Source organism: Protopterus annectens, chromosome 3.part0 (genome assembly GCF_019279795.1).
Source record: "Protopterus annectens isolate FY-2018-M chromosome 3.part0, PAN1.0, whole genome shotgun sequence".
NCBI classification, from domain to species: Eukaryota; Metazoa; Chordata; order Ceratodontiformes; family Protopteridae; genus Protopterus; species Protopterus annectens.
In genome coordinates, this window is record NC_056731.1 from 1,334,239,825 (window position 1) to 1,334,384,003 (window position 144,179).

At 38.4% G+C, this 144,179-nt stretch overlaps 1 long non-coding RNA gene across 1 annotated transcript; it reads right to left on the reverse strand.

The window, feature by feature from the left end:
- Positions 1–15,762: 15,762 nt before the first annotated feature.
- On the reverse strand, positions 15,763–80,034 carry LOC122796736. Its single transcript, XR_006364005.1, has 3 exons — positions 79,983–80,034; positions 79,826–79,869; positions 15,763–15,826 (listed from the first exon to the last, which is right to left on the reverse strand). It is a non-coding gene; the product is annotated as an uncharacterized LOC122796736 (long non-coding RNA).
- Positions 80,035–144,179: the final 64,145 nt, after the last annotated feature.

The following is a 144,179-nucleotide window of genomic DNA, read 5'->3' on the forward strand; positions in this document are numbered from 1 at the left end:
TGACATGAGTAGATGATGTTATTTTCACCAGTCTCTACTTGCAAATTAATTAATCCCTTTGCAACTAACTCTATTTGACTAACTGTATTTTTATTTTATAAACCTATTTTAACACATATTGTTACTTTTATGCAGACAAGCATAGCTTGATTTTAGTAGAATGCATAATGTCACAGCATTGTTAGGATACAAATTGCAAGTGATATATGCAAATAGAGAAAATTCTTCTTCTTCTTTTGGCTGCTCCCGTTAGGGGTCACCACAGCGGATCAACTGTTTCCATTTCTTCCTGTCCTCTGCATCTTGCTCTGTCACACCAACCACCTGCATGTCCTCTCTCACCACATCCATAAACCTTATCTTAGGCCTTCCTCTTTTCCTGTTACCTGGCAGCTTCATCCTAAGCATCTTTTTCCCAATATACTCTGCATCCCTCCTCAGCACATGTCCAAACCAACGTAATCTTGCTTCTCTGGCTTTGTCTCCAAACCTTCCAACCTGGGCTGACCCTCTAATATACTTATTCCTAATCCTGTCCATCCTCGTCATACCCAGTGCAAACCTTAACATCTTCATCTCTGCCATGTCCAGCTCTAACTCCTGCCTTTTTGTCAATGCCACTGTCTCCAACCCATATAACATAGCTGGTCCCACTACCCTCTTGCAGACCTTCCCTTTCACTGTTACTGGTACTCGTCTGTCACAAATCACTCCTGACACTCTTCTCCACCCACTCCATCCTGCCTGTACTCTCTTCTTCACCTCTCTTCCACACTCACCATTACTCTGAACTATTGATCCCAAGTATTTAAACTCATCTACCTTTGCCACCTCTACTCCCTGCATCCTCACCATTCCTCTATCCTCCCTCTCATTCACACACATATATTCTGTCTTAGACCTTCATTCCTCTTCTCTCTAGAGCATATCTCCACCTCTCCAGGGTCTCCTCCACCTGTTCCCTATTCTCACTACAGATCACAATGTCATCTGCAAACATCATAGTCCACGGGGACTCCTGTCTGATCTCGTCTGTCAGCCTGTCCATAACCATTGCAAATAAGAAAGGGCTCAGAGCTGATCCTTGATGTAATCCCACCTCCACCTTAAAAGCATCCGTCACTCCCACCGCAGACCTCACCGCTGTCACACTACCCTTGTACGTATCCTGTACCACTCTTACATACTTCTCTGATACTCCCGACTTTCTCATACAATACCACAACTCCTCTCTAGGCACCCTGTCATATGCTTTCTCAAAATCCACAAAGACACACTGCAACTCCTTCTGACCTTCTCTGTGCTTCTCCATCAACACTCTCATAGCAAACATTGCATCTGTAGTGCTCTTTCCTGGCATGAAACCATACTGCTGATCACTAATCATCACATCCCTTCTTAACCAAGCTTCCACTACTCTTTCCCATAACTTCATGCTGTGACTGATCAATTTAATCCCTCTGTAGTTACTACAGGTCTGCACATCACCCTTATGTAAATAAAGAAAATTAATGACAAATAAAAAATTCCTTGTTCTAGGAATGGACAAGTGGTCCTCAGTTACTGTTTATCACTGAAGTATTTACATTTGTATTAAACCTGCAAGTATGTAGGAAGCTTTTGTCTGAACATATATGGATAATGGTAATGTCTTCTACAAGGTGAGAGAAATTTTTGAGATGATCTTTTTCCAGTGGTTACATAGTAGGGTTAGTCAGTTGGTGGTGCAAACATTGTCTTTAGATGATGGACAGCCCTATCCCATGTGGAAAAATGCAGAAAAAAGATGATTTGGGATGAATGGATGGATGTTAAGATTGATTTGATTAGTGTGTTGATTCTTTGAGTAACTGTTTTTGCACAAATATTATGGTATACTGTTCAATGGCTAGAGGAATTGATGCCTTTTCATGTGCTTTCAACTAAAGTACTTAAACCTGCCATCTGGGATTCTGTCTCTCCTCCATCACTAATGACAAAGGAAGGTCATTTAGGCAATATGGACTTTTTTCTAAGGAAACTATTCTTGGAAACTAGTTCTAGTCAAATATTTATTTTGCTTAATGTTTGATATTTTATCAAGCAAGATAATACAGTACTGTCATATGATCTATGACATTAATCTTATTAAATATATCATTTTTTTTGGACATTTCAGAGGGTTTACTGAAATGTCCGAAGATGTGTTATCAGTAAAATAATGTAATTAATCTACATAAATGCAAGTGACCCATCAGATGCCACTGTGTACTGAGGTCATCAATGATTATTTGAATTAATGGGTATTCCTGGGTAAAGAACAATTCATCATATGGAATTCTACTGTGCACGTTTTAAATGTTAAATATCCCCAAAACATCAGTTTTAAAAGAATACAAAAGTTAGAGATGAACAAACAAGCATTGTTTTTGTATTTATCTTTTACTGTGGAAACCAGACCCACAAAACTAAATGCTCAGTGAGAAGCAGAGCCAGATCCAGCACTAGATGATCTAGGCAGTTGTCCAGGGACAGTATTGACTTTGGAGACAATACAGCACACACAGCAAACTCCAGAGTTAGACACGCTTGTGTAATGCTAGCCCCATTAGAAAACCAAGTGAGATTTTAAGTATTACAGCTGCATGGCAAGGAAGCAAGCCACATAAAGGTACATACTGTATATGGATAGAGGCCAGCCAAGGCCCTGATCAATGTTGTTCCTTGTTCTAGTGAGAATATGTGCCAAACCCCTGGTGTGTGTGTGTGTGTGTGTGTGTGTGTGTGTGTGTGTGTGTGTGTGTGTGTGTGTGTGAGAGAGAGAGAGAGAGAACTGCCCCAATTAGGGGCACAACATAGTTAAGTGACTTTGTTCAGAGTCAAACCCTGAGCTTAATTATTGAGAAGCAAGTGTCCTAAACATCCACACAAACTGGCTTAAACCTCTATACCTGCTGTTATATGTCCATTAATTTAATTTTTTTTGTAAATCACTGAGGATTACAATGTCAGTCATATAGTTTTATGGTTGCATTATTCAGTGTCAGTGGTGCAACTTGTAGCCTACTTGCTTTTTGGTGCAGAAGGCTGTGGGTTCTCTTCCCATGCTAAATAGATTGATTATTGACATACACAATTTTCTTTTAGTGTAACATAGGCAATTTCTTCCTCAAGGGCAGCAGACACTGAATTTGTTCATGAAATACTGAAACGCAAATTGTTTGCCAGCAGCAACTTCTTCATTAGCTACAATTCTCTTAAATGTGGAATTATTCAGATGACTTACTTCAACAGAGATTATGCATATTGACAGGTGCTGGTGGGTTATAGTGACAGCAGTTTGAGTGGCCTATTATGTTTGAAATCTTCTGAAATAGATAGTTTTGTCACTATTGCTCCATACTTTTTGTTTCACTGCTGATTGGAAAAATGTTAAAAACTATAAACTTAAAATACACTTTAACAATTGATGCTCTCTTAAACAAGGAATATAATTTAATACAATCAGGGAGGTGAATTAAAAAACACATGCTTGTATGCATGGTCCTAAAAATGGGTGCAGGGGAGTCTATGGTTTGAAATGAGTCCAAATGTAAAGTTAAATGTGTTACTGGCCATTTACTATGAATGTGGGTTTGAATGCACTTTCAATGAATGTGAATTTCAAGGGCAGAGACATTTACTCTTGCTCATGCTAAACACCTTTATTAAATGTAGTTTGGGACAAACTAAGTTGTCCTGGACCCATGAATAAAGGATGGGGGGGGGGGCAAGACTGGGGAGTAGGTGATTGGGAGATTAGAATTAGTGTCAGGGTAATGAAGTAGTGGAAGAGTATTGGAGTAGTTAAGGAAGTGAGGTAAGGAAGGGTGGGACGTAGGTTGATCTAAGTGTTGAGAGCTAAAGGAAGTAGTTACATTTGGCATGAGTTGGTGGATGATAGTACAGCTAGCTCACGTCCAGACGACCTGTAGGTATTTGGAGGATTGAGGTAGGTTTTGGATGTGATGGATGAGCGTTGAGGGATTGGTAGGTTTTAGATATATAGATGTATTTTTTTACTCTCCCTCTCTCTGTCCCTGGCCTGGGGGTGGTGCGGGTGTGTGTCTGGGTGGTGGGTATCCCATAGGGCTGGTAGTGGTGCTCTAGTGGTCTAGGGATCAGAAAGTTAGGAAGGTGATGGGCAGGGGGGGGGCCTGTCCAGAAAGCTGCAACTGCTAGCTAAGTCACTAGGCTTACCTGTAGTTCAGTGATGGTGGTAGTGAGGATTGTTGAATTCTCCCTGGGGGTTTCATTCTCCCTGGTGGGTGGTAGATGGCAGTCTGGTCCATGTGGTCCTTCCTAGACCTGGGGTTGGCAGCTTGTTGGTAGTAGGCTTTGCGGTTGGTGGGTACGGTTCCTTGCCTGAAGGGGGTTTTTGCAGTTTTTTGTTGGTGGTAGTGGTGAGGATAGTGAATTTCTTCCTGGTGGGTTCGTTTGGCGGATGGCGGTCCTGCCCATGAGGTCCTTCCTAGGCCAGGGGTTATCGGCCTGCTGGTAGAATGCCTCGTGGTTGAAGGGTAAGGCGTCCGCAATGGTTTCTCTGCCCGGAAGGCATTTCCTGCAGTTATCGGTGGTGGTAGAGGGGAGAGATAGTGATTTTCTCCCTGGTGGATTCATACAGTGGTTTCCGTTGCATCCTGGGCTCTTCTGAGGCTGTAGGATGCCTTATTGTTGAAGGGTAAGGCATCCGCGAGGGTTTCCCTGCTCGGAAGGCATTTCCTGCAGTTATCAGTAGTGGTAGCAGTGAGAGATAGTGATTTTCTCCCTGGTGGGTTCGTGCAGTGTTTTCCGTTGCTTCCTGAGCTCTTCTGAGGCCTGGATTGTGGCTGGACTGGTTGCACGCATGCACAGTAGTGGCGGCAGACCAGCTCTTACATTTAGTGGAAAAAAAAAAAAAGAGAAAGGAAAAGGTTGACACTGTTGGCTGTGAGAGCATAGACCTGCTTGGGAGTAGGTTGCATAGTTTAGTAGGGGCTTGACCCCCAAAAAAAAAAAATCTCTCTCTCTCTCTCTCTCTCTATATATATATATCTATATATATATATATATATATATATATATATATATATATATATATATATATATATATATATATGTATATATATATATACATATATATATATATATATATATATAAATAGATAAATAAAAAAAAATCTCTCGCATCGTTACAGGGATGGAAGGGGAGAGGGAGGTTAATACTATGGCACTGTGGATACACAGAGTGTGGCGGGGCGACCCACTTTAATTGTGGATGACCCTCTCTTTTACCTGGGGATGGGGTGGGGGGATATCTCTATTAAAAAAAAAAAATATATATATATATATATATATACATATATATATAAAAGTATTAATGTTGTGTGTTTCTTTCTGCAGATAGCGACAGTAACAGGATTTCGGCAGTGATGGCAAAATATTGTAGCCCAGGTGGAGAAATTATTCCAGGATGTGGTGAGGTCCAAGGGAGTGGTGAAGCCGGTGCCAGTTCCAGGTCAGAAGAGACAGCGCCCTGTGACGAAGACTCCAGGCCAGGGGAAAAGGCAGCAGGCGGAGAAGCAGACGGTGGCAGTGGATGCCCCGGTTCCCAGTACGTCGCAAGGCGAAGGTGCAGGTAATGATATTAATTTACCAATGGTTGGGGAACTAAGTGGTGAGGACGACAAGGGGGATGAGTTTGGAATATTGTTGGATGGGGACCTGGAAAGGGGAGAGAAAGTGGCAGGGAGAGTGCAAAAGGGGTTGGGACAGGCAGTTGGGTATGTGAGTGGACAGATGGCTGGAGTGGATCTGGGTTATAGGAACAGTTCGGCTGGCTCAGAGGTCAGATCTGACTTTGGGCTGTGGCAGGGGGACTGGTTAGCCACTCAGGCTCTGGGACAGGACAATAGAGCAGTTATTTTAACACCACACATCCCAGGATGGTGAAGGAGAAGATCTGGAAAGATGAGTATGTTGATGTGTTTGAGTTGATAGATGCGGAAGGGATCCAGAGGTTAGTGGAAGCAGAGTCAGATACTGGCAAGACTTGCTGGCCACATTAGCGGCATTGAGGAGGAAGATGACAGGTAAGCTTAGAGCTAGGACGTGGGACAATTGGGTAGTCATTTTTATTTATTACATGGCGGCGCAGCTGGAGAAGGATGAAGCGTTGGCTTTGCCCCTTTAGGGGTACTTCCTCACCATTTGGGAGGCACAACATTTAAGGCCGGGGAATGCATGGTTGTGGTATGATCAGTGGTTTCGTAAATGGAAAGCCGTTGACCAGTCCTTGAGTTGGTAGGTATGTCATCCTGATATATGGTTAGCTACAATGATGGACAGCTTTGGTGGGTTTAATAGGAGAATGAACATGGGTGATGCAAGTGGAGTGTGTTGGCAGTTTAACAATGGTACTTGCTCATGGGTCGGGTGCAAATTTGCACACACCCGCTTAAGATGTGGGGGAAATCATGCTGCGACTTAGTGCAGAAAGCAGGGTTTTGGGTCATGGAACAACAATGGTACGGGGCGGGAGGGTGATTTTCTTGCCTCTCAGGGGTTACAGCCAGCTCAGGGTAGGGGTAATTTTCATGGATCCAGGGGATTTGGATCCTTTAGAGGCAATAGGGGGAGGAGTGCCCTTCCCTATTAAGGTGGAGGTGTTGGAGGAGATGCTTTGGCGGTTTCCTTGTCTTGCCCTAAAGAATGAGGTCATACAGGGGTTTCAGCAGGGATTTCCTATAAAGTCCACTGTGGGATGGGGGGGGGGTTGTAAGAACCTCCATTCAGTGCAAGGGAAAGAAGACATCTTGGAAGACCTGATGGGAAAGGAGTGTAGGGCAGGGCGTTTGTGGGGTCCATTTGATAATCCGCCTTTTGTTAGCTACAAGGTGTCACCTTTGGGGTTAGTTCTGAAGAAACGCATGGGGAGTTTAGACTGATACATCATCTTTCATTTCCGGAAGGGGGATCAGGGAATGATTTTATTGCAGATGAGGAAGTTAAAGTGTGTTACGCCTCTTTGGATGATGCAGTGAAGGTGATCAGGGAATTTCGGGAGCTGTGGCTGGTCAAAGTTGACAATGAGTCAGCTTTTCATTTGTTGCCCATCAGGAGGGAGGATTGGCCATTATTGGGCATGAAGGTTGGCGATAGGTACTATTTTGATATGGCTATGCCAATGGGTTGTTCCATGGCATGTGCATCAGTCAAGAAATTTAGTACCCTTTTACATTGGATCTGGAATCAGAGGGTGGGTACGCAGAAGGCAGTGCATTATTTTGACTATTTTTTGCTAGTGGGAGAAAGGAGGGTGGGGGCTCAATATGGGTTGCAGGAATTTACAAGCATGTGTGAAGAATTGGGTGTACTGTTGGCACAGCATAAGATGGACGGTCTGGCTTGAGCTTTGGAGTTTCTGGGGTTAATGGTAGATGTGGAACAGGGATTGTTTTGCTTACCTAAGGATAAGATAGAGAGGCTGTGTTCAGCCATACCGGGGGATGGTGGCCAAGAATAAGATTCGGATCAGTTCAATCGTGGAATTGTTGGGGCTGCTGAACTTTGCCTGTCGAGTGGTGCATCCAGGGCAGACATTTTGCAGGGCTTTAGCTTATATGTTGAAAGGGGGTACGAGCAAGCATCATTGGGTGAGGGTGACCAAGCTGGTGCGGGAGGATCTGAAGTTGTGAGATGGTTTTCTGCAACAATTAATAGGATTTCTTTTTGGCATTCATATTTGGTGGGTCAGGAGGAACTTCAGTTCTTTACAGATGCGGCGGGGGGTATCTGCATGGGGGCTTATTTTGGGGGTAGGTGGTTTGCAGCAGAATGGCCTCAGGATTGGAATGAAGAATGGAGGTGTGAAGTGGCTTTTCCAGAGTTAATGCCGATTTGAGCAGCTTTGGTGGTGTGGAAGGAGCAGTTGAGGAACAAGCGGGTAGTTTTCCATTCTGTTAATATGGCTGTGATGAAGGTGTTGCAAAAGAAGACAGCTAGGGCAGAATTGTTGTTGATGGTATTGCAAAAATTGGTATTGCAGAGCCTGTTAATACATTTTTCTTTTACAGCGGTGCATGTGCTGGGGGTTAAGAATGATATTGCTGATAGTTTGTCCCACGTTCAGTTTTGCAGATTTCGAGGGTTGGGTCCGTGGGCGGTCGAGGTGCCTTAAACACTGCGGGAGGAGGTTTGGATTCTTGGGACAGAATAATCAGGCATTTGGTGTGACATTCTTGGGCTTCTTCTACAAAGAAGGCATACTGTAGGGCTCTTTTTGATTTTAATCAATTTGTTTTGCAATTGCCGGACAAAGAAAGGGTGTGGTCGGAAGGATTATTGTTAAAGTATGTGGCTAGTGCGTGGGAGAAAGGTAAGGCCTTGCAGACAGTCAAAGTGGATTTGTCGGCTATTAGCAATTTTGCTGTATTGGGGGGATTGCATGATTTTACAAAGTCCTGGACATTGGGGCATATGTTGAGAGGGTGGGGGAGAGTGATGGTGGAGCGTAGATACTTGATGGACAATTACAAGGGGAATATTGAAGATTTTATTACAGGGATTACGGTTATTACAGGGTGGGTCATTGGATTATTTCATGTGGGTCACACTATGTACATGGTTATATTTTGGGGCTTTCAGGGTATCAGAAATGTTAGGTTAATTATTTTGGAAGGATGTTACTGTAGCTGAGAGGGAAGTTAACACTGTATTATAGATGAGCAAGACGGATCAGTTGGGTATGAGATGTACGGTGGTGATCAAAGTGGTAGGAATCTTAGCCTTTGTCCAGTAGCCTGGGCTAGAGAATTCAGGAGTAGGAGGTTGGGGTGCTCAGATAGTTTTTTTTTTGTACAAGGGATGGCCAGGTAGTTTCTAGTAGTAGACTTATTAACTTGATGAGGAGGATTTTGGGTTGTATGGGATTTCCTGCTGAGAAGTTTGCAGCCCACTCTTTTAGAATTGGGAGGGCTTCGGATTTGGCTAGACAGGGTAGTTCAACTGAGGTTATTAAAAGAATGGGGAGGTGGTCCTCAAATGTGTTTTTATCTTATATTAGATAATAGTGATTGTGTTTATTAACATCAATTTCTCCTTTTTTTTTTTTGTTTTTTTTAGGGAAACGTATACTCATTTTGGGCCACTGGGCAGAAGCGTGATTTAATCAGGGAGGATGGAAGAAATTTGGGTTTATCTCATTTAGGATGCTCTGTCTCTTGGCATGGGGTTAGGGGTATGCGTTGGGATAAGTTAATGTCTGAATTTGAGAAGGCTAAATTGAAGTTAGGGTGTCCTGACATAATAATAATTAATTTGGGAGTAATGGTTTGGTTATTTTGTCCAAGAAGCATTTAGTGGAGCTTATTTTGCAGGATTTGTTGAGACTAAAGGCTGGGTATCCATGTATGGAAATTGTGTGGTCGGAGTTGATTCCTCACTTATGTTGGAGGTATGCGTATAGTTATAAGGCAATTGAAAAGGCTAGGAGGTTTGTTAATCATACATTGGCGAAGCAGTTAAGAACCCCTGGGACGCATATTATTCAGCATGGAGACTTTGGGCAAGGAAAGGAAGGTTGGTACCGTAGGGATGGAGTTCATCTTAATGAAATGGGTGTGGATCTTTTTAATTTGCATCTGAAGCTGTTTTTACAGGATATGCTGCAGATAAGGTTTAGGAGGGGGAACAGCCTGGGATCAGGCTGGTGGCGGAGAAGAGGGGCAGGCTTGTCCTCTTCTGTTTCCCCTCTAAGGAATGTGGTTTGATTTGGCCAATGGTTGTGTGGTTTAAAGGTGAGCAGGTATGCTGCCTATTATTTGGGAGGGGGGGGGGTGAGCAGGTACAATGCCCCGGTGGAAGAGGTTTCAGGGGGAGCAGGTACGCTGCCCTAAGGTGTGATCGAGCAGGGTGAGTTGTTACGCTGCCCTGAGGATTATGAAGGCAATTGATGTTGTTTTATGTGTCTAAAGTTCATGTTATGATAATCAATAAAGGTCATCAAATGGCTTTATGTGTTTAGAGTGGTTTGTTCAAAGGGGGGCTGGGACAAAAGTAGTTTGGGACAAACTAAGTTGTGCTGGAGCCGCAAGTAAAGGACGGTGGGGGAGCAAGACTGGGGAATAGGTGATTTGGTGATTAGAATTAGTATCAGGGTAATGAAGGAGTGGAAGGGCATTGGAGTAGGTAAGGAAGTGAGGTAAGGAAGGGTGGGACTTAGGATGATCTAAGTGTTGGGAGCTAAAGGAAGTAGTTGCATTTAGCGTGGGTTGGTGGCCCTCCCACCCTCCCGTTTTTATGTGAAGGAAGATTTGGTTGTTTGGAGCAGAGAAGAGGGACAGGATTGTGCTCTCCTGTCCCCCCTCTAAGGAATGTGGTTTGATTTGGCCAATGGTTGTGTGGTTTAAAGGTGAGCAGGTACGCTGCCTATTATTTGGGGAGGGGTGAACAGGTACACTACCCCGATGGAAGAGGTTTCAGGGTGAGCAGGTACGCTACCCTGAGGTGTGATCTAGCAGGGTGAGTTGTTACGCTGCCCTGAGGACTATGAAGGCAATTGATGTGGTTTTATGTGTTTAAAATTCATGTTATGATAATATTCAATAAAGGTCGTCAAATGGCTTTATGTGTTTATAGTGGTTTGTTCAAATGGGGGCCGGGACAATTGTGCTTATCATTGAGATGAATGGACTTATGAAAGAAATATTTCCATCCTGTGATAATCTTGAAGTGAAACTGCCACTTTTCAGGAAAAAAAAACAACCTTTTCAGTCATTTGATCTATCAGGAATGATGAGAAATTGCTTGACGAAGTGAATTTTAAGACAACAGAACTTCTTACAGTTGGTGACTTCTGTATTTACCATTTTCATCATGTGTTAATGTCTTGTGTTTTTCTACAGCATGCCCTGCATTTTATACCATCAGTGTCTGTGGAGTAGAAGAACATTCCTACTGTACATTTATGACTGCCATCATTATGCTGATGTTTTATTTATTTACATTAAGTACCACAGTAATGTAAACAGCAGATATTTCATTAGTTGTACTGAAAGAACAACTGGCAAAAGACTTTGATATTAAAGATCTAAATTGCAGTCATGGTTCTGCAGAGTCAAATTTGAAATGTTCATGCTAGTTACAATATAACTAAAACTTTGCTGCAGCAAAAACAGAAGACACACAGATTTTTAACAATGCTTAAAGTATTGACAAAGTGATTTTAACTTTTTTTTCTGTAGTTTATTAATGTAACTTGTCTGTCAGTCTTTTCCAGTCTTGTATTTTATTTAAGTTTTGCAATTCCTTATTTTTCCCTTGTAGGTGAATTAGAGATGTCCCCTCATATTTTCAAAGATAAATCATATTTAAACTAATCCTATAAATAACAACATTTCTGGCTGCTTACTTGTCATGTAATGTGTACATATGTTCTTCCGATTAATATAAGAAAAAAACTTCTTCTGTTCTCTTTCCTTTACTTCATTACCCATTAAAGAAACAGACATGGGTTAGTTCCTGAACCATTACATTTTTAAGAATTGTATTAAATAAAATAGAATATATTATTACAGGTACTCTTGTGATCGTACTGATCCATTGTACTAAATGTCAGTCAAAGATCTGTTTTATGCAGCCTTTTCTGTTGTTACATTTGTATTTTTGTATTCTTATTCCAGCTGTTGCTTGGCCAGTGTCAGCTAAAGTCCATTTTTATCTAAATATTTGCCTAACCTGGGAGGGGGCATGTGCGCTCTTTTAGCTTTCTAAACAGTAACAGAGGGCTGCAGTTTTCATACACCAAAGAAAACTATTTGCAAGGAAAACTTCTTAATTTTCTAGAATTTTGCAGAATGCCCATATTTTTGTCTCATATATATGGTCTCATGCTGTCATTTTCTTGCAAATAATTGAGGACTGCACCTAACCTGGACCAAAACACTAAAGGCAGAGGTGTGTCCATATTCATTAAGGATATCCACACCTCCAGGCTAGTTGCTCAGCATAATGCATCTGAGATTACGCAACTAACTCTGGGCAAGACCGCAATCCAAATTGTAACTTGCTACAGATCTCCCACCATGCCCCAGGATTCCCACTCATTTCTTGATACACTGGAAAATATTAGGGTACAACCCAACACGCTAATAATGGGTGATTTCAACTACCCCACAATTAACTGGGAAAACTACTCATGTACCAACTCATTTGATCAACTTTTTCTGGAATTCATAAATTCCAACGCCTTGGATCAACTTATTCACACCGCCACCAGGGGCAGCAATAGCCTAGACCTGGTCATTACCAACATGAGCGACCAGTGTTCCACACCAGATGTCAATTCCTTGTTGGTCAGATCTGACCAAAAGCTAATCACCCTAGACATTCACATCCTGCCCCCCCCCCCCCAATTAGGGAAACCACCGTGAAAAAATTCTCCAAAGCCAACTTCATGCTTCTTAAGACAGAAGTGGCAAACTTCACGACACCCATGCAGATGGACAATAGAGGTACGACTGCTGAATCTTACACAAATGTACTTTATAAGCACTTACACAAGTGCATGGATCGTGCTATCCCTAACAGAACCAAGAGGCTATCCTCCAAAAAAGGAAGCCAATCTGGTGGTCCCCCGCCATAAACAAACTCTACAACAGAAGAAAGAAACTGTTGCAAAAGAAGATTAAAATCCCATGATTGGAGGAACTCCCTGGTCAGCCTCAGTAAGAAGCTGAGATCCCTCATAAAATCCTCCAAAGCTAGTTACAAAAACAAAATCACCACTGATTCTAAAAACAACCACAAAGCATTCTATAGCTATGTCAAGAATTTCAATGGCACCAATCAGATCTGCTCTGAGTTACAGCACAATGGCACTAAATATACAGAACCAATTGATATTGCCAACATCCTGGCAGATAGGTTCAGTGCTAACTTTACCCCCCACTCACCCCCTAAAGGGATCATCTCTATACCGGAAGAATGCAAAGTTCCTGTAATCATGGCTGCACAGGTAAAAACCACACTCTCCAAAGCCAAGAACACAGTATACATGGGACCAGACAACATCCCAGGCTACATTCTACATGAACTGCAGAATGAACTGGCACCCCACCTAAGCATCATGTTCAATCATAGCCTCACCTCAGGCTCTGTGCCCACTGAATCGCACACAGTGACGGTTATCCCACTCCACAAAGGGGGAGCCACCACAGGCCCCGGGAACTACCGCCCTATTAGCCTAATGAGCCTGGTCTACAAGGCCATGGAACGTATCATCATGGATCTTATACACAAAGACATTGGTAATCTCCAAACTCTGGACCCCACCCAGTTCGGGTTTGTAAAAGGCAGATCATGTCACCTAAACCTGATAGACTTCTTTGAAGCAGTCACCAAAGCCAAAGACGAGGGTAAGGTGGTTCACACAGCCTATCTAGATCTCGGCAAGGCTTCTGACACCATCCCCCACTCTGGAATTATAGATAAACTCACTAAACTAGGTATAAATCCCTAAGTCACAAGATGGGTTGCCAACTAGCCCACTGACAGAACCCACGCTGTGAAAGTAGCAGACTCCAAATCCGACTTCAGACCAGTGGCGTACCATAGGGTTCAGTCCTGGGTCCGTTCCTGTTTGGCATCTACTTTTCTGAAGTACAGGCTAACACAGAAGGTCTTTGGCTAATGAAGTCTGCAGATGACTGCAAACTAGGAGCCATAATCAAAACTCCTAATGATATGCACATCCTACAAAAGGGCCTCATGGAGACAGAAGCCTGGTGTCAAAGCCATGGCCTCAAGCTCAATGCCATAAAGTGCATTGTCATCCCCTTTGGTAAAAACTCTGTACCCATGAGCTACCACATAGGTGGTAGTCTACTTAATACTGAAAGTGTGATAAAAGACCTTGGGACACAGGTAGACAGTAGTTTCTCCTTTGATAATAACATCGCCATAGTAGTCAGGAAATCCTTCTACATGGCACACCTCATCACAAAAGGTTTCTCATCCAGGAAAAAAAGAGGTCATTGTTCCCCTCTACTCGTCACTCATTTGACCCATTATAGAGTACAATACCCCTTTTGGTATGTACCTCACAACACATTTACAACAACTGGAAAGGCCGCAGAAATACCTCACAAAAAGGATTACTGGCCTCAAACAGATGCCCTATGCAGACCGTCTCAAAAAACTCCAGCTTTACTCCGTCGCATATCACCTACTCAGAGATGATCTCTGCCTAACATACAAAGCTATGTCAAACCCAGAGCTGTTGGACATGCTCCAGTTAAAAAAATCCCAATCCCTCTGAGCTACATGATCTAGGGACCTAAACCTTGTCACTACAATAAACAGAACATGCTGGAGGGATAGATTCCTGTCCCAGAGACTTTCCATACTCTGGAACAAACTACCTATCGATATCAAACAAAGCTCCTCATTAGCACTCTTCAAAAAAAATCTTGATGATTGGATGGGAAACAGGAAATCCTCCCTGGTGATCACCTCTGTGGCTCTGCTTGACAGGGGCACAGGAAAATAATTTTCTTGGGTGGCGAAACCCAGGGTACCTTTTGGCTAGGCTTATATAGGCCCTAGGGCCAATAGCCTAGTACCTACCTATGAACCTATGAACCTACGAATAATGATAAACATTTCAGTTTTTGACTTCATATCCTTCAAAAAATGCATAGTAATGCAAAACCTATTATTTTAGTAATGCTCTAAGTTTATAACAGCAATATTTAAAATCTGTCTCTGTGCCCCCCTCATTATTTTCACTTTGTTCGAATTGTTGAGCAAAAAAGTTGAAAGGTATGCTTACAAATTTCTTTAAACAATTTCAGTGAGCCAAGACGCACAGGTAAATACAGGTAAATCAGTGTTAACTTACCCAAAAAAATGTATTCATTGAAATCAAAGCATTCGCTAAATTAAATCAAAGGCTGGTTCAGTCAGTCACATTTTATCAGATTTTATAAATATAATACAAGTTTTGTTTAACTGAGTAAAAGAACTACTAAAACGCATTTTGCAAGAGGGCAACCTCCCTGTACGCTGCACCGGCCATGTGAGAGACTTCATTCTCCCCACTGTCTTACTTTAATATACTAACTCCTTATTTACACAGCTGTATAGAAAAGTGACAAGTCTCTCCACAACAACTCAGCACTCTTGTGTACATCCCATGAGAATGCTGAGAACAGAGACATTGTGTGAGTTTTCAATGAACTTCAAATGAACATATGTGGTCAAAATACAATTACAGAAATATGGAGTGTAGTACAAATCTAAGAGGCATTATTGTAAGACAAATGAAATATCCTAAAGATTAATATGCTATAGTCTGCAGATCTTATTCTTTACTTTCTAGTTTGTTTTGCCTCACCTTGTTCTAACATACTGTTTAATACTTGATGTGGTCTTATAATTCTTAATTTTTGCATAATTTCACAAGTGATAACAAATACAAATACATTTACCTGCTTAATGAACTTTTACTGAAAATAAAGTCAGTATAAGCAAATCATCCAACATAGTGAAACTTAGCTAAGCACAGTGAAGTGGTAAACAAAGTTAAAAAATTAATAAATACACAAAAATAATTAACAAACCAGGCTTTCAGTGATACATCGTTTTTCTCTAACACGCTAGTAGTAGTTTTTAAAAGAAAAGCTGTCTACACAAATGAAGCATGAGCTCTTTTAAACAAACCAAATAATTTATAATACATTTTAGACTTACTCAGACTGTCTTCGAGATAATATGGAACTACTAGCGGCCATCTGTACTTGTCACCAACAATGGAATTTCTGTCTTGACTCTAAGATAAAAAAGGAACATTTAAAATGGTATCTACTCATCTGTATTATACATGTTAGAACTGGCAGAAATTGAATGAAGCATGCATTATATTCAATATGCTAATTTTGATTATAGGCTAATTATTCATTGCAGATTTTAATTAATACAGAAAGGTTAAATCCAAAACAAACATGGCAAAATGTTTGTAAAGGCATACCAGTAAGAAAACTTGATTCAAGTATGTGTAGTTAAATCATAATTTGTACGGGCTTTTTAGTTCTATTTTCTTCTATCCCACTGCAGTCTAATGACACTGAATATCAACTACATGATAATAATAAGCCATAATGACAGCTTCATTTAGTTAAGGCAAGGAGAAGTAGCAGTGTCATGCCATGGACATGTGTCATCTGTGCAGTGTCACGCCATGGACATGTGTCATCATCTGTGCAGTGTCATGCCATGGACATGTGTCATCATCTGTGCACTGTCATGCCATGGACATGTGTCATCATCTGTGCAGTATCATGCCATGGACATGTGTCATCTGTGCAGTGTCATGTCATGGACATGTGTCATCATCTGTGCAGTGTCATGCCATGGACATGTGTTATCATCTGTGCAGTATCATGCCATGGACATGTGTCATCATCTGTGCAGTGTCATGCCATGGACATGTGTCATCATCTGTGCAGTATCATGCCATGGACATGTGTCATCATCTGTCTTATTTCCCAGCCTCTGTCCTTCCCCCATGCCCAAATTAGGTACGTGGAATACATGGCTGTCCATTCAAAAAGCACATCCCTGGTTTCACAGTTGCACCATTCTCTGAATTTCATACAAGGCTGTTAATTTAGTAAGCCATGTCTGCTTTCACACACATGCCCATCTAAAAACATTCTTTATATCTCCAACTGTATCTTCAATATTTCAGCATCCCTTGCCTCTACCACCATATTTTCAGCAGTGTTGAAACCAGGCATAGCTGCCTATGCCATCAGCCCTCTGTTTTCCGTGACTAGCTTTCTAGCACCAGGGCCATTATTTAGACCTGGGACATCTGTGTTGAAAAAGGAGACCTTTCACTGGGCCATTGAGCCTTTCCATTTGAAAAGACATAAGTGAAAGTCCTACATGAAAAGTTTAATATAACTGTTTATGTGCTATGTTGATAACACCTTGAACTGTTATCATGCTTCCTAGGATATGTTTTACATTACCCAATCAAGACAGTTCTCTTACTTGGAAGAAGAAGGAAAGTGTATTGGTGTCATAAATTGTGCATGCATTGTCAAGTGAATGAGTTTGTGTGTCTCAGTGTGTGTGTGTGCGTGCATGTGTGTGTGTGTGTGTGTGTGTGTGTGTGTGTGTGTGTGTGTGTGTGTGTGTGTGTGTGTGTGTGAGCATGACTGCATGTGTATCTGTGTGTGCATGTTGCATGCTGATATACATGAGAACATGAGTATATATGGATGATTTTATATCTATCTATATATACATATATATATATATATATATATATATATATATATATATATATATATCAATATTGTATGTTGTATACACTGTGTAACACCAAATTAGACATAATGGTTAAGGTCTTTGCCACCAATGCACAAGGTATAAGTTTCAATCCTGACCTCTGGACAATGCCTATGTGGAGTTTGCACATTTTTCTTGTGTCTCTGTGAGGTTCCTCTCACAAACAAACTGGGTGTTTCCACCTTAAATTCACCCAAGAATGAAGTTGTGTGCAACAGCATAGACTTTAGATGATGCCTGTTAGTGAAACAGTTGTATTGGGCATTAATTGCATCAACTATATTCAGAAATTCAGGCAGAAAAACACAGCGTGTGTGCCATTCCAGGGCTAGCCTCTTGGTGGAGTACAAATTGGCTGTAGTTGGTCACGTTAACTAATGTTGCCAAAAATGGTCATGGATATTTGCTCATGGTAAGTGGGTTGAGGATCTGACTTATGCCAGTGACCCATGCTATGTCCCTTTATTGTCCAGTATGTACCCAACATAATGTCCAGAAGCCCTGGGTCAATAATCTGTTAGATAGCTATGATCCAGTTGCACAGATTGGGTTACCTGTGTTGAGTGAAACCTGGATGCAAAATCAATCATCCTGTGGAACATGAGAAAAGTATTGCTACACTAATCCACTCACAAGAACCAAGAAACAAACTGGAAAAATGTTAACCCAGAAAAAAGTCCTCAAACAATCAAGTGCACACAAAATTCCTGGGAACATATACCAAGCAGAAACTTGCTATGCCAAATAATTCTTTGAAAAATGTTCTCCTTGAGCAAGTCTTGTAGAATAAAAAATGTTCTCTTTGAGCAAGTCTTGTAGAATAAAAACACAGCTTTATTACGAAATGCAGTAGGTAAGCGCTTTCATGGGACTACCTCCCACTTCATCAGACCATTACAATAGCAGTACTATCCACTTATTTATAAGGCAAGTTAAATTGGTGATACCAATTAAATAGCAATTACCCATTCATTTTAAAGAGATATTCATCTCTACTTGAATCACTTGCATTGTTTCTATTCAAATATTACTAATATAAAAACACATATACAAGTATATAAAAAATATAAAATACATACATAAAAATAATAAAATGAATCCTTTAACTGTTTCCCATGTCATACTTCAATTTCATCCTAAATATGCACCATTCTGTTATAAACTTCATAACTTTGATTTAACATACATGGTTAATATTACTGCTAACATAATTCCTATTCATACTGGGTCTCATTAACGTAGAGACCTGTTCTTTAGTATAGGCTTTAATGGTATCCTGTCATTTAGTCCCTTACCTCTGTTGCCTCTTAACCTGACTATCCACCTTACTTCTGACATTTCTGTTTTGTTGATTATATCTCCCCCTCTATCATTTTCACTAACTACTTCAATGGCCATAAATCTAAAATTATGTGACATGGGCATTTGACATGGTCCCACACAAACAACTTATCTCTGTCCTCAATAACCTATCCTTCTCACAATCAGTCACCAACTGATTTCAGAGTTACTTGTCTGACCACCAACAATCCGTTGTATGGCAGGATGACATATCTCCCCAACTACCTGTCTCCATAGGGGTTCCCCAAGGATCCATCCTTGGACCCCTACTCTTCTCTGTTTACACCAATAATCTAGCCTCTGCCACCAAACATGGCACACTCATACAATACGCAGATGACTCAACCATCATCTGCTCAGCCCAGTCCCTACCCAAACTGCAAAAAGTCACACAGGAAGCCTTTTCCTCTGTTGAAACATGGTTATCCAATGCCCAATTAATACTAAACCCAAACAAAACTAAACTACTCATCTTCCAATCCACCAAACATACTCAAAACAACTCTCACTTTAACATCACAACAAAAGACAACACCACTATATACCCAACTGAACACACCAAATTGCTAGGACTAGAAATAGACAATAAACTAAAATTTGACATTCACATATCCATGACCATAAAAATAGTCCACAAAAAACTAGGAGCGTTATACAGAAATAAGCAATTTCTCACCAAAGCAGCAAAGATTTCAATAGCAAATTCCTACCTTATCTCCACCCTACTTTATGCCTCTCCAATATATACCAACCTAAGGCAATGTGATCTAAACAAGCTAGAGACCTGCTACAACAAAATCGCCAAATTCGCCACAGGGGCATCCTACCATAGTCACCACTATCTCTCACTTGCTGAACTGGGCTGGCTTGAACTCCCTCACCTCCTTCAGTGGTATCAACTCTCACTCGCCCACAAACTAGTAAACCATCCACTAAATGTCCCATCCCTCCAGAATCTACTCCAACCCTATCGCACCACTAGACCACTAAGATCCAGCAACAAAAATCACTTGCAGATCACTAAAGCCAATAACTCTGCTGGTGAAGCACTATTCTCTTGTGCCATAGCCAAATTATGGAACTCACTCCCACCCACAATTACCTCTGTACCATCATGCACCCACTTCAAAACTTTACTAAAAGCGCACCTAAAAACATGCTGGCTATGACCTTGCAACTCCCACTCTAATATCATCCACCCCATCCAACCACTACCTTTCTCTCCACTCCACTAACTACCTTGATTATAGCAAGCTCAGATGCTCATAAGCCTAGTACTTATTATACAGCAGGAACTTCTCATTGTAACATTTGTTAATGTGTGTTATGTACTTCACAGATAAATATTCTAGTTGTCTACTGATGTACTATGTTCTTCATCTGTAAATATGTTGTAAGTAATTGCTATGTTAAATTGTTAATCACTATGAAATCCAATGTAACTACTGTCTGTTTATTTTACTGTGGAGCTTTTATCCCCGGGCCTCCGCCGAAAATGGACCTACGTCCAGTCGGACACTCCCGGTCAACACATTTAAATAAATAAATAAATAAATAAATAAATGTGTGGAACCCATTTTCAAAACATGTTTGGCCAAAGCATTAGTTTTATCTAAATTCCTGATGCTTAGTAAATGCTCTCTTATCCTTGTTTTAAATTCCCTGTTCGTCTTACCTATACAGTAAGATGAACACACGTTACAGATAGCTAAATATACTATATTTTGAGTACTGCAAGTGGCCGTAACTTTAAATGTAAACTCTATTCCTGTATCAGGTTGTTCAAATTTATTACTATGATCTTTCCATTTACGTTGGTTACACTTACCACATGGTATTGTTCTTACATGTTCTTATTTTTCTTTTGCTTTCTTCTCTGTACTAACATAACAAAGGTGTCTTTTTAATGACTTCTTATTTCTCTAGCAAAATACTGGTTCTTCTCCAACCAACTCTGTTATATGCGGGTCACTTGTAAGTACAGGCCAGTGTTTCCTCACAATATCTTTCATAATCCTAACATCAGACGTATAATCCGTGGCTATTTTAACTATATCTGAGTGGGATATATCTATTTTTCTCATCATCTGATTCTCTCATTGTGAGAAATAAGGTTTGCCCTTTGTGGGCCTCAAAGTCTTAACTTCTGTCATTACTTCTTGTATTTCATTGTAATTATAACCCCTTTTTAAGAATTTCCCACTCAAATCTTCTATCTTATTTTCAAATATTGTCTCTTCTGCTGTTAATCTTGAAATTCTTAATGCTTGCCCCTTCATAACTTTTTTTAAAAATATGTTGGGGGTACATACTCCCTCTATGTATATATGTATTCTTGTAGCACTCCTTTCTATATGTTTGGGTTGATAAACTCCCTTGTGGGTCCCTATTCACCATTACATCAAGGAAGGTGATGTTACTTTCTGAATAATTCATCTCAAATTTTAAAAAGGCAGTGCTCTCATTTAAGCTCTTGTGGATATTCATCTCTACTTGAATCACTTGCATTGTTTCTATTCAAACATTACTAATATAAAAACACATATACAAGTATATAAAAAATATAAAATACATACATAAAAATAATAAAATGAATCCTTTAACTTCAATTTCATCCTAAATATGCACCATTCTGTTATAAACTTCATAACTTTGATTTAGCATACATAGTTAATACTACTGCTAACATAATTCCTATTCATACTGGGTCTCATTAACGTAGAATACTTAACATTAGATGGAACATACACAGCTAGTAGAGTAGAACTTATATGCTTATTAATGGAACAAGTACTAGAGAACAACATCATGATATTCAGTAATAAGACCTATAGACAAAAAGAAGGTGTAGCCATGGGCACTTCAAGTGCGAATAGATATGCAAACATAGTAATGGCTAACTGGGAAAGGAAGTGGATAGTATTTGAGAAGTGGCAACAAGTTAAATTCTATAGACGCTTTATAGATGACCTCTTTTTGTTATGGCAGGGTACAGAGCCAGAGCTAAAGTGTTTCCACAAGAGCTTGAATGAGAGCACTACCTTTTTAAAATTTGAGATGAGTTATTCAGAAAGTAACATCACCTTCCTTGATGTAATGGTGAATAGGGACCCACAAGGGAGTTTCTCAACCCAAGTATATAGAAAGGAGTGCTACAAGAATACATATATACATAGAGGGTGTATGCACCCCCAACATATTTTTAAAAATGTTATGAAGGGGCAAGCATTAAGAATTTCAAGAGTAACAGCAGAAGAGACAATATTTGAAAATGAGATAGAATATTTGAGTGGGAGATTCTTAAAAGCAATACAGCTAAGTGTCGAATAAATTTTACAAGGAGCTGAGAGCTGCAGGGGAACAAAAGTTTAGTGTTGCTTATAAAGGTGCTTGAATTGTTAATAGCACAACAGGTAGTGTGCTTGCTTTGGATGCAGAAGGCTGTGGGTTGTACTCCCACAGTAAGCAGATGCATTGTTAATATTATACTGTGTTGTAAAGGGTGTAGATGCTGCAGTCATTTTTGGTGAAGATACCTAGTAACTATGAACCTGTTATCAGTTTGCCATCCAATGCATCCATTCCTTATTACAATATTACTAGCTTATCATTTTTTTAATGCAACATAGGCAATTTATTCCTCAAGGGCAACAGGCACTTTATTTGTAGATGAAACAATGACATATAAAGTTGTTTGCTAGCAGCAACCTCTTCATTAGTTACATATTTCTTTAATGTGGAATTATTTAGATGACTTTTGCTTCTTCAGAGATTGTGCATATTTACTAATACTGGTGGACTGTAGAAGTTTGAGTAGACTTTTTTATGATGGAAATGTTCTGAATTGGGCAGTTTTGTCATTAATGGTGCATGCATTATGTTTTATTGTTTACTGGAAAAATGTTCAAAACAATAAATTTAAAATGCCCTCTAACAACTGTACTGTATTGTGCAAGGAATATAATTTAATACAATCAGGAAGATGTATCAAAGAGCATGTGTATGTTTCGTGTTCAAGGGGCCTATGATTTGAAAACAGCCCAAAGTTAATCTTTATCTGCCACTGGCAAAATGTACTTTCTTTGAATGTGGGTTTCAATGCTGTTTCAATGAATGTGAGTTTCAAGGGCAGAGAAGTTTTAATGCTAAGTCTATTTTCATTGTGAGACTGCATTGCTTTGTTTAACAGATATCTATTAGTTTGTGCTGTAAAATGCAAAATAAAACTTTCAAATGAAATCCAAATCATTGCAGAAGTAAAGCAGTATGCACACTGCAATGTTTATGGTAAATGGGGTGAAATAACCAAGGAATGGGACATTGGAATGGCTGCAGGGGGGAGTCTCCATTCGACCATGATTTTGTGAGGGGGGAAGGGCAGCAAACTCAAAGATGGCCCCAGTTGAACTATACCTCTCAACTGTCCAGATATTTGCAGAATGAATAGATTTTTGTTTCTTATTTTTGTTTTGTTCCTCATAAAATTTGTGGTTTTCTGTCAAATCATTTAGGAATGAAGTCACTAAATAATGACAGACATTGAGTTTCAGAAGACATAACCTTCAGAAAAATGCATGCTAAAGCAAGACCTGTTATTCTATTAACTGTCTTAAGTTTATACAAAAGCAATTTTTAGTACTGTCTGTATGTTACCCCAATATAGTTGGCCTTGTCCAGATTTATTGCATTAACAGGTGCAAATAAATCACTTTATAGAATTAGGAATATCCAAACCTCTCAACTGTCCCCAATTTTGGCTCAAAATGTTGCTCTCCTCCTAATAATCCATCTGCAAAATGGCAATTTTGGAAGAAAACATGGAGGGTTTACAATTAATAAATAACTGTAATAATCAGCTATAGATTACTTTTATTTCAGAAATGCATGTAGATGCTCTTATTTTTCAGCTGCTCAAGTTAGCAGTACTAATATTAAAAAATGTCCCTTCTCTGACAGGTTCCCAGCTGTATTGTGTGGCTATTTTATATTTTTACATCACGTTTTTGGTCTGTTTTTCATAACATTGCGTTTTTTTGGCAAATTAGTGGCAAATCATTAAAGATTGAAGTTAGAAAATAATGGCAGACATTTGAGTTACAGATTTCATACCCTTCAGAAAATTCATACTAATGCAAGACCTTCTACTTTCTAAGTTTATAAGAGCAATATTTAAAAATTGTCCTTATTTTTGGCCTGTCTCCCACTTCTATGTATGGCTTTGTCCAGATTTCTTGCTCTGAGGTTGTGAGGTATGAGTGTCAGAGCTATCACTGTCAGCCAGAGACATTTCAAATTGTGACAAACTTGTTGCACCCCATTCCCCATTGTAGTGGCTCTGGATGTGTTCAAGCAAGGCAAGGAGCAGTTATGCAGTCTGAGTGTGCAGAGTATTCCCCCATCCAAGGTGGACCACAGGTACGACCGTGGCTTTTCACCTGTCCTTGATTTTGAAGAATGTTCTGGTTTTCTGTCCTATTTTTATACTGTTGATTTATGCTTCTTATTATTCAGAAAATGCATGCTGTCACAGTGCCCTGTTGCTCTGTGTTTTAAGTAGCAATGCTTTAATGACCATCAGGTAAGCTTGTCGGAGATTGTAAGATGCAAGTAAGCTTTAATAAGCATACTGTTAAAGAATTACCAACATTGAAAGCCTTTTCGTTGTTGCCATGCAGGGAATATTTACATAACTAGATAACGTATAAGCCTTAGGTATTGAAATGCATATGACAGTATTTGTAATAAAGGACAGGATTACAATATTTTCAGAAGCTCATTGCATTTGTTAGAAACTTGCAGTCATCTTTGCAGGCTTTACCCGTAAACTAAACAGAATGCCAATCTATCATGTGTGGTCCATAACTTGTGCAGGAATCCTTTAAGCAGTTTATCTTGAGCTTGTTTCTTGTTTGCTGTTCATTTTTTACATTGATCATGTCTTCCCCATGAAACAAGTAGATAGTTGTTGTCAGGCAGCAGGTCTTTTTTGGATAAGAAACATTTTTACAAGTGGGGGTATCACACAGAGATTGCTACTTTCAGCATGTTATTTGGTAATTTTATAAAACTGAATATAAATTATAATTAGAACTGCAGTGCAAGGAGAAGTGGTTTGAGTTGAGTGCTGCTTGTTTTTTTATACTTGATTTTGACTGGCATTCCAGTAATGTATTTAAAAAGTAATTTATTTTTTCATTCATCACAACCTTTGTGTTTCCATCTGGATATTAAGTAAGTTGACATGTAGCCAATGCATTGAAATATTTTTTTTCTTCTACACTTCATTTTGTCTTGATTGGACTTTCATAATGATGGTTTGGCACCCAGGGCAGCGTATTTAATTAAAATTCCAGTTGTTGTGGTTTTGAGCATGGCCCCACCCCTGTCTAGTTGGCCAAACCTATTCCCATTGGCCCCACCCATTCAGCTGTCTCCTGCAGCCCCTTTTAATTTGAAGTGGCCAGCCGCCACTGCTTGTGTCACATAGACTTTTTCAGAATTACAAATACAATTCAATTTCCTTTTATACAACTTTAAAACCCATTAACCTATCAACACACAAATGAGTTCCCATACCCATAAAACTTGAAACTTTCATTGCAAAAAAAATACATATGTATTAATTATATACATTTATATAAAAACTCCTTAAAGCTACATCAAAACCTTTATTTGGAATATTGTTTTATAGTTAAACTTTTGCAAAGAGTTGTGTTTGAGTGGGAATGTAGAGAATAGTTCAAGTTTTTAAAAGTACAAAGAGATGAAGAGAATGTCTGTGTTTGTGGATAGTGGTGTGGATGACATGCATAAAGAGGATGGAAAGATGCAATTTTAATTATTTCTCCTCAAAAATCGCCTAGAATGTTATTTTGTAATGTCACTGCAAGTGATTCACTTTAAGTTAAGGAAAGGTGTATGTAGCCATCATCTACAGCTATAGGAGTCAGACAAAACATTTTGAAACATTATCAGACCTTTAGAAAACTGCAAAAAAACCTTTTTAGCTGAGTATTATCTAAGCACACCATGTAGGAAGTATTACTTCTTATAGCTCACATTTGACAGCAGATTTCAGCAAATGTGAACTCATGTATTCATCTTCATTACCCTGTTGACCACTGTAATCTGTACATCCAAATCTTCAGCTTGCTAAAAAGTACATTTAACTTAATATACAGAGCTAAGCACAGTCGCACAAAGTGCTACAGACTAATGCTGCCGAAGGCAATAAAGTCACAAGATATTGTCATAAGCTGTGTAGCTCCATTTAGCTTTATTTGCATTTGTTGCCCAGTGCCAGACATTTAGCAAATGCAAAGGTGGAAGAATAACGATACAGAAGGGAGACGATACATTGATGGGATGAGACTGAGGCAGGGAAAAAGTAATTTGTAACAGAAGAAGGATAATGCTGACTCATAGCAATATTTAGCCAACTGGTAGACATCAAACAGTGTACAAAAATAGTTTGTAACACTTAGATAATGGCTGGATTACAACCCTTGAAAGTAGTCAAAATTCAAAAAATTTGTCTATACATGTGAGCATTATCTCACCACACTACAACGGGATTCTGCTTCACAGCATTTAAACAGCACAGTTGAAGCACAGTGACAACTTACTGCAGCAGAAGGGGTGAACAGAGATAGAGAGACAGAGACAGATGCAGAGAAGAACCGTAACAATATGCATTGGGGGACATGTAGAAACATCTGTATGGTGTGTTACTGCTACTTATTAAGTCATAAACTTGTAAAGCAACACAGTCATGACCCAAAACAGTAAGCAGATGCAGGGAACTCCAGGAACACACCACCGACACACCACCACAATGAAAAAGTACTTTAATTAAGCACTTTCTTCTTGGTTACAGACTTCATCAGAATAAAATCCCTACAATTGAAACTTCTTAAATACATAACCCCAGCCTCTCATTGGTCTCCCAAAAATTACATCGTTTCCTTTACACAAAATACAATAAAAAATAGAAATAAAACTATATAATACTACGCTCCATATAAAATATTAAAATCCAATATTGTAATTCAAATCTGTATCTAACACTTCCAAATACATACATTTAGCACAAGCGACCTTCATAAAAGGAACATGGACTTCAATTTAAACCCAGAACTCAAGGAAATTCTATCATTCAGTTCAGGTAACTGACAAGCATTTGTTTTAATTTGCCACTTGAGTTCTATAAACTCTAAAAACTACATGGTCAATTGCTCCAAAATAAAAGAATGTGTGGGAAACATACTTATATGTTTGAACAAGGCATTATTCTCATTTCTATGGTTGATATCATATAAGTGCTGATACACCCTTTGCCTTAATGGCCTCTTAGTTTTTCCAACATAAAACTCATCACAAGAGTCACATAGAGCAACGTAGACCACACCCTTAGAATAGCAATAGTATTTCTTACAAGGTGTAACTACACCAAAACTCTTAATCACCAATTTGTCCTTATCCACCATAAATGGACACTGTGAACATCTACCACACTTGTAACTACCTCCTTGTATTGATGTTCCTGATTTCCTTTCCAACATTCCCTTTAGGGAAATTTCCTTTTTATGCACAACTATTGGATTGTTTCCCACTATTGTGTTCACTTCCTTATCCATGGTGAACATTTCCCAAAGTTTCTGTATTATATTCCTGATGTCATAAAAGTTGGCTCTAAAGGGAAGGATAAGAGCTCTAACAAACCTATCCTGTCTGTTTGGTTCCTTTCCACCCTCTACCCCACTATCCATAGATAGTAGAGAATAAAATATCTCACCCTCTCTCTTTCCTCTTACTTCATCAGCAATGTTATGCACAAAATTGACAGGGTAGCCTCTCTTTTCTAACATCACTTTCAACACTATACAATCTCTTAAAAAATCCTCCATCTCTGAAATCATTCTAGCTAACCTGGGCAGTATGTCAGGGGTAGAGGGTGGAAAGGAACCAAACAGACAGGATACGTTTGGTAGAGGAATATCATCATCTTCTTAGGGGTTAGGGGTCACCAGAGCAGATCATCTGTTTCCATTTGTTCCTGTCCTCTGCGTCTTGCTCTGTCACACCAACCACTTGCATGTACTCTCTCATCACATCCATAAACCTTATCTTAGGTCTTCCTCTTTTTCTGTTACCTGGTAGCTTCATCCTTAGCATCTTTTTCCCAATATACTCAGCATCCCTCCTCAGCACATGTCCAAACCAACATAATCTTGCCTCTCTGGCTTTGTCTCCAAACCTTCCAACCTGGGCTGACCTTCTAATATACTTATTCCTAATCCTGTCTACCCTCTGTCACACCCAGTGCAAATCTTAACATCTTTAACTCTGCCATGTCCAGCTCTAACTCCTGCCTTTTTGTCAATGCCACTGTCTCCAACCCATATAACATAGCTGGTCTCACTACCCTCTTGTAGACCTTCCCTTTCACTCTTACTAGTAATCGCCTGTCACAAATCACTCCTGACACTCTTCTCCACCCACTCCGTCCTGCCTGTACTCTCTTCTTCACCTCTCTTCCACAAACACCATTACTCTGAACTATTGATCCCAAGTATTTAAACTCATCCACCTTCACCACCTCCACTCCTTGATTCCTCTACCCTCCCTCTCATTCACATACATATATTTTGTCTTAGTCCTGCTGACATTCATTCCTCTTCTCTCTAGAGCATATCTCCATCTCTCCAGGGTCTCCTACACCTGTTCCCTACTCCCACTACAGATCACAGTGTCATCTGCAAACATCATAGTCCACAGGGACTCCTGTCTGATCTCGTCTGTCAACCTGTCCATCACCATTGCAAATAAGAAAGGGCTCAGAGCTGATCCTTGATGTAATCCCACCTCCACCTTAAATGCATCTGTCACTCCCACTGCAGACCTCACCGCTGTCACACTACCCTCGTACATATCCTGTACCACTCTTACATACTTCTCTGACACTCCCAATTTCCTCATACAATACCACAACTCCTCTCTAGGCACCCTGTCATATGCCTTCTCTAAGTCTACAAAAACACAATGCAACTCCTTCTGACTTACTCTGTACTTCTCCATCAACACTCTCAGACAAACATTGCATCTGTAGTTGTCTTTCCTGGCATGAAACCATACTGCTGATCACTAATCCTCACGTCCCTTCTTAACCTAGCTTCCACTACTCTTTCCCATAACTTCATGCTGATATGGTAGAGGAATATAATGCAGAAATTTTGGGGAATGTTCGCCACGGATAAGGAAGTGAACACAACAGTGGGAGACAATCCAACAGTTGTGCATAAAAAGGAAATTTCCAATGATGTGGTCTAAGTTGGTCTAAGTTGCTCTGTGTGACTCCTGTGATGGGTTTTATGTGGGAAAAACTAAGAGAGCATTAAGGCAAAGGGTGTATCAGCACTTATATGACATCAGCCATAGAAATGAGAATAATGCCCTGTTCACACGTATAAGTATGTTTCCCACACATTCTTTTTTTTTCGAGCAATTGACCATGCAGATTTGGGACCTCATGGAGGGCCAGCCGATGAGTTTTTAGAGTTTATGGAACTTAAGTGGCAAGTTAAAACATGCTTGTCAGTTACCCGGACTGAATGATAGAATTTCCTTGAGTTCTGTGCTTAAATTGAAGTCCATGTTCTTTTTATGAAGGTCTTTTGTGTTAATTGTATGCATTTGGAAGTGTTAGGTGCAGATTTGAATTACAATATTGGATTTTAATATTTTATATGGAGCATAGTATTATATAGTTTTTATTTCTATTTTTTATTGTATTTTGTGTAAAGGAAATGATGTCATTTTGGGAGACCAATGACAGGCTGGGGTTATGTATTTAAGAAGTTTCAATTGTGTGGATTTTATTCTGATGAAGTCTGTAACCAAGACGAAAGCGCTTAATTAAAGTACTTTTTTATTGTGTTGGTGTGTCGGTGGTGTGTTCCTGGAGTTCCCTGCATCTGTTTACTTATTAAGTCATCATTAATCTGTCCTGCTCTTTACAATAAAGTACATGCAATAGGTACAAATAAGGGGTAGGAGAGTGCAATAAACATGACGACATAAGCAGGATAAGGTAGGCTTAATAACTAACCCTGTTATTGCTGCAGTTGTTTGGCAAATGATGCCTTGCTGTACTGTTCAAATGGTATGTTAATGAAATGTATATGGACAGAAATACAGACGTTTGCAGTTAAATATATGAAAGTAATATGAAATGTCATGAATTAATACACTGACATACAGCTGTAATTTAATGTATGACACTGTACAGAAAACATCAGACTACAAACAAGGTAATTATCCCAGCAAGCCACATAGGAACTCCCACTTCATTACATCCAGCAGCCTCAGAACTCTTACATTAACTGTTTTCACAGTATTGCCTTTAGTCTGCCTTTACTCTGCATTCTCAAAGGGTAGTGGATTTAAGCACATTTTCAGAAAAGTAACCATACCAGCACAGATTAAATTAAAATCTTCAGCTTTTACAATAACAAGTTTAACAGTGATCACTGTCACTCAGAATTGCTGCACTGTGGCAACCTCTGCGCAAGTGCTGAGGACATAAATTGAAAGCTTTTCAATAGTCTGTTTCTGGTCAGATGGGCTGTGTGTGACTATTTTTTTCACCAGATTAAACATGTGAACAAGTGCTAGATAGAACAGTGGGAAAAATGAGGTTGGCAAGCACAGGGTAGGATGGAGCAGAAAGAGTACAGGAATTTCAGAAGTGTCAGGGGAGAGCACCATAGCTATCCACTTCTTCACAACATAAATGTAGTTGTGCACAAAATTTCATGACATGATTGGGGACAACAACAGAATAATATTGTATGGCCAATTGGACCAAATCAAGTGTGTCAAGATGACACATAGGCAAAGTGGAGAGCTATGTTTGGGGTGTATTTATTTTTGAGACAGCTGCCCATTTTTTGAGAGAGACAGGAATGTTGGAAAAGGTGCTTAGGAATGAGACGATCAGGCAGGTAGGGTAGGTTAAGAAGCATTTATAGAAAACAAAGAACATACAAGGCAGGCAATGATGGAGACCAAAGGTTGGGATGCATCATGACTGAGTATAGATAGGGGACATCACTGTCATGCCCACATCTAGCTTGAGAACAGTGAGAATCTAGTCCTCACTCTCAGAACTGTCATCACTACCAAAGCAGTGCCAGACATAGCACCATCTATGAAATCGGACACAGGACCTTTTTAATCTTGCTGATACATGCAGTGAGGTACCTCTCCATGATATCTTGCACTAGCCCTGTCAGCACATGCCAGGCTGACAAAATTGCCACTTCCACTGCTACTGGAGAGTACAACTGCACCAGCATCCATTGCAGAACTACCTCACAGAGTTGGAGCAAGTAGGTCAGGGGTTGTGGAGGCAACACTGACAGGTTGTGAACCTAAAGTATTGGTTGTCTCTGTTGGCATCTGGGGAGGTATGGTGGGCTGAGTTGCAGTATTCAGTTCACCACTCTGTGCTTTTGGTCATTTATTTTTTTAGCAGCAAGTTATGCAAACAGAAGAATGTCAATAAACTATAACCCCCCCAAAAAGAGAGAGAGAGAGAGAGAGAGAGTGGGGGAGACAAAGAGATAATTAGATGCATGACGTGACCTTAGTGTATTGTTCAATAAACTTTGTTTGGCAATACATAAATTATTATGATAATTTACTGTTGTATAATTTTGCCATATCCATATATGGTGGAAAGGTATTAGTTTGTCATGCAATAAACACATCTCACAGCTATGATATAAAAAGATCAGCTTTTATTTCCCACTGATGGATAGGATTTATACTTTCAAATGTAATAATTGCAATTATCATAATTGAATTGTTCCTGACATATTATTGTGTTAATGTTTTATAAATACCTATCCAGCAATAAAAAGCAATTGCAGCTTCTGGGTATCAAACCCACATACATTTAATCTCATATTCTTGTTGCTTAATGTAAAAAGCAAGAGTTATAGGGGACGGCATAAATGCTTGAGATGTAGGTTGTGATATGTCTGCACAAGATGCTTGTGATTGAGGGAATGAAAAGAAATTTCTGGCTTGAATTTGGACCTGAATCATGCTTACTCTGTGCCTCTCTAATGCAAGTTAATCCTTCCTGGTGCACCTCATGGTTTGCAGCTTTTTCCTCTGCAGCTGTACAGTACAACAAGAAAAGAAATATATATGAAAGAATAATGAATACCTGCACTGGCTGACTAGATCATTAATGCCATATCACAGACAGCTTGTGGGTCAGTATGATTACATAAGTGATTACACAAGTGAGGGGTGTTCATAGTCTTAAATTCAGCCTTTCATCAGCTTAGGAGATCCTGCTTGCACTTCATAAGGTCATTATAGTTGACAATGTTCCCCAGTGTGTGGAATGCCAATTTCACTGGAGAAAACATTGGCTAAGCTATAACAAACCTCAGCCTTATACCAAGACCTGGCATAATGCCCCTGCAGCAGCCTATGGCTGTAACGCAAGGAGTGCCACAAATATCCTGGACTCCTCAACACTCCACCTTTGTGTTCTAAATTTGGCATCAATCTCTCCCTTGCCAGCCATGTCTGTGAAAGTCAGGTTAACAAAATCTGTCTGAACTAGTGCCCAATTCAGATCTTGTGGGTAACTAGTTGTACACAATTACATACAGCCTTGCCAACTGCATCTGTGCAATTTAAAGCAGATAGATTCCTTGGCAGACACATTGGCAGTACTTGCATCACATAGCAGTAAAAGTGTGGCACATGGCATTGAGCTTTGCCAGGTTTGATGCTCAACCTATTGACATGGGTCCTGATGTTCAACAATGGAATGCCTGATGGCATGGCTTTTAATCCTTGCATGCTGGAAGGAGAAAGAAGATGAATTCTGGCACATTGTGATGTTGGTGTTTATACAATGTTACAACATTGTTGTACTAACTGCGAATCCAACCCATGGGATAAAGCATGAAAAAAATGAAATTCAGCTTATTAATTGACTTTGACACAGAAAAGCTTCTTTTCAAACATGAAAATTAGATATATATTTTGAATAGAGTCTGTGTACTTAATAAAGGAGTTTCAACTGGAAACAGACTGCCTACCATGCATGGATTACTTTCAAATACGTGATAATTTTGTACAATATTTCAAAGTATATATTTTTTATTTTTTACTTAGGATGAGTTTAAGTTTGCTACTTCTACTACCATTACCTGATCTGATTAATATACAGTGATTAACTAGATATATCTTCCACACAGAGAAGTTTCTTAGACTGTTTAGAAATTAGACATATACTAATTTCGGAATGAATGGAGCTATACTACAAAAGAGGCCTGTTATGTGTGTGATTCTATTTAGTCCTGGTAATGCATTCCTATGTAAAAGTCAGTATTTCTGTCTGTGAATAAATTTCAGATGTGTGCAGTTGAATGAGCTGAGTAATACAGGTTGGGGTATGTTAAATAAATACTTCAGAAGACATAACTGTCCTAAACACATACTTGGAATATGTGATGAGTCATGATGCGTATAACAAAAGTATTGTACCTATTACACATATTGCATGTGAATTTTATATTACATATCATTAATGTCATGTACATGAAATTGGGCACATATTTGCCTTAGGTTATATATGAAACATTAATGATATAGACTAAATAGAAAAATGTATTTATGCAAACATTACTGATACATTGCTTGCAAGAAACATGTTTAACATTATCATTTTTCTTTAGTGTTACAGTCTTAAGCAGAATGTTGTGAGAAATGGGATTTTTTTTAACCCTTTGAAAAAGTATATTTAGCTGGATTCAAACCCTTAATCAGCTGTATACTTTATCTAAACTTACTGCACTTCCACCCTGTGCCACAGAAATAGGTAAGTAAAAGGTGACATTTCTTTACTGAATACTGCCAGAGTGCTGAGGAAAGTACACCATTGTCAGGCATGATTGCATTATATAAGGCATCCTAAACTACATTTTTAACTTTTTTCCATAGGTAGTAAACCATGTTTGTGCACTGCCAAGCAGAACAAATGCAAATTAAAATAAAAAAATCAAATATTGTGAATAATCGTGATGTGATCTCTAAACAGGATTTGAGCAATGCACCATCTGCTTTGTTTCTTAGTTCACTTCAGAAACACCTTGTGCCACAGAGAAACTTACATGAGAGGTGTACTTTCTTCACTGACTGCAATCCAGAGTATTGCTGGCTGTGCCAGGAGTGTTTGCACTACATGAGACATCCTAAAGTAAATTTGTAATTTTTTCTTTGGGCAGTGAATTTTGTTTGTGCAAATGCAAATTAAAAATAATTAAAAAATGCATTACCTATATTGAGAATAAGTGCAAAGTGATCTTGACACAGGATTCAAACAATGTCTCCTGTGACTTATTTCATTCCATTAACTTCATTTATACCGTGTGTCACAGAATTCACCAAAGCCGTAGATGAGGGTAAGGTGGTTCACACAGCCTATCTTGACCTCATCAAGGCTTTCAACACTATCCCCCATTCTGGAATTATAGCTAAACTCACTAAACTAGGTATAAATCCCTATGTCACAAGATGGGTTGCAAATTGGCTCACTGACAGGACCCACACTGTAAAAAGTTGCAGACTCCAAATCTGACCTCAAAGCAGTGACAAGTGGAGTACCACAGGGTTCCGTCCTGGGAACTCTCCTGTTTGGTATCTACTTCTCTGAAGTACAGGCTAACACAGAAGGCCTCTGGCTAATGAAGTTCGCAGATGACTGCAAACTAAGAGCCATAGTCAAGTCCCCAAATGATGTGGACATCCTACAGAAGGGCCTCGTTGAGACAGGTGCCTGGTGTCAGAGCCATGGCCTCAAGCTCAATGCCAAAAAGTGCAGTGTCATCCCCTTTGGTATAAACTCTGTACCCATGAACTACCACATAGGCAGCAATCTACTTAACACTGAATGTGTGATAAGAGACCTTGGGACCCAGGTGGACAGTAGTCTCTCCTTTGATAGTCACATCTCCACAGTAGTCAGGAAGTCTTTCTATGTGGCACACCTCATCATAAAAGGGTTCTCCTCCAGGAAAAAAGAGGTCATTGTTCCCCTCTACTCTACACTCATTAGGCCCATTATATTGTACACTGACCCTTTTGGAATGTACCTCACAAGATATCCGCAGCAGCTGGAAAGGCCACAGAAGTACCTCACAAAGAGGATTACTGACCTCAAACAAATGCCCTACACTAACTGCCTCAAAAAACTCCAGCTTTACTTAGTAGCATATCGCCTACTCCGAGGTGATCTCTGCCTAACATATAAAGCTATGTCAAACCCAGAGCTGTTGGACATGCTACACCTAAAGAAATCCCAATCGCTCTGAGCTACACACTGTAGGGACCTAAACCTTGTCACCACAATAAACAGGACATGCTGGAAGGATAGATTCCTGTCCCAGAGACTTCCCATATTCTGGAACAGGCAACCCATCTATGTCAAGCAAAGTTCTTCATTAGCAATCTTCAAGAAAAATAGCCTAGTACCTACCTATAAACCTATGAACCTATGAATTGGACATCTGTCAGGTGCAGTCTCTGCAGTAAGTACTCTCCATGATGTGGAGGGCTGTGCACTGACTGTAGGCATATTTGCTCTATAAAAGGCAGCCTAAACTAAAACTTTCATTTTTCCTTAGGTAGTGAACTGTTTTTGTGTGCTGCTGATTGAAGAGTAAATGGAAAAAGCATTAGAAGAAAATATATGATAGAGAAAAAAGCTAAGAGTCACTTAAATGCAATCACTGGGTGTATGTAGCAATGACCAGATCAAACGTGCATTCAAGTAACACATTCATCCTTCTCACATTTCATTGCAACATCAGAAATGTTCTTTGTATAACACATTATCAGACTCGTAGTTAATGACAAATAATGTGAAAGTGGACATACCACAGCTGAAATGTTAGTAATACTGGTAATATTTGATTTTTAAACAACACAATAGTAACACAAAATATAATTAATTACATATTCAGACCACCCTTATCATTTAAGTGGATTCAGACCATGGATCAGCTGTCCTTCTCTAAGCTCACTGCACTTACACCTTGTGCCACAGAGAATGTTACATGGCAGGTATATTTTCTTCACTGAGTACTATCCAGAGTACTGCCAGCCATGCAATACCACCAGACTGGTTTGCACAACATAAGGCAGCGTAAACTAATCTTTTCACTGTTTTCCTTAAGACATGAACGTTCACTTTGTGCTGCCAAGTGGCACTCAAATACAGGAGGCAATAGTCATCAGAAGCGTTCACACAACATTTTGGAATAACAACTTGAATAAACATGAAATGAATCACGATGTATATCTAGCAATGAGTAGAGCTATTATTGCATTACACTAATACATTCAGCTTTCTCACATCTGCTTGCCACACCAGTACTATTATGTATGCCTCACAGTATCAGAACTTTAGATAATGCCATGGGAATGGAGAAGAGCACTGTGTTCAGAAGAAATTATTTTATTGCTCACACAGTGCACACAATTAATTTTGATATAATTATGAATGATGTATCTGTCTGTCTGTCACTTTTATTCACTACTGACCTTACCTGAGTTTCCCACATCAGCACATTCATACACCAAAAGATTTAGTAAGACCTCTCTCACTAAAAATATCTGTGAACAGGTTTCAAAACATGCATTGCCCATAATGTTTCTTTAAGATTAATACATTCACACGTTATGTCACACAGACAGGAGTATGACAGCTTGCATTTCTTCACTCAGTACTGTCCAGGCTGCTGAGGAAAGTGCAACAATGCCATTCTTAATTGCACAATTAGTGAAAGTTAAAATAATGTCATTCTGTTATCTGCTGCCAGTCAAAGGAGCACTATTCTAAATGGCACTCAAACCAGAAATGGAGTTAACTATTTTAAATGTACATTTCAGATGTTTAATCAATTATGTTATCTTGCAACAGGAGCTTGTATGGGTTTGAATCCTCAAACAAGGGTAGTAAGAACAATTATTGAAGAGTATTTTCCATATTTACCATATATATATATATATATATATATATATATATATATATATATATATATATATATATATCACAAAAAAATATATATATATATATATATATATATATATATATATATACTTGCTACTTCCCACCTGGCCAAAACATCCCTCCACTAGAAAACCTCCTCAGCTGGTCTACCCACCATCTCCCCCAAGAAACTATCATTTTAGGTGATTTCAATATTGACTGGCAATCCTATTCTGGCAGCCGTCCAACCCATCATGTAAACCTTCCTGGCTTCATCCAACTAGTCCAGTCACCAACCAGGATAAATAAAAACTCCAGCAAGCGCACTACCCTGGATTGGATATTAGTCAGTAAGAGCCCTCAGTCATATATAACGGGCTGCTTATCAGATAGCCTCAGTGATCACTCCCCAACATTCCTACTCAAAAAATACCTATACCAAGCTAAACCTGACATCTACCGTCAAATATGTAAAAAACTAAACTTTAACCCACTTATATTCATCTCATCCCTCAAAGAATGTAACTGGCATCCTCTAGAGTACCTCAGTCTTGATGGCACAGTTGAATGTTTTAATATTACCTTCCTGAGCATCCTTAATTACCATGCCCCCATAAGACTTTCCAGAACCAAAGCACAACCCTCCCCATGGCTACAGAATACCACTAAGTCAGAAATGAAAATCAGGGATAAAGCCTGGGAGCACTGGTGCAAAACCAAAACCCCCTCAACTAGACAGAAATTCCTAGGACTGCACAATAGAGTCAAAAAGCTAATAAAACAGGACAAATTCCAGTACTACCAGTCTGCCCTAGACTCCTCCCAACACAGCCCCAAACAATTGTGGTCCTCCATAAAATCCATCCTCCACCCAGGTAAAGTCAGTACCCCTCCTCCTAACATCCCACACTCCTCCGAAAATATTGCTACCTCATTCAACACACACTTCACACAAACCATACTATCACTAACTAAACAACACAACCCCCCACCCCTCCAACCCACACCTTCAACTAGTAATCTCCCTACTGCCTTCTCTTATTCTCCTGTACCTACCTCCAACATAAAAAAACTCTTAACTAAACTTAAGCCCACCAAATTAGCAGTAGACAACCTCCCAAGTGAAAACCTACAAATCACAGCTGATGCTCTGGCCTACCCAGTATCCATCTTGATTAACCAATCTCTGTCAGAAAGTTACATTCCACACTGTGGAAAGTATCACATATAATTTCCCTCCAAAAAGGTGGCCCCTCCACAGAACTAACCTATTACCACCCCATAGCTATTCTCTCTCCACTCTCCAAAATACTAGAGAGATGCATACACTCTCAGGTCTCAGACTACCTCCTTACTAACAACCTCCTTTCCAATACTCAGCATGGTTTCCAACCAAACCATAGCACCACCACTGCCTTACTCTCCTTTACTAACACTGTCCTTCAGCATAAAAACAATGGCTATCTCTCCTCTGCTACTTTCCTAAACCTATCTAAAGCATTTGACATGGTCCCACACAAACAACTCATCTCTGTCCTCAATAACCTATCCTTCTCTCAATCAGTCACCAACTGGTTTCAGAGTTACCTGTCTGACTGCCAACAATCCATTGTATGGCAGAATGACATATCTCCCCAACTACCTGTTTCCATAGGGGTTCCCCAAGGATCCATCCTTGGACCCCCACTCTTCTCTGTTTTCACCAATAATCTAGCCTCTGCCACCAAACATGGCATACTCATACAATACGCAGATGACTCAACCATCATCTGCTCAGTCCAGTCCCTACCCAAACTGCAAAAGGTCACACAGGAAGCCGTTTCCTCTGTTGAAATTTGGTTATCCGATGCCCAATTAATATTTAACCCAAATAAAACTAAACTACTCATCTTCCAACCCACCAAACATACTCAAAACAACTCTCACTTTAACATCACAGCAAATGACAACACCACTATATACCCAACTGAACACACCAAATTGCTAGGAGTGGAAATAGACAATAAACTAAAATTTGACATTCACATATCCATGACCATAAAAAAGTCCACAAAAAAACTAGGAGCATTATACAGAAATAAGCAACTTCTCACCAAAGCAGCAAAGATTTCAATAGCAAATTCCCACCTTATCTCCACCCTACTTTATGCCTCTCCAATATATACCAACCTAAGGCAATGCGATCTAAACAAGCTAGAGACCTGCTACAACAAAATTGCCAAATTCACCACAGGGGCATCCTACCGTAGTCACCACTGTCTCTCACTTGCTGAACTGGGCTGGCTTGAACTCCCTCACTTCCTTCAATGGTATCAACTCTCACTCGCCCACAAACTAGTAAACATCCACTAAATGTCCCATCCCACCAGAATCTACTACAACCCTATCGTGCCACCAGACCACTAAGATCCAGCAACAAATATCACTTGCAGATCACTAAAGCCAATAACTCTGCTGGTGAAGCACTATTCCCTTGCACCATAGCCAAATTATGGAACTCCCTCCCACCCACAATTACCTCCATACCATCATGCACCCCACTTCAAAATGTTACTAAAAGCGCACTTAAAAACATGCTGGCTATGCCCTTGCAACTCCCACTCTAATATCACCAACCCCATCCAACCACTAGCTTTCTTTCCACCCCACTAACTACCTTGATTATAGCAAGCTCAGATGCTCATAAGCCTAGCACTTATTATACAGCAGGAACTTCTTATTGTAACATTTGTTAATGTCTGTTATGTACTTTGCAGATAAAGATTCTAGTTGTCTACTGATGTACTATGTTCTTCATCTGTAAATATGTTTGTAATTAATTGCTATGTTAAATTGTTAATCACTATGTAATCCAATGTAACTACTGTCTGTTTATTTTAACTGTGGAGCTTTTCTCCCCGGGTCTCCGCTGAAAATGGACCTACGTCCAGTCAGACACTCCTGGTCAACAAATGTAAATAAATAAATAGGCAAGAAATGGACATAAATACTTAAAAAGAAAAAAAAAGAAGAAAATAATTGACTTTAAAAGAAAAAATCCTTTCATGTTAATTAAGCGTATTACAGTCTCATTTTTTTAAAATGTATACATAAAAATAAATAATAAATTTAACATTTTATACTCTTCATAAAACAGTGAGATCACAAAAAGTAAAAACTGTTGTATATGCTGAAGATGTAAAGAAAATGTAAATGCAGATTGGGAACATATTTTCATTGAATGTACAAAACTTCAAACTTACTGAGAGCAAATTCAAGCATTTCATCAACCATTATGATTTTTTATAATATTCCATTACCAGCAGTTGTAAGTGCTAATAATTGTCCATGTTTTTGTATAATATTAGCTATAACAAGAAAAATAATTACAGCACTATGGTTAGAAGAAACAGGACCCAAAGTTGCAGAATCTCTGTTGCTCCATTAGGAAGCCCTTGATAAAAAAAAAAAAAAAAACTAGAATAATAAACAAGAAAATAAATCAAATATGTTAAATTCTGGTAAAGAAATATTTGCACATTTTAAAATATATCACAATTTTATTTATTTATTTATTTATTTATTTATTTATTTATTGTTTGTTTGCCAGGATAGTCCATTGGGCCATGAGGAGCCCGTTTTCAATGGAGTCCTGGGGAGTAAAGTTCCAGAAAATTAAAAATTACAGCTTTAACATGAGTAAGTTATTAGAGAAATATAATGTGCACAAATGATGCAAAATTAAACAAATAGAGAAACACATACTAGTAGAGTGCACATATTAGTGCACTGCAATAAGAGTAATATTTACAGTCAAAGTTTATAACAGTTTAACATATTAGCACAATGCAATAACAGAAACAGTCTAAATTTTTTGGCAGTTATGCTAATTCATGCAGTTAATTTCTAGGCTACTGAACTGTACCATTCTAGAAGTTATGCTAATTCCTAGAGTTTATTAGGGGTACAAAACAATGGGAGGCTATTATGAATTATAGCTTATAGAGAGCAGCTATAGTGTAGGGAGATTATGTGGGGTGGGAGCAAGAGCATTCCCATAGTGAAGTTAGGTGTGTGTGAAGTAAGGTTTTGAATGAAGATAGGCTGCTGGTGGTACAGATGAGAGGTGGGAGGGAATTCCAATGGTGTGCTAGAGAGAAGGACATTAAATGTTTGCCTGGTGGATGGGCAGGTTTATGCAGTTCACTTAGATTTTGGGAATTAGATCTCAAAATTCTATTTTGTTGGTGCATTTTAAAGGTGGTGGTAAGACAGGGACAGAGAGAGCTGGTGAAAATAAGTTTGTGTGCTTGGACAAGTTGAATATAGATGAGGTAATTGGACAGCTCAAGCCAATTCAGTTGGTGGTGTAGGGCAGTGCAGTGATGGGAAGTGGATCTATGGCCAGTTGCAAATTTTGTTATTTTATTATAGCAAGAGGAGATTTAGTCTTGAGGGAGGATTGCAGGTTAGTAAGGATAGAGCCACCATATAGGAGGGATGGGATAAGGTAAGTGTTGAGGAGGGTGAGGCTAGTGGAGGGAGAGATGTAACGGTTGTGGTGGTAAAGCATGCCTATTTTTTTGTGTGTTTTTCAAACTTTAGCTGGTCATTGAACAGGACTCCTAGTAGTTTAGCATTAGAGACTATTTCTAGAGGAGTATTATTTTGACTGGTGACTGAGAATGAGCTTTTATCTAGTGTGGTGGTTTTGGAAGCAATAAATATCGTGAGTTTAGTTTTAGTAGCATTTAGTGCTAGATGGTTGTCCATCATCCATTGTTCAGTGGAGAAGAAGCCATCTTGGCTTAATTTAACAAGGGTGGGTATAGAAGAGGCAGAGCAGATTATTGTTGAATCGTCAACATATTGGACAAGGTTGGCATTTGGGATGGCTTGGTAGAAATTGTTTATGAATATATTGAATAGAAGGGGGCCTAAAACTGAACCCTGGGGGACACCTGTGGGAGTATTGAGAAAAGAGGAGGTGGCCTTTTCCATCTGACTACTTGTTGCCTGTTTGAGAGGTAACTGATAAACCAGTTAATAGAGGAGTGGGATAGATTTAGTTTGGAGAGTTTAGTGAAAAGAACAGTATGAGAGATAGTGTTGAATGCCTTAGAGAGGTCAAGGAGAAGAGTGGACATGATGTGGCTAGTGTCACGGCATTATTAACTGTTTCTAGGAAGGAGAGAAGAGCTGTGGTAATGCTGTGGCTGGGTCTGAAACCATGTTGAGTAGGGGTTAGAAGTTGGTTGCTTATGAGGTAAGGTGGAAGTTGTATATGGATGCATTTTTCGAGAAGTTTAAAAATGAGGGATAAGATAGCGATAGGTCAAAAGTTTGTGATATTATTGTTATTACCACCTTTATGGAGTGGAATAATAAAGGCCTTTTTCCAGAGCTGGGGAACTTGACATTCAGCAATAGATCAATTTATAAGAATGTAGATGGGAAGATCTATACCTTCTGCTGCAACTTTTAAGAAACATGAGGGTATATCATCAGGGGCATTGGAGCCAGGTTTCAATGACAGTAGAAGTTTTTTTATGGTGGCTGTAGGGATGGGGTTGAAGGAGAAAGGACGTGATTGGAAGCAGGGGCTACTAGGGGAGGGAGGGATAGGTGGAAATAAGGGTGGGGAAGCTGAATGGGAGGTTAAGGATGATGTAAGTTTACTTATGGAATCGATAAAGAAAGTATTAATTTGGGTGGTTAATTCCAAGTCAGAGGCATCTGGATCAGGGCAGGGGTTTTCTTTTTTGCCAAGGTTGAGAAGGACGGAGATTCCATGCCAGAATTTTTTGGAGTTTGTGTAGTGCCTTCTGTGTGGAGTCTGCATGTCCTCCCCATGGTTGGGTAGCATTCGAAAGACATGCGTGCGTAAATGGGCGTGCCTTCGTTGAAGGGTGGGTGTCAAGCTGGCACCTTGGCGTTTCATAAAAATCTACTGCCAATCATTAGCAGACTGGAGTTCCACTGTGGCAACCCCTTATCGGGAAAAAGCCGAAAGACAAACAAACAACAGTGATGCATTGAATAGTGATGCAGAGACACATTGGTTGCAATGAGAAAATACCTCATAGTTTGCTCATTTGCATGTTTCTTGATCAATACTTCCACCTACATATACATAGCAAAGCACACACACACACACACACACACACACACACACACACACACACACACACACACACACACACATATACATAGTAAAACACACACACACACACACACACACACACACACACACACACACACACACACACACACACACACACACACACACACAAACAGCATAAACACCATACCTGTCCCTATGTTATTATAGCATCACTGATGCCTCTGTTAATCCAGTGCTTGTAAATCACAGATGATTGCAACCAGTCAGCAATCTCAGACATTAGAGTTTCCTTTGTTGTAACCTTCAGTATGTATATGGTACTGCAAAATGTGTTATTCTAGTGAATTTCTAAGTCTGTATGAGGAGTAACTAAAATGTGTTCTTGCTTTTGTCCCAACATTACTTTTGGCTTTATCTAGAGTGCTTTTGATTTGAGGTTGAGAGGTGTGCTTAATGTTCCCTGTACCTTTTCTTCATACAGCACAAACTGTTGCAGGCATTGAATAATGTCCAAGATCATCAGTTTACCTTTGAAATGCTGAAAATCAAATTGTCAAATTACAGTTGTGCGGAAGTATGTTTTCAAGTTTTTGGATTGTCGAAAAAAATGCATCGAATGTGCAATGAGCGAATGCACATTGACATTCGCTCATTGCAGATTCGGCATTTTGGGTGCAGAGTGCACTATAGTGGGGATCAGGAACTGGACCCTTTCCCCACTGCAGTGCAACCTCGGAGTGAGAATATTAAAGTAGGGGGGTGAGGGGGGGTGCAGCCCCCCACATGGGGGGGTGCAGGGGGCACAGCCCCCCCTGCATTACATTGTGTGTTCGTCAGCGGAGTTCGAAACTCAGTGAATTTGCTGTTCGATATGCTGTTTCAAACTTCTGTGATGTTCAACAAGCAGAAATCGACATTTTGGTTCACTCAACTGGCTGTTCGCAAACATGATTTTTAATGTTTCAGAGGTAAACCAAGATCATCATTATACATTTAAATAAATCCACACCTCTAACTTCTCAGAATAGTGGGTCAATGCTGATGTGTTCTGAGTTAAGGGTGTTGGATTCAAAGCCTTTTCACTTTTGTATTTTACATATTTTTTTAAGTGATATTCATTTTTACATCATATCTCTGGAGTCTATTGGTGGTGCAAAGAACTAATATCCTTCATGGGAGAATGCATGGTTGGTATACTTTTTAGTGCCTTTAAGACACACAACACTACATATAATATCCCTAGTGCCAAATGGTTCTGTGCTCCATTTTTTTTTTCTTTTCACTAAGTGACTTTAAGGCACACTATACAGAATATTGCCAGTGACTAGTGTTTCCCTTTACCCACATCATCAGAGTTTTCCATTGTGTCTACTGATTATCCCTCATGATCCCTATTATGTGTTAAGTACTGTTAAGTCATGATATGTAAGAGTTCTACCTGGATTCTAGTGGCTTCTCCAACAACATCTTCTGTTTGTGTCATTAAGGCATGACATTGAAGAGTTCTCCCTGGTGGTTAGTGAGCCCCCATCACCACCACCCTGTCCCATGTCTATAGTGTTCTTCCTGGTGTCTAGTGATCCCTCATCTCTCCTGAATCATATCTATACTGTTCAACTTGGTGGCTAGTTGCCCCCCAAACCAATGTTGCAGGCTTTGTTCATTAGTCTAGGGGTATGTGGCAGGCAACCCAACATATACACATGCATACACACACACACACACACACACACACACACACACACACACACACACACACACACACATATATACATAGCGCACACACAAACACACATATACACAGTCATTCTTTGCACACACACCCATGCACGTGCGCACATACACACACACACACACACACACACACACACACACACACACACACACACACACACACACACACACACACACTAAATTCCCCAGGACCGATAAATGAACAAGGCTTTTTAGTCATCTTCATTAACATGAGAGGTCAGGAGCAGTTGGGCTAATTTACTCGTCTGAGTGATTCTCTGAATGATTCACTCAACTGTATAAATGTCTTAATGCAGGAGTTCTGGGAGAGAGCATATGGCTAATCAGTATATGTCTCTACCCAAAATGGCTAATTAGTATTTAGCATGGTCACAGAGACAAGTTACTGCAGCGCTGAATGCCTTCATGTAAAAGCACCATGATAGTGTTGTTTTTGAATGCAGAAAGATTATCAAGAAACGTGCACGTCATATGCATCTCACAGTAAAGTAACCTTTCTAGTTTTGGCCCAACATGTACATATTGTAAATAGTTATTTATTAGTTTAATAGTAAAATGATGTTTAGATAGAATTTGATTGTGACTCAAAGAATGATTCTGTATAAATAAAAAAATAAAAAAACAGGTGTTTCTTTAAAGATTTAAGAAACATGTTAAAGTTATTCAAGATTTTATTGTGACAATAGAGAATGGCTGAAATTCATTCATCATACTCTTCCATATGAGGTTCTGCACTTTACACCAAATGTTTGATATTTCTTACCCATGACTGAAAATCACAAATAGAAGAGCATACTGAGCAAGTTCCTTTTTCAAAGCTTCAGCTTTGAAGCTGATCTACAAGACCATCTGAGGTTTTCTGCATGCCCCCACAGAACTGTTAAACTTTCCATGGTTTAGAAGAAGCTTGTGACTCAGAACCGCAGAAACTGTCATTATTGAAATTTGCATTATTTTCCCCATCCATGCAGGCATCAATACTTTGGTCATCATGCAGGTAATATAATGATTTGTGCTATTTGTTTAATTTTCCAGCTGATGATTACATTTTGGAGCAGGGAAAAATTTTGTGCTTATTTTTCCATAGTTCTACTATAGATGACACTCTTTACTGGTTTCCATCATATTGAAATTATAGACAAAGTGAATGGCCTTTGAAAACCAGAGTAGCTTATTAAACTAATACCATGGCCAATAATTAATTCTAATTTATAGTTATATCTATGATAAGCTGGTTTGCTAACCGACTTGGGAATCCAAGGAATATCCTGGATGGACACATTTCTATGAATTTTATGGTTGTTCTATAAAAATGTCTCCATTTATTTATGTATTTATTTATTTATTTATTTATTTATTTATTCATTCATTCCCTTTGTCAACTTGGCAAGTAAACTGGCTCAAACAGCAATAAGGTTTTCAGCATAAATACTGAGAATATTCCTTTTCCAGACTTCAGATTCATTTATGTGGTCAGCAAGCTACAGTTGACGATCCCTTAACTTACTTATATCTTTCTCATATTATAATCAACTGATCTGACCCATTTTTGTACTAATCATTTATGCTCTCTCATCACCAACTCAAAAATTGTATAGAAGACAATGTCAAATATTTAAATATCAGTATGTGTCATCCAAAAGCCTCAAAATATAGTTATATATTGATATTTTGTCCAAATTCTTCAAAAAGGATGCCTAAAGTGAGCATTCATTGGACTAAGTTGGAAAACCAAGTTTGCAGAATGGAATAGTACAGTAACTCAACAACTAAACCATCTTGTCAGCTCTAGAATCCTGTGGATTTTTGCTGTACAGAATCAGAGAATTTAAAAGGGTACCCCACTGCATAGCAGTTCTCCTGTTTAGGAAATGCATGTTTGCAAGTATTTGTTTTGCTAGGGATGCAATATAATTCATGAACCGTAATCAAAGAATAACCATTTCTTGAACAACAAAAAAATGCTTATACATAAAGCATTGGAATACAAAAAAAATCAAACTATCATGCCAAGAGTAGTTACTCTAAGTGACTAAATAGCTCTTACTGTTGGTAAAGGTGGTGGTAGTGAGGAGCATATAAAATGAGTGAAGCAGCTCTGGCAAATTCATATGTTTTTGAATTCTTTGGTGTGTATTAGTATAAATGAGGGTACTTTTATTTCTCAGAATTAGAACAGGGAGATGACATAATTCCAAAATTATCTAAAATGATTTTGTTTACTTGACAAGAAAGAATTACAAAATTCCTTTGATATCTAATTAATGAAGTCCAAAAAGTGAGAACAGTCACCAAAATATCCACGATGAAAATATGTAAAAATTCATTTATTGGAAACAGAGAATAAGCGCTTTTATAGTTAACTATGCTTCATCAGATACAATGTCATAAAATGATTCCAAAATACTTATACTAAACAACTTTGGCTCATTAATTTAAAATGAAGCTTTACCAATTTAAAGCCATCATTACATTCAAATGCAGTTTAAATTCAATCCAATACATTTTCTAAAGTGCAGCACTCACACTCATCACAAAATGTTTCAAAGCATTACCAAAACCCTCTGACTAAACAAAATGCATTTACAGGCTCATAATTCAAAAGTGCATATTTTGAACAAAAGCATTACAACTTGGCAAATGGCATTCAGAAATGAGAACATGTCCCTCACAGACTGAGAGTTCTTTCATCAAAATACTATCATGGTGTTCCTTGTCTCTTAACTCATATAAACATAGCTAGAATCCCTTACCTTAATTGTAAGAAAATCTATACAATGCAAGTTATTTAAGACAGTTCCACCATCAGCATCAACAAACTGTTTGCCATTGCAAATTAAAACATCATCCTATTCGCTAATAAGGTCACATGTCTGAATTCTCAGTAGGAAGTTCCTCCTGACCGAACTAAGAAAATTTAATATAGGTCCAGCATTTAAATACATTCTTCATACTGATCCTACCCACCATAGATGTATATTTTCCATTACTAAAATTTTATGTCCCACATATAAACTTCAGTAAATAAACATAAAAAATATATAAAATATATATGAGGGAATATATATATATCAGTGTTATATTAATTCTCTAGTAATGAAGTAAAAGCAATATCTGTATATTTAACTATTACATATGTACTAGGATAAACCATGTTGCAAAATACACAATTAATTCAGCATTACTATCCTAGTAATACTTATTTTACATGAAACATGGAACATGTTGTGTGTCTGAAAAATTAACAAGAACCTATAAAATATATCTAATTAACTATGAGCCAGTATTGCATTAATTAAGCCAGACCTTCAAATTATTGCATTTTCATACATACAATCTCCATGACATATTTTGCTCATAAAACAAAATTTCCTTGAAATATTTGCTATTGCTCAATAACAACACCTCTGCCTATTCATAAATCCAATGTTTACTCTATATCACATCCACCGCAATCATGGATAGAATTGGAGGCATGCCCTTTTCACATATTTCCCCCTTTATCAACAGTGGACAGGTAAACATAGAGTTGTATCACTCTATGAAGCAAATGTAATGGTGAACTGAATTTGACAAAGTCTTATTTGCCTTGTGGTGTAATTGACATTCAGGGCTAGTTACTCAAACTTTATCGTTTTGTTAGGTGACCATACACCCCACTCCTATCAATCTCTTCTGTCAGACCTTAAAGTAAGATATCTTTAATTATGCTGGCAGTACCAGCCAACCCTTCATTTACTTGTAACATAACTCTTTAGAACACTTCTAATCCTGATGAAGTGCCAAACCAAACAGATGTTTAAGGAGTCTGTGCATAACAGATTATTAAATATACACAGTTTAGAGATTGCTTTATCTAGCTTTATTTGACAAAATCCCTGACGTACATGTAGTACAGAAAAAGTGCGTAGCATTTGTAATTCTTAATACCCCAATTCAGCTGTAAACAATGGGCAATGCTGTCTTTTAATCATTTTATTTACTTTATGCAAACCAACATTAATGCAAATCTTAAAAAAAACCCCACAAAACCAACCAAATTAAAAACTTTTAAACCAAAAACGAAAACAAAAACGGGAGCAATAGGAGCCGGCTACAGTCAAAACTGCTTATAAAAACTGTTTATTTTAAGCGCTTTCGGCAGGGTAGATACCTGGCCTTCTTCAGACAAAACAGTTTAATAAAATGCAAGAGCTTCTTATATACACTTAATTAGACACAGCAGTTTAATTAATCAGCTCAGAAGTGGAAATTTAAAGTTACATTATCACTCCAAACCTCCAAGCTGAAACTAGATATCAACAAAACACTCGTTATAGCCTATTTGTTAAATAAAAATTAAACACACATTTAAACGCAATTAAAACATTTATATACATTCTAACCATTAAGTAAATTTCATTAAAACTTTGAATCAAACAAATATATATGTATATATTATCACCCACAGCCAATAGGTCCATTCTAATTTTATTATTAATATTAATATTAATATTATTAAGTCTCCTTCCCAAGCTTATTAAAATATACCAGTTTGTCATTACAATTAAATATGACAATATTAGTATTATTAATGGCATATCTACACATCAGTTCTTTGCCTCAAGGTCGTAATCCAACCTAACATAGGAATTCTAATTATAATAATAAATCAGAGAATCAATATATACACTTAATAACAACCATAATATTATAGATTTATCCTATATTATGTAGAAAAATAACCTACTTTATATATTCAATATTTACTTATATAGGATCTTATTATTATAAATAAATATTCCTAATAAATACTTATGTGTATGTAAGTAAATTATGTAGATACTATTCGCACATAAATATTAAATGATACCAGTGCTAAATTACCAAATAACAAAAATACATTAAAATAATATCTTAAATGTTGAACTTTAAATTATTTACTATCGATGTTCATCTTTTAAGTGATAATAATTTCAACATACACTTTATGGACATACTCTCATTCAAACCTGGAAAAATATGCACACTAGTTCTAATTTGCCACCGTAGCTCATCAATTTCTAATTGCACTTGCCACGGTCCACCCCTAATGTCTAATGTCCTATGTTGTAACACTGCAAATTTAAAACTATGACCCGGGTGGTCTAATACATGCTTAGCAAGTGCATTATTCATATCTTTCTTAGCGATGGCATACATGTGCTCATAAATACGTTGTTTTAACTTTCTTTCAGTCTTACCAATGTAAAATGTGTTACATTCACAGCACAATGCAACATATATTACTACTGAGGTTTCACAGTTAAATCTCAAATTTATCTTGAATGTTTTACCATTAATATGCAGTTGGTTCGTCACCATTATATGCTTACATTGCGAAAAACTACCGCATTTAAACATACCTTTTACTTTTCTGTTGTTATAACATACATTATTTTTTATTTCCAAAATAGATTTTAGGTTCTTCCCTCTTCTATAAGTTATTTTTGGATTTAACCCGAACACTTTAAGCAGCATCTCATTACTTCTAGTGATAGTCCAATTTTTATTTAAAGCCTCTCTAATAGGGGCATAATCTAATGAATATGTACAAAGAAAATTTGTATAATGTACTGTACATTAGTCGACTGAACCCAACAGTGTGAAATTAACACCCCTGACTTGACGGCCTACATCCTCCATCACAGAACCAATATGTGCTGTTTCACACCCCAACAATAACGGAGCAAAAAACCAATTGGCTCTTTTCTGAATTACCTCCTTTTTAACACTCGTCAATAAGTGTACAGGATATCCTCTATTGAGGAACATAGTTTCCAATAATTTACATTCAGAATCAAAATCACAGTGGTCCGAAATCATACGGGTAGCCCTCACCATTTGCCCCTTAACCACTGACCTTTTCTGAAGGTATGGGTGACTGCTTGAAAAATGAAGGAAAGTGTTAGAATATGTTGGTTTTCTATAAATATTACTTTTATATCTAGAATTAGCGGAGGTAATTCAGAAAAGAGCCAATGGGTTTTTTGCTCCGTTATTGTTGGGGTGTGAAACAGCACATACTGGTTCTGTGATGGAGGATGTAGGCCGTCAAGTCAGGGGTGTGAATTTCACACTGTTGGGTTCAGTCGACCAATGTACAGTACATTATACAAATTTTCTTTGTACATATTCTTTAGATTATGCCCCTATTAGAGAGGCTTTAAATAAAAATTGGACTATCATTAGAAGTAATGAGATGCTGCTTAAAGTGTTCGGGTTAAATCCAAAAATAACTTATAGAAGAGGGAAGAACCTAAAATCTATTTTGGAAATAAAAAATAATGTATGTTATAACAACAAAAAAGTAAAAGGTATGTTTAAATGCGGTAGTTGTTCGCAATGTAAGCATATAATGGTGACGAACCAACTGCATATTAATGATAAAACATACAAGATAAATTTGAGATTTAACTGTGAAACCTCAGCAGTAATATATGTTGCATTGTGCTGTGAATGTAACGCATTTTACATTGGTAAGACTGAAAGAAAGTTAAAACAACGTATTTATGAGCACATGTATGCCATCGCTAAAAAAGATATGAATAATGCACTTGCTAAGCATGTATTAGACCACCCGGGTCATAGTTTTAAATTTGAAGTGTTACAACATAGGACATTAGACATTAGGGGTGGACCGTGGCAAGTGCAATTAGAAATTGATGAGCTACAGTGGCAAATTAGAACTAGTGTGCATATTTTTCCAGGTTTGAATGAGAGTATGTCCATAAAGTGTATGTTGAAATTATTATCACTTAAAAGATGAACATCAATAGTAATTAATTTAACGTTCAACATTTAAGATATTATTTTAATGTATTTTTGTTATTTGGTAATTTAGCGCTGGTATCATTTAATATTTATGTGTGAATAGTATCTACATAATTTACTTACATACACATAAGTATTTATTAGGAATATTTATTTATAATAATAAGATCCTATATAAGTAAATATTGCTATATAAAGTAGGTTATTTTTCTACATAATATAGGATAAATCTATAATATTATGGCTGTTATTAAGTGTATATATTGATTCTCTGGTTTATTATTATAATTAGAATTCCTATGTTAGGTTGGATTACGACCTTGAGGCAAAGAACTGATGTGTAGATATGCCATTAATAATACTAATATTGTCATATTTAATTGTAATGACAAACTGGTATATTTTAATAAGCTTGGTAAGGAGACTTAATAATATTAATATTAATATTAATAATAAAATTAGAATGGACCTATTGGCTGTGGGTGATATATATATATATATATATATATATATATTTGTTTGATTAAAAGTTTTAATGAAATTTACTTAATGGTTAGAATGTATATAAATGTTTTAATTGTGTTTAAATGTGTGTTTAATTTTTATTGAACAAATAGGCTATAACGAGTGTTTTGTTGATATCTAGTTTCAGCTTGGAGGTTTGGAGTGATAATGTAACTTTAAATTTCCACTTCTGAGCTGATTAATTAAAATGCTGTGTCTAATTAAGTGTATGTAAGAAGCTCTTGCATTTTATTAAACTGTTTTGTCTGAAGAAGGCTAGGTATCTACCTGGCCAAAAGCGCTTACAATAAACAGTTTTTATAAGCAGTTTTGACTGTAGCCGGCTTCTATTACGGCAAATCTTGTCTTTTAGAATCATGACAACACCATTATGCTTCCTCTAATTGCTTCCAATTGCCACTTAAGCTTTCTACACACACACACACACACACACACACACACACACACACACACACACACACACACACACACACACACACACACACACACACAATCTATTCAACCACATCCATGCCCCTGCAAACATGCACACACCTATCAGAATAAAAACACACAAAAGCATACAAAAACAGCCATGGCACCATTGCATTTACTTCAACTGCGATTACTCCCAAAACAATGAATAGGGAATGAATGGGTGAATGCTGTAAAAAGATAGCATTCAATGTTTTGTCCCTGAGAAAAAAATAAGAAATTCAAAGTAATTACCTGAAAAGCACTGCTGAGTTATTCTGGAGCTGAGGCCATTTCTTTTTAAAAGCTGATGACTAATTAGCATTAGATAGAATCTTGGATTGCTATGTTAGTATGCAGCTTTCCCAGTAAGACCAAGTTCCATGCTATGGTCACTGCTAGGGTATAACTGTGGCAGAAATACTTACTGTGATACAGAAACAATGAAAGTTAAGAGCTCTGATATACCTTTCTCAAGCCCTGGCTTTGTTTTTACATTTTCATATTTTAAAAAGTTTTCAAGAGTAAATTCTGCAGAAATTATGCAACAAAACCACTTTTCTTCTCATACGTTTTGTTTGCAACATGAATTAAACTGTACAATCTTTTCACAAATTTAGATTCTCAAGTTGGTCTCTTTTTTGTGAATTTTGGTTTCAATGCAATCTGACTCTGTTTCTCATTTTTGTCTTATTGTTTGATTCACATTTTATTATATTTGCATTCATTTTCTTAATTAATCATTTTAGCTGTGAATTAGTAATTCCATTTGCTTTCCATACATCCCCTGTGTTTGATAATGCCATTTCTGTGTGTCTTAAAAGTCTCCCATTTGCTTCATCTTCTGTTATACCACAAATTATTTTGCATCTTACCTAAAAATATATTACTTATTGTGTTGTCTTTAGCTCTAGTATACAGCTTAATAAGAATAAATCCAGAAAGAAAAAAAAACAGACTCTTGAAATCTCAGGATAAATTTAATATACAGAAAGCTTTCTGGTAACAACCCTTCCTCAATATGTTCATACCATATAAAAACAATCAATTAATTAAATACCAATTTTTAAAAAAAACATCATAAGACACAGTCCAATCACAACAAGATATCAAATGAACATACCATAAGTTAAAGGTACTATATTAAAAAGTCTTATGTCTATAATAAAACAAATTCCTACAATCTCAACACATTTGTCTATATTTCAAAACAGGTTTAATACTGTTTGCATCATAATTCCTGGTTTATGATCTGCTTGCAGATGAACACTCCAACTATATTCACTAACTTAAAGTTTATTATTTAGGTCACCACTCCTTACATTTTTATAAATCACATCTATCACTTTAAATTTAAATGAATGTTTCAAGCCATTGTCCGCTACATGTTTCACTAGAGCATTATTATGATCATTCCTCTGTATGTCTAATTGATGTTCAGGGATTTGTTCTTTCAACTTTCTAGTTGACTTCCCAACTTACAAAGCCAAACATTTTATGCATGTGGGCAAATCTACTATATTTACTGTAATACAAGTAGTAGCACATTAAAATATATTATTTCCTGTGTGTAACTGGATGTATGAATGCATTACTACTTAATATTATTTTACAGAAAATTGTAACATGGAAAAGTTCCAAATTTAGTCCTTATATTATGTTAATAGAGTATTTCAAATCTTTATAGCAAAACTTTTTCTTCAGGCTATTGCAATTTTTAAAAGCAAAGCTTGTTTTTCCCAATATATTTCATGAGCTCAGGCATAGCCTCCAGAATACTCTAGTTATTTGATATAATTCTTTTAACCTCACTTCTTCTCTTATTATATGTTGTAACATACCTTACATTATTATTATGTCTATCCCTCTGCAACAAATTATTTTCTTGATCTATAACATGAGCAAAAAAAGGAGTAGCTCTGCTTTTTCTCTCATTTATCAACTCTTGCATATTTTCATGTAAAAGCTTCATATCATAACCCCTATTTCCAAACTCCTGTATCATATTCCCCATTTGTTCAATGCATTTATTAGCATCAGTATTAAGCCTGCTGGCATGCAAGAATTGACCTTGTACTATACCCTTAAATGTGTGCACTGCAATCATACTATCTTCATGCAAGTATCTATTTGTATGGACCTACTTTTTATAAATACTAGTACAAATGTTGCCTTTATTTTTCTCTATCTTCACATCAAGGAAACAATGCTCTGAAAAATTCAATTCAAATTTTAAAATATCAGTAGTAATGTCTAGGTACTCAACAAATTTAATAAATTCTCATTATTCTCCTTCCCACACTAGGAAGACATCATCCACAAAGCACTTAAAAAAAGAGACATTTTAGATGCAAACATTAGTGAAAAATTATATACATATTGTTTTTCCCATTGGCTTAAGGTAATATTAGCATAAGCATTAGCAATGGATGCTCTCATCGCTACCCCAGATACCTGGTGGTAAATATAATCATTGAAAATGAAAGCATTACTAGTTAAGATGATCTCAAGAAGCTTGCATAAGGTCTCAATCCAGATAACCCACTATTGGCACATAAAAAGCCACACACAGCATTAACACTGTATTCATTGGGAATTAGCGTAAACAGCGAATTTATATATAAAGTCACAAACAAAAATTCACTGGAATGCTTGGAGGTATGCCATTCATGTAGTTTGGTTAGAAAGTCCCCAATATCACATATATAGCTTTTCACATTATTAAGATATTTACTTAAAACTGATTGTAAATATATAGATATTGGCTCCATTGCTCAGCCCATTCCAGATATTATAGGTCTCATTGGCAGCTGGGTCAAGCTGTTATGAATTGTTGGGACCACATAAACTTCTGGAATGGTAGGACAAGGGGCATTAAAATAATTAAGTAGCTCAAGCAGGATGTCACCATTCAACTGTAACTCATAAACTTGCATATTAATGTTAGATATTATACTTTTTATATCAGCATGGCTAATATTCTTAGAAGTGTTCATATCATTTAAGAAATCATTTATAAAATGCAAATAGTCGCATTTATTCATTATCACAACAGCTCTATCCTTATCTACTTGTCTTATAATAATATAATTATTCTCCAAGTTTCACTTAGGCATTAGGTTCTTCTTACTTCAAGTTATAATTCCTGTTTTTATTTGTTTGATCATATAGCTGGTGGAATTGTTCGCATACATTCTGAAATGTGATTATAACTGAATGGCTATTAGAAAGGAATGTACTATTCTTCTTAAAAGCTGATTAGCAAAGTAAGATGAATCTTTAAAAATAAGTTTTAAATTAAGATTCCTCACAAATAACCTCAGGTCAGTTAGAGCTTTGACAATCGTGTCAGTATTCAAGGAGATAAATTGAAGCCCTTTAATAAAAAGTGCATAATCAGCAATAGTTAGTTGTAAACTGGAAAGGTTGATTACCACATGTATATTCAACAGTTCTGATGCATTGATTGACTGCAGGTTTGTGGACCATTGTAGTTTTGCTTTCCTCCGCCTCTTCTTCTTGATCATGCACTTAAATTGTCTCAATTTCATGCCTCTATTGTTCCTCTTTTTATGTTGGGAAGTCAACTAGGGAGTTGAAAGAATGAATCACTACACATCAATTGGACATACGGAGGAATAATAGTAATAATGCTCTAGTGAAACGTGGCATACTATGGTTGGAACATTAATTTAAATTTAGAGTGATAGATGTGATTTATAAAAACGCAAGCAGTGGTGATCTAAATGATAAACTTGAAATTAATGAATATGGTTGGATTGCTCATCTGCAAGCAAATCACGAACCAGGAATTAATGCTGCAAACAGTATAAAACCTTTTTTGAAATATAGACAAATGTGTTTGAGACCATAGGAAATTTTGTTTTTATTATATGCCTACAACCTTTTAGTACTGCACTTTTAACTTATAGTATGTTCATTTAATATCTTGTTGTGATTGGGCTGTGTCTTGTTTATTTTTTAAATCGGTATTTGAGTGATTGCTTTTAAATGGTATGAACACACTAGGAAGGGTTGTTACTCAAAAGCTTCATGTATATTAAATGTATCCTGGTATTTCTAGAGTCGTTTTTTTTTTCTTTTTGAATTTGTGATTGTGTTACAAAGACTCTGTTCACCTTGGTATTGCATCTGATTTTTGCTGGACTTTCATGTTTTTACTTGGATCCACCTCAGGCTCCTTCACGTAATTAAGATGACACAGCCTACTTTTGAAATAAATGGAGAAACTGTTCTACAAAAAATCTGGCCACTCTCTACATGATTTATTAATGATATGAATCAATCCCCTGCTTGTACAAACTGCAAATTTTGCTATGAATAATACTAGCAATGTAGTTCAGCACACAGATATATCTGTTGCTCGTACAGAGTTACTGCGAAAGAAAGTGCAGTCCTATAAGCAGCTGCAATGGCAGTGATTGAGTTTCATGACTTATTTGAAGCTTGGTGTCATTCCACGGGGACTGAGGATTTCAAAACTGCTTGCATTTGGAAATATCTATCATGAAATTTTGAAAAAATGGCAAGAACTCAACCTAAAGTTAAATGCAGACTATATGGGTCTCATGAATATGTACTTTACTGATGATATTAGGAATGAAATAATCCAAATGGAAACTAATATTTCTGCTATATGTTTGTTTATGGACTGCATACATCTGTATAAGACAATGCTAGAAAGGTTATCTGCTTATGAACATCACTTAGATTCCACCAAAAAATACAAACTTTTTAGGGACATTAATGACTTTAAGGTGGGGAACATTTTTCCTGGCCACAAGACACAAGAGGGAATAAAGAAAAGGTAGTTCAAAAGCAATCCATGTATGCATTGGATGATATCACTCTGTCTAATACTACTATACCTGCTAATATGAATAGGCAGAAAATACAGGGTGTTGACTCAAATGCTTCTATAGAAGAAATTGCACCTATTTTGAACATACTGCCATCAACTAGCAACACAACTGTTTCTTATACATCCACAGTGAGTGAAGGTGTTAGCTTGACAGAGGGTTTTTGGCAAGTGCCACCAACCATGTTGTACAATTTAGTGGAGAGAATAGAGGCACAGAATCAAGAGCATTTGAGGGGAAAATCAAAAAGAAGAAGAGGCAGAGTAGAAAAGTGATATTACAACAGTTCGCAAACCCACAGTCAATCGGTGAATCAGAACCATTGAATAGACGTGGTAATCAACCTTTCCAGTTTGCAACTATTGCCGATTATACACATTTTAACAAATGGCTTCAATTTATCCCCTTGAATACTGACTCAGTTGTCAAAGCTCTACCTGACCTGAGGTTATATGTGAGGAATCTTAATTTAAAACTTATTTTTAAAGATTCATCTTCCTCTGCTAATCAAGCTTTTAAGAAAACTGGTACATTCATTCCTAATAGCCACCCAGTTATTACTGCATTTCAGAACGTATGAACAACTCTGCCAGCAATATAATCAAACCAATAAGAATAAGAATTATAACTTAATGCAACAAGAACATAATGCCTTAGTGAAACTTCAGGAGAATAATGATATTATTATAAAACTGGCAGAAAATGGTGGAGCTGTTGTGATAATGAATAGATGTGACAATTTGCTTTTTTATGAATGATTTGTGCTATTTGTTTAATTTTCCAGCTGATGATTACATTTTGGAGCAGGGAAAATTTATGTGCTTATTTTTCCATAGTTCTACTATAGATGACACTCTTTACTTGTTTCCATCATATTGAAATTATAGACAAAGTGAATGGCCTTTGAAAACCAGAGTAGCTTATTAAACTAATACCATGGCCAATAATTAATTCTAATTTATAGTTATATCTATGATAAGCTGGTTTGCTAACCGACTTGGGAATCCAAGGAATATCCTGGATGGACACATTTCTATGAATTTTATGGTTGTTCTATATAAATGTCTCCATTTATTTATTTATTTATTTATTTATTTATTTATTTATTTATTTATTCATTCATTCATTCATTCATTCCCTTTGTCAACTTGGCAAGTAAACTGGCTCCAACAGCAATAAGGTTTTCAGCATAAATACTGAGAATATTCCTTTTCCAGACTTCAGATTCATTTATGTGGTCAGCAAGCTACAGTTGATGATCCCTTAACTTACTTCTATCTTTCTCATATTATAATCAACTGATCTGACCCATTTTTGTACTAATCATTTATGGTCTCTCATCACCAACTCAAAAATTGTATAGAAGACAATGTCAAATATTTAAATATCAGTATGTGTCATCCAAAAGCCTCAAAATATAGTTATATATTGATATTTTGTCCAAATTCTTCAAAAAGGATGCCTAAAGTGAGCATTCATTGGACTAAGTTGGAAAATCAAGTTTGCAGAATGGAATAGTACAGTAACTCAACAACTAAACCATCTTGTCAGCTCTAGAATCCTGTGGATTTTTGCTGTACAGAATCAGAGAATTTAAAAGGGTACCCCACTGCATAGCAGTTCTCCTGTTTAGGAAATGCATGTTTGCAAGTATTTGTTTTGCTAGGGATGCAATATAATTCATGAACCATAATCAAAGCATAACCATTTCTTGAACAACAAAAAAATGCTTATACATAAAGCATTGGAATACAAAAAAAATCAAACTATCATGCCAAGAGTAGTTACTCTAAGTGACTAAATAGCTCTTACTGTTGGCAAAGGTGGTGGTAGTGAGGAGCATATAAAATGAGTGAAGCAGCTCTGGCAAATTCATATGTTTTTGAATTCTTTGGTGTGTATTTGTATAAATGAGGGTACTTTTATTTCTCAGAATTAGAACAGGGAGATGACATAATTCAAAAATTATCTAAAATGATTTTGTTTACTTGACAAGAAAGAATTACAAAATCCATTTGATATCTAATTAACTATGAGCCAGTATTGCATTAATTAAGCCACAACTTCAAATTATTGCATTTTCATACATATAATCTCCATGACATATTCTGCTCATAAAACAAAATTTCCTTGAAATATTTTATTATAAAAGAAAAAAAATTGAAAATAATTATAGCAGTTTTAGGTGTCTCCTTTATTTCTTTTGTTAGTGTTATGCAAATGTGCATAACAGGATTATTTTGTCTGCTACATGGATGACTAGTTTCCTTTCTGTTTAACATTTGAAAGATTTCTGTAAGATTTCTGTTCTTCTTTCAGAAATGGTAAAAAAGCCCTGCAGTGGAAAAATTGTAATTTAATAGATAATTAAGTTTATTCATCCACTTATCCTAATACAAATATTGTGAAAGAGCGAATCACATTTAATTTCTTACTGTGTTGGTATATGGCACATTTTTGTGGCTGAATGAACATTCCAAATGATTTTGTACAAAACTGTAAACAGTATAAACTACGTGTGGCATGACATGTTTCCTTATAACAGGAGAAAATTGCATGAATTCTGAGGAAGGCATATTTTAATAGTATTAGTATTGTCTGGTGAGTTGCTTGTCTTATTTAAACATTGGTGGTCTGGGTGGTACTTATAATATTTCTCAGCATTTAATAACTTAAATTTTATCTCAGATGGAGCTCTTGAAAAAAGCATCTTTGTGTGAATTATTGTATTTTATATTATTTATAATAAGGTCCTCTGAAGCAATAGTTTGTGATATTTTGCTGCTGGATTATTTCTCTGGCTCAGGATTTATCCTCTTGAACTGTCAGTTTGCTGCTTGGTGACACTTGGTCAGATCATTCATTCCCCCATAAGATGGTCAAGGAAGGCTACTTTTCAGGCAGCCATCACAGCTTTTCTCAATGTACCTGTTTCCCAGTCCTTTCAATGGTTCCCTAAAGACATTCATATAACTACACATCTCTGGCTTCAGCTGTATTTTGCATTTCTTGACATGCTTCTCACTCCACATCCCAATAATTGCTTGCTACCACTTTGTGTACTGCTCTACACCTACCCTCCTGGGTTTCAGTACAGGCACTGGGATTCATTACATCCCTTCTCACAGGATGAGCAAGCCAACATCAGTAACACACTCCTGCCCTCCCTTCCAGTCCATCCACTGTTCAAGATGCTAGTTGAACTTGTGAAGTCAGAGTCATAACTATAGCTTTATCACTCGGTGTTATGGAGTAGTGCAGTCGACAACCTTTAACTGCAATGTCTTTCAGTAATTGAATTTCTAAGTCAGCTTCAGTGCATATCTGAAATATATGAGTTACTTTTTCTTCTCTAGTTACTCTGAAATATTTTTTTCTTTAGCAACTTCTCATGTATCTTAGTAAATATTCTCTACTCACTATATCTGCCGTATCTGGTCCCTCACTTCATCTGTATTTCATTTTTGTGTCAAACTTCCATAGATTAAGTACCGTTTTGTGCAATCATGGATGTGCCTTGCACAAATTATTTGGGAATATTTTTTGCAAGGGTTTTGTATCCACTTTTCTCATGGAATTCTCTATAAACACAATCATTAAATTTCCTGCAAATATAAAGTACTAAGAGAAATTGTTTTTCTCTATGAACATGTTTCTTAGGCGTGTCTGAGAAGGGTCTGGATCCAAAAGCAGCTGTTCATACAGCACAACATGCTTATTCACATCATAGTACTGATATACTAGAGCACATGTAACGAGTTTCTCAAGCATTTCAAAATTATTTTTATGTTTACAGACACATGTTGCTTCAGCAGATTTCCTAAAGGCACAATTACTTTAGAATTACTAAATACAAACTTCTTAAAAATGCCTCATCATTCCTAGAAATCCCTGTAATGGATAATGGATATTAGTCTTCTGGCTTTGTAATATGCACAATTGTTTGGATTATTTCTGTATTAAGTGCCAGTTCTACTAACCTTAGAATTTGACTTACAAATTTCAGACTTGTCACTTGCATTTCATATTTGCTCTTATTTAATTTGAAATTATATTGTATTAATCTATGAAGTAGCATTATCTGTCAGATTTGTAGGTTATTCCTGCATGACAAGTAAACAAAAGCAGATTAGCAAAATGGGTAGCAGATGGGGAACTCAGCAAAGTAGCATCCTAGCATAAGAATAATACATTTGATCAGTCAATGCCTTATGCATACCTTAATAGCAGGTGATGGTCCCTAGTAGTCTTAGGATATGTGGAGCAGAGTTTACTCTACAATACTGTAAATAATACATTTATTTATTTACAACTCCTTGCAGAGGATAATGTACTGCATGAAAAATTATGATACATACCTCAATTTTCTGCACAGAATAGAACACCACTACACCATTACATCCATTAGACTTATCAGCACTACCCTTCCCCCTCTAACATACTACTTTAATAGTGGATACTCACTGTTGCTCAATAACACCTCTGCCTATTCACAAATCCAATGTTTACTCTATATCACATCCACCGCAATCATGGATAGAATTGCAGGCATGCCCTTTTCACATATTTCCCCCTTTATCAACAGTGGACAGGTAAACATAGAGTTGTATCACTCTATGAAGCAAATGTAATGGTGAACTGAATTTGACAAAGTCTTATTTGCCTTGTGGTGTAATTGACATTCAGGGCTAGTTACTCAGACTTTATCGTTTTGTTAGGTGACCATACACCCCACTCCTATCAATCTCTTCTGTCAGACCTTAAACTAAGATATCTTTAATTATGCTGGCAGTACCAGCCAACCCTTCATTTACTTGTGCCATAACTCTTTAGAACACTTCTAATCCTGATGAAGTGCCAAACCAAACAGAAGTTTAAGGAGTCTGTGCATAATAGATTATTAAATATACACAGTTTAGAGATTGCTTTATCTAGCTTTATTTGACAAAATCCCTGACGTACATATAGTACAGAAAAAGTGTGTAGCATTTGTAATTCTTAATACCCCAATTCAGCTGCAAACAATGGGTAATGCTGTCTTTTAATCATTTTATTTACTTTATGCAAACCAACATTAATGCAAATCTTAAAAAAAAACCCACAAAACCAACCAAATTAAAAACTTTTAAACCAAAAACGAAAACAAAAACGGGAGCAGTAGAAGCCGGCTACAGTCAAAACTGCTTATAAAAACTGTTTATTTTAAGCGCTTTCGGCCGGGTAGATACCTGGCCTTCTTCAGACAAAACAGTTTAATAAAATGCAAGAGCTTCTTATATACACTTAATTAGACACAGCAGTTTAATTAATCAGCTCAGAAGTGGAAATTTAAAGTTACATTATCACTCCAAACCTCCAAGCTGAAACTAGATATCAACAAAACACTCGTTATAGCCTATTTGTTCAATAAAAATTAAACACACATTTAAACGCAATTAAAACATTCATATACATTCTAACCATTAAGTAAATTTCATTAAAACTTTGAATCAAACAAATATATATGTATATATTATCACCCACAGCCAATAGGTCCATTCTAATTTTATTATTAATATTAATATTAATATTATTAAGTCTCCTTACCAAGCTTATTAAAATATACCAGTTTGTCATTACAATTAAATATGACAATATTAGTATTATTAATGGCATATCTACACATCAGTTCTTTGCCTCAAGGTCGTAATCCAACCTAACATAGGAATTCTAATTATAATAATAAACCAGAGAATCAATATATACACTTAATAACAACCATAATATTATAGATTTATCCTATATTATGTAGAAAAATAACCTACTTTATATATTCAATATTTACTTATATAGGATCTTATTATTATAAATAAATATTCCTAATAAATACTTATGTGTATGTAAGTAAATTATGTAGATACTATTCACACATAAATATTAAATGATACCAGTGCTAAATTACCAAATAACAAAAATACATTAAAATAATATCTTAAATGTTGAACTTTAAATTAATTACTATCGATGTTCATCTTTTAAGTGATAATAATTTCAACATACACTTTATGGACATACTCTCATTCAAACCTGGAAAAATATGCACACTAGTTCTAATTTGCCACCATAGCTCATCAATTTCTAATTGCACTTGCCATGGTCCACCCCTAATGTCTAATGTCCTATGTTGTAATACTGCAAATTTAAAACTATGACCCGGGTGGTCTAATACATGCTTAGCAAGTGCATTATTCATATCTTTCTTAGCGATGGCATACATGTGCTCATAAATACGTTGTTTTAACTTTCTTTCAGTCTTACCTATGTAAAATGCATTACATTCACAGCACAATGCAACATATATTACTGCTGAGGTTTCACAGTTAAATCTCAAATTTATCTTGTATGTTTTATCATTAATATGCAGTTGGTTCGTCACCATTATATGCTTACATTGCGAAAAACTACCGCATTTAAACATACCTTTTACTTTTTTGTTGTTATAACATACATTATTTTTTATTTCCAAAATAGATTTTAGGTTCTTCCCTCTTCTATAAGTTATTTTTGGATTTAACCCGAACACTTTAAGCAGTATCTCATTACTTCTAGTGATAGTCCAATTTTTATTTAAAGCCTCTCTAATCGGGGCATAATCTAATGAATATGTACAAAGAAAATTTGTATAATGTACTGTATATTGGTCGACTGAACCCAACAGTGTGAAATTCACACCCCCGACTTGACGGCCTACATCCTCCATCACAGAACCAATATGTGCTGTTTCACACCTCAACAATAACGGAGCAAAAAACCAATTGGCTCTTTTCTGAATTACCTTCTTTTTAACACTCGTCAATAAGTGTACAGGATATCCTCTATTGAGGAACATAGTTTCCAATAATTTACATTCAGAATCAAAATCACAGTGGTCCGAAATCATACAGGTAGCCCTCACCATTTGCCCCTTAACCACTGCCCTTTTCTGAAGGTATGGGTGATTGCTTGAAAAATGAAGGAAAGTGTTAGAATATGTTGGTTTTCTATAAATATTACTTTTATATCTAGAATTAGCGCTATCCTTAATTAGTAAAATATCTAGGAAGCTAATGGACTCCTCCCCTAATGTATAGGTGAATTCTAAAAAAGTAGTGGTTTTCGAAATGTTTTTAATGAACTCAGGTATTTTAGAGACATCTCCTTTCCAAATACAGAACATATCATCCTGGTACCTAGTGTACCAGGAGACATTGTTCTTAAACAAAGGTTCATTATACAGTAAATTATGTTCCCAATATGCCATTACAGCATTAGCGAAACTTCCACCACATGGAGAGCCCATAGCTACCCCTGATTTTTGTAAGCAGATTTTTTCTTCAAATGTTATATAATTGTTGGTCAAAGTTATTTCCAACAATGTCTCAATTAAATTAATGGTGTTATTATCAACATTTTTCATGAGTAAAAATTCCCTAGTCCACTCTATTCCAATAGTATGAGGAATGACTGTGTATAAATCCTTTACATCTATTGTAAGGAAACAGATGTTAGACTGAAATTCAAGTTTACTAATATTCTGTAAAAAACTCCACGAATCCTTACATATTTGTGTTTCACTTTCAAGATGTGGTTTAAGAAAGCTATCTATATATTTGGCACACCCATAAGTGATTGAACCACGACCATCAACAATTGGTCTAAATGGTGGGTCTATCAAAGATTTGTGAATTTTAGGGGTGCCAAATAAGGCTGGAGTAATAGGTGCTAGCATTAAAAGATAATGGTACAAATTCATGTCGATAGCTCTTTCGAGAAATAAATCTTCTAACATATTTCAAATTTTTTTATAAGCTACATTAACTTCATTTAAAGAAACTCTAATATATACCTCACTATCTAGATGTTTGCACATTTTTGTCACATAAACATCACGGTCCATGAAGACCAGACCTCCCCCTTTGTCTGGCTTCATAACTCTAATATTGTACTCTTTTAATAGATAAATACAATCCTGCTCTAATATACTAAAGTTGTGTCTAGTGACTCGGTTTTGATAACCTTCTCTTATAGCTCTAAAATCAAATTCACACATTCTTTCAAAAGTGAGTAACTCAGGATGAATTGGAGGATTAAATAAACTTGAAACCTTAATGGAGCTAGGTGTATTCAAATTATTACCCATAATCAAATTCAGGTTAAGTTTACGGACAAATAATTTAAGGTCTATTAAAGTGTCAACAATGTCCATTCTTCTGGTAGGAACAAATGTCAACCCTTTCGATAAAAAATCAGCCATCTCCTGGTGAACGTCCAAAATGGTGTAATTAAAAATTTTAAAGTTGCCCTTTGAACTAGTATAAATTCTTGGGGCTAGGATGTCAATATTATCATATACTATTGCCTCCACTGTTATTTATTTATTTTTTTGTTCCTCCCTTGGGGGCGATTGTTGTTGTGTTGACGGTTGCTGGTTCGAGTGTTGTTGTTGGACTGAAAATCCTGTCGGTTAGATTCTTCAGTCCTATTGTCCCTATTACCAGAATTGTTATTATTGGGAATATTACCGCCCTTGACATTGTTGTACTGTTGACCTGCGTTATTCAACAGCTCACTCCTCCTAAGAGGCTGATTAACTCGTTCATCAGTTACAGAATTTCATTGAAATGAGGTACCTTCATCTCCATTTTCATCGTTCAAGTTTACGTTTGTATTCAACACAGTCATTTGCTCATATGACACATTAGGGGGGTTAGGGTATGCCTGTTTTTTAGCATAATCATTAACATCCCTGGCAATCTTTTTCTTTTTAGTGACTAGCAATTTATTTAGAGTTGTCTCAATGCTTGTATATATTCTACAATACTCATACTTATACCTAACGAAATCAACATGATTCTTAATGACATGTTCCAGCATTTCTAGATCTGTTTTGAGGCCACAAATGTCAGTATTGTAAAAGTTAATAAGGGCCTGCAGAAACTCTAATCCTTGCCGATCAAAAAGTTCAAGTAATTCATGATCAAACACTGATTCACTAACAAGCCCCGCTGGGTAGCGCCACTGCCTGAGCCCTTTTGGAATGATCTTTGTGTTTATGCATTCTTGTAGGTAGGAAACTTCAAGCTGTAGTTTCCTACATTTAAACAATTTCTTATTGAACTCATTAATTTTACTGAGCAAACTGTTGACTACTTACTCATCGCTTTCTTCAGTAGTGATAGTGTTATCATGCCCAGGGCAAAAAAAAATATTATTATTCACAGAAGCATTCATGGAAGGAATGTTACTTGCCATTAGCTGTACTAATAACGGCTGGTAGGAGACTTCGCCCATTAGTTGCATCTACTGATAATCCCGTAGCACTCTTTGCTACATTAGTATTGTCCAGTCTACTGTTCGTATTACTGACCTCTTCAATAGTCGAAACACCTGGCTGGTTCACAGGAACACTAGCCTCTTTTTCTTTAGCCATTAAAGCATTAACCTTCTGTGTTAGCGTGTCGACCCGCCCCAAAAGAACTTGAACCAGGGCAGTCAAATTACCAACAGCGTCCTCTTGTGTATTATGAACAGAATTATTTAAAATCATATCCTCTTGGGAAAACAAAGACTTCATCGCAGCTCCATTCCCGCTTGCCATAACATCAAACAAAACACAAAACCAACCAAATTAAAAACTGTAGCCGGCTTCTATTAAGGCAAATCTTGTCTTTTAGAATCATGACAACACCATTATGCTTCCTCTAATTGCTTCCAATTGCCACTTAAGCTTTCTACACACATGCGCACACACACACACACACACACACACACACACACACACACACACACACACACACACACACACACACACACATACACAATCTATTCAACCACATCCATGCCCCTGCAAACATGCACACACCTATCAGAATAAAAACACACAAAAGCATACATAAACAGCCATGGCACCATTGCATTTACTTAAACTGCGATTACTCCCAAAACAATGAATAGGGAATGAATGGGTGAATGCTGTAAAAAGATAGCATTCAATGCTTTGTCGTTGAGAAAAAAATAAGAAATTCAAAGTAATTACCTGAAAAGCACTGCTGAGTTATTCTGGAGCTGAGGCCATTTCTTTTTAAAAGCTGATGACTAATTAGCATTAGATAGAATCTTGGATTGCTATGTTAGTATGCAGCTTTCCCAGTAAGACCAAGATCCATGCTATGGTCACTGCTAGGGTATAACTGTGGCAGAAATACTTACTGTGATACAGAAACAATGAAAGTTAAGAGCTCTGATATACCTTTCTCAAGCCCTGGCTTTGTTTTTACATTTTCATATTTTAAAAAGTTTTCAAGAGTAAATTCTGCAGAAATTATGCAACAAAACCACTTTTCTTCTCATACGTTTTGTTTGCAACATGAATTAAACTGTACAATCTTTTCACAAATTTAGATTCTCAAGTTGGTCTCTTTTTTGTGAATTTTGGTTTCAATGCAATCTGACTCTGTTTCTCATTTTTGTCTTATTGTTTGATTCACATTTTATCATATTTGCATTCATTTTCTTAATTAATCATTTTTGCTGTGAATTAGTAATTCCATTTGCTTTCCATACATCCCCTGTGTTTGATAATGCCATTTCTGTTTGTCTTAAAAGTCTCCCCTTTGCTTCATCTTCTGTTATACCACAAATTATTTTGCATCTCACCTAAAAATATATTACTTCTTGTGTTGTCTTTAGCTCTAGTATACAGCTTAATAAGAATAAATCCAAAAAGAAAAAAAAATCAGACTCTTGAAATCTCAGGATAAATTTAATATACAGAAAGCTTTCTGGTAACAACCCTTCCTCAATATGTTCATACCATATAAAAACAATCCATTAAATACCATTTTTTAAAAAAACATCATAAGACACAGTCCAATCACAACAAGATATCAAATGAACATACCATAAGTTAAAGGTACTATATTAAAAAAATCTTATGTCTATAATAAAACAAATTCCTACAATCTCAACACATTTGTCTATATTTCAAAACAGGTTTAATACTGTTTGCATCATAATTCCTGGTTTGTGATCTTCTTGCAGATGAACACTCCAACTATATTCACTAACTTAAAGTTTATTATTTAGGTCACCACTCCTTACATTTTTATAAATCACATCTATCACTTTAAATTTAAATGAATGCTTCAAGCCATTGTCCGCTACATGTTTCACTAGAGCATTATTATGATCATTCCTCTGTATGGATTTGTTCTTTCAACTTTCTAGTTGACTTCCCTACTTACAAAGCCAAACATTTTATGCATGTGGGCAAATCTACTATATTTGCTGTAATACAATTAGTAGCACATTAAAATATATTATTTCCTGTGTGTAACTGGATGTATGAATGCATTACTACTTAATATTATTTTACAGAAAGAAAAATTGTAACATGGAAAAGTTCCAAATTTAGTCCTTATATTATGTTAATAGAGTATTTGAAATCTTTATAGCAAAGCTTTTTCTTCAGGCTATTGCAATTTTTAAAAGCAAAGCTTGTTTTTCCCAATATATTTCATGAGCTCAGGCATAGCCTCCAGAATACTCTAGTTATTTGATATAATTCTTTTAACCTCACTTCTTCTCTTATTATATGTTGTAACATACCTTACATTATTATTACGTCTATCCCTCTGCAACAAATTATTTTCTTGATCTATAACATGAGCAAAAAAAGGAGTAGCTCTGCTTTTTCTCTCATTTATCAATTCTTGCATATTTTCATGTAAAAGCTTCATATCATAACCCCTATTTCCAAACTCCTGTATCATATTCCCCATTTGTTCAATGCATTTATTAGCATCAGTATTAAGCCTGCTGGCATGTAAGAATTGACCTTGTACTATACCCTTAAATGTGTGCACTGCAATCATACTATCTTCATGCAAGTATCTATTTGTATGGACCTACTTTTTATAAATACTAGTACAAATGTTGCCTTTATTTTTCTCTATCTTCACATCAAGGAAACAATGCTCTGAAAAATTCAATTCAAATTTTAAAATATCAGTAGTAATGTCTAGGTACTCAACAAATTTAATAAATTCTCATTATTCTCCTTCCCACACTAGGAAGACATCATCCACAAAGCACTTAAAAAAAGAGACAGAGGGTTTTTGGCAAGTGCCACCAACCATGTTGTACAATTTAGTGGAGAGAATAGAGGCACAGAATCAAGAGCATTTAAGGGGAAAATCAAAAAGAAGAAGAGGCAGAGTAGAAAAGTGAAATTACAACAGTTTGCAAACCCACATTCAATCGGTGCATCAGAACCATTGAATAGACATGTGGTAATCAACCTTTCCAGTTTGCAACTATTGCCGATTATACACATTTTAACAAATGGCTTCAATTTATCCCCTTGAATACTGACTCAGTTGTCAAAGCTCTACCTGACCTGAGGTTATATGTGAGGAATCTTAATTTAAAACTTATTTTTAAAGATTCATCTTCCTCTGCTAATCAAGCTTTTAATTAAACTGGTACATTCATTCCTAATAGCCACCCAGTTATAACTGCATTTCAGAACGTATGTAAACAACAACTCCGCCAGCAATATAATCAAACCAATAAGAATAAGAATTATAACTTAACGCAACAAGAACATAATGCCTTAGTGAAACTTCAGGAGAATAATGATATTATTATAAAACTGGCAGAAAATGGTGGAGCTGTTGTGATAATGAATAGATGTGACAATTTGCTTTTTTATAAATGATTTCTTAAATGATATGAACACTTTTATGATTAGCCATGCTGATGTAAAAAGTATCATCATATCTAACATTAATATGCTAATTTATGAGTTACAGTTGAATGGTCACGTCCCTCTTGAGTTATTTAATTATTTTAATGTTCCTTGTCCTACCATTCCAGTACTTTATGGGTTTCCAAAAATTCATAACAGCTTCACCCAGTCATCACTGAGACCTATAGTCTCTGGAAGGGGCTGGACAATGGAGCCAATGTCTATATATTTACAATCAGTTTTAAGTAAATATCTTAATAACATGAAAAGTTATATACATGATATTTGGGACTTTCTAACAAAATTTATAAGAAAGGCATACCTCCAAGCATTCCAGTGAATTTTTGTTTGTGACCTTAGATATAAATTTGCTGTTTATGATAATTCCCAATGAATACAGTGTTAATGCTGTGTGTGACTTTTTGTGTGCCAATGGTGAGTTATCTGGAAGGGAGAGTGAGACCTTACGCAAGCTTCTTGAGATCATCTTAACTACTAATGCTTTTATTTTCATTGATTATATTTAATCATATATTATATTACCACCAGATATCTGGGGTAGTGATGGGAACATCCATTGTTAATGTATATGCTAATATTACCTTAAGCCAATGGGAAGAACAATATGTATATAACTGTCCAGGGTCTATATTACAACGTCAAACTAAAACAAGTTCAAACGTTGTAATAGCGAACCCTAAAGTCCGAAAGTGGAAAATAACGAAGGCACGGCACATCGACTTTCTTCCCAGGGAAAAAAAATCAGTGTGCCATTTTCGGGACTTTGCTATTTCCTCCACTGTGGTGTGATCTTGGAGTTGGTATATTTAAGTAGGGGGGTGTGGGGGGTACAGCCCCCCACATTGGAGAGGTAGGGCAAAGGTCCCCACTTTAGTTTAAGGTTAAGTTTTGTTTTTTTGTCACGGATCAGCAATTTTTTTTTCAATTTTGTTGGGTTTCGGACTTTAGGGTTTGATATTACAACGATCGAACTTTTCTAGGTTCAACATTGTGATATAGACCCAATTGTGCACTAATGTTTGTAACTAAAGTGTCTTTTTTAAGCACTTTGTGGATGATGTCTTGTTAGTATGGGAAGGAGAGCAATGAAAATGAATTACATTTGTTGAGTACCTAAGCACTACTACTGATTTTTTTTAAAATTTGAATTGAAATTTTCAGATCATGAGATTTGTTTCCTAGATGGGAAGATACAGAAAAATGAGGGCAACATTTGTATTAGTATTTTTAAAAAGTAGGTCCATACTAACAGATACTTACATGAAGATACTATGCATGCAGCACACACAATTAAGGGTATAGTGAAAGGTGAATTATTACCTGCCAGCAGGCTTAATGCTGATGCTAATAAATGCATCGAACAAATCAGGGATATGATACAGGAGTTTGCAAATGGGGTTATGATATGAAGCTTTACATGAAAATATGTAAGAAGTGACAAATGAGAGAAAAAGCAGTGCTACCTCCCTTTTTTCTGCTCATGTTATACATCAAGAAAATAATTTGTTGCAGAGGGATAGACATAATAATAATAATAATGTAAAGAGTGTTACAACATATAATAAGAGAAGAAATGAGGTTAAAAGAATTATATCAAGTAACTGGGTTATTTTGGAGGCTATGCCTGAGCTCATGAAATATATTGGAAAAAAAAAACAAGCTTTGCATTTCAAAATTGCAATAGTATAAAGAAAAAAGCTTTGCTATAAAGATATGAAATACTCTAATAACATACCAGTAAGTACTAAATTTGGAACTTTTCCACAGTACAGCTGTTCTTTCTGTCAAATAATAACTAGTAATGAATTCATACATCCAGTTACACATACAAAATACATATTTAAATGTGCCATTATTTGTGATACAGTAAACATAGTAGATTTGGCCACATGTATAAAATGTTTGGCTTTCTATGTTGGAAAGTTAACTAGGAATATGAAAGAATGAATCGCTGAACATCATTCGGACATACGGAGGAATAATAGTAATAATGATCTAGTGAACCACAGCGTCTCATCTTCAGATTTCTCCAACCTAACTCATTCTCACTGCTGGCTACCAAACTTTATACTAAACACACACTACAACCTTAGATGCTTCTCCTAAGGAACCCCCACTCCGAGTCCCACAAAGCAGGCTATGCTGCACCAATCACTCTTTTTCCATCCTTTCTCTTAAAGTATATGAATTTCTCCTCAACCACCTACAGTACCTACAATCCCCCTTCTCCACCTTCAGAGCTGAAGTTAAAAATTCCTCCACACCAAATCAAACTATACTTCCTGCACAGCAAGACACATCAGATAAGGGGCTCCCTACCTCTAGCATTACTATCTTCAACTACTAACACTTCCTAACTGCCTCACCATCCCCTGCCTCACTCTCATTACCCCACAGTGTTTCCACCATCATGTAAACCTGAAATATAATCAATTGAACTGTAAAACTGGCCTTTTTGTCATAATTACTATATTTATTAATTGTTACTGTATAGTTTTTGTTATATATTGTTACCTTCTGTTCTGTTTTTGATATTTATGGCTTACTGCCTCTCTGTTCTTTTTTTTTTTTTTTTTTTCCTGTTTTCTGTGAATTATTTTACCTGAACAGTACCCTGGGATCAGTGTATCACTGCAGTAATCAAATATAAAATAAAAATAAAACAAAACAAAATGTCTTCAGTTCTGATAGATAATTCCTCAGTTCATATACCATATCACACTGGAAGGGTGGTATTCATAAGCACTGTGTACTAATGGTAGGATACATGTTAGAAACAAGTACCAGAGTTCTACACAATTCATATACCTACAGAAGCAGTGTAGTATGTACCACTGGGTCATCATTTACTTGGAGTTGTGCAGAGGTTGGGTGCATATTAAAATTAGGACAAGCAGCCTTGGGCATGATTTGCAATGTATTGTTCAGTCACATGCATTGCAACATCACAGCCAGTATTTGAGGGAGCCCAACTGGAGACTATAAAAATAAGGCTCCAGTCATTCAGCAGAGTTGATGTATGATCATTACAACATGAATGAACAACAGCATCATCATTATCACTGAAGTAAATGTAAGAAATAGGACAAATTATCAATAGAAAATCTGCTGCTGACTGCAATAGTGTACCATCAGACCAATCACTGTAATGCATTATCTTCTACCCCCCCCCCCGCCCCCAACAACACTGTATTGACACAACTGTATCCACAATGAAAAGTAACACATCACCAGAATACCACATTTTAATAAATGTAAATAAACCTTCCTCCATTGATAGGGGCAATAAGTATATTTTGCCAACCATCAAGCATCTCCTATAGGATACGACCCCATTTGTTACCCTATATCAGATATCCACAGCATAGAGGTAAGAACTATCTAAAGGAGGACATTATTCAAGCAGACATGGGGGTGCTTTGTGCCACCACTGCACCCCAGACATTTACTTGCTTGCAGGAGAAGTGGACATTCTTCACCATGGCTAGATTGGTGGGATTGCCCTTCTCTGACCAGATATCATATGCAGCAGTACCAGTCTGCTAAAACAATGACTACAGCACCCACCAATTAGACAGCTAAATCGGGCCTATTGCCAATAACTACTTTTAACCATAGCTGGAAGGATTATTTTCAATCATTGCTTACGCATCAGGTAATGGGTGCTTACAGTGATGGAAATATTACATAATCACAAACACTGTAGCTCAACGCAGTTATTGGCAAGATCTAAGAATAGTTGCATTTAAAATAGAAAAATAGCAAAATTTAGTGAATGGAATATTTGATCATGTTAAGATGAAAAGAGAGACTTTCTGCATCTCTGTTTTAAAAAATGGTTTATAATAAGACTGGAGGTAATAACAGTAATGAAATATATAGTCTAGCCAGTCCCATACAGTATAGATGCACTGCCTATCAAAAATGTGGTAACAGGAAATTGGAAAACACTGGAGGGAATCCTGATTTACAAAGACTGCTTGGTAATAAACCATTATTTATTGACAAAAAGAGAAATCATTTTAACTATTTATTAGAAAATGGTTATTTTGTGAACAAAGAAAATAATGATGATATTTCAGGCATGATTGCTTGTGGATTTTGTAAAGCCTATAGATATAGTATTTAATTATTTAACATTTATTTACCAAGAAAGACCAACTGGGTCAGGAATCCATTTTCAGTGGAGGCCTGGGGAGAAAAGCTACAAATAATTCATGAAAGTTAAGACAATTTACATAAAAAAGATAAAAACAGGTATTAAAGCACACATTAATAATAACTGAATGTTAAATAAGCACAGAGAGGTAGATACAATAATAAATACAAAATAAGCACAGAGAGGTAGATACTTTTTTATACATCAGGTATGAGTAAAGTAAAGAGTGAGGATCAGAACATTAGATGTAAGTAAATGCTTAGAAGGATGGAAAATTTAAGGGTGTAGAAATATGGAAAGTCTGTTAGTCCAATATGCTAGTGGTTCATAGATGAAATTCCTGTTTTAGGGTTAGAAAGGAAAGCCCCTAGAGAGTGAATATAGTACACCTGTTAGGGAAATAGCAGAGGCAGGTCTGATGCTATAGAAAATGTTTTTTTTTTGGATCATGTTTGCAGTTGTTAAATGTGTCAGTGGCAGTAATGTCTGTTGGCAGAGAGTTCCAGAGCTTGGCAGTAACATGTGAGTATTGTCCACCTCTTTTGTTTGGAATGTAGACTGTTAGGAGTTGTTTGTTTTCAGAGCAGAGGGGTCTTGTAGGTATATGGTTTTAGAACAGATTTGAGGGCTGGGCAGCTATCAGGTGTATATATCATTTTATGTGCAGAAGACAACTGTACTAGGCTTAGGTGTTGTGTGAGTTTGAGCCAATTTAGTTCTTTCAGAGCTAGGCAGTGGTGGGAATGGTAGTGGTAACCTGTGGCAAATTTGGCAGTTTTATGATAGCAGGATTGGAGCCTGTTTTTAAGAGAAGATTGTAAATTGGTGTATAAGGGGACTGCATATAAGAGCGAAAGAAGCAAATAGATGTTGGTGAGTGTTTTTCTGGTCGAGCTATCCAAGAAAGTTTTTTGTCTGCAGAGTGTTCCTGCTTTGATACATGGTTTTTAATGGTATTGCAGATGTGATATTCAAAAGTTAGTATGTTATCTATGGTTACACCTAGAAGCTTAGCTATGGGAACTGTTTTAATTTCTGTGTTATCCTGTGAGAATATTTTAAAGTTAGACGAGACTGGTTTTGTTGAGAAAAGCAGGAGTTTTGTTTTTTTAGGATTTAAAAGTAGCTGGGCTTCTCTCAGTCATGTCTCTATTGAGTTGAAGGTGCATCGATGCTCACTGTAGTAGAATGGCTGTCATATGAAAAATACCTATCTGACTGCAGTTGTGTGCTCTGACTGCAGTTAAGTGTTCTGATGTGAAGTCCCTGTACTGATGAATATTACCAATTCAAACCTAACTCGTCTTCCATGCTGCAAGGTCAACCACTACCTCAGTTCATATTAAATATGCAGTGATATTTAATTTCATCTGACCCAACAAATGGAGGATGTATCTTATATGTACTCTACACAATAATTTGAAATGTCTTCACAACATTCAGTTTTTACATGAAGAAAGTCATAATGACTCCTGTATAAAATATAATGCTTGTAGTAACACATGCAACTATGTCAATGGGTGAGTGTAACATCCATGTAATGTTTTCCCCAAATCAAAATGTCCTTGTCTTCTGATTACAGCATATATAGTACTCAAACTGTCAGAATGTGAGTCATCTGAGTGTCTGATATTTCTTTAAACAATCAGAACATCAGCACAATGTATTAGTAAGCCATTATAATAATGTACTAAGGTAGGATGCCTGTCCATGCTGAGAACCGTCCCTATATACCTTAGAATGATCCCAATTTATTGAGAAATAGGGTTTGAGCTGATACAAGAATAATCAAGTGCATTATAGCCTATTTTCATACAATTTTAATAGCTTTTTATTTATTTATTTATTTACATTTGTTTACCGGGAAAGTCCGACTGGATACATGTCCATTTTCAGCGGAGGCCCGGGGAAAAAAGTTCCACAGTACAATAGAATGCAGTACATGAGAGAACAAAATATAGAACATACAATTGATTTTAATACATAATAGGTTAGAACTTAACAGTTTTAGTTAGTACAGTAGACAGTCATTGAGGCACATACTAACATAGTAAAAACATTGAGGTACATAGTCAAAAACTAAAAAAAATATATATTTTTTTTTATCAGTATCTGGGTTTACAAGCTTTTTAGGGCAAATCTGTTTATACTTATCTGAACATGTGACGCAATTAGAGTTAACCTGGAGTCTACCCTCCAATAAAGTTTCTGCACGAGGTTGCGGCTTATAAAATAATAAATGTAAAAAAATGAAACGCGTTGAACCGGTGAAATAGTAGTTTAATTATAACTACCCCGCACACCAAAAAGCAATTGACAATCCTGCTGCCCGAATATCAAATTGGTCAGTTTAAATGAGCACAAAATTAAAATAAGCAAAAGAAGATAGACACGTTGAACGAACAAACGCGCTGCTAATAACCCACCACCTCAGGAGCCAGCAGCGTACGGAACAAAAGCTTCAATAAAATAAAGTTTCCGCACGTAGCGATAAAATATAAATAAAAAAACCCTAAACTTTCCTTAATTTGATAGTTTAGAATTAAACTACTATTTCAGCAGTTCACCAGTTGCTGGCGTTTTTCTTTGGCATTTACTTATTTTATAGCCGTGCAACTCCTTACGTGCAGGAAACTTTATTTGGTTCACTTCCTGCTGGGGAATCTTTGTTCAACCGTCGTATCTTTTCTGGTGGCTTATTTTGTCAATGCTCACTTTGCAACTTAATTTGATATTCGAGTTGCAGGATTTGTTGTGGAGCTTTTATGGTGCGTGGGTAGTTTATAATTAAACTACTATTTCAGCAGTTCACCAGTTGCTGGCGTTTTTCTTTGGCATTTACTTATTTTATAGCCGTGCAACTCCTTACGTGCAGGAAACTTTATTGGAGGGTTCACGTTGGTTCACTTCCTGCTGGGGGAATTTGTTCAACTTTCTGGTGGCTTATTTTGTCAATGCTCACTTTGCAACTTAATTTGATATTCGAGTTGCAGGATTTGTTACAAGCTTTTTTTATGGTGCGTGGGTAGTTTATAATTAAACTACTATTTCAGCAGTTCACCAGTTGCTGGCGTTTTTCTTTGGCATTAACCTGGAGTGTAACATAAGCATAGCCATTTAGTTAAGTAGTGGGTTTTAAGGAGGTTTTTGAAATGATTGAGAGGTGCTAGAAGTTATATGGATTGGTAGTGTGTTCCAGGTTTTGGCAATGGTGCTGGCAAAGAGTGATTTACCAGCATTGTTTTTATGTTGGATGACAGTTATCAGGTTCTGGCTGTTAGATTGTAGGGCTCTAGTGGGAATGTGGGGCTTTATTAAATGCTGAAGTGCTGGGGTTAACTCTGGGAGGTAGTGGAGCTTGTGAGCGATAGAGAGTTGATTGAGCATGAGTATATGAGGCAACTCAAGCCATTTAAGCTGTTTTAGGGATAGACAGTGTTGGGACCTGTAAGAAGCATCAGATGCAAACTTGGCAATCTTATAGCAAGATTCCATTTTATTCAGTTCGGTCTGGCGTAGATTAATCAAGATGGGAGAGGCAGAGAGGAGGGTGGATAGGAGATGAGTCCTAGCGATGGTGACTTTGGTATGTTTAGTCATAAACTGTTTGTTCCTGTAGAGGAGGCCTAGCTTTTTATTAACTTTCTTGATGGTTAGTGCTATGTGGATGTTGAATTTCAGGTTATTGTCTGTCGCTATGCCTAGCAGTTTGGCATATGTGGTTGGACTAATTTGAATGTTTTCTTTGGAGTTGATGATGAAGTTGTTGCTCAGGGGAGGAGGTCTACCTGGGCCAAAGAGAATTAGTGTGTTTTTTGGGGGGTTTAGAAGAAGTTTGATGTTAGTGAACCAGGTTTAAGCTAGGGTGAAGGTGTTTTTGGTTAGGGTTTGTAGTTCACTTAGGGTAGGGGTGGAACATATAAGGGTGGTGTTGTCAGCATATTTTACTACTGAGGCAGTTGACAAGGATGAGGATATCTGGTTAGTAAATAGGGAAAACAACAGAGGGCTGAGGATAGACTCTTGAGGGACTCCTATAGTTACTGGTAGCAGGTGGGACAATTGGTCTTGCCATAAGACAGCTTGCCGTCGATCTGACAAATAGCTGTTAAACCATGATACAAAGGAGGGACTTCTATTTAGGGTAGATAGAGTTGCAAGAAGCATGCTGTGGTTAACCATGTCAAAGGCGTTTGATAAGTCTAAGAATATGGAAGAAGTAAATAGAACCTTGTTTCAGTGGTGGTTAACTTGTGTTGGTAAATGATAATAATGCTGTTGTGGTGCTGTGGGAAGGTCTAAAGCCATGCTGAGATATGGAGAGTAGCTTGTTATTCTGGAGATATTGCATAAGTTGAGTATGAACTACTCTTTCTAATATTTTTGATAATGGTGGTAAGATAGCTATAGGGCGATAGTTGGTAAGTTCTAAGGAGTTACCTCCTTTGTGCAGTGGGATGATATGGGAGGTTTTCCAAAAGGCTGGTACTTTGCATTATGACAGAGATCTATTAATGAGAATGGAGAGTGGATAGGCTATAGCTTCAGATGATATTTGAAGGAAGTCTGCTGGTAGATTATCAGCTGCTACAGTGGTTGGTTTAAGTTTCTTAAGGAGTTTAGAAATTAGCTTAAATATATGTTTGCTGTATATCTGATTATGTAAGGCATAACTAACTAGGTTCTAACATGGTAGATATGTACAACAGGGATTGTATGGAATAGAACTCCACCAACACAGCTGTCACTATGACAACAACAATCACTACATTCAGGACCATAATTGAAGGAGGAACACTGGCTTACTGATACTTGAAAGCAAAGGCCTCATAGGGTAGGCTAGGAAGGGCTTCAAGTGTTTTTGATTCTTAATGGTTTCCCCAGAGAATACTTCTTTGTTGTTATAAGGACTGTAGATTCCTCAACCCCATGTGCTGTATTTTCATAGCTAAGTACTAAGCAAGCTGCCCTTGCAGGCCATTTTGAGCCTAACCAATCCATCTTCAAAGGTTAGAATTAAACCCTGTGCCTTGTGCCTGTAAGTTAAATGCCTCAATCATTATCCTAACCCACAATCCCTAATACCCATTTGTTAACCAGGTAGGCATACTGGACACACAATTCCCTTTCAGGGATGATCCAGGAGTAATGTCTGATTTAGTGACTTGTTCATAGTTGCATAGCAGGCAAATGAGGGTTGAGGAAATCGGCCTCTGTAGGACAGGAACTACAGATCATAGGCTTAATCAACTGCACCCAAATGCCAACAGGTCAGCTGTACTGAGGCAGTGGCTTAGGACAAGCCTGATTATAGCTGTTGAGCAGTGGTGGTGATGGAAGTATGGCTGGAGCTGGAAGCTGCCCCTTTTTGAGGTTGAAATAAATAACTCAGTATGTACAGAAAATCAGGTAAACTGGTAAACAAGGTTAAAAAGACAATATCTACCCATACACCTAATTCTAGCTCATGAATACATTACATGTGTAAAACAATATACAATTTCAGTTTAGAAATGAATTTCATCTTTTATTTTCTGCAGCTATTATATTATTTGTTGTATATATCATGCTAATGCAGGTGTTTGGAGTTTTAACTTACCAAATCCATTTTTATATCTCCTTCAAAAAGATCCAGTCCTAATTCTAAATAAAAATGAAAGAAATAATTAGAACCCCATTTTACATAGCATTCTAGAAAACTAATACATTTCTGATATCAAAAAAGTAAAAAAAAAATAATGCAGAAAAGTTCATACCTTTATTAATATCAAAAATATCTCCATGTTTTCCATCATGCACATCTTTTACTAAAAAGAAAGAGTAAATATTTTAAGGATCTAGGACAATTTAATAAAAGTCATCCCTGGGAGTAAATTCCCATTGGATATTATTGACTAAAATGAAGATCTCTAAAATACATCTGTAACTTATGGTATTCACAAATATAGATAGATAGATAGATAGATAGATAGACAGATAGATAATGTTTTTTTCTTTGTGGACAACAGTCTCATAATCTTCACATGAAAGGCTGCAACCCTCCACTCCCAACAGCTTCCACTCCTACTAAAGCTAAAAAGCATTTCTAGATTACAGCATTTTTACGGGGAAATTACTTTGCTTCTGGCTTTAATAAACTTGTCATTTCCACACATTTTGTTGTGAGCTTTTGAACACTATCTTTAAAGAAGCTGGTTACATAAAATGGCATTTCCCCACTTTTTCAAGTTAGAATCCCCACTTTTTCAAGTTAGCAATATTGGACTTGTTTGGAAATGATTATAATAATCAATTGGAAAGCCAAGTGTTTGTTTTCTTTTAATTTTTATTTATTATATTTTCCTTGGGGTTCATAAAGACCATTTTTTTTTCATTGATGATAATCCAGAAAGGGGGAGATGAGATAATTTATAAAGATTCTGCTATATATAAAATGAATATTGAGAACTATGCTATGCCACCTACATACTAATCCTAATGTGGGATTTTCTGACTGTTTCCCCACAAATGTACTTCCAAAACGATCAGCTTTAAGCAAAATGATCATCTGTGAATGGCTTTCATTTTCATATTGTACATGTTAATTATGCTTAGTTATAGTAAAACTGTTAATTTTCCAGTGACTTTATCTTAATCCAATATTTTCCACATCATGTTTCAGCATTTATATTTGTTCCAATTTCTTTGTCAAAAATATGATTTGCAAGTTCCTGTCCCTCTGATAGTGTTCATAATTTTATTTCTCTCTTTTTGAATTAGTATGGACTTCTAGGTATAATTTGTAGATGAAAGATTAACATTGTTAAATTGTCTAGCTAAAACTCACAAAATGCAGTACTCTTGTCTACAACTGCAAAGATAAAACTAGGAAAAAACTCTAAAACTTGCTTGTTGAAATCATGAGCAGTTTTAAATAATGAAATGTTGAGCACTTCTGTCCCTCTACTTTTGTTGAGACTTAAGATCATTATAATTATTAGTCTGTTTATACAACTATTCAAAACATGATGCTTTTGAGCCAATAATCTAAACATTAATAATGCAAGTAGTGTTTTCCCTATTAATTAAAATATTTATTATAAAGAAATATTGTAATAAACTGGACAAATGTTGACTGATATTCTGATATTTTGCTTTTTGCCACAGTTCTCAGTCTTAACGTCTTTTTATCTTTCCCTGTTCATTAATGGTGGTGATGGGATAACTTCCATCTAACCTAGATTTTTTGAGCACCAGGATGATATGAAAGTCCCACACCACCTTACATTTATAAATAAATTTTTATAACAGGTTAGTGCAGAATATTAAACTTCTATTCAGTAACAAAGCTTTATTTATATCATCACCATCATTATCATCTTCACTGACCACCTTTATTTCATTTTATATGGGTTGGGATAATGTCTTAACTCTCACAATCTTTCCTGATTCAGTGCCACTCTCCCACATTCTTCAGCAGTCATGCCTGACTGTTGGAGGTCCCCTCACACATAATCCTGGACTTTCTAGGATTATGTCCATAATTCTGGACTATCTCACTCATATTCCCAACTGACATCCTCTTCATTGCAAAACAGTGGATATACTATTGTAAAACTGTTATTCCTGTACTGACTAATTATGACATATATAACTCACATTATCTACTAGTAATGTGCCAACTTTCTGTAATTCTGTCTTTTATATGTTTGTAAGTTTTGCAAATTTCTGTACTTTATATATTTTTGTAATGTTACAAATGTCTGCATTTTATACTATGTACCGGAGCTTTTTGTATGTTTGTAAGTTTGCAAATTTCTATACTTTATATATTGTAATATTGCAAATTTCTGCATTTTATACTATGTACTGGAGCTTTTCTCCTTGGGTCTCCACTGAAAATGGGCCACAAGCCCAGCTGGACTAACCCGGTTAACAAACAATAATAAATAAATAATCCCTCTATCTCTCAGCTACTTGTCTTTGCCTCCTCTTGCTTTCTTTCTGTTTCACCCATATCTTGTTTACCAAATGTTCTTCAGCTTTCCTGCTCATGTGACTGAACATTGTGATTTGTACTCCTTTACCTTCTCTGCACTTGGTGCTACGTTGGCATGTGATCTGATGTCCTAATTTTTTCATCTGTTCCACAGTCTGCATCCTAACACCCATCTGAGGTACTTCATTTCATTCACCTCATACTTCCTTCATTGTCTCGGTTTCTGTGCCATACAGAAGTACTCAGTACACCACTGTTTGGTACATCTTATACAGAAGCACCCAGTACACCACTGTCTGGTACATCTTATACAGAAGCACTCAGTACACCACTGTTTGGTACATCTTATTTTTCATCTTCTTTGGCTATATTTCTGTCACATAGTACCCCTGATACTTTGTACCAATTGTCTTCAGCATCTCTAACTGTTGATTTCACTCCTCATTCAGATTTAATTTCTTCTGAATTATACCTCATAGTTTCACTAGTTTCTTTCTGCCTCAATTTTCAGTGTTTTCTGATTCCCACTATTTGCTGCCATGTTCCCTATTCTGTCTATACTCAACTTTGTCCCATGTGCCTTTCAGTCCCTTATCATCTTCTGAAGTTTCTGATTAGAATCTGCTCATTGTGACACATTCTTCATATACAGCAGATTCGATGATCTGTTCCTTCCAACCTGCTTGTTGAAGTAGTCCATCAGCAGTATGAATAGGGGTAGGTTCTAAACTGATCCCAGATGCACCTCCACTATCACTGAGAATCCATCTGTGAATCTGAGCACTGTTCGTGCTTGTATCATTGGGTCTTTCAATATAACCTGCACTAATTCTGCCACTACTTCTGGGGCTTCATGCCAATGCAGATCTGCCCAAATCAAGTTATTTTGTGAGATTTCAACATGCCTAGTAATGCCTAGTTGGAATCTTTCCTCATCTCTGGCCTCTTTCCACTATTTGTTTTACTTCAGACATCAGGTCAGTTGTTCTGTACCCTGACTCTAATCCAAACTTCTCATCTCCCATCTTGCTTTCTACTGCTTTGTGTGTTTGTTTATCACTTACCCTCTCTGGTACATTCATGCATTGTGAGAAGAGTTTGATACCGCTATACTGGCTGCAGCTCTGAATATTACTTTTGGTCTTGTGGGGCATCAGAGTACTTATTCTCTAGTCATCTGGGATATGCCATCCCCCCGTATCTCTCTCCTCAGGAGTCATTTTTCCTTAATACTCCCAATATCTTAATCATAACTTGCTGTGGCTTTGTCTGAGTCTGACTCTTTTCCTGATGTTATTTATCTTAGAATACTTCATACTTCTTCTAGGCTGGATACTTATTCCTCTTTCATCATAGATTGCTTATCTATCTATCTATCTATCTATCTATCTATCTATCTATCTATCTCTGTCTATCTATCTATCTATCTATCTATCTATCTATCTATCTATCGTTTGTTGACCAGGTTAGTCCCACTAGACTAGTACCCTGTCTTCAAGAGAGCCTCAAGCTGGTATTTATAGTACTAAGGGAAATTTGGCCAAGGCATTAAGGAACTTCCCCTACTCTTGTTTAGAGAGGGAAGTGATGCACACAGGTCACTCCCATTCCTAGTGTGGAGGCATTTGGGAGGAGAGGTGTGCCATGGCTAAAGGTAGTGTTGTCACAAGAATTGAGGTGAAGGTAAAACTGGCGGTTGATGGTGTAGCCAATTCTGCTGTCATAAAGAGTGTTGCCAATTTCAATGCTAATGTAGGATGCACTAAAAGGCAGCATTTATCTGCTTCTAGTGACAAAGTGTATAACCAGTAAATGTTGGTTGCTGGGGTGTGTGATAGTGGGTTGAATGGTCTATGCTCATTAGAATGATGGAACAGGAAGATCCTGATGAAGATTCAAGAGTATTGTTGGCTGATATTACAGAGAAAGTTTTTTTCAGAAGAGAAAGGATGTAAACTTGAGGTACTGTGTACAAAAAGAGTCGAATTTATGACTGAAGAAGTTACAAAAATCTATGACATTTTTGGGAAAGAGGAAGGGGGTCAAGGAGTGCAATCATGCTATATGAAAAAGAAAAGATATAGAGTTAGGATTAAATCAAAAATTGATGAAATAATTGGTGGACATTGTGTGAGGTACAAAATTGTGTTGCTGTTGGCTTTTTCAGCTAGTGACATAAGATCTTTCATGCATCTGGGAAAATAAACTTTTTGCGATTTTACATTTGAAGCAAATATTATGTTGGGTAGATTTATGCTGTGTTTTGAAAAAGAATAATTTTCCTTGGAATTCATTTATTTTTTCATGCATTGAGTCTATATTTAAAAAAGACTTTGCATTTATTTATTTTATTTATTTATTGCAGTTGGTTTACCAGGATAGTCCATTGGGCCGTAAAGAACCCGTTTTCAATGGAGTCCTGGGGAGAAAAGCTCCAAAAAACAAAATATACATTCAACATTTGACAGTGACAATGTAGGTACAGACAGTTATTAATAGTATGAAGGCAGACTAAGAGTAAAACTTATCAATTATGGAATATCAGTAATAACAGTAAATACTATGAGAAGAGACATACTAGTTAGTAGAACAAATGTAAACATTAATACAGATTAGTGAACAAACAAAGTAAACTAATTAAAGTAAGATATTGTACAGAACGATATTAGGTAATGTTAGTTATGAAGGGTGGGAGCAAGAGCATTCCCACTGTGATGCTAGATGTAAGAAAAAAGACTTTTTGAAGGTAGAGTGGTTCGATGTGCTGCGGATGAGTGGAGGTAGGGAGTTCCAGAGACGAGCGAGGCTGAAGGAAAGAAGGTTTTTGCCTGGGGATGAGTAGGTTTGTGCACTTCTAGTAGATTTTGATTATTTGACCTTAGAACTCTGTTAGGTAGGTGCAGGACAGAGGGAGGGGTTTAGAATGTTAGTTGAGTATAAGTTAGTTGATTGGGAAGTTCTAGCCATCTTAGTTTATGGAGGGATAAACAGTGGTGAGTGGAGGACTTATGGCTGGTGGCTTGATTTTGTTATAGCAGGAGCTAAGCTGTTTTTAATAAGGGACTGGAGATTAGTTAGGGATAAGGAAGGAAGTAGAGAGGGTAATTTTAGTAGCAGCTGTGAGGTAGGCATTCTGTCTATAGAGCATGCCAAGTTTTTGATGAGTTTTTTGATGTTTATTTGCAGGTGGGAGTTAAATTTAAGTTGGTTGTCTATTAGGACCACAAGTAGTTTGGTCTCTGACACTATTTCAAGAGGTGAGTTGTTTTGACTAGTAACTAAGAATGTATTCATGTTGGGAGGGGTGGTTTTAGAAGGAGTAAATAACATTAGTTTGGTCTTGGTAGCATTGAGAGCTAGATGATTACTTAGCATCCATTGCTCTGTGGAAGAGAAGGCATCTTGAGTGAGTTTTTGTAGTATAGTGATCGAAGAGGCAGAACAGATGATAGTAGAATCATTGATGCTGGAGAGTGGGATTGATTTGTGGAAGTCGTTAATAAAAATATTGAAGAGAAGAGGACCCAGTATGGAGCAGGTGGCTTTTCCATTTTACAGCTTGATTTCTGTTAGATAGGTAACTAGAGAACCAGTTCAAAGAGGAGGAAGATAGGTAAAGTTTGGAGAGTTTAGTTAAGAGCAGGCTGTGTGAGATAGTATCATAGTGCTATGATTGGGTCTGAAACTGTGGGAGTTATAAGATGGTTGTCTAGGAGGTGAGGAAGGAGTTGAAGTTGGACACATTTTCTAGGATTTTGAAATGGGGGACAGGATGGCTATGGGATGTAGAAGTATAATAAAGGCTTGTTTCCAGATTTGGGGAACTGTACATTCTTGTAGTGGTTTATTAAGATGCTAATGGGGTAGGCAAGAGTATCAGCAGCTATACTGAGGGATATTATCAGGAGCATGGTACATGGTTTTCAGTTTCTGAAGAGTTTCTTTTTAGTAGATGTAGGTATGGGATTTAATGAGAAGAGGTTGCAGTCAGGTGGTGGAGATGAGGATAGAGTTTGTGTGGAAGAGGGTGAAGAAGTAGAGAGAGGGGGTGGGGGTGTATTGGATAGCAGGGAGGTGTTGGAGAATGAGGAGGTCAATTTGGAGATAGAGTCAATAAAGAAAGAGTTAAATTGGGTGGCTAAATCAAGTTCAGGAGCGTTTGGGTCAGGGGTAGGTGTATCTGGTTTACTAGGGTGGAGGAGAGTAGAGATCCCTTTCCAGAGTTTTTGAGGGTTGCTTTTATTATGGTTTTGGAGTGTATGGAAGTAGTTTTGACGATCAAAAGTAATGAGTTTTTTTACTTTATTTCGGAGCATTTTATATTCATGGAGTGGTGCTATCTTATGTTTTTGGTAGCGTGCCCTTTGTCTCTCTGTCTCATGGTAGCAAGAGTACATTTGGAGAGCCATGGGGCTGATTTAGTTTTAATTCTCTTTGTCCGTAAGGGAGCTTTGGAGTCTAGTAATTTTAAGAATGTTGAGTTGAAGTATGAGACTGCATTGTTTAGAGGTAGAGTTTTTAAACAATTCCAATTAATTGCTTGTAATGAGTTTGAAAAGGTTATTGGGTTAAAGTTTTTGGTCACGGATAGTAATATAGTTATGGGTTCGTTGAAGGATAGTGGGAAGCCGGTGGGTAAAGGTGGGTATGTGATCACCAAGTGGGTCAGGAAGAGTGCCACTATTGGTGAAATAGTGAGGATGGGAGACTAGAATCCAATCTAATATACTCCCATTGGAGGAGGTTTTGGCAGGGTGAGTTACTGAAGTGATTAGTTGTGAGAAATTATAGAGGTTGATGTTAATGGGGTTTGTAGGAGACTGGATAAGGGCCCAGTTAATGTTAACATCTCCTAGAATTATGGTTTCATTATTAATGTTACTGGATAGCCAGGAAAGGATAAGTTCGAGTGTGGGGATATTATCGCCTGGGGGGATATAAAGGGAAGCTATGCATATGTGTTTGTAATTATTGATTTGTAGTAGGGTAAGGAGAAGTTCAGCGTTGTTGAAGTGTGGAATAGGTTTATTGTAGGGAGTAACTACTAGGGAGGAAGAATATAGAAGGGCTACTCCTCCGCCTTTTTTGTGAGGTCTGTCTTTTCTTATGATGGAGTAGTTTGGAGGAACTATTTCAGAGTCTTTAATGTGCAGTTTTAGCCAGGTTTCAGAAATAGTCAGGATGTCAGGTTTATTGTGTGTGAGCCAAGCGTGAAGGTTTGGGACTTTGTTTACTATGCTTTGGGAATTTAAGGAAGTGAATAATAGGAATTTATTTATGGCGGTTGTGGTGGTGGGGCCTGGATTAGGATGGATGTCTCCAGATATGAGGGCACTAATCAGATATAGCATGGAGTAGTTTAGGTGAGTAGTTAGCAGGGAGATGAGATTGGGTTCTTTTGTAAATTGGAGGGCTTTGCTAGTAATTATGGTGATAGGATAAGTATGATAGGAAATAAGTTTGTGTTGAATAAGGAGGAGGTGTTCTGAGGGGTATAAATGGGGGGAAATAAGAGAGTATGAATGCAAAAAAGGTGAGCTGTGAGGGTTAGTTATGTGAAAGGGTTGGAAGTGGGCGAGCATTGTGGGCTGGGAAAGATGGTAGAAAGAAGATAAGGTGAGGAGTAGTAACAGTGAAAAGAAGAGGAAGGAGTGTTTAGAGAGCATGTTGGGAAAGAGTTAATAGTGTAGTAGTATAAAAATAGAGAAGTAAGGTATGTAGGAAATAGTGTGTATATAGGAACTGGATGTTATCCAGGTAGTAGCTAGTGTATGGAGAGTTGCAATTAGGTTGGAGGGGGTGTGGTTTGGGAGTGGGAATAGAGTGGGAATGGTTATGTAAGTTAATAATGGGGAGTTGACTGTAAGTTGGTTGTGGCGGGAAAAAAAGGAGAGTGTGGTTTGTAAGAGGGATAGTGATTGGATAAGTGTAGCAGTGGGTGTGGTTTTTGCAGGAATAAGTGTAGATGTACTGGAGGCGGGTGGGAAATGGGGGCAGGGTAGGGGAGGCGGAGTAGACTGAGGAGGCTACGGAGCGGGCAGGCAGAGAGCAGAAGAGGTGCGAGAGACTATCAGTGGAGCAGTAGTTGTGAAGTGTAAGTAATAGAAGGGTAAGAGGTGGTGGCCTAGATAAGGTGGGAAGAGTGGGCTAAGGTATAGGTGAAGAGAGAGGGACAGAGATGTGTAAGCTGTGGAGCAGAAAGGAGAAAAATATTAAAATAAGTTATATTTCTACTTTAAGTTTGCATTTGCAATTTAATTCTGATAAAATAGATGAAAACTATATAAAAATATGTTTGTTGAATTTATGTAAAAAAGAGAATAGTATAGAAAGGAGAAATTAAAGACATTTTTGGAATGGGAGACTGGAAGGGATTTTGAAAGTTGAAAATGATTCTGTTGTTCATGTACCCCATGTAATTTTTGTTAGTATTTTGAGGAGAACTTTGAAATATATAGGGCACCTGACCTGCTTCTTTATGGGGACTTATCACATTTAAATAGTGAATGTGATAAGATACAATGTAATCAAGCTGAGTGAAAGTTCATACTATGAATGTAAAGCTAAGTAAAGAATATGTAAAAAAGATGGTCATTTTTGTTTGATTTGGAAGAAAAGGTACATAATGTGTAGGAAAAAGCAGAGATGATGAAAAGGAGGGAGAAGTGCTTTCATCAAATGAAGAGAATATAGAACATGAAAAAATGAAGTAACTTAAACTGATAAAAGTAAGACAGAGAATATGTTATTATATAGCAAACAAACTGAAGAAAATGAAGGACATGTAGATGCTAATAGAAAAGTTTTTTTATAGGACAGAGAGTAAGGTTAAGGAAGAGGAAAATCAAGAACAGGCCTGATAACATTAAGAAAAATGGGAAGGAATAATTTAAAGTTATTTTTAATGCAAACAGTTTAGCAAATAGAATAAGGAGGTTAAGTATTTTTGTAATGGTAACTAAAGTTAAAGACAAATGTAATATTCTTTAGGGATGTAAGATTTATTAGTGATTTTCACAGTGATTAAGATGGAATGATCTGGGGTGGGATAGTTCTATGGAATTTAGGACAGGAAGTATGTTCAACAGTATTTTTTTATTTAATGACAGCATAAAAGTTTTGTATATGCCAATGATAAAAGTTGGGAGAGGGGTGTTGTAAATGTTCCTTGGGATAAGCAGGTGTATCGATTAATAGGAATGTATATTAATACAAAATTTAAAGAGACAAAACTATTTGAAGAAATAAATAAGGATGTTATTGTTAATATGAATATTATTAAGATAAGGATTGTAATTTTAGGAAAGAAAAAAAGAAAAAATAGTTATGAAAATTGAAGAAATAATAAAATGTGGAGGTTTAAGGATATGGAATTAGAGCCACTGAACATATAGAAAATGATGGTTAAGAACAGACATTCAAGACAGATAAAAGAAATTGACAGTGAAGTGGTATCAGCTGGATTTTCAGATCATGTTGCAACATGGATAGAAGTTGGGGATAATTCTGAAGTTATTAAGGAAGAGAAGGGAGTTAAATGGTTGTTAAAGCTTCTTAATAGTGAGCAGTTAAATGAAGAAGTGTTTCAGTTATGGAATGATCATTTGATTTTAAGATTTTCTTTTGAAAATTGGTCTGAGTAGATGTTGATTTTTAAAAATAAGTATAAAAAGTTTTTTAAGGTAGAGAATGAGTTGAGAAAAAAAAAGAGTGAATGTAGGGAATTGTGTAAATATTTCAGATAATTTAGAACACAGTAATAAGAAATGCTTTAATGAAGAGGCTGAATTGTATCATTTGAAAAAAAAATATATAAACAATTTATTATCTAAACAAAATTATTTATTTCAAGTGGTAAGGAAGAAGTATCTCATTTTAAAGGAAAGTTGTAAAGGAAGAAAATTGTTAAAAAATGAAATTAAGGATGTTGAACAGATTGATTGTTAATGATCAAGAATTTATAATGAGAGTTTTTCAAAATTACATCTGTAGTAGGTTTAAAGAGAAGAAAATAATTAGCAACAAAGTGTGGAAATTGAAAAGGCTTTGCTATTGTACATTATGACAGCTGGAAAAGCCAATAGAAGTGGAGGAATTAGATGCACTCAAATTAGTGAAAGATGAATCCATGGATAATTAAATGGGATAGAGTACAGTTTTTAAATAAAATTATGTAGGAATGACAGAAGGAAGTCTTAGTAAAAATTTTAAATGAATGGCAGAATAAAGTTATTTTTGTAAAGAGGTATGTCAAGGGGTGATTAACTTTATTTGAAAAAAGAGAGGAAATGAAGTAATATACTTAGAAACCAATTATTTTAAATAATTCAGATTATAATATTTTATGAAAATTATAGAAATACAGTTTAGTAGAGTAGTAGATGAAATATTGGGTTTATGTATATATAATAGGCATAGTTTTATTCCCACATAACTATGGGCTAGGCTTATAAATGCCCTTGGGCAGATAGCCTAGTATGAACCTATGAACCTATGAACCTATGGAATTAAATGGAGGAATGATAAAGATTTGCTATTAATTTTGAAAGAAGTAGTAGACTATATGCTTTATAGTGTGTAGGAGGTTAAAATGATGGTGGGAAATGCTGACAAGGCTTTTTACAATATAAGTCACATTCATTTGTAAAGGATAATTGAAAAATATTGTATTCAAAGAAAAGTTTTGGAAGCTATTAAATCTGTGTGCCGCAATAATTTTGTATTTTTATTACTTAATTGTGGGATTAGTGAGGGGATAAATTTAAAATGCAGAGTGAGACAAGGGTGTCTGATGAGTAATATTTTGTATGCCTTAGTGATGAATGGAATAGGAGAGGAAATTGAATATTATATGAAGGAGGCTGAATATAAGATGCAGGGAAGTGTTAGAATTCATGCTTGCTGTCATATACAAATGATATTGTGGTGATCACAAAATAAATTATAGATGAAGGAAATACTCATTTATTTAATTCAATTATTGAAACAGGTCAGTTTAATTTTAAGTAAAAAAGTAAAAGGTTTAGAGACATTGTGATGATATAAGATAATTATTTTTCTAGAAATTAAATTAAATTTTCAGGTGTGACATTTGGAGAAGCTGAGTGCATTTTGAATGAGAGAGATGAGTTACTAGAAACATTAAAAGACACGGGGATTCATTGGAGATCCTTTAGACCATCTTTTAGGAAGAAGATCCATTTGGTTAATTTTGTAATGATAGGAAATTGGCATATTTGCCTAATGTTTATATGATTCTGATGGAGAAAGAAAAAGGGATTTTACTGATTTTTTTCAGGAATATATAGGGATCTAGACTGAATCTAGTTAAAATGCATGTTTTTTATTTCAGATGGGATGAAGGAGGGTTGAGTTTAATAAGTCCTACTGATTTGTTGTGCATCTTTACATTTATTTCTGATTTTAAAGTATAGGAAATTAAATAATGAAGATTTGGTCGGAAATTTTATACGATTAAGTATTATAAGTTCTGGGGGAAATGTTAGAAAATAAAAGACAGAAGAAAGTAATAAATGTGGAAATTGAAAATGATCAAGAATAATATTATGGAAAGGAAATCTGGAACAAATGTATATAATAGAAGAATGTGGTATGAGTATATTGTTAGGTCAAGGTATGTAGTTAATTTGTGGGAGGGACATGAAGTAGAAATAGTGCAAGCTATTCAGAGAAGGAGTATTAGATTTAAATGTATAGTAATATGTCAAGATTTTAATGGAGATTAACTATATAATTTGTTCACCAGTGGCAGTGGGGAGCTTAGAACAGCCTATCTATCCCTGGAGGAGTGTTCCCAGCACAAAAATCTGGTAGTCTATTGGCCGTTTGGGGCCAATTTCTAGCTCTTTCAAGTCCCCCTGTATAAAACCCGCTTTGGTGCAGTTTTTGTGCTTGTTACTACTCAGCCAAGCTCCTTGTGGTCCTGCAGAGTGGTGCTAGCAGCAGAGAGGCTAAAAGAGTGACTGCTAACCTGATAAAAGTGTTCTTTTTCCTGCGACTACCTGGGTGACTGTCCGATCTATCTAAACTGTAAGTATTTCTGCTTCTTGAACTGTTTTAAACTGTTTAAAGTTGTTTTTGCACCTGCAATTTTAAAGTTTGTCCTGTTTGTTGCATTTACCTGTTGAGGATACACATTCAAGTGCGCTAGCCTGTGTTACATATTTATTGCATTTTCCTGCTGTTTGTTGCAAAAAAGAAAAAAAAAATTATCCTTGTTTCCCATCTTTCCTGACCTAGAGTAGTCCAAATACAGGCTTTGCTATATTCTGGACTTTTGGAAAGTTCCTGTGTCGCCCATTTTCTTTCTTGGATAAAGGGAGACTTCCTTGTTCACCACTGGCAGTGGCGAGCTTTGAGCAGCCTATCTATCCCTGGAGGAGTGTTCCCAGCACAAGAATCTGGTAGTCTATTGGCTGTTTTGGGCCAATTTCTAGCTCTTTCAAGTCTCCCTGTATAAAACCCGGTTTGGTGTGGTTTTTGCGCTTGTTACTACTCAGCCAAGCTCCTCGTGGTCCTGCAGAGTGGTGCTAGCAGCAGAGAGGCTGAAAGAGTGACTGCTAACCTGATATAAGTGCTTTTTTTCCTGCTACTACCTGGGCGACTGTCCGCTCTAGCTAAACTGTAAGTATTTCTGCTTCTTGAACTGTTTTAAAGTGTTTAAAGTTGTTTTTGCACCTGCACTTTTAAAGTTTGCCCTGTTTGTTATATTTACCTGTTGAGGCTACATACTCAAGTGCGCTAGCCTGTGTTACATATTTATTGCAGTTTCCTGCTGTTTGTTGCAAAAAAGAAAAGAAAAAACAAAAAGAATATCCTTGTTTCCCTTCTTTCCTGACCTAGAGTAATCCAAATACAGGCTTTGCTGTATTCTGGACTTTTGGAAATTTCCTGTGTTCCCCATTTCCTTTCTTGGATAAAAGGAGGCTTCTTTGTTCACCAGTGGCAGTGGGGAGCGTAGAGCAGCCTATCTATCCCTGGAGAAGTGTTCCCAGCACAAGAATCTGGTAGTCTATTAGCCGTTTTGGGCCAATTTCTAGCTCTTTCAAGTCCCCATGTACAAAACCCGCTTTGGTGCGGCTATGCGCGATTTTGCGAATAGCGCAGCATTGGGCAGCTCTACTTAATTGGGTTTAAACCATTCTCAGCTCCACAAAGTCTGCTCTTCGCTTTTTCCCTTAGAACTGATCTACTTCTCATAATAAACACACTATTCCTACTCTAAAGCCTGGCACTTGCCCACTAAAGCAATTATATAAGTCAGCACTAAAAAATTAAAAGCACTACACCCTCACAAACTCCCCTTGAGTACCTTGTTCGCCATTGGCCCTTTTTTTCAATTATAAAGGAATTCCCAATACTATTCTAGCATGTCCAAAGGTCAGTTGTCAATCTCCTCTCTGGTCCAGCTGGTGAATCTGGGAATCTTGAGACAATGTTACAACTGCCTCATGTACACAGACAACCCTCTCCTCCTCCCAACAAATTTCAACACATGTGAGAGATGCAACCATATAGCCAAACTGGAGGCTAAGCTCTCTCAACTCAGTACTGGTGCAACCAGTCAGGAGGAGAAGGAAACCACACTCACTACAATTCCAGTCCCACATAGACCTACTACAACAGCAAACCAAACACATAAACACAAAAAAATATACTCAGAGGCTCTAAATAAAAATCTGCCTAAGCAGCAGAGACCTCCAAAGATGACACCCAAGCAACCGCTACCCCAAAACAAAACACATGCAACACACAGCTCACAAAGCCAGTGTGCCGAACAGTCACAGCCCTTAAGGCTAAACAACACACCTGACACACTTGTAATAGGTGACTCTATCATCAGGCACACTGACGTCCCGCTCACCAGGTTGAACAAGGAGAAGGTCATGGTGAGCTGCCTGTTGGGCGCTAGGATCCGCCACATAACACAAGCAGTCAGATCACTCCAAGGCAAGTAGAAATATGACTCAATCATTGTCCATGCTGGTGTGAATGACCTGAGACGTACCTCCCTGGACTACATGAAAAGAGACATAGAGGAGTTCTCTGAGTATGTAGCCCAGGCTGGTATGACCCTGACCTTGAGTAGCATCTTACCCTCACCAAGAATGATGCCAAAATATGAAGACAAGATGATCAATTTCAACAACTGGCTTAAGTATTGGTGTCATTCAAAGGGGATCCAATGCCTGTCAGCCTGGGATGACATGCTCAACAAGCCACAATGCTTCACTAGGGATGGCTTGCACCTGCCACCCCTGGGGTTTCAGATATTGGCAAAGGCTCTTGCCACCCCCATAGTGCCTTTTTTAGGCAAGGCTCAAAAGACAAACCCATCTCCATAGGTATCACAAGGGATAAGAAACTAAGAGTAATGCTACTCAACGCCAGAAGTCTAAACCTCAAGATGCACGCACTCGACACTCTCCTTAGCATGGAGAACATCGATATCTGTGCAGTAACAGAAACCTGGTTCAAGGCTCCCGAGAGCACCCCAACACTACCAGGTTATACCTCATACCATGCTTTTCGGCCCCAAAATGTGGACTGAACCACAAAACTTGGGAGATTATCAATATTCGTCAAAGATACCCACACCTCCAGGTTGGTGGCACAGCACGAAGCATCAGAGACTATCCATGTGCAACTAACAGTGGGTAAAACTGCCTTCCAGTTTATAGCCTGCTACAGACCACCCTCCCAAACCCAGGAACCCCACTCGGCCTTCCTGAGAACACTGGAAAATATGAAGGACTCTCCAAACACCATTATATTGGGCGACTTCAACTACCCAAACATAGACTGGGAGCATTACTCTAGCTCCAACACCCTAGACCTAAGGTTCCTAGAATTTATAAACTCAAATGCTATGGAACAACTTGTTACCTCTCGCACAAGAGGGGAAAACATACTGGACCTGATTAGCACCAACATGAGGGCTCTATGCTCCAGACCAGAAGTGTATCCCTCACTGGTAAGATCAGACCATAAACTAATTTCATTGGATATTCACATCCCGACGCCACCCCATGCCCTGAAAACCACAGTGAAAAACTTCTCTAAAGCAAATTTCACACTCCTCAAAACTGAGGTGGAATCCTTCAAAGCCCCCGAGCCTGTGGAAAATACGGCCCAGACCGCAGAATCCTTTATAAATGCATTCTATGAACACCTTCAGGAATGCATGGATCATGCAATCCCAAATAAAACTAAGACCCAATCCTCCAAAGGCAGGCGTCCTGTCTGGTGGACCCCAGCCATAAACAAACTATACAACAGAAGGAGAAAGCTACTACATGATAGAGCAAAATCCCAAAAAGGGAAGGCATCTCTGATCAATATTAGCAAAAAACTACAGGCACCCATAAAATCGTCTAAGGCCAGCTTCGAGAGAAAAATTGCACAGGACACTAAGGATAATCACAAGGCTTTCTTTAGTTATGTTAGGAACCTGGGTGGGAATTCCCAGATATGCTCAGAATTAGTCCAAAATGACAAAAAATACACCGAACCCACAGACATTGCCAACATCCTAGCGCAAACGTCTCCCCCCCTCCCCACCAAAAGGGCAAATATCTATCCCAGCAGAGTGCTGCCCCCCTGACATCTCAGATGCTCAGGTAAAAGCCACCCTCTCCAAAGCAAAAAACACAGCATCAATGGGACCAGACGGTGTCCCGGGCTGCATTCTACATGAACTCCAAGAAGAGCTAAACCCAAACATAAAACTACTGTTCAATCTCAGCCTTACTACAGGATATGTACCCAAAGAGTGCCATACAGCAATAGTGGTCCCTCTCCACAAAGGTGGTGCCTCAACGGATCCTGGAAACTATCGCCACATAAGCTTGACTAGCTTGGTCTGCAAAGCTATGGAAAGAATCATCATGGCCTCATAAATAAAGATATTGGGGACCTACAGACACTGGATCCTACCCAGTTCGGCTTTGTTAAGGGCAGATCCTGCCTCTTAAACCTGGTCGATTTTTTGAAACAGTCACTAACGCCATTGACGAAGGGAAGGTGGTCCACACAGCCTACCTGGACCTTGCAAAAGCCTTCGATACAATACCCCACTCAGGCATTATAGATAAGCTCACCAGCCTAAATATAAACCCCTATGTCACTAGATAGGTTGCAAACTGGCTCAAGGACAGAACCCACATGGTTAGAATTGCTGGAGCCATGTCAGACTCCAAACCAGTTACAAGTGGCGTCCCACAAGGCTCAGTCCTGGGACCTCTCTTGCTCGGTATATATTTCTCGGAGGTACAAGCCAACATGGAAGGACTGTGGCTGACCAAGTTCGCAGATGACTGCAAGCTAGGTGCCATAATCGACTCTCCAGCTGACACAAGCATCCTACAAAATGGCCTCATAGAAACAGACAACTGGTGCCAGAGCCATGGCCTCAAGCTAAACACCAAAAAGTGTATAGTCATCCCCTTTGGCAAAAACAAAGTGCCCACAAATTACCACATAGGTGGTAATCCATTAAGTACGGAAGAAGTAATTAGGGACCTGGGGACCCAAGTTGATAGAAATCTCTCATTTGAAAACCATGTGGCCAAAGTGGTTAGAAAAACATTTTATATAGCCCACCTAATCATGAAGGGATTCACATCTAGATCAGGGAGGTCATCGTGCCTCTTTACTCATCCCTCATCAGGCCCATAATTGAGTACAATGCCCCTTTTGGGATGTACCTTACCAGACACCTGCAGCAACTGGAAAGACCTCAAAAGTACCTCACCAAGAGGATCAAAGGGCTCAAACAGATGCCATATGCTGCCTGGTTAAAGAAACTCCAGCTCTACTCAGTGGCATACCACCTGCTCAGAGGCGATCTGTGTCTGACGTATAAAGCCATGTCCAACCTGGAATTAATGGACATGCTGCACCTCAGAAAATCCAAATCCCATCGAGCTACGCGCTCGAGAGACTTGAACCTCAGCACTGAAATAAATAGGACATCCTGGAGGGACAGATTCATAACCCAGAGGCTCCCTTCACTCTGGAATAAAATCCCAGTCCAGGTTAGGCAGAGTCCCTCATTGACTCTCTTCAAGAGGAATCTTGATGAGTGGATGGGAGATCGTAGGTTTACCCCGGGTATCACTTCTGTGTCACTGTTAGACAGAGGCACAGTATACTAACCTCGAAAAAGGGCATAGCAAAATTCATTTAAAATGGGTGGCAAAAGCCAAACACACTCTGGCTAGGCTTATAAATGCCCTAGGGCAGATAGCCTAATATGAACCTATGAACCTATGATCCATAAGTAAACTTCAAGCAAAGGATGACATGAAATATGTCAGTTTCAGAGTATGCAGATTTTGTAACCAAGCAGAGACAGTGAGTCCTGTTTTATAGAGGGCAATTGTATTAAAAAGTTAAGGGAGGATGTATGCAAATAGTAAGAAATATTACTAAAATAAAAGAAATTAATATAGATATGATATATGGTTGGTATAGAAAGAATATGAAGAATAATGAACAAAATATTGATATAATTATGTTTATTATAATTTGGAGTATTTGAAATGCAAGACCAAATGAGCTATTGTTGAATAAAGTTTGGAATATACAAGACAAGAAATTTTAAAAATAATTAGATTCTGGTTATGGACAAGGGAGTGGGTGTCATGCATATGATGTAAAAAGTGATACTTGACATGTACATATATGATCATGTATTTATTTTCATTAATTTATGGGTGTATTGAGTGAATTAAGGAATGTCAGTTTATATGTCATTGTGTGGATATATAAATAAAGAGCCACTACACTTTTCAATAGGTGCCTTAAAATCTTTTACATCAACCTGAGCTACCACCAAGTCAAGCAGGTGGGACCTCAGTTTAATGTCTCTTCTAAAGGATGACACACTCAGAAGTACAGCATCCCCTTCCACCTGGTGTGGGAATAGAATCCACAGCTTTCTACACAAAGGTGAGTGAGCTGCCTTGTTCATTCAGCAGTACAGCTTCTATGAGGTTTTCTTCATTCAGAAGCTTCCTGAAGTACTCCTTCCATCGGCCATTGATGTCCTCTGGACTGGTGATCAGATTGTTCTGAGTATCCCTTATAAATGTCATCTGCCAAATATCTTCTTTATCTTTCTGTAATTGCCCTCCAATCTGTTTGGACATGTTTGCACCATCTGCTGAGTCACTCTTCAGAAGTTGATAAAGACTCTGTGATGTTCTATTCTGACCCACTGTGTCTGCTGTCTTAGTCTCTCTCTTTTAGTCAGATGACTGTGGATTCCTTCTAAGCATTATCTATTTTCTATCTCCCACTTCTGCCTGTGTGGCTTCTTTTTTTCATAATTTCCTGGACTTCTGCATTCCACCATCACAACCAGCATTTGTTATTTACCTTATTTCCAAACCTGATTCAGATGCAGATATGTTCTGTCATTTTACACATCCTGCTTTCAGATTCTGCCCATTACTGTTCTGCTTCAACTATATTTTATCTTCTATGTATTAAAGCCATGAGTTTTTCCTTGAATTTCTATGCTTTTGATCCATACCTGTTGACCTTAGACCCTTCTCTGACTATTGTATGCAACCTACTATGGCAAGCAGTAGTTTATTTGGGGTCCAAGTATTTCATTAGAAATGACTTCTACAATTGCTGATTTCTTACTACAAGGAAGTCTATCTGAGTTACACACTGGCCAGTCTTGTATATGATTTTGTACTGACTCCCCTGGTGAATCATTGTTGATCACCATTTCACTGTTTGCCAGACAGAAGTTCAGAACAGTCCCACCTTCATTATTACTGTTTTCCTAATGATTTGCATCGAGGAAATCCTTATAACCTGCTCAATCTGTCCTGATATGAGCATTCAGGTCGCTCACTATTAAGACCAACTGATTTTGTCCATTTTATTAGGCATGTCCTGCAACTGCTGCCTAAATATACTCTTTTCTTTACCATCTAAAAGTCAAAATTCATTTTAACTCACCTGCAATATCACTGCTGGTATTTTCAATGTGATATCAGCACAAAACACTTAGCAAACATAAATGGAGACTGGCAGAGTAGGGGTAGGAAAACCTTGTAGTATGAGATAGCATATACTTTATCAATATTTCAGACTATATTAAGCTAATTTATTGTTGGTACATTTTATGAAAAAACTTTTGTGATGTGTAGGACATTGCATTATAGTACATCTTAAATGGGAAATAGGAATAAAAAAGGGTGGCCTTTGTGGACATCTGCATGGCAGCATTTGTGGGACATTTTAGTTGACCATATGCTGCGTATATAGCTTCTCTGAAAAAGAAGCGCTGCTAGTAGGTGACTATTTTCCTTGGACATGCATTCCATTCAGTGACCAGAAGAAACAATTAGGGATGCCTAGAGTAAAGTCCACCTCCACATTAACTAAGGATGCTTTGATACTGTAGTTACAATATATGTAATCTGATAATATACCTCCACTAACTACCTTGATGATAGCAAGCTCAGATGCTCATAAGCCTAGTACTTATTATACAGCAGGAACTTCTCATTGTTACATTTGTTAATGCTTGTTATGTACTTCACAGATAAAGACTGTAGTTGTCTACTGATGTACTATGTTCTTCATCTGTAAATATGTTGTAAGTAATTTCTATGTTAAATTGTTAATCGCTATGTAATCCAATGTAACTACTGTCTGTTTATTTTACTGTGGAGCTTTTCTCCCCAGGCCTCCGCTGAAAATGGACCCACGTCCAGTCGGACACTCCCGGTCAACAAATTTAAATAAATAAATAAATAAATAAATAAATAAGTGCAACATTTACAGATATTATAGTGAAAGATCAAAGTGTCTGGCTGATAGAATATAACAAATTATTAAGGTATCTCTGTTCATTGTTATTGGGAAATCTACTATAAGTTATTATATTAATTCAAGAAAGAGCTAAACCAGTTTATTCATCAGCCTGAATTACAGTTGGCAAAATGGCATGCAATTTAAAAAAAATAAATAAATCCCTCCATTAATCCAATAATTTTCTAAAAAGTGTACCTTAGTCAGGGCCATGGTGACAGCAAGATGAACAAAGCAAGCTATACTTTCCTGTCTCTAGCAAATGTATTCACCTCAACTCACCTGATGGAATCCCAAGACATTCTTAGGAAAGGTGAAATATATAATCTTTTAGGTATATCATGTCCTGTCCCAGAATTTTTCCCAGTGGGCCATGCCTGGTACACCTCCTGCAGGAGGTGTCAAGGCATCATGCTCACTAGTGCTCAAACTACGTCAACTAAATTTTCTCAACCCATTGCAATAGCAGGTCAGGTAAATATGGGGTAAAGACCTACATGATTGTGTGCACACACCCTAGCAGTGCAAGGATGACATTGAGAAGTGTTACCTACTAAGGGCTTGCAAGTGTGAATGATTAGTCTGACTGCAAGAACAATCTTGGTTTCACAGTCAGTCTTCTTTGATGTACACTTACAGAAGGTGTGTCAGGGAGAAGAGACTTATAAGAATGTCTATGAGTACACTGACTGACTTAGGACAGAAACATTCCTGACATTTTTATGAATTGTTTATGACCACATTTTATGTCTGTGAGTAAATTTTATCTGCAATTTTAAGGAACTACATTGCTCACTGAAATGTATATCAACAGCAAGGGAAATTATAGTTACAGAAAAGGGAATGATGCTCACAAAGAGTAGAAAAGAGTCCTTAGTGTTGCAATTGTTTTTATTTTATATTGAGTGAGGAAAATTATTTTAACTGTTGCCAGTATCAAAGGCATCCACACATATAACTGCAAATTACACAGGATAACTTTCAGAACCTGGTTCTGTTGCACATGTAATGTCAATTGGTACTATATCACAGCTTGAGTATATGCAACCTACGTTTTTCACAGTACATGTATGTGCCTGTGGAACATACTGAAAATAATCATAACTGGGTGCTGTGGATGCTCTGCTGTTTTGGGGTCCACATCCAGAGATGCTGTTGTTATGTGTATACATACTGATGTTTAAGGAATATATGTTCGTGTTGCAAAACACACACTTGAGGAAACATCAGAAATGAGTATGTTAACTACTTGTTTCAGAAGGTTTCCTCTATGCAAGTCATTTTTTTCTTTTCTCTTTGTTATTTGTGCACCACTTGGCACTGTGAACTATTGACTGGCAGTGGTCCCTAGCAGTGAGCAACAGCTCACTATCTAAGGGAAAAAGTGAAAAAATTTAATTTTGGATATCTTCTGTAGTACAAACAAGCCTCGCACCATTGCGCGGCCATCAACACTTTGGATAGTACTCAGTGAATGAATATGAGCTATTAGATAACTGTCCTTGTGACACAAAATGCAAGTGCAGGGACTTTAGATAAAGAGAATAGCTGATGCACTGTTCGATTCCAGTTTATAGATAATTTTCCAGAGGAGGGTGTGAATATATATTGACACACATTCTGTTATATCATTGTATTATTGTTTGAAGCTTATCACCAGTATTGCTAATAACATGTGAGCTGTTGTCTGCTCCCATTCAGGAGCGGCCTTAGGTCAACTGGTGCCCTAGGGAAAAGGGCTCCATGGTGCCCTCCACCACACCACATGTTGCCCCCATCCTGGTCTATCTACATCATATAAATACTGGAAAAACACCCCTGCTACAGTGGTGCCCTAGGCGGATGCCTAGTTGGCCTATGCCTAGGGCCGGCTATGCTCCCATTCCCATTATATGGCATTATCTAAAATTCTGTGCCATACATTAAAGTCTTGATGTGGCAAGGAAATGTGAGAAGGATGACTTTGTCACTGTAATACACTTCTTGCTCTGGTCATTACTAGGTATTCCCTTTGACTGAATTAATTTTACTTCCAGATTTTTTATAATGTCTTTTGAAGTTGCTCATTGTCAACAGCACACAAACACATTTCACTTTGTAAGGAAAAGAAGTGAACATTTTAATTTTGGACTCATTCTGTAACACAAGCATGCTTGCATGGTCATCATCACTCTGGATACTACTTAGTCAATACATTTCAACTATTACGTGCTTTTCTCTGTAACACCACATGTTAAGTGAAGTGAACTTAGAGACAGAGGACAGCTGATGCAGAGTTTGAATCCAATTTACAGACACTTTTACAGAGGGGTCAGAATGCCATTTGTCACAACATTTTGATTACGAATGTCAATCCCAATATTCTCCCCTGCAGAGATACTGCTGGCCTCCCTAAAACTGAATAACTGTAAAAACCTTTGTATCATGCTTATATACATTCCCCCAGGCAATAACATACCTATACTTAAAGAGATTCTTGCCTGGACTACTACTAATATTAAGAACGAAACTATGATACTCTTGTTATAGGTGACTCTATTGTCAGACACACTGACGTCCCGCTCACCAGGCTGAATAAAGAGAAGGTCACAGTGAGCTGCCTGTCGGGCGCTAGGATCCGCCACATAACGTAAGCACTCAGGTCACTCCAAAGCAAATACAAATATGACTCAGTCATTGTACATGCTGGTGTGAATGACCTGAGATGTACCTCCCTGGACTACATGAAAAGAGACATAGAAGAGCTCTCTGATCATGTAGCCCAGGTTGGTATGACCCTGACCTTGAGCAGCATCTTACCCTCACCTAGAATGATGCCACAGTACAAAGACAAAATGATTGATTTTAACAATTGCCTAAAATTTTGGTGTCATTCAAAGGGGATCCAGTGTATGTCAGCCTGGGATGACATGCTCGACAAGCCACGTTGCTTAGGGATGGCTTGCACCTGTCACCACTGGGTTTTCGGATATTGGCAAAGGCTCTTGCCGCCCCATAGTGCCTTTTTAGGCAAGGCTCAAAAGTCAAACCCACCCCCATAGACAGCACAAGTAACAAGAAACTAAGGGTAATGCTGCTAAACGCCAGTAGTCTTAACCTCAAGATGCACGCACTCGAAGCTCTCCTCAGTATGGAGAACATCGATATCTGTGCAGTGACAGAAACCTGGTTCAAGGCTCCAGAGAGCACCCCAGCACTACCAGGCTATACCTCATATCATGCTTTTCGGCCCCAAAACCCGGACCGAACCACAAAAGGAGGGGGAGTTTCCATATGTATCAAGGATATCCACACCTCTAGGTTAGTGGCATTGCACGAAGTATTGGAGACCATTCATGTGCAACTAACAGTGGGCAAGACTGCTTTTCAGTTTATAGCATCCTACAGACCACCCTCTCAAAGTCACAAATCACATTCGGCTTTCCTGAAAACATTGGAGAACATGAAGATCTCTCCGAACACCATTATATTGGGCGACTTCAACTACCCAAACATTGACTGGAAGCACTACTCAAGCCCCAGCACCTTAGCCCAAAGATTCCTGGAAATTATACACTCAAATGCTATGGAACAACTAGTCACCACTCCAACAAGAGGGGACAACATACTAGACCTGATCATTACCAACATGGGGACTCTATGCTCCACACCAGAAGTATATCCCTCATTGGTAAGATCAGACCATAAATTAATTTCACTGGATGTCCACATCCTGACCCCACCCCCAGCCCAGAAAACCACAGTGAAAAACTTCTCAAAAGCGAACTTCTCACTTCTCAAAACAGAAGTGGAATCCTTCAAGGCCCCAGGGCCAGTGGAAACTACAGCCCAAACTGCAGAATCCTATATAAATGCATTCTACGGACATCTCCAGGAATGCATGGATCATGCTATCCCAAACAAAACCAAGACCCAATCATCCAAAGGCAGGCATCCAGTCTGGTGGACCCCTACCATAAATAAACTGTACAACAGAAGGAGGAAGCTACTACATGATAGAGCAAAATCCCTAATAGGGAAGGCATCTCTGATCAGTACTAGCAAAAAATTACGATCCCTCATAAAATCCTCCAAAGCCAGCTTCGAGAGAAAAATTGCACAGGACACCAAAGACAATCATAAGGCTTTTTTCAGTTATGTTAGAAACCTGGGATGCAACTCCCAGACTTGTTCTGAGTTGATTCTAAATGACAAAAATACACTGAACCCACAGACATCGCCAATATCCTGGCAGACAGGTTCAGTGCAAACTCCCCCCCCCCAAAAGAGCAGGTATCTATCCCGGCAGAGGGCTGCCTCCCAAACATCTCAGATGCTCAGGTGAAGGCTGCCCTCTCCAAAGCAAAAAACACTGCTTCCATGGGACCAGATGGCATCCCAGGTTGCGTCCTACATGAACTACAAGAGGAACTAATCCCTCAAATAAAACAGCTATACAATCTCAGCCTCACTACAGGATATGTGCCCACAGAATGGCGTACAGCAACAGTGGTCCCACTCCACAAAGGTGGAGCCTCACGGACCCTGGAAACTATCGCCCCATAAGCCTGACTAGCTTAGTCTGCAAGGCTATAGAGAGGATCATCATGGAGCTCATAAACAAAGACATTGGGGACCTACAGACACTAGATTCTACCCAGTTCGGCTTTGTCAAGGGCAGATCCTGCCTTTTGAACCTGGTTGACTTCTTTGAAACAGTCACCAAAGCCATAGATGAAGGGAAGGTAGTCCACACAGCCTATCTGGACCTTGCAAAGGCATTTGACACAATACCCCACTTGGGCATCATAGATAAGCTATCCAGCTTAAATATAAACCCCTATGTCACAAGATGGGTCGCAAACTGGCTCAAAGACAGAACCCACAGAGTGAGAGTTGCTGGAGCCATGTCAGACTCAAAACCGGTCACAAGTGGCATCCCACAGGGTTCTGTCCTGGGACCACTCTTGTTCGGTATATACTTTTCCGAGGTACAGTGAAACGTGGGAGAACTATGGCTCACCAAGTTCGCAGACGACTGCAAACTGGGCCATAATCAACTCTCCAGCTGACACAAACATCCTTCAAAAAGGTCTCACAGAGACAGATAACTGGTGCCAGCGCCATGGTTTAAAGCTAAATGCCAAAAAATGTATAGTCATACCCTTTGGCAAAAACAATGTGCCCACAAATTACCACATAGGTGGAAACCCATTAAGTACAGAGAAAGTTATTAGGGACCTGGGGACCCAAGTTGATAGCAATCTCTCCTTTGAAAACCACATTGCCAAAGTGGTTAGAAAGACCTTCTACATAGCCCACCTCATCACAAAGGGTTTCATGTCTAGATCAAGAGAGGTAATCGTGCCCTTTATTCATCCCTCATCAGGCCCATCATAGAATACAATGCCCCTTTGGGATGTACCTTACCCGACACCTGCAGCAATTAGAAAGACCCCAAAAGTATCTCACCAAGAGGATCAAGGGTCTCAAACAGATGCCATATACTGCTCGGTTAAAAACTCCAGCTCTACTCAGTTGCATACCGCCTACTGAGGCGATCTATGCCTAACATACAAAGCTATGTCAAATCCAGAATTAATGGACATGCTCCACCTCAGTAAATCTAAATCCCTTAGAGCCACATGCTCCAGGGACTTGAACCTCAGCACAGAAATAAATAGAACTTGCTGGAGGGACAGGTTCATAACCCAGAGGCTCCCTTCGCTCTGGAATAGAATTCCAGTTCATGTGAGGCAGAGCACCTCACTGAATCTCTTCAAGAAGAATCTCGATAAGTGGATGGGGGATCATAGGTTTGTTCCAGGGATTACTCCCATGTCACTATTAGACAGAGGCACAGTAAACTAAACCTTAAAAAGGGCACAGTATACTCAAATCAAGGGGTGGCATAAGCCATACAGAATCGGGCTAGGCTTATAATTGCCCCAGGGCAGATAGCCTAGTATGAACCTATGAACCTATGAACCTATCATCTTAGGTGACATTAACATCAATTGGCATGATATCTCAAACAATGACCCCCTCTAACAGCATTAACCTTTATAATTACACTCCACTAATCACAGACATCACTAGACCCAACTTTAAAAAAAACAAAGGTTCAGATCTTGACTGGATTCTGGTATCCGACCCTAACAAAATCTCCTGCTCTGGTACTCTACCAAACAGTATTAGTGACCACTCACCTGCCTTCATAATACGCAAGGTTACCCCTATTCAACATCAATACCATGTCAGACACACTAGGGATTTATCCCATTTCTCCCCCTCTATCTTCAATGAGATCTTCATACAACACTAGAACACAGGTCAAATAAACTGATAAAAAATAAAGAAGCCAAAAACGAATCTAACAGTTTATGTAAGCACTTTCGTTTCATCTATGAGAAACTTCACTAGAAAATGGCAAACAGTGCATATTACCCAGCTTAAATACTCCCCCTAATTAACAATTTAAAGTGCTACAGGCATTTTAAATAATTTTTAAAAAAATACAGAAACTATGAATTTTCTACCTCCAACCAATAATACAATAATAAATAACACATTAATATCCATCCTATTATTTCTAAATACAAAACAATATATATGTATGTATATGAACAATTTAATTAATAAATTAGTATAAAATAGAGTAAATTTGTCTTTCTAAAAAAACATATATATATAACTATATATATATGTGTATAAATATATTCAACAACCACAGAAAACAATACCAAAAAAAGTCCCAGACACAACTATATAACAGTACAATATTTTAATATTTTTCATAAAATTGATTCTATCATCAGTGATCTCAAGCACAAAAAGTTTAACAAACTGACTAGGGACAAGTATGAATATGAGGAGGGTAGGGCATATCCGCCACCCCCCTTGGGCCAACAGAGACTGGGAACTTTTCAACAAAGCAGAGGACAGGAAAATAATGGTGACTGTGAGGACATTTATGATGGCCCTGACCCTTTAGAATACCCCCCTCTGAGGAGGTCCGAGAGACTGAAGAATCAGAGGGGGGGGGACTATTACAATGGTCAGCAGTACCCTTACAACAAAGGGAGAGAGAGGGGGAAGGGCCAGTATCACAACAATGTCTGGAATCAACATTGAATGTGCCATATGTTATTCTGACTAATGACCATGGTGACTTTAATTTTTATAATTATAGTGATGTTGTTTTATATAGGAATGTTGCCAATTTCTTTGACAAGGGATTGACCTATGTTCCAGGTAGGGGAGCAAGGGTGGATGACACCTTAATCAATCTGAAACTTTATACTAGAAAACTGATTTTACAATTTTATTTCCAGGACAAAAATGTCAGAAGCATTAATAATGTTGTTTGTCAAAGGAAAAGTACTTTTAACCCTGTTTTACATCCAACTGTGTATCTCTTTGAGAAATTGTGTGAACATGATGTGAGAAAGTTGTTAAATGCTAACAGATACCAAAATGGAACTAATCTTAGTGTTGAAGAAATGACTCTACTTAGGGAAGCATATAATAGAAATGACTTGAGAATCATGAAACCGGATAAGGGAGGGGTCCTGGTAATCACGAATAGTGTTGATTACATCAGCAAGATGTGTTCACTGTTATATATGGATACTTACAGTGAAATAAGTTTAAATGAGAAAAATATTATATATAAAAAATAGACATTTCATTACAAGAGTTAGTTTTGAACAACCAGATTACATTAGATGAATATAAATTTCTAGTGACAAAAAACAGTAGAACACCCACTATTTTTGGTATACCTAAAATTCACAAGGATTTAGGTGACCCTTCCTTAAGACCAATTGTGGATGCACGGGCCTCTAAGACATACACTATTGCCAATTACATTGATTCTCACATTAAAAATGTGTTGAAAGGGGAAAAGTGGATACTGAAAGATTCCTGGGACCTTTTGATGAAAATTTCTAACGACATGTACACTGATGATTTAATATTTATGACTATAGACATCAAAGATCTTTTTTCAGTTATTCCACATGACATGGGGCTGGATTGGTTTTACAGGTATCTTTGTCAGTATTCTGAACTTGATCATGACAATATTCTAACAATTAGTGCTCTGATGGAATTGGTGTTGGAATGTAATGTCATCACCTTTGAAAAACAATTATTTAAGCAAGAGAAAGGGGTGGCAATGGGCACTGCATGCGCCCCTATTTTTGCCAATATTGTTTTAGCATATTGGGAAAATGAATTTATTTTGAACAGTTCCTACACTTCAAAATGGACTTTCTACGGAAGGTACCTGGATGACATCATAGTGTTCTGGAAGGGAGATGAGACTGAGTTGACAGAATTTTTTGATTATCTAAAGACAACCACTGGGTTTTTAGAGTTTGCATCTACCATAAATTCTGACCAAATTAGCTATTTGGATATTCTGATTATTAAGGACAGGATTAACAAGTGTTTTCAGACAACTATATATAGGAAACCAACCTATTCTAACAGCCTGTTGCATTTTGATAGCTGGCACCCTATACACCAGAAAAAAATCCTTTGTGAAGGGATAATCTGTTAGGTTGGCGAGAATGATCTGTGATGAGGTAGAATTTGTGGAACAGATGGACTTCTTAAAAAACATGTTAGTGAAAAGAGGTTTTCCACTAGAATTTTGAAATAATATTTTTGAGGAAGTTATTAACAAAAGATCAGCAGGTACCTTTGTTCCCCTATTAGGTAAAGCAGATTACCAGGTCATGGGACAGGAGAAGCCGGCTGGGTCGGACTTCAAAAATGCTTTAGTCCTTACCTATAACCAGGGTTTTCAAGAATGTAAGGAAATCATTTATCGAAACTGGCATGTATTTGAAATAAACAAAGAACATCTTAATATTGTAGGTAATAGGCCAAAAATAGTTTATCATAGGGACGCCAACTTTAAATCTAGTGTTGAGTGGTGTCTGAATATTAGCCATGTAAGAGGAAATATGTCAAAATGTGGCTATTGTGGACAATGCAAATTTATGCTGGAAGGAAATACAGTCTTTATTCCAAATTATGGTAAAATTAATTTGTATGGGAAATTTAATTCTAGTACAAAGGCAGTGGTGTACCTGGCTCTGTGCACCAAATGCCCAAGATTCTATATTGGCAAGACCATCAATGCTATTAGGACAAGGGTGTACCAACATAATCGTGACATCTTACATAATGAAATAAAAAGTGCTTTAGCAGTTCATGTTATGGAAAATCAAGGACAGACATTTAAGTTTACCATAATAGAACACATTTGTACAGGTGAGAGAGGTGGTCCAGTAAATGATTTTCTAGAATTAAAAGAATTAAAGTGGCAGTTAAGAACCAATACCAGTGTTAACCCTGGACTTAATAGTACCCTATCTATTAGTTCAGTACTTAGGTTTAGGTCTGAGTTCTTTTTATAAAAATGTATTCCCACTGTTCTTTTTGGTTATTTTTCTGTTTTGTTGTACTGTTATATAATTGTGTCTGGGACATTTTTCGGTATTGTTTTCTGTGGTTGTCAAATATATTTATACACATATATATAGTTTTATATATATATATATATATATATATATATATATATATATATATATTTTAGAAAGACAAATTTACTCTATTTTATACTAATTTATTAATTATATTGTTCATATACATACATATATATTGTTTTGTATTTAGAAATAATAGGATGGATATTAATGTATTTATTATTGTATTATTGGATGAAGGTGGAAAATTCATAGTTTCTGTGTTTTTTAAAAATTTATTTAAAATGCATGTAGCACTTTAAATTGTTAATTAGGGGGAGTATTTAAGTTGGGTAATATGCACTGTTTGCCATTTTCTGATGAAGTTTCTCATAGATGAAACGAAAGTGCTTAAATAAACTGTTGGATTCATTTTTGGCTTATTTATTCTTTATCAGTTTATTCAATGAGATCTTATACAACATGAATTGGACACCATTAAAACATCTACTCAATGATGCGGTACAGTTTTTTAATACTACATTTCTAGAGATCCCAGACCAGGTAGCCCCACCCCATCTGAAGAGAGTTAAGGCTAAACATGCCAACTGGCTGACCAAACAAACTAAGGAAACAATGTCCACTAGAGATAAAGCCTGGAAAGTCTAGCAAAAGAAACAAAAACCCAACTGACCTCACTCATTGCAAACAGCTTCGCAACCAGGCAACAATTCTAGTGATTAGGAATAAAAAAGAACATTTCCAAACTCTTCAAAACCAAAACAAACTAAATCCTAAAAAGTTCTGGGGAGCACTCAACTCTCTACTTTGTCCAGGCACAAAAAATAATCCTTACCCAAACCCTGACTAGTCTCCCACTGAAATAGCCAGTCTCTTTAATTCAAACCTTATTTACACCATAGCAAAGCTAACCTCCACCTTCCCACCAACAAACAACACGCCACCTAATACTCCACCATCTCCCTGCCCAAACTCCTCCATATCTACTTTCACATTCTCATCTATACCCACCTCCACTATACAAAACCTCCTTCATAAACTCAAACCATGCACAAATGCTCCAGACAACTTACCCTCTGAATTTCTTCAATTAGCCGCAAACTCCATTGCCTACCCAGTCAGTATACTCCTCAACAGATCCCTTAAGGAGGTCACTATACCTAACATCTCGAAGAAAGCATATGTTCTTCCCCTACATAAAGGCAGCAACAATTCTGATATTTCTAATTTCCAGCCCATAGCAATCTTCTCCCGCATCTCTAAAATATTAGAAACATGTGTACACACTCAGCTTCTCAATTATCTTGTTAATAACTACATCCTCTCCCCTACTCAGCATGACTTCAGGCCAGGGCATAGCACCAGCACTGCTCTCATATCCTTTCTGGACACAGTTAACAGGGCTTGAGACACTGGACACCTAGTTTCCTCACTCTTTCTAGACCTTTTAAAGGCCTTTGATATGGTTTCCCATCCCCTACTACTTACCAAACTCTCCAACTTGGGTATCTCACCCCTCACCGTGAACTGGTTTTATAATTATCTCTCAAAGAGGCAACAAGTCACCAAATGGCAAAAATCTTGCTCACCATTTCTGAAGACAAAACAGGTGTCCCCAAGGTTCAATACTAGGCCCGCTCCTATTTAACATTTTCATAAATAACTTCTATTCAACTCTTACTCATTGCACAGTTATCCAATATGCCGATGACTCTGCAGTCATCTGCTCTGCCAATACTGTGTCCAAGCTGCAGCAACCTACCCAAAAGGCCTTCACAGAAACCGAAGCTTGGATGCTTGACTGCTGCAGACAGGGCTGGCAATGGTAAAGATGGTGCTCTATTTACAGCCAAAGGTGAGGTATTGAGGAGTCCAAGATTTTTGTGGCACTCCTCATAAAGTGCGACAGCCAGAAGCTGCTACAATGAGATTATACCAGGTCTGAGTATAAGGCAGGTCTATATTAAATTGTTGAAAGTTGACAATATCAAATCTGATATTATTGACACGTCAATAGCGAATGCTGAGAATATCGAATGTATAAATGGAAATCTCCATAAGGGGAGATTTCTGTTCACTGCAATGTAGTGCGGTCTCTGAGTTGGTATATTTAAGTAGTGGGGGGTGTGGGGGGGTGCAGCTCCCCATGTGGGGGGAGCAGGGGGGCTTGCCCCCTTGCCTACACCCTTTAGTTTTTCTTTTTTTTTTTTGAATTTATTTTTATGAACATTCGATGTTTTAATAGTCCGATCAATAAAGGTCGACCTTTAGTGATTCGAACTATTAAACTTTTGGTGTTCTAATATAGACCCATATATGGCTGAGGCTTGGAATAGTTTGTCCAAGGCTGTTTCCAGTGCAACTGACATTCCATGCACTGGGGAGCAATGTCATCACCACTGCAGTGACACGAAGAGGCACACGTGGGATGTCTGAGTCAATGGGATGATGAATGTATGACTGCAAACAGCCTTCAGTTCTGTAAATATACTGACTCATGACATGTCTATGATATACCAATTATTAGCCAGCTAATGCAGTTATTCATTTTGCTTTCATATATCTTTTTTTTCCCTTTTTCTATTGTGCAGCTGAAGCAGAAATAGTAGAAAATTGTGAGATGCATCAGGAGAGACTAACTCACCTGAGAGTGACAGAGGGTAAGTATGCACCAGGCCTGAATGTAAGGCAGAGATTTTTTTTTTCATTCTATCACTGTATATCATCTTGAGCAGGCATACTTTATCTCTGATATCAGGTAAACATGCCTGCTCCAGTAGCTTACACATATTTGAATGTTTTACAAGATAGTATTTCTAGATATTAACTTCAGGACTGCATGACATTAACAATTACATTTTGGCAAATGCAAGCATTAACTTTGGAAGCAGATATTTGATATGGCATAGTGAAGTACACAATTCTGTAAGTCATATCATAGAATTGTGATTGATTGTATGACCATTAATGCCTTCCCATCATATTTGGATGTGGCCAAGGTGTAATTATTTATTTCTCATATTGGTTTATATATTAAGATAATGAACTAATTTGGCATTCCATTGATCTAATTCTGTCGTTTTTCTCCCTCACCCTATCTCTCTGTATTGCTTTTTTTTGTTATTCATATATAATTTTTTAAATACATTGACTGTGGTTTGGCCGTCCATAGGTGGCTGGGACGGCATCACTACAGGTAGTACAGACACCCAGCATGTCTTGGTTGCAACTGGTCAGTGTTGCCTCCACAACTCCTGCCCTACATGCTCCATCTGCATCAGAAAGCTCTGCCTCAGCTGCTGGTTCAATGGTACCTTTGAGGAGCAATGTTAGTAGAGGTAAAGGTTTTGTCACCCATCAGGAGCTGACAGGGCTGGTGGAGGGTATAATGGAGAGGGGCCATGGTGCCCAAATTGGCAGGGTTGAAAAGAAGTGAAAACATAAAACCAATGCAGATTCAAGGCACGACAGGGCAGGGGAGCCACAAAATACACCAAAATACAATTTTATTTAGAAATCCACATGAACACTTTTAAAACCAAATATTAGTTAAGCACTTTCGTCTCTGTCAAATCAGAGACTTCATCAGAACAATAATACTCATGTACACTCGCATTTTAAATCTAAAAGAACCCAATGACATGCCCCCTTGTAACATTAACTAGGCAACCAATTTAAAAACTAATTACATATGCAAGTATTCCACATCTATGCCTTTGAAAAAATCCTACTAACCATATATGGTACTGGGTGCCATAGATTCATGTGCACATCAAAGCACCACCCAGTGAGGAGAGAAGAGTCTACATCAATCGCAAGGGGTTTCACTCCATCAACTGCCAGGTCATGTGCCCAGGGCATTATCATCAATGTGTGAGCTGGCAGTCCTGGCAGTTATTACGACTCCCACATCTGGCAGACCTCACAGCTGTACCAGGCATTTGTCGGGGGGGGGGCATCCCGTAAAGCCATCTAGTGGGGGATGCTAGTTATGCATTGGAACCATGGATGATGACACCCATCAGAAATGCACACATACCCACTGAAGAACACCATAATGAGGCACATGCACAAACTAGGAACATTGTAGAGCATGTGTTTGGGCTGCTCAAGTCACAGTTCTGCTGCCTTGAAATATCTGGTGGAGCCCTGCAGTACTCTCCAGCCACATGTGCACACATGTTGATAGTATCTGCCATGCTTCACTATATGATCCTGTGGAAACAGCTGCAGCAGGAACAGAACAGTGAAAGGGGGCACATCCCCCCCTGCCATTGCGAAGGTCTCCACAGCCTGTCCCTGTAGGCAGACGTAGGCATGCCCAGTACTCCCTGGCCTTGGCAAAGAGACAATGCATAGCACATATACTGACATCCTAGGGGCCCATGGACTGACACCTCACTCCGACTCAAATACACACAGTAAAATGGATGCCAGCTACATCACACACCTATACCTTACAATGTATAGGCTATGTACTGCCTGCATCCGACAAAGTCATCCCTCAAGCACTGTCCTCTCACCTGTTGCTGGCACAAGTTAAGTCACTCTTATTAACAATGAATGAATGGGCTAGTAGACTGTGGTAACATATGTATGGTATTGCTGCATGTATGCATGGGAATGGAGTGAATTACCAGGATAGCAGCAGACAACGGACAGCTATGTGCGACAACAGGAACTCTCTCCCAAATACTGCCCATCCCACAATATGCAGTAGGCCCTAACTCAGCAGAATCCACTGCACTATGTGAGGGACTTACAAACAGTGGGGTCAAAGGACAAATGCATGGATGTCAATGTTTGTGTCCCATACATAGCTCTAAACCTCTTACAGCAAGAAATCTGTACAAAGCCATAAAGAAATGTGGGTCAAAGGCCTAAAAACAGGGACAAGTCTTAAATATTGCTCTGACAAACCAGGAAAGGCGATAGAGTAACGGGTGTTGCAGTAGCATGAATTATTTGAAAGGCAAGATGTCTGAAAATCAAATGCCTGTCATTACTTTCTAATGTTAGTCTGTAATGATTTCATTATTATTTGCCACACAACCACACATTTATGATAAATGGACCCAAAAACATGAGCCAAATATCTAGACAGTCTGTGAAGATGTGTACAGCTGAGAGGTATGCCTCCACCCCTCAACACACCCGTGTTCTCATAGAAATGCAGTAACATTTATGTTTGTAAGGTGATAGCAGAAGACCACACATTCCCAGGGCTGTCACAATCAACTTGATAACTTGTTCCATTTCTACAATATGCAGGGGTCAATTTGCTAAGTATGTCTGTGGTTAATAGTGTCAGGAAGTAGACACCATTTACCAATGGCTGTTGTGGCTTAGTGGGCTAAGTATAGTACTGTGGTTGTCATGGTCCATGGTTCGAGACTGACCATGGCAATTACTTTGCATGTCAGCTGCACCAATGGTAGAAGTTGTACCCACTGGCCAGAAGTCAATGTTTCCTTACTGCAAGAAATCTGGACAATGGAGGGAGAGAGGGCCACACATATGGACAGTACACAGCTCAGAGTAACCTCCACAGTGCCTAGTAGAACAGCAGGTTGTGACAAGTCAGTCTAGTGCCAGGATATAAAGGCTGCCATGTCATTGTGTCAGTACTGACAATAAGTCAGTTGGCACCAACTATACCCCCTGGAATGACAGGGTGTCACAGAATGTCCACATGTATGCCTCATATATCTGTTCTACTTTTCATAACATTGCATTTGTCTGCCAAACTGTTTGCAAACCAATAAAGGTTGATGTGAAAACATCAACGGCAGACAGCTGAGATGCAGATGTCATACCCATAACTAAATGCAAGCTAATACAAAACTGTTCCATCAACTGTCTACATTTGGAAGAGCAATATTAAGAGCCTACCCCCATGTCTGGGCCTGTGTCTGACTGTTGTATAGGAGCCTGTCCAGATGTCCGTCTGAAAGAATTTGAGAGCTACGGCCAACCTGTAGCCTTATAATAACAGTGCAACAGAAACTGTCTGAGGACCACAGCATGTATGGGGCACAATGATGGACAACCTGCTAAATGTGTAAAGTCAGAGGTATGAAGTCTCTAACCCTGTGTGTGATGTTATGACTTCTACCCAACTCACACCATAACTACAAATATGTAACAGCAGCAACGGTGGACAAAGGTCATGACTGGACAACAGAAGGACAAAGAGACACATATAAGGGGAAGGAGAACCACTGGGCAGACAAACATTCAATGTGCACACTAGAACAATTTGTGCTGTAACATAGTTCCTTGCAGTGTGTGGGGTCAGTAAACAAATGTCTGTCAGTGCTCCCTCACATTACTCTATACTGATCTGCCACTCACATACCAGGAAATCCAATGCACTCTGTACCCACACCAAGATATGACTCAGGTAATAAGGATAGCATATAGCCAATAGATTCCTCACACAGTATATCACTGAGGTGCTGGACTGTTTACACAGGTTCATCTGCCAATTGGCTGTAGCACACAAAATCCTGGAATGGAGTACAGTGAGCTCTAGAATGGAGTCAAACTATTACTATAAAAGCTCATACTGGGCATGCTCCTGCACTTACAGAATTGCAGTCCATGTATAAACCCACATCTGACTATACAACTCTGTTGTCTAGATATGTCTTTGCATACAGACAGCTATGTACACCTTAACTGTCTCTCCCCACCCCTATGAGACAGGAATACCTGCAGCTATCTGGAGGTGGCACATATGATATATATCTGTATCTGTTGAGTGTGATAGACACACACACACACATATATATATATATATATATATATATATATATATATATATATATATATATATATATATATATATATATATATATATATATATATATATATATATATATATAGAGATAGATATAGGTAATATATACAAATATATCAGTTATAGACAGGCAGAGACAGGACAGGGAGAGACAGACAGAAACAGATAGCGAGAGAGAAAGACAGAGAGAGAGAGAGACCCTAAAAGGCATAGCGTGATGTCCTGATGCAGATATTTGCACACCAATTGTAATCACTGGCACATGCCAGTATGAAGGCGAGTGCCATTGTGAAATAGTAGTGAGGTAATCTCACATCACCTGCCTTGTGTGTGGTGTGTGTGTGTGTTTCTAGGTTAAAGCATGTTGAGGCATTTCTACCCAGTAAACCTCCCACTGTCCTACTTTACAAGGCCTGCTGATGTCATTCACCTTAGAAGTGCATGTGGACACTCTTTAACTGTAGAAGCTCTGTGGTGCATACAATAACTATGCAGCACTATAGTGCATCCAAATAGATAGGTAGGGGTTCTAGTCTCAGCACTGACACGTTTGTGTGTGTCTGCAGGTTAAAGTATTTTGAGGCCTTATCCACCCAGTAAACTTCCCATTGCCCTACTTTACAAAGTTTGATTATGTCATTCACCTTAAAAGTACCTTTAGACAGTAATCAGCTGTATAAGCTCCATGGTGCATGTGATAAGTACATAGCACTATAGTACATGCAGCTAGATAGGTAGGGGTTCTATTTGCAGCACTGGAAACTTTGGGTGTGTTTGTAGGTGAAAGTATTTTGGGGCATTATCCACACAGCAAACTTACCATTGGCATACTTTACAAGGCCTGCTAATGCCATTCACCTTAGAAGTACCTTTGGACACCCTTCAGCCATATAACCTCTGTGCCACATGTGATAACTACTTAGCACTGTAGTACAGAACACTAGACGGGTAGGGGTTCTAATTTCAATACTGGTAAGTGTGTATGTGCATGTTGGTTATACCATTTTGAGGCCTGTTCCACCCTAATGACCCCCCATTGCATTACTTTACAGGGCCTGTTCATGTCATATACCTTAGATCCACTGATGGACAATTTCTAGGCATGTAAGTACCATGGCACATGAGATACTTAGACAGCACTGTAATACATGTAATGGTTATCCCATTTTGAGGCCCGTTCCACCATGGTGACCCCCCATTGCATTACTTTACAGGGCCTGTTCATGTCATCCACCTTAGATCCACTGTTGGACAATTTCTAGGAATGTAAGCTCCATGGCACATGCAATAAGTAGACAGCACTGTAATACATGTAACTAGGTAGGTAGGAATTTGAATATCAATGCAGCCAAGTATACTGCTGTATATGTATGTGAAGCATATCCCCTGTAGCTGTTGTGTGTATTGGTTATACTATTGTAAGGCTTGTTGACCCCCTCCCCATGGCATTAATTTAAAGAGCCTGTTGATGTCATCCACCTTAGATGCACCATGTTAAACTCTACAAGCCGTACCAGTCATCTGTACAGATGTATGCAGAATGTCCAGATGTTTGCAACATATATGTGGTCCGTGTCTCATAACAATGGGGTTTTATGACAAATCATTGGCAAATACATGACAGTTGCCATAGTGACAGACATATCACCTTCAGATGTCATATCCATCTGAAACATCATGCTGATGCAAAATCTTTTACCCTATCACTTGTCTAGGTTTGTAAGAGCAGTATGTGAGAACAGTCCCCATTTTGGGTGGTTTATCCCACCATTCATGAAGGCATTCCTAAGATTAATTGGTGTAAGTGGTTGTGAGTCATGTCCCTGGCAATCACCATGGTGCATGCAAAATGTATACAGCACTATTGTACATATAAGTAGATAGGTAGGTGTTCCAATCTGACTATCGCCAACTGTGTGAGTATATGTGTTTCTGTATACATATCCCCTGTGGCTGTCTTACCTGTGTGTATGCAATGGTTATACCATTTTGTGTACCTATTCCACCCTGTTATCTCCCCATTGCCAAACTAGTCAGGGCCCCTACAGATGTCATCCACCTTAGAAGCACAGTTACACATTTTTCTAACACAAAGGCACTGTGTCACATGCAATAGTCATGTAAGTCTGTATTGTACATAACAAGATAGGTTGGTGTTCTAATTGGAAAAGTGTCAACACTGTGTGCATGAGTGTTTCAATGCATGTCCCTATGCAGCAGTGAGTGTTTGTGTGTGTGTGTGTGTGTGTGTGTGTGTGTGTGTGTGTGTGTGTGTGTGTGTGTGTATGTGTGTGTTTGAGATGCCTCTATCACATTAAGGGTCTATGAACCCACCATTGGCAATCATAACAGCCTCTGCAATTGTCACCACCTGAATAGTTGTGGCAGACACTGCAACACTATAGTAGCTCTGTGGTGCTTGTGTTATGTATACAGCAGTATCGCATGTAAAACTAGGGAGGTAGAGGTTCTACTGTCAACAGGTCATGAGTTGGGGTGTGTGTGCATGTATGTATATCCCCTTGCAGCAGTCTGTGTTACGGCCACCAGTATATCTCTCAACCTCTCACAGATAGACATCTTGTTAAAGCCATATAGAAAAGTGGGGCAAAAGCCAGACATTGAGCACATCCTTCACATATTGCTGTGACTCACATGGAAAGTAGATACCAGAACAGGTTGTGCATTTGAATGCACTTTCCAAAGGGTATGTGTTGTGACATGACAATATCAGTCATCAATCTGCAATGTTAGTCTGTCATGATTTTCCAACAATTTGCCAGAAAACCACAATGTTATGACAAATGGAAATAAAATATGTGGCAAACATCAGGACATTCTGCAGACATATGTAGAGGTCAGAGATATGGCCACCATCTGTGCCATCCTGCAGGTTACAGTCCTTTTTTGGCAAGGTGTGACCTGTGACAACAACTGAAACAATACAGAGGCCCCGAGAGTGTAGGACAACAAATATTTTATAAAGTTGTCTACTAATTGCATAGAGCAGTTATTGCACATCAGAAACACCTTAATGTTATGACAAATAACTTAAGCTATGGTAATGTCACACAAAGAAGGTATCACAGTAGCATACCAAAGGAAGTCCTGTGCATTCCACTTGCGGTGGGTATGGTATGTACTGCCAACTGTCATGTTACTACAAGGAGTGTCCCATAGTCCATATTTGACAAAGTGGCAACCACAATCCGTGTTGCCTATGTGTTTGCAATACGTAGACATGCGCAGGCCCTGTGACTACCTGCTGCCCAAATGACCCACATGTATATAGGCATAAATGCTAATTGCCTCCCCCCATATATGTAGGTACTGCTAAGAACTGTGTCAACTGTAAGTATTGTGCAGTCTATCAATGAGCCACAAATTGCTGTTAACACACTGCAATGGGCCATGCAGTGGGTATGGAATGGTGCCAAGGTCCTGGCCTCAAGTTGAATGCAGACAACAGTGTCAGCATGCCATATGGCAAGGACATGGCCCCAGTATTTCCCACATCAGCACCAACCTCATCAGCACACAGACTTTGATGACAGACCTGGGTATTCAGGATGCCAACAATGTTGCATTCAGGCAGCAAGTAGTGGCAGTGTTCATAAATTATATGTAGGTACTGCTAAGGACTGTGTCAATTGTAAGTATTGTGCAGTCTGTCATTGAGCCACAAATTACTGTTAACACACTGCAATGGGTAATACAGTGGGTATGGAATGGTGCCAAGGTCCTGGCCTCAAGTTGAATGCAGACAACAGTGTCAGCATACCATATGGCAAGGACATGGCACCAGTATTTCCCACATCAGCACCAACCACACAGACTTCAATGACAGACCTGGGTATTCAGGATGCCAACAATGTTGCATTCAGGCAGCAAGTAGTGGCAGTGGTCATAAAATGCTTGTATGTGGTTCACCACATAGGTAAAGGGACCGCATCCAGACAAATGGCGGACAATACCTCTGAATAGTCCTCAGTCAGTACAACAATACATTAGCAGCATGGCCTGCTATGCACCTATGCAGACATCCGCAGAAACTCTAAAGGCTATGTTAACACCCACAAAGCTGCCCCATGTACAAGAGTATAACTCTGTGTGCATTCCCATCATGAGAGGCCTGAATTGCATATGTGATAGCAAAAACACATGCTGGAGAGTCAGGTTTGGCTCCCAGAGGCTGTCCTCTGTCAGGACTTCACTCCCAAGCATGTCAAACACAGTACCATGCATACCATCAACTGCATCAAGGTTGAGTGGATGGGAAAAAACATATGTCAATGGGGTTTAACTTGTGTCCAGCAATGCCAGGGGCAACAGGTGCTGATCGATGATTCTGTTGGGGATAAAGTAATGGCTAGCCTTGTAAGGGACCCAGGACCAGTACTCTAGTCACCTCCCCTGTAGCTATGAACCTGTGATCCTACGGAACACCCAGGTGAAGTGCATGAAGGCTAGCTGGATGTGTCAAGGGATATTCATAAAAAGTTACGCTGTCTTCCCCCATTGTCCTTCACACACTGTTGCATGCATAAACACCTAGGTAAACATGTACATATACAGCTGTACTTTGGTGATGATAAGGTCTCTGTGTTCCACTCCACCATACTCAGCTGTGGTAATGGCAGCAACTCCCCAAGATGTACACATGCAGACACCTGGAACAGAAACAGAATAAGGTCTGTGAGACAACAATCAGTCAGCAGTACTAACAGCAATAAAGCATCATAGCACAAAGGTACATAAATTTCGATATGTACCCATGACAAATGCCAGCAGACACTTTACACAGCATAACAGTAGTATACTACACACTGGTATTACCTGTACAATATTCATCCTATGCATCAGACGCATATTAGCATGTCCCTGCTTTGAAGATATGGATAACAGGGATGTGGCACAGGTATCATCACATGCACAGGGTGTGGTGTTGGGTTGCCAAAGGCCTAGGCTGAGCCATACAGTTGACATCATGTGTGTGTGTGTGTGTGTGTGTCTGAAGAGGTGGTGTTCAGCTGGACCAGGGAGAGGAGCTGTGTGTGTCAGGTGGTGTCCTGCATGTGCTAGTGATGTGTGAGTGTGTGTATGCACACAGGCAAGCCATGTGCTAACCCTACATAAGGATATGTTGGTCAACCATGGACCATACATTGCAGGATGTATAGTTCACCATCTCCGGCCACAGATATGGGAACTGGTTCTGCCAGGAGTGTCACTGGCACCACCATGCCCAAGGCCAGATGTGGTGCTATTTCCTGACAATGACTGCTGTCTGGTGGGTTTGGGTGCCCATGGCCTGCTACACTGTGCTGTGGACAGCACCCTCCCTTCAGTAGTGGTGGTGGTACTGCCACAATGGGAGTGTGAATGTGCATGGCCACTTGGGCTCTGAGCTGATGTTTTTGCAGACCTACATCCACATGTCTGATGCCCTACTCACACCACATGTTCAATCACAGACATCGCATGGTTAAGGACTGACAATGTCTCACCCCATCGTCTATCCATGACATCAGTGAATCTGATGTACCATTCACAACATGCCTGTTCCTCCATGACAGACTGAAACATGCATCAGGTGACCTGTGCTGTGACACCTCTGACAGGGGCTAGATGGGCAGCAGTCCTCCTTTGAACACCCCTGTCAATCTGCCTGTGTGGGGCTTCACCAGCTCTCTGGCTATGGCTAGTGTATACAGCCACAGATGCCATAGTCGCCACACTACCCTGTTTGATGCCACCATGCTCCGACTGTCCAATATCTCTGGCTGATGAGGGCTGGGTATGTGTGGGCATACTGATCGTGTGCGGGGGACATTGTGGGTGGAAGTGGAATGTCAGCCAATTGTACAGTTTCAGCCCCCAACAACCCCACCTGTGCCTCTTTATGGCCACCATCATCAGAGTACGATGAGACACTGACATCAGGTTGTGAAGGGGAGAGACTCCAACCCCCATGTACACCTTTGAGGGGAAAACAACATATGTAAATTACTTCCTGCACTATAATGTTTGCAAATCCACACACACACACACACACACACACACACACACACACACACACACACACACACACACACAAACGCACGCACACACACATACATTTGAGGTGCCACCATAGCATTATACAAGCCACACCTTCTGACTGATACCATGCACAACACGCAAGCAGACCACAACAAACATTCTGGACAGGCCCTCAACAACATGCAGTGCAGCTATATCCAGATAATGTTGCTACCACTATACACCTGTGAGATACATGAGAAGTGGGAGTATGTGATGGACTTTCACCTAACACACAGTGCACCTGTGTACACAATACTAATGTACCCCTGCATAGCACCGTGGCTACACCTATACAAAACTATGTGCCAGTATGTTACAGCTCCTGCGAATAGGCTCCTGTGATGACCAATGTGTTGCACTGCAGAGAACCCCACCACAAGTGAACATGCACATATTGCAGTATGGCAAAGCTTAACAGTCATGTGCATGGAAAACTGGCTGCCCTTAACATGCCTTTGGTATTGGTGAGCCACAACATGACAGTTCTGTACTCACTGGCTTCAGGTTGATGTTCTCCAGCTTTACCATAGGTACTTATGTAGTTGTGTGGGACAGGTATTGTCACCTCACACATATGTGGCATTGGTACAGGATAATATGTGCATTTATGAACATGTACACTACAAGTTGTGATATTACCCCAAATTGCTGACATTCACATTATGTGTGCACTTGTGTACATTACAAAACCCCACCCACATATGCAGATTGACCTGCCATATGTGGACAGGTATGCAAAGGCTGCCACTATGAATGTTACAGTATTAAAATGATATCCATTGGGGCTTTACCTGGATACTCCTCGGGTGTGGAATCTGTGCCAACCACCTCTATGACATATGTAGTCATAGTTTCCTGGGAGGCAATGGTTGAACCAAGGTTTGCAAGGAACTCCTCAGTGGCTGAGAGTGGTGCTTGAGTAGCAAGCCCTCCACTTGTGCCAGCATGTTCCCTGGCCACAGCTGCAGCCTTTTGCCATGCATTGTGTATGAGGTCTGTCTCATGGTGTTGGACCTGTTCATAGCTCCTGTCGTGGTGGCCCACATTATTGACTGTTTCTACCAGTTCTGCCCACAGGGTAGTGTGTTCTTGCAGGTTTTGGTGACTCCTTCCCAACAGTACCCAGTGCTGGAGTCTGAGGGCATCGATGATTGCTGAGGTCTCGGCTTCCATACATCCCACCTGAAAGACATGAACACGGGAACACATCACAGGACTGCATACATTGGCTACCATTATGTACAGACCCTGTACATCCACTTTTGCCAACACTATCCATATCTAACACCCACATCATACCTCTGCCATCTGTCAGCACAGTATGTGTGTGGGTATCGGAAACATACTGTAATTACAGCATGCATTGCCCCCTGATCCTGAAGTTTCATGTTCCTCCCAATGAGGACCATTAATGTGCATAAGTCTCTGTTCATCATTTACATCACACAGCACATGCAGCAGCTGGGGACATCACAGAGGTTCCTCACCAGGGAATACCAGGCCATCAAACAGCTACCATAAACCTATAGGCTATAAGCCCAAACCTCCATCCGGTTTCATGCATATTCATCAGGCGTGACCTCAATGTGGCATGCAAGGCAATCATGCAGTCCACATTGCTGGGACTACTGCATGAGTGTAAGTATGCTCCACTGTGTTAACACAAACACACACACACACACACACACACACACACACACACACACACAAGTGCATGCACACACACACACACACACACACACACACACACACACACACACACACACACACACTGCCTCAACTCACATTTGTGTCCCGCAGAATCACGCTGTAGTGGGATGGGCACCATGTCCACATCAGACAGGGTAACTAATTACACCTTTGCAGGCATAACCTGGTCAACTGGATGGTTAACAGCACATACACACTTGGGATACCACCTCTGTCCCTGTTGGATGGGGATATTTGCTGCTGCCTTGTGTACACATGAGCTAACATGTGGCCTAGGCATATGGCTGCTCAGGGCCCATAGCCTAGTAACCTCAAATGGTACCAGGAACACCAGACATGGCCTGACTGCTGTGCCAGACTGTGGTGTTATGTGTCCACACACATCGCTGCCACTGACTGGTGAGTGTCCCCTATGGGCAACATTACAGTACCATGTCTTCCAGCCTACATCTGACAAATAGGTGAGAGCTACTACAAGTGTATGTGGACGTTCCAGCAACATCAGAGGTACACAATAACAAAGAACAGTGCATATGTGGTGCAGGGTGACCTCCTCATAAGTGTCTGACATCTACAGTACCCAGATGTATGTGGAATGTGTACATACGCCTGATAGATGTAGACCCCCCTGCCAGGCAAATGTGTATTTCTGCACACCAGTTGGACAATACATGATGGTCATCCATAGAGTTTGGGGAATGTGTCTGTGACATGCCAGACAACTAGGGACACATTAATGGTACATGAATATATGTTATTGTATCCATTCCCCTTACATTGCATGCTCAGTATGTATGCACTGCTGCTAAGCCAGAGCCAGCATCCCCCCACTACTAGTACCTATAACCTGCAGGCCTGTTGCAGGGGCCCAACAGGTATGCTAGCCATAGGTGTCAGTCAATAAGATACAGGTGTGGAGTACTCAGTGACCTAGCCAGAGTATGTTAGGAATGGTGAGGGAGACCTGTACAATCGGTGAAATAATCCCTGTATGACATTGGCAGACTGAGAGGGGCTCAATGACAGTGCATGATGTGATTTGCCAGCTGCATCCACCAGTATGTATTGTCAGTGTGATAACTCTGCAGCGGCCCAGTAATCAGAGAGTCTCAGTCATAACCACTGGCAACAGTGAGGGATGTACACAATAGGAAGATGACAAGTACACACACAGTAAAGCACAATTACCCTTCAGAGCACAAAGAGATCACAGTCAGTCTAGGGCTGGTTTTTCCCTCTCTCTCCAGATCCCCAATAAGACTCCCCACTGGCACAGCTATACAGTTAACACCTCAGCAAAGCAGTCAAGCCAAAACCTCCATCACCCTCTCTGTCCAACCATTGCTTCGTGCCCCCCCCAAGTAGCTCACACACACACACACACACACACACACACACACACACACACACACACACACACACACACACACACACACACTCCTAAGAAAGGCTGGCACAGGTTTACTAGTTATGGCCCCTTCTTCCCAGACTAAAAGGTAGTTAGACATTTATGTCTGCCTGCTGCACTGAAACTGAGATAACACATTTGTAAAACAAGTACAGCTTATTTTCTTGAAGTTTTGCAAGTTATCTCTGTATGTTTGAGGCTTCCAGCTTCTACTATTGATACATACATTTGCACAGGTGATAGTTTATATATATTTCTGTTTTTTCCAGTATGATACACTGTGGTTAAATTCTTGAAGCTCAGTCATACCTCTCAACCTCTTAGTGCAAGACACCTGGACAAAGGCACAAATAAAGGGGTGACACAGGCCCAAAAATAGTGACACTTTTAAATATTGCTCTTACAAACATAGAAAGTTGATAGAGTAACAGGGTTTGCATTCACATGATGTTTCTGAAGGATATGACATCTGACATTCAAATGTGTGCTATTATTTTATGACCAGTCTTTAATGATTTGCCAGTGATTTGGCAGAAAAAACACAAATACATGAGAAACTGACTAAAAATACGAGGCACAAATGTGGACATTCTGCACAAATCTGGACACTTGACAGGTATGAGCTCAAGTACATAACACACAGTTCAACACACACTTCTGCACCAGTAGTGAAATATCCACATAACATATTTTTTATTTATTTATCATTTGTTGACCGGGAAAGTCTGACTAGGTTCCACAGAGCCTGTTTTCAGCGGAGGCCCGGGGAGAAATGCTCCAGATATAACATTAGTAAGACAAGCATATGAAGCATACTAATTTTCACAAATGACATATGATTATTTACAAAATTCCAGTTAGCTGGGCTGGCAGTGCCATAGTCACTACTGTACAACAGACAGTCCAGCAGTAGTCATATGTGAGATGACCCTTGCTGGGGTGAGTCAGGGGTCAGAGCTGTGATCTATGTCACTGCAGACAGAGCCATCAATGATAGCCGTAGGTGCTGGACAGCAGACTAACAGCAACATGTCATTCCAGGAAGTGTTGTTGAGACCTACTGTTTAAATTCCTATTTCCCAAGACTGCATCACCCCATCTGCATTCCATTACATGCTCACGTGTGTGACATACCTGATATAGTGCTGTACTCCTTTGTTAAAAGAAATCCACTTGTAGTGTTGTAAAGAATCGCAGTATGTCTTCATGAAGAAAGTGTCAGGCCTGTTTACCATAAGCAGCAGCTTGGCTTTTGTAGGTAATGCTCATGAACAGGTGATGGCCTGTGCACCAGTCTGTTTTTCCCACTTGCTAACTGCATCCAGAACAGCTGGGTTGCCTTTCAATTAGCTAATGGTATGGAAACACAATGCTATAATTAAGGGCTTCATGTGGGTATTTCCACTTTTCCTAGCCTATAAGAAGAACATTATTGAGGTGTGGGAGCTACAATGGGTATGTGTTAATACTGTTCACTTTTTGGATTGATGTGTTATGTCCATAGTTTTGCATGCTATGTCTGGCATTGTTAACAGACTTTCATATTCTGTAGCAGTGTACTGTGTAAATGTGTGTTGGGGTGAGTGAGGAGACAGGCAGATGCGAGTGTCATACATCGTCTTCTATCTGACTGTGCATGCTGCTACAGTTGATGCTGATCTATCAGCTGTGTATGTTAGTAGGGGTAGACTGTGACACATGTCCCTCAAAACCTCAACATTCCCTCCAGCCTTTTATGTTTGGCTGTTATGAGTATGGCCTGCTCTAGGTGTTTGGGAGCAATGTTAGGTCTGTAGCAGGTAGCTGAAGACACTGCTGTATGTGTAGCAAGCTGCAGCTGCTGCATTCTGATCCAGTCAGATTTTGGAGTTTGAACACACGGAAGAGAGCAAGCTGTTACTGTCAGTGAGGGTGCAGTGTCAACTGTTGTGTCACACCATGGCCTGGTTGAGAGTACCCACAACAGTCCAGGTGAGGCATGTACCTGTGGTGCATATGTTACATAATAGTGCCACCCAGAGGGAGGAAGGCAACATTTTGAACACATATTCACAATTGTGAATTATGTCCCACCCTGCAGGCCTTTAATGTGCTGCTGTGGGTGGCAATGACTGTGGTAAGAGCAACCAGTTTTGCTGGACATTGCAGGATTCAATTATTCCTATGTTGTATTGACATGCATGTAGTTGTCATGCCACAGACTGGGCTGTCTGCCAGAACTGTAGGTGTCTAGACATGACAAATGCTAGAAATGTAACAGATAGAGCTACTGAGTCATTATTATGGCAGGTGTATTTGTAGACATATGTGAATGCACACATTGTGCAACACAGGATTAGCATGGGCATTTGTGTTTCTGATGGGTATGATGTGTGACACTGAGCTGTCTGTCATGCTTTTGTAACCCCAATCTGCACTGCCTTGCTTGTATGTCAGCACACAAAGTAGGTTTTATGATGACCCTGTCATAAATAGGGGGCACAACTGTGGCTATTCAGCAACAGTTGTCAGCTCTGATATTGTAGGCCTCCTGTACATCCATCAGCATTTATTTGTCTGTGTATTGGTTCAGTGTCTACATCAGAGGCCCAAGTACTCTGTGATTTGGGGCACCATATATAGGAGTAGTGCATGACTGACAATCAGGATATGCTTGTAAAAACAGTTGGCATATTCCAGAGATCAGTTGGTTTACTGGTATGTTGCTCTGAAAGTAGTTCAAACAGTTCTAGGTTCAAAATTTGGCAGTGATGTCTTTTTAGCCTAAAGTTGCATCCCTGTAGTGCATGATATATATTACAAGAGCATCAGTAATGCCTCATAGCTGATTCGGTGTAGTGGTGTGTTGCTATGACTCTAGTGCACAGGGTGTTAAATGACTGTACAGCATGATATATTTATAAAGGCAATACTAGTTCCCACTGCTAGCTTGGCTTAGTGGTGATTTGCTCTCACTCTGGAGCACAGGGTTCAAGAATTAGCAGTGATGTCTTTTTTTCCCTAAAGTTACATGACTGTACTGCATAATATATTTACAAAAGCATCAGCCATTTCCACAACTGATTTGGTGTAGTGGTGCATTTCTCTGACTGTAGTGCATAGGGTCTTGGGTTCAAGTCGTGTGATGAAAGCGTTTATTAAAGTGGATTCTACGCTATTTTTTGACTGGGACTATATTATTGGTGCTGTTACAAGTGTATTGCAGTTCGTTTTGCTACTTTTATTCCGTTTTGCTACCTTTAGTGAACTAACTTGTCCAGTATAGTTCATTTTTCTTTTTATCTTGGGTTCAAGACTTGCCAGGGCTAGTTATCTTGTTGCTGGGCTGAATGAGATAGAATGATTAAAGCAGTTTTAAGTGGGTTTGCGCAGGTTTGTGTGACCCTAAGCAATGGCAAGAGATGCTTAGGTCCCCTTAGCTCTGCTTAGTGCTGCTTATTCCCTCTTTAACCCATGCTATTTTCAAAAAAAGAAAAGAAAAAAAGTGTGGTAAGAAAGTGGTAAAATGGGGGCAAGCAAGGAGAAACACATTATGAAAGGCAGCTAGGGTTGTGCAGGATGGGTGTAAGAAATGACCATAGCTCTCCATTTCTTGTGCAGCAACAGTTGTGAATGATGTGGACAATTTGGAATTTAGAGCCTCACACCCCACAGGGAGGGGTGTATGTGACATTCATTTGTTGAGTAATTCAAGGGTAAATTGATTGTCAGTGTACATGGGGCAAAATGGAGAGCTATGTATGGGACAAGATTTTTTTTGTGGGGACAGATGCCCCTTTTTTTTAAGGTGAGAGTGGGATGTTGGGGAATGGTTGTAGGTACATTTGGGGAGGAAAGTTGGGTAGGAGGGGTTGCTTTTGCAAATAGGCAAGACAGCAGACGGGGCAGTGTATGACACATGAGGGGGTAAACACCTTGGATGGAGAAGTTGGTTGGGAATCAGAGGACCATATGCCCCCAGATGGTAACAGTGGGACTGAGGTCCCCACCCATGTGCAGTCAATACTGCCCCTTCTTGGCCCTGAAGGTGGCTGTGCTGGGGGCTTTTAGCCAGGGCCTGCCTGCTCCTTAAGTTGCACCAGTCTACCCTCGATGTTGCACAGGTGGTCATCCAAATCACTCTGGATGACCCTGCACACCATACCTCAGAACTAGTGTCGGGTGACAGAGTCCTCTCTGCACTTGCACCCAGGGGGGATGGGCCCCATCAACTGAGGTGGTTCCACCCAAGGGTTTTGCAGGATCAGCAGAGGAGGCAGCCTGAGGTTGGGTCCCAGACAATGTGGGGCCTGGTGCCACGGCCAGATGAGGTGGGACAGGTGGATCCTCTGGGATCTGCCTACCCATACATGCTATGGTGTTGAGGTTTGACAAAGTGTATTGGTTAGTCAAGAACAAAACATTTCAACATTAGTTATAACAGCATGCATGGATGTTCCAATTAACAGAGAACAGTAGAATTGAAAGCAGTGCATAGCAAACAGAACACATGCATAAATGGAATAACAGTCTTTATTGGAACAGCATGCCTGTAACAGTTGCAGCAACAGGCCAACAATGATGGAATTTCAACAAAGTATGTTAGTCTGCAACCATATATGAAGAATAATAGAACACAAGTCCCAACATGAGGTTTTGAGAACAACATACCCGTAGTATATGACTAATATTTAATGATGCAGATAAAGAGTAGGTAGAGAGAAAAACAGACTATTAACAACTGTATAGGCTAGAGATTTCACAACAGTACTGCTCAATACTGTACAGATCTGCCCTCAGTTTACATCTACCTGTCTCCTATAGCTTTTTTAGCAAGTACATACCTGTTAAGCTGTCAACCTGGAATGGTATGGGGCAAACTGTGATAACTCTACATACATGAGTAGAGGGGACTCGTACATGTCAGGGTTATATATATGACTAACAAGGTGGTTGTGTGAGTGTGCTGCTGGCATACTTCAACTGGATTTATATCTGTGTCCAAGGTTATTGGCAACAGTGATCACTAGCCATGACAGTGTGACACTTGAGAGACATGTATCAGGAAGAGTGCATGGTGTATATACCTGTCCTGCTGTCATTTGTAGGGATGGGGTTGAATACTGGAACATTTTGTACACAGTTTATTAGTATACCCTTCATACAGCTACTACAAACATTTCTTTACCTGTAAGATCTGTGGAGAAAATATATGTTAACGCTACCTGAATGTGTCCACAAATAGTCAGGATTACTTGTGTGGAACTATAAACACATCTTAGTACCAGTCCCTGGATTCAAACAGTGGTCTGTGTGTGCAAAATTAGACAGCATAGCTATTTCTTATCACACTGAGCTACAGGGGTACTGCAGTTTGCTGCTTGAATGATTTGTGCCTAAAATTCACTTGGTTACAAAGTCTGACCATGAAATATAAGTGGAGTGTCACAGAAGACTGTTGTGACAGTTGAACATACATGCCTGAGATTCATGCATTTTAGATAGTTAGTGTATTGTGCATTAATACTTTGAATGCAAGTGTACACATTTAACCCCTAGTGGATGTGAATATGTGTGATCTGTACAGACCATAGCAGGGTGCTGGGTTGCATACCCAACTTGTATACATTTGGACATAATATATTTGCAGTCTCCACCTATTACAGTCTCATACTTGCCTGCACCAGTACACCTACATTCAGGAGTACATACAGCTGAAATGCGAAGGTTAACACAAGACAATGCTGCAGGTTACACACTCTAATACATTACACATTCCTATTCATGGTTCAGATCTTAGTGCAGAACACATATCAGAGTTCATTGTATCTTGTTTTACAGCTCCACGATCTACTGTTTAGCATAATAGCTGGTTATCAGGCAAACCTCAGTGAATTCATGCTCTCATAGCCATTTGCTCTGTAGCACCTGTACACTTGTATTTTTTCAACAACAGACCAGCTTAAATGCAAAAGTTTGTAGGAATAAGCTTTATTTAGGGTGACATGACACAGTGGTTTATTACATTCAAAATTCTAAATTCAGTTGTACTGCATATCCTGTAGATGATGAATGAATGTCATTTATTACTTTCACAGTAGCAATCACAGTGTACTTTATTACCAGATGCAGTCCTACACAATATTACTACAATATTGGCTTTCTTTCAATAGTAGCTTGTTTGCTGCCTTCATCTGTATTACACAGTACCTGGCAGTAGTCACTTGTATCAATGTTGGACTAACAACACATGTAGTCAGTATACTCAGAACAGACTATACCTAATGGCAGTAGACAATTACACTTTCCTATTTATTGCACTATCTCTTGCAAGTTAGATCTCTACTCACCATACTGTCAGTGCAGCCTCGCCAGACATCCAGCGTGGCCCTCCACATTAGGAGCCCTCTCCTCTGCAGCTGTGGGGGAGGCACACCATTATGCATACCTGTCTATCAGATATTCCTGCTAGAATTTGTTAAAGCAACACTTTATATATAGTTACAAAAATCTGGGGCATTCTAGGCCCGAGCATCTTGGATTCATTGGGCCAAGAGTGCCCCCTTTCTCCATTTCAGGTCGTCATAATTATGATGGACCTGCTCACCAGTGCAGGGGATGCCAGTGGCATTGGTGAGCTCACGTTCCAGATAGTTCCAGACCTCAGTCTTGTATTTTGAGCCCTGTACTGGCCCTGCAGCAGTCTGTCATCATGGTTCTTCATGAGGAGTCCAGCCATGACCCTGGACTCCAACATGCCTTAGCGCTGTGCTTGAAAGCATGCTCCTTCACCAGCACCTGCCATACTTCCTACAGGGATCAAACTCTAACAGGTTCTGCCTGTATCCCCACCTGTGCAGCTTAAATACGGCCATTTTTCTGCCCTTTGCCACCATTGGACCATTTTTAAAAATGCTAGCTAAGAGCAAACCAGATGTTTCATTAAATAAAATAAGCATTGGTTATTAATTTCTCATTATTGATGCATTATTATTAAGTGTCTATATTTTAATTTACATGACCTCCCCCCTATGTGCTTTCATTATATTACCTTGGGGTGTGACTGTACTGTATCAGACACTCATGTTTAAATGGTGGTTTTCACTTTATTTCTCCACTGACACTGGGATTCTAGACCAGCTACACTACCCTGGTTAACAAATATCAATAACTACAATGCAAATTAATATACAAATGCTTTCCGCTGCAAAGTCTGTCTTGGTATTCAAACCATGCACCTTCTGCACACAAAGCTGTGACTCTAATCACTCAGCTAACTTCACCATGAAGATTTCAGCTATACATTTCTATATAGCTTCTCAATTCATTTAAGCATTACTGAGCAAAGCACCGTGCTGTGCAAACCCGCTCAACTGCACTTAAACTTTGAAGTAAAAAAGGATAAAAAAATTAACCATTACTTACAAATTACAGAATACAATTCAAATTATTATATAAGTGTCCAAGGACACTTTCTTTATTGTTTTAGTGTCATACGGGACTTTCATAATGCAGGGGTGTATTACAGATACTGTAACACACCCCCTACATAACATTCACTTTCACATTCTTCATTTAAGTGTCCAAGGACATTTTCTTTACTGTAAAGTGTTGTACGGCACTTTGAGAGTGCAGGGGTATGCTACAGATACTGTAACACACCCCCTACATAACATTCACTTTCACATTCTTCATTTAAGTGTCCAAGGACATTTTCTTTACTGTAAAGTGCCGTACGGCACTTTGAGAGTGCAGGGGTATGCTACAGATACTGTAACACACCCCCTACATGACATTCACTTCACATTTTCATTTAAGTGTCTGAGGACACTTTCTTTATTGTAAAGTGCCATATGGCACTTTGAGAGTGCAGGGAGTGTGTTACAGAACTGTGAGCACTGTAACACACCCAGTAGCACTGATTCAGTATCCATGTACATGGCTCCCCCTCAGTAGCTCCCCTTCTTTAATATGCAAGGCGCTCTACTGAGAGGGAGATGTGGACATAGACACCATTCACTCCATTTAGGAATAACACTATTCCTACATAGACTTTATTAAATCTGAGAGTTTAACTTTGGACACAGTTTTCTCTGGATTTTTTCCACTTTTAACACAAACATCTCTGCAACACACCGATGAGTTCATCCCATCAAAAGTGCATTCTTTCTCTCCCTTTAAAAATCAGACATGTCATGTGGTGCTTGAGGTAAATACTGGGTTCTTTAGATTGTTTAGCAAGATAGGTAGGTGGTTTCAATATGACAGTAATGAAACTGTGTATGCAGATGTGGTTCCAGTGAAAGGGAAGTAAATCTTCACCAATGGATGTGTTGTGTTCACTAACAGTCAGGAGAAAGCTTTAACTTTAGACACAGTATCTTCTGCACTTTATTCCACTTTTAACACAAACATCTTCTCTGCAACACACTAATAAAGTCATCCTGTCAAATGTGCACTCTGTGCCTTTAAGAGTGGGATTTCTCATACAGCACTTGAAATAAAGGCTTCTATAAATTCTGCAAATCAATAAATAGGAGGTTCAATTCTGACAGTGATAAAATTATGTGTGTGACTTAAATCTGAGTCATGTATAGCTTTGTGAATAGATATACTATATCTGCTTCCACTCAGGGAATAATTCAGCCTGAGAGAGGATGCCCCCATCCCCTTATCCCACTTTTACTACAAACAAGTTCCTTACAACAAACTGCTGAGATCATCCTTCATAAGTGCAGTCTTTCTCCATAAAAGTCAAACTTCTCCTGTTGTACTTGCGGCTAATACTGCATTCTCTAGATTATGAAACTAGAGAGGCAGGAGTTCAGGATCCAAAATTGGTTAACTAGTGTGACGTGTGTACTGCCATGTACAACTGACTCCATTACAACACCCCTTATGTAAAGTTTCACTTAGGAAATGTATTTTCACTAGCAGAGAGATTACAGGTTCATATGTTCATAGGAGGTTACTAAACTAATGGCCCTAGGGCCTTTACCAGCCTAGCTGTGTAAAATCCCTGTGTACCCTAATTAACCATAGTTAGATGGTCATTGTTAGCAGAGCGATTCGATGATCAGCACCATCTACCCCTGTCCATGAAGAATGTAGGTGCCACTCCTATGGTGAATTTACAGCCATTCATCCAATTGTCAAGGATGCACTTAAATAGGGTCATTGAGGAGTTCTGCTTCATGTAAAGTGGGAGCTTATTCCAGAGGAGTGACAATATATGTGAGGTATATCTGCCTCTCCAACATGTTTTGTTAATGTCAAAAGCTTGGTTTAGGTCCCTGGATTGACTGACTGGTGTCCCATTTAATTTGAAGATGTGCAGCATTTCCATTATGACAGAGTCACAGACTGCTCTGCAGGCCAGGCACAGGTTGCCTCTCAGCAGCTTGTATGATACAAAGTACAGTGACAGAGCTTTCTGTCTTTTCATGTAAGTCATATTTTGGAGGTCCTGGATTCTCTTGGTTAGAAACGTACATGGTGTCTCCAGTTACTGCAGGTGTCTGGTGAGAAACATACAGAAGGGAGCACTGTACTCAATTAATGGTATGATAAGGGTCAAATATGGTAGAGTTATAACCTCCTTAGTCTTTGATGTGATTCCTATATTTATGAGATGTGCAATGGCGAAGGCTTTCCTTACCACTATGGACATATGGTGATCAATGCTTAGATTGCTATCAGCCTGTGTTCCCAAGTCTTACACCACTGGGTTTGAGCTTAGAATGGTGCTATCTATATCATAATTGGCAGGGGCTGCTTCTTTGCCAAAGGGGATAATGAGGCATTTTTTTTGCATTTTAGTTTGTCTGTAACTTTGGCACCAGTCATTTGTCTGTGTCAGCACCTTCTGTAATATACAGTAAGAATAAAACGCAAGTCACACAGGGATAAATGTTCCAAAACCAATTGCAGTTAAAGAAATAAAGAAGTAAATGATGGCACTTAGGAGCAACCCAGCATATAAAGCAGTCTTCAGCACCAATATAGTTCCAATGGGAAGACAAAAGTCTATATTATTGAATCATCCAAGAAATAATCCACCATAGATAAAACCAGATATATTTATTTAGGCACATAAAAAAGGTAAGCGCTTTCACCAGAAGGCTTCCTCAGACCTTTAACAAACAGAAATACAAACTGTTGGACATCTTATATAACAGGTGTTCAATTAAATAATTAACTAGATGACACCATCATGAGGTCTTTCAACAAATTCTTAAAGTCAAAGTCAAGAAATACACAAATCTATGAAAGCATGTAAAAAGCATTTATCTTACATATGACTTGTTCATTATAAAAATAATATTCTGAAAACATCCAATCACAGCTATATAAAATTATATAAAACTTGTATTAAAACTTCAGTAAAAAAACAATTGAAATATACAAATCTAATATAAAACTGGAAGCTAATAATGTAAAGGTTTTACCTAACAAATAATCTCCTGTTTTTCAAAACTGGTTTAAATGAAATTTTATCATTCAAGCCCGGACTGACATGTGCCTTGAGTCTAACAATCCATTTAATCTCTGTTCTTTCCATATAGTTTCTGATATCTCCCCCTCTAAAACTGGGGTTATTCACCTGGAGGACCATAAATTTAAAGGTGTGATTGATATCTGTGGCAAGAACATGTTTGGATAAGGCATTATTACTAGACTGGATACGTATTTGGTAAAGGTGTTCTCATATCCTGTCCCTGAACCTTCTATCAGTTTTACCTACATAGAAGGCAGGGCAGGAAGTACACATTGCCATGTAGACTACGTGTTCAGTATTGCATGTAGCAATAACCTCAAACTGAAAACATTCAGAAGTAATCGGATGGACGAACATATTGTAATTAGAAATATGGGGACAAAATGGGCAGTTATTACATGGATATGTACCATTTCTACGTGGGCTATTACTGGTGGCTTCCATTATATTGGGATAGTATAAAGTTCTGTGCAAATTCTTCTTATTTTTGAAAATGAACTGTGGATGTTCACCAACAATATCTTTAATTAATGGAACAGCAGTCAGCATCCTCCAGTGTTTAGAGATGACTTCTCTGACTTCATTGAAGTCATGCCTATAAAACATAGAAAATTTCTGTTTAGTCCTTACATCTTGATTTGTTCCTCTATTATTATGAGGACTGGAATATACAGTTGCACCATAATCCGAGAAGTATGGGTTAGCCCTATCACTTCTATGTTGTTCTACACTTTGGTAACAACTGTGTATTTCATTTATATTATAGGATCTAGCTAACGATCTTTCTTTAAGATCAGTTAGTTCATTCTCATATCCCTCTTGGGTTGGATTCAACCTGGAAGCCCTAATAGCCTGCCCTTTAATAATATTATTGAAAACAAACTTCAGATGCATACTCCTTCTGTGTAATAGGGTGTTCCTGTAACAGGATTTCCTATGCATACCAGTATTGAGTTTACCATTGTCTAATCTCTCTATATGCACATCCAAAAAAATTAATACTGTAGATGGACTCATTCATTGTAAATTTTAAATAATTCGTAAGTGAATTAATTTCATTAAAGAAAATGTGCAACTCATTTTTGCTGCCTGTCCACAAAAGGAAGATGTCATCTACAAATTGTTTGTAAAAAATTACAAAATTCTGGAAACTATGCAATGAAAATAAATGCTCCTCTTCCCACATAGCCATCACCAAGTTGGCGTAGCTATGGGCACAATATGTGCCCATAGCTACGCCATCTCTCTGAATGAATATGTCATTATTGAATACAAAGATATTATTTTCTAACACTGTCTCAAGCAGTAAACACAACAGGTCTACTTTAACAGGTGTAAATTCTATGTATTGTGTAAGATATCTATGTATTTTGCCAATACCTTCCTGATTGGGAATGACCGTAAACAATGCCTCCCTCTGCTCATGGAATGACTCCTTCCCCTTCGGGAGGGGTCACTGATTGGGAAAGGGGGGTGTCAAACTAGAACTACTAGTAGAGGGCATTACCTTTCTCCTAACTACTGGTTCAATGTTTGCTGTTGCAGTCAAGTGACTACTAAAATGTACACTGACTATATCTGAATCTGTGAGATTGCTAGACTGATTGTTCTTTCTACAGTCAATACCAGCACCAGCATGAGTGCTGTCTACTGGTGTATCACATACATCTGTTACTCTGAACAAAGAAACATTATCAGTGTTAACCGTAATGTTCTTGCCACAGATACCAATCACACCTTTAAATTTATGGTTCTCCAGGTAAATAACCCCAGTCTTAGAGGGGGAGATATCAGAAACTATACAGAAAGAACAGAGATTAAATGGATTGTTAGACTCAAGGCACATGTCAGTCCGGGCTTGAATGATAAAATTTCACTTAAACCTGTTTTGAAAATCAGGAGATTATTTGTTAGGTAAAACCTTTACATTATTAGCTTCCAGTTTTATATTAGATTTGTATAATTCAATTGTTTTTTACTGAAGTTTTAATGCAAGTTTTATATAATTATATATAGTTGTGATTGGATATTTTCAGAATATTATTTTTATAATGAACAAGTCATATGTAAGAGAAATGCTTTTTACATGCTTTCATAGATTTGTATATGTTTTGCCTTTGACTTTAAGAATTTGTTGAAAGAATTCATGATGGTGTCATCTAGTTAATTATTTAATTGAACACCTGTTATATAAGATGTCCAACAGTTTGTATATCTGTTTGTTAAAGGTCTGAGGAAGCCTTCTGGCGAAAGCGCTTACTTTTTTATGTGCCTAAATAAATATATCTGATTTTATCTATGGTGGATTATTTCTTGGATGATTCAATAATATAGACTTTTGTCTTCCCATTGGAACTATATTGATGCTGAAGACTGCTTTATATGCTGGGTTGCTCCTAAGTGCCATCATTTACTTCTTTATCCCTTCTATAATATGTTTGCATCATTGCGGGACTAAGTGATTGTGCCCATTTTGCAGTCATCTACTTTCACCTGGACCTCAGAGAAATAGATTCCAAACAGTAGGGGAACTGGCACAGATCCTTGTGGTATGCAAATGGTAGCTGGTCTACTGGAGAAGGTGGAATCCCCATCGTTAACAGTGTGCATTCTGTCAGTGAGATAGTTGGCTACCCATCTAGTGATGTATGGGTTAATCCCCAGCTGGGAGAGTTGCTCAATGATCCCTGAGTGGAAGATTGTGTCAAAGCCTTGTCTAAATCAAGATAGGTGGTATGTGCTGCTTTGCTGTCATTTGGGGCTTTGGTGACATTCTCAAAAAAGTCCACCAGGTTTAATAAGCAAGATTTACTCTTGATGAAACCAAACTGGGTCAGGACAAGATTTTGAAAGTTGCCTGTGTCCTTGTTGATAAGGTCTATGATGATTCATTCCATGGCCTTGCAGATAAGGCAGGTTAGGTTTATGGATCAATAGTTTCCTGGGTCAGTTGTTGGGTCCCCTTTGTGCAAGGAGATTACTGTTGCTGTTCTCCACTCTGCTGGAACAAAAAGTCAGTGCTCAGGCTATTTTAAAGAGAGACCTGAGTGGTTCCACTAGTTCTTGTTTTATATTGTTTAGTAAGCAACCTGGGATATTATCTGCTCCCATAGAATCCGTGTTTTTGGCTTTGGAGAGTGCTTGTATGACCTGTTCTTTGGAGATATTCAGTAGAGGACTGGTGAGAGGAATGTTTTGGAGTATGGACTGTGGGGACGGGGTGAAGTTATTGCCAAATCTGTCAGCTTGCAGGTTGGCAATTTCCTCATGTTTAGTGTGAGTAGTACTATCCACTATAAGTTTATCACACAGCTGGGCATTCCCTTTTATGTTTTGGATGTAGCTAAAGAATGTCTTATGGTTGTCTTTAGCTGGAGATGATAATTTAGTCTTATAACTAGCCTTAGAGGACTTTACAAGATATCTAATTTACTTGTTCAAGCTGTGGAAGGCATTCTTCTTCAGTTGAGGAAGTTCCCTCTTGTTCTCAGATATTAGTTTCTTTCTTTTGTTATATAACCTCTTTATACTTACAGTCCACCAGGGTGGATTGTTTTTTCGGTAGGACCTGGTTTTAGTCCTGTCAGTTACAGCTGAGTTAATACATTTGTTTAAGTGACTATATAGGGCATTTGTGTACTCTTCTGCATAGGAGCCATTGTTGGCTGTGTTAGCAGGACCTTTGAAACTTTTTATACCATTACTTAGTAGGCTACAGTTTGATTTGGAGATTTTTTTCAGTTTTTTTGCTCCTGTGGGGTAGTCAGGTCTGATCTTTACTTCAAACAAGACTGATTTGTGGTCTAACCTTACCAGGGAGAGTAATACACTGGGAGTAGTGCAGTGACCCCCCCCCCTTATTGGTGAGCACTAGATCTAGGACATTTGATCCCCCCCCCCCTGGAGGTGCAGACCAACTGTTCCAGGGAATTTTAATTAACTAAATCCAAGAACCTCAAAGTGATCACATTTGTGCTCATGTATTTTTCCCAAATGATGGAAGGATAGTTGAAATCTCCCATGACCAAGGTGTTTTGCTGTATACTGAGTGACTCTAGCAAGTTTAGGTAGGCCGTGTGCTTCTCCTGGTTCATGTAGGGTGGGACCTGTAGCTAGAAATGATATGGTTGGGTATTTTGCCTATAGTTATTTTGACTTGGATTAGCTCAAGAGAGTCTTACTGTTTTACCAGTCTCAAGGTGTATTTGGATTTAATGAAGGTGGATACACTTCCACCTTTGGTTCTTTTACACTCATTTTGAGGTCTAAACATGTGAAAGTCATTGTAGCCTTGTACTGCCGGGGTGCTCTCCGCAGTCTTGAACCAAGTCTCAGTGATTGCATAGATGTCAGCATCTTCCAAGGTGAGGAGTGTTTCCAGGCAGTGTGGTTTACTGTTTAGGCTCCTAGCATTAAGTAGCATGACCTTGATTTTGCCTCTAGTGGATTTCTTTGCATCAGAAGTTTTGACATTGCCTATAAAAGGCACTATAGGGAAGGCAAGTGTCTTTATCAGTATCCGAAAGCCTTGAGGAGACAGGTGAAGGCCATCTCTGACAAAGCAGAGTGGTTTGTCGTCAATGTTTTCCCAGGCTGTCAGATACTTGATCCCACAAGAGTGGCACCAGAAATTAATCCATTTATTGAAATCAATCATTTTTGTTTGGATTGTGGCATCATCCTAGGTGAAGTGGCACCTAACAGGCAGCCATGCGTAACCTTCTCCTTGTCTAACCTGGTGAGGGGGGCATCGGTGTGTCTCATTTTTGAGTCTGCTTTGGCTAGGACATTAAGGTCTGATGTGCTTTCCTTAGAGTCTTAATTGTTGAGACACTGATATTTGTGTTCTTATGGGTAGTGGTGGATTCTGTTCATGTACCAGTATGTGCAGACTGTTTGCGCTTGGGAGGTCTCTAGTCATTTGGTAGTCTCTTAGTGAGTACCTCCACGTATGTGGGTTTATGTGTCTTGATCTTATCTTATGAGAGTGGAGAAGTATATGTGCTGATGGGTTCACTATGAAATCTTGAAATACTGAAATCCCAAATTTCAGTATTTTGAAATTACATAGTCGAAACCTTCAATCCCGAAAACCCATAATCGTGAAACTCAAAATCCCGAACCTACACCACACACATAAACATACACACAACTTCCCCCGACAAGCACACAGCCAAATCTAGACCACATATAAGCTTTGCTCCCCACAACCCCTACCTATATATACTAACTCCGAAATCGCACAATCAGACACGCAAAGGTAACTCACACCCACACATTTCACAGTCCTTCGCACACACACATCACAGTCACAACACACACTGACATCACTAAAGCCCCTAACCAACACACTTACACATACATACATACCCGAACTAACACCTAACCATTCACGCAACACGAGAAGTGCTAAGTCAAAATCTCCGTACTTCTGGATTTTGAATTTTGCACTTCTGGTATTTTGGGTTTTCAAGGCTTCGGTGTTCTAATTTTGAAATACTGGAATTCAGGATTTCAGTATTTTGAAATTATGAATGGAACCCGTGCTGACAACCTGTTTGGTGTCTTGTTCATTGTTACGTGAGAGGACTGATTCCAGTTTCTTGGTATAGTTACATCTGTTACGCACTGTATTTGTTTGCTTTAGGAGCAAGTGGTTATCAATTGTTATATTGCCTCAGGATGCCCATGTCAATCAGGCCGGCAGGATAAATGTTGGGAAACTGACAGTTCATAGTAGCAGGTAATTCTTAAGTACTAATTTGTGAGAGGACAAATTAGATCACCCATTGCTCTGAGATTAACAAGGGTTCTTATTCTATAGATCAGGGATGAAAAGTGGGGCGACGCTGCTCAGTGCTCAGCTGAGTTGCCTACATTGCAGAAGTGTACAGCAGCATTGCCCACAGAGTGGCAGGTAACCTGGTAGGGTTTCACTGACTGGTGTCTAGGGAAAAATAGTTTACGGGTGTTTGCATATATACAAGACACCGCTAACCCTCATTGCACACTGCGCAACTATGAGAAAATGTGAGGCTTATATACAGGCAAAATTAACAGTTTTAAACTAGTCTGCCAATAGGAAATCACACAATGATCCTTCCTCCCGCAATTCCTAGCTCAGACAAGACTATATCCACATTGTTCTGCCACAAGGGTGCATGGGATCTCTTCTTAATGTACGATGGTAGATTAGAGTTCAAGTGTATTGAAAACAGGCTAGATTCAGCAAGTATGGATCTAGTCTATGCTAACTAAGTAGTATGTCAGTGCAAGCAAGTATAGGTAATAAGCAGGCACAAACAGTAAAACAGTCAAAAAGGCACAAATTAATGCAGTAAAGCAATAAAATACAGATGAAAAAGTGCAGATCAATCTCAAAATAAGCTTAATTTCTTGTTCTTAGCTTTGGATGGCTTGGATTTAAACAGAAACACTCTGGGCCTCTGGCAAAGGACGCCAAACGGAGAGCAGCTCCAGTTAATTGAATTTAAACCAGAACAAAGACACAATAAATTTATGTTGTCCCCAGGAAATACCAAGTTTTGGAAACACAATGGCTAACTCATGCTTTCAGAAATGAAGTACAGTACATTGGCATCGAAGTACGACCTATCCTGTGACACTGACTGTTGGTACTCTGCCCTCAAGACTGTGTAATTAAGTATGCAGGAGGTTTGAATCCTGTAATGAGTAACTGTTGTGACTATGTGTTTGTCTGTTGTGCTATGTAGGGAAGGCTTCCAATGTATATCGTATGTGTTTCTGTGCTCAACTACCTTCTTTTCTTTTTAGAAGAACATCACCATATTAAACAATGGTGATGCCATCCTTGGAAATGTGCACTGTTACAATTATAAACCAACATCTCCTGTGGAGTGTGTGATTCAGGCAGTGTTCTGTACCATGTGATCTTAGGTAGTCAGTTTAAATCCAGCTATTACTCCTTAGACTCACTTGTGTCAGTATGACTGTGAATCTGCAGGTAGGTAACAACGTTATCACCCAGTTATTTGCTGTATATGTGTACACAAGAATTATTACAAGACCTTCTGCTCAATTCTCACACAGAAATGCTCTGTTGGATAATGAGGATGGCATTGGATGAAACTTGGCTTTCCTAAGAGAACTACTTAGGCTTTTCCTGTGGCATGAGGAAATGAGACAATGTTCTGTATGATGTTGCCTTAATAAGGCATGTGTTCAAATCCATGATTATCCACACATTTTGCATGAGGCCATTCTCCCATCACAGTGACAACTGCATTATGAATCACATGTGTTTGGGTTTACAAGCAATGTTGTGTGAGATATATATCTCTATATATATATATATATAAATATATATATATATATATATATATATATAGCAGCAGTCTTTTAAGAAATTAGAGGCACACATATCCCTTGCAGTAATATCATGATGGCATGGCTTCAAATACCCAAATATCTTACAATGTTAGCAATACTTGCACAGTGACACATTCATTTTTCACATTATTGTGTAACTTCTATTGTCACATAGTCAGATGTTCAAACCCACATTCTATGATTGTAGGTTTTGTGTGTCCTTATGATGTTATCCATGAATGACATCCACAGCTGTTATAATGTGCACAGTTACAGTGGGAGAGGCCTCCCTCCATCCCTTCTATTTCAGATTATTTGCAACACAATCATATGATGTAATGACCTAACACAGGTGGAGACTCAGAGCTGTATTAAGATTTCCACTGTTGCTCATCTGATTCATACATATGTCATTAGTTGGTGGCTTACATAGCTTTTTGTTCAAATACAGCACAAGACAACATTATATGAATGTCCAGATATTACACAAACAACACCACATGAAATCATTATTCTCACTTTTACTTTGGAGAAAAAAAAATAAATTTAGTAATTTCCTAGTAGTGAAGTAGTTATTCTTTAAATGCTGTGGTGTGATTGATCTTGCAAGCAACGTAACAAGGATGTCCAGGTCACCAGGAGTAAACGCCAACAGTCTTTCAGCTACCAATACTTGCACCAAAATGGTTAGGCAAAAAAAGATGTGACCACGATCCAAAACCAATTATTGAATAAACCACAGATGACCTAGGTTTCGTTCAGTGATGAACTTCATCAGATGAAGGATCTGATGAAGTTCGTCACTGAAC